Raw genomic sequence first — 114237 nt, 5'->3', positions numbered from 1 at the left:
AATTATATATAAGTAGTTTAAATATAATAAATCAATAACGGTCAAGTTTTCGCGCGCAAATATTGATTATTTTCAATATAACTCTATCATCAATCAGGAAAGAAATGATTCAAATTGTAAGGTCACGTAGAAACTCACATGTATTTTCAACAATGGAACGTAAGACGTGAGACTTTTTCGTGTACCACTAGAGACAGAGGTTGGCCGAATAAGGATCTTTGCCACCAAGTATAAGGCTAGTTTCATGGAAACGCAGAGACCTGATGAAGCCACTCTGGCCGGCATGACCATGTCGTCTTTTTCACCAATACATGTACACCAGTCATATTAAAAACACCTCTCAATACCGAATCCTGCGAGTGAATATTGGACTTCTTTTTTTAACCAACTAATACAGTGTTCTATTTATTTGGATTATTATTATTTATTCGCACGTTCAGAGAGTTATTTATTTATGTCACCTTACATTATATTACAGCATAACATATATACAGCTGCGAGACAGGTAAGACGTATGATTATAATTTACTTTATATTACTAATATAATTTATATATCTATTCTATATATGGTGTACTTGATCATATTCTCGATTATACAACTTTGAGAGCCCTCCGAATATCACGAGGAAGGTAATTGCGTAAATTTAATATTAATATCTAGTAGGTTTTATTTTCCAGCACTTGTAAGTGTAAGGAAGAATACCTCAGACTTGCCCTAAATATTACCAAATATTAGGCTGAGACCTTGTTTTAGCCTGTTTAATTTTAGTATTGCTTTTTCTTTTTTTTACGTTATTACAAAGTAAAAAAATGATTGATTTTTTTATAAGAATTAATTCCAATTGGAAACAAAGATAGTTTGTCTTTGTTTAAAAAAGTATGTAAGTATAATATAAGAATAAAAAAGGTGTTATATTTCCCACGTGCTAATTACTCTTGCGTAGTAATAATAATTCTGAAAACAGATTAGAATTTTTCGTTAATTCTACTTAAGATTGACTTTCCCGCCTTTTTTATCCACATAATCCCAAAAACATACAAAAAAATAAGTAAAAATTAAAAATTATCCTACTTCAATTTTTAAAGAAGCTAAAATTAAAATATTATAAACTTAGGAAAGTATCTCAAAAAAGCTCTGCAACCAATTCAAATGTGATTTCAGAGTTCTTAATTTCTTATCGCTTTACTAGATCAATCATTATGTTAGTAATAGATCACGTCTAAATTTTCATGTCATCGCGTTTATGTTAAAAATACACAGAAAATCACCACTTTCAATCCCCTTAATATGATATAATATATGTATAATATAGTATAAAGAATACAGTTTAAGATAAAAGATGTCATTTTTAAAAGTTACAAGATTAATCAAATAATATTATATAAATACTTATACTTAAACTTTATCAATAAAATCCACGATGAGTCGATGAATCTATAAAGAAATTATACTTCACAAATGTTGTCAACGTATTAATACCTTTTGGGGATTAAGAAGAATGATCTATTTTATTTCTATTGCCCATTTTATAATGATTACTAATGTAAAAACGTAAAGTGAATCAAATAGAGTACCTATATACATTATGCATGTGTAGGTAATCTATAGTAAATACTGTAAATTAGATGTCAGTGACTTTTATCGTCCTTGGATCAATAATGTAATTGTATTTAGACCTAATATGTAATCAATACTCAATATAGTACTTATGATATATAAGTATCCACATTTAGTTTCACCTACACCTAAAATACCTATACTTCTATACAATATAAACTAGGTCAAGGTACTTGAGAATTCTTATATATTTATACTAAATTATGAATATAATTCCACATTTGTGTAGTATTATTAAACATTTTTTTTTTTTAAGAAAAGAACTACTGAAAAAACTTGCAAAATGTAAATCGTAATTTACAATATAATTATTTGATAATCGTTGGTACCTACCTTATTATTTAAGTGATTTTTAATTTTCTATAGGAAGTAGAAAAGAAGATATAATAAATTGGAAGACAGGTAGATTGATGAGTATAATTAAACATCATGCAAAAAACCACTTTTTCCGACAATAAAAAAGCTCCCGGATAATATAATCATATACATACATAATAAAATATTTCCAACAAAAATGAAAATAGTTCGATTACCATTTCCTCCAAAATGTATTTCTTTAATATAACTTTCAGGTAAATATTGTTTTGGGAACCATGTAAGATGTAATCACTTATCAGTAGCGTATTTTAAACTTTCTTTGAGGAGTAGGGTGTGTGGGTCTTAAATTATTTAATAATTCATTTTCTACTTATATTATGATTTGGATTTTTAAATAATAAAAATATCAAAATATGTATTAAAAACATGAAATATTTAACAAAAAAATTAACTGGTGTATTATACAAATTATATTTTAGTTTTATTCATTCATCTTTATTGTTTTCTTTGACGATATGTCTCAACATGTGTTTGTAGTGACTGAAAGTGCATGCAATTTCAACTAAAGATAATTAAGTATATTATTTCATATTTGATATTTTAGATAGTGTAGATTAGATTTAATTTAATTTTTAAAAAAGGTGGGCAAGTAGTTACCACTGCTGTACAGTAGATGTTAACACTCAATTGAGTGGATCACTGCAACGGATGTGTTAAATTTTATTTCAATGATAAATCATTTAAACATTGTATACGAAAAACAATTCTGAGCGAAGACGGTCAATCAGCCTATATCACTATAAGCATATTTCATGTAATGTTTTTTGATATATTCGGAAAAGTTATTTATTTTACTATTAGTAATACAATAAATTAAATTGATTTTGCCGAGAATATTGTATTTTTAGATTACATCATTGTGTGCTTAAAATATAATATATATATATATATATATATATTAACAATAAACATGTTATGTCCCCGCGAATAATGTTTTTGAACTATAACGCAATATTCATTATTATCGTTTTAATTTATATACTAAAATAATAATTTCGTCCAAATTTTAACTGAAAATGTCTATAAAAAAATTATATTTATATATTTTTTAGATTTTTTGGTTTCAGTATGAAATACCTATAGGCTATAATTTATTAAAAACTTTGATTTATACTTTCAAGCCTATTATTAGCTATAAAAATTATACACTTTATACATTTTAACTACAAAACGTACATAACAAATATAAAAAAATCGAAAACTTCAAACATCTATAATAATTAGCTAAAATAGAGTCAAAATGTTTTTAAAATTATACTAGGTATAGTACATAAAAAAATGTCTATATCTATAAATATTTAGAAAATATTTCAAAAAACTACAATTATTCGTTTTCTAGTTACACCATAAAATAAAATCAATTTTGTTAAAAACTGGATTTGCGTAAAAATTTCAGTTTTTCCTTAATTTTTTTCCGATTATTTTGAAAAATACTTGGAATTTTTAATTTTAATCTCCCCTTTTTTATAAAAAAAATAATCCTATTTGCTTTCCAAAACCAACCTCAAAGTTGAAATCAAATCATTTTTTTGACTACTTATGCATTATTATACAAAAACACATGTCAATATGTCATTGTAAAATCAATATAGTTATTTATCGCTATGTTCAGAATCTAAAATTTTAAATTCAATAACCATTTATGTCTTTTCGTTTTTAATCAGAAAAATATTTTTGTTCATAGTTTTAAAATTGTTTAAATCGACATTTTTAATGAGTACGTACTTTAATTTAATTTGTAATGTTATTTAGTAATATTCTAGAAAACGTTTAGGCACTCCTTAAATTTAAATAATTTTTTTCTGCATTTTTCACTACCGCAACACTTACAATTATTGTTATATTTGATGTTTCTAATTTATTTATAACGAATTCAAAAAACAAAAATTTGCGAAAACATATGCAAAACAATTTTTAGCTAATAATTTTGTACAATATTAATACATTTTTAAATAACAACTATTGTATAGTATTCTAATCAAGATATAAAAAACGTCTTTTTCAAAATTGTTGGAATAGTATACAAATATTGTTATCCGAGGGTACCCCAGCGAACCATGATTGTTACAAGTAAAATCACAAATTAAGAAATAATTCCTTCAATTTTAGTACTCTACCATTGGAGCTTTTAAGAATGCTTTTTTTATAGTTGCGATTCATTAATCGCAACTAAGGGGAACTGTATAATGTAGTACCTACTTTAAATGTTTCAGCTACACACAATGAAATCCTTGTACTACACATGTTAAATTTTATCTGAAAGTATTGTTTAAACTTTTCCAGCATAATATATGGAGTATGGTACTGAAGTAGTATCCGTTACGAACAAATTAACGTGTTTGTACTTGTACTGTGCCTACGCCTTGAGCCCTTGAAGCCATTAGTAAACCGTAAACCTATCGCTCCATTAAAAAATCTTGCAATTTATTGTTTGATGAATGTACTTGTTTAATTCCACATAGTTTAAAAAACAAATTCATTTAAATTCAGGAACGCATGAACAAAAACAACTGTATATTAGGCATAGTTTATAAAATGTCTAACCTCTAACCGATGATATTATGATAATATGATCAAAGATGTAAACTCAAACCTCCATTGACTTATTTATTACGGCGTCGTTTATTAATATTTAATATTATGATAAATGCAATGGGTACCTACTAAGAGCTGTGGTGTGAAAGGGGGCATGCGCCGGGGTGTATGGTTTAAAGGGGCGCCAACATTTTTTTTAATAATATTTTAAACTAAGCATAAATAAAATATATGTGAAAGATTATTGTTTTACAATTATTTTGGATCATTACAAATTTTTTCTAAACAAATTTCCGACTGTGGTCGAGTAAATGAGGAATAACAATTAGTCAACCACAACGTTTTATTCTTGTATTGTTATTTATTTGTCTTTATAATAAATTATTATGGTATTCTTTATCTCAAAATCTACTGCACGTCGAGCACTGTTGCCGTCGCTTTCGGGGAACGCTCCTTTAGTAAATTGAAATTAACTAAGAAGTATTGTCCATGTCGCAATAGAGATTAACCAATTCAGCAATATTGTCAATTGAGTATGAAATAACGAAAAACATCGATTTTGAAGTCGTCATTAAAGATTTTGCTTCAAAAAAGTCCAGGAAAATTAAGTACTTACATGATACGCATATGATATACGCTCTTATAATACATTTGTAAATATAATATGTATAATATAATTTATGATTTGTATTATAATTTTAAATTATTTTATACCTACGTGACAGGTATCATTGTATATGAAAAACGATTCTGAACGGAGGTGATTTGTCAGTCTAGGATATATTATATTATTATTTATATTTAAATTGTAATTTCAAGAAATTTTTTTTTAAAAAATCGAAAATTTTTATTGTCTGCAAATAGCTTAAAAAAAGTTAAAATATTTTAAAATTTTAATTGTAAATAGATAACACTAATATAAACATTTGTTGAAAATTTCAAGTGTTTACAATGATTCGTTTTTGAGTTACAGCAAAATAAAAAAGTCAATTTTGTCGAAAACTAATTATGCATAAAATTTCCAGTTTTTTCGTTACTTTTTTAGGGTTTTTCCTAACGCTTTTGAAGATTACTTTTACTTTTGACCTCCCAGAGTGGCAAAGTACCAACTAGACGAATTTTCCTTTTCAAAGAGGGGCTGAAGTCAAAAATCAAAGCATTATTTCTACTCCAAACGTGTTGACAGACACAAAAAAAAAACTTACGCATCATTGTAAAATCAATACATTCCTCACTTCGTTCAAAATCTAAAATTCAATTAAATAGGAATGAAATGCATAATGAAAAATAAAATAGGGGGCGAATATTTTTAATTTTGCGCTTAAATTTTAACGGCACGGCTCTGTACCTATACTACCTACGACACCTACGTATGAAAATACGAAATTACTCATTGGTTAAATAGGTACCCATTTAATAATAAATATTTGCATCAAAATTTGTAAAAATATGTATGTAAAATAAAAGAAGTTTTATTTTATGAAGAGTGTGTTATGAAACGTGCTTATTTTTAGTCATAATTAAGAAATATTCATTCAAAAAATATGTATTTACGTAGAAATTCATGTCCTAAATATGACTACCTATACGATTATCTCTATACAATAATATAGGTGTACACGATATATCTTTATTATTTTGATAGGTATTACACTATTACGTATTATACCTAACTAAACTTCTGTGGGGCTAAATTCACATACACAATTTGTTCTTAGTAACTCTTATGTACTATAAATTGTATTGTTAACTATAAATTGTCACTACGAGTGCCTACAAGTACGGCTGTACCCTGTACGCCTGTAGATACGGGTATTAATATGATTATGGAGGTAAAAAAAATCACGATTACGATTAAAATAATGTACACGAATACACGATGACTACACTGGTCGGTCTTATCATATTTTGTTCGTCGCTCGCTGTTCTTTTATAGTTTTGCCCGCCAAAATATCGAAAAGAGCGATGTGATAACAATAGTAAAGACATTGTACAGTAATATCAATAAATATTTTTCGTGTTATTCGACGTAATATGAAAATATGTTATATTAATATTATTCAATTGTCGATTTATTGCAGTATACGTTGTTCGACCTCAATTTGCATCTTGCATTTCGCAATCTTCTAAGTTTTAGTGCGATGTCCAATTGACGGTAAATTAAATATTTAACAGCAAGTAATACACGTAGTTTGTGTATTAAACGGATGACAACGTTTCCAAATCACTGAATTCCAGCAACATCGGTTTTCGATCAATTGAGTTGTGTAACTCACAGTCTAGAATTATGGTAAGCAATGCATACAGTCGATATTATGTTGTCGTGTACGTCACAAAATAGTAGAACTATTCGTTTTTAGTCGATGGTTGGTGTTTCAAATGTTTCCCACCCAGCTCTTTCTTAACTAGGTGTTCAAATGCCAAATGAGATTCATAATATACACAATAATATTTTTTCTTCTTGTATAATGCTAAGATATGACGTGATATCTATTATTGACAGTATTTATTAAGATACATACACAGTGTGCAACATGCAACAGAACACTGTGTGAGTGGTTGGCTTGGCTGCAGAACACGGCGTCTAAAAGTTGTGCTGCCAAGTGGCTTCGTGGGAAGGGGCCTTTAAACTGTTCTGTAGTAAAATGCCAAAACAACTGAGTATTAACACTAATCTGTACTGACCACTTAAGGAACAGGTATACTGTCAATAATACTGATCGTGAGAAGGCCACACTATGGTTTGTTTTATTCCAGAACTTTCTATTCACATCCAATTAAAAATGTGTTTATCTTAATGATATAAGATTGTTTAAAAATTGAATATGACCATAACCTAAGTTGTTGTTAAAAAATAATTTCTTATTCATTCAGAGGACAACACATTTATATTTCATATTTTGTTATCTTGGTCTTATAAGTGTGTAATAGCAAACGTTGATCGTGTTAAGTTTTAATATTTTTGATATTTTAATGAATTTAAATTTAAAATTGATAAAAGATTAAAATTATAATATATTAATATTAAAATTAACAATATGTAAATTACTTAATATAAATTTTCATTTCATTTTTTAACTTTTGCCTTTACTTAAAATCTTATTTTATGCCTACATTTACATTTAATTTTTAGAAGTCATCAAATAATAGTAAGAAGACGAATATAGATGATATAAGCAGGGAAACTCAACGACTAGTTAAAGATAGTTATGTGCGTTTACCATATCACAAACCGAAACAGAAGTCATTAAAAGATTTCCTTAATAGACAAAAAATATCAACTGAGTGTCAAGCATCTTTAACAGGTTCCAAAAAATTACTTCAGAAAGCATGGCAAGTAAAACTAAAAATGTATAATTTAATAAATGATAAATACTTAATTATAGAATGTAATTTTGATATAATGCTTTAAGTATTTAAACAAATTTACGTCTAATAGTTTTAAAATACATATTATGGTTATACTATTGTATTTATATACTATATTATGGTGTTTGGATATAAACCTTTTTTTAATTATTTCTGACTATATATCTGGTTGTTAGGTACTATGTAAATTAAAATTATTGTAGGAAGTTACTATTAAATTTAAAAATTTAATTTTCAATTATTGATAAGTTACATTGATACCTATTTTACTACGATACCAATATAATGATACTATACTGAGACAATTTTTACTCACTGATAATCACTTTTTTGGTATAAATTATGTATTTAGAAAATTTTAGAAATTACTATTTATTAGTTTCTCTGATTATTTAAAAAATTTATTAGTTTAAATTTATTAATTTGATACCAATTTTACCTTATTTTTTTTTTTTTTTTGTAAGGCTATAATTAATAACATTTCTAATTTTAATGTAAAATATAATATTTTAATCATATCCATAATCTATAAGTTATAATTACATTATACACAATAAATATGTATAGCAATAATTTATTTTGTTATTCATCATTCATTTGTATACATAAATTTAGGGAATTGATTGAAAGTAAAGAACAAACTGTTGAAAAATTTTACAATGAAGAAAGTGTTCAAGAAGAAAACAATGAACAAACATCTTTGAATAATAGTAATACTCAAGCGAAAAACCATTTTTCTTTAAATGATAATAACTTTGATAAAGGTTTGAAATTAAATATTAATGCTAATTATTTATTATAAAATAACTATATGGTATATTTAATTTAATGCACTATTTAAATTAAAATTACCTATAAAATAATAGCCAATCACCTACCTGTTTCTATGTATATCATAATATATAAATGTGTGTGTGTGTGTGTAAAATATTAATTGTAATAATATTTTATTTATTGTATTAAACAGAAATTACTCTTAATGAGAACCATAACAATAGTTTAACTGAATTTGATGATGATGAAGAAAATTATGACAGAAACTCAATCGTAGAAAGTGAATTATCATCTAATGATGAAGAAATGGATAATAATGAAGATGGATCAATTGATGATGATGAAAATGAAGCAATTAATGAAGATGAAAATGATAAATTTAATGATGACGATAGTGATGAAGAAGATAACTCCAGGCAAGAAAAACAATTATGTTCTGAAGATAAAACAGAGGTATGTATAAAATATTACTTTATTGATTAATATTAATTTGTAATTTTTTGTTATTTTAGAAAGGTAATGTGACAAGTTAGAAAATAATTAGAATATAAAAAGTAAGTTTTTTTTTTTAATCTTAATATATTATAGACACTGAAGATGCATTAAAAAGAAATATTGTTAAAACATTCATTGATGATGAAGCTGAATTGTCTGAATTAGATTGTAGTTCAGATGATGAAGATAATTTACCTAATTTCATAAATGAATCAGGAGACGAAGAAGGTAATACAGATAGATAATAAAAAATTTTTTATTTTAAACATTATTGTTCCGTTTTGTAAAATACTATTTATATTTATTCCTTTAGACCGCGATATAGAATTTCCTAAAAAAAAGAAACACAGATTAGTTTTGTTATCAGAAAGCAGTGATGATGATGATGATGATAATGATGATATGGACAGTAAAAATGAAAATAATTCGAACACAGAAATTAAAAATATACCAAACAATTTATCACCTTTGTTTAACGACTCTGAAGCTATTTTATCTACACAACAACTGATGGGTTTTTGTTCTGGACAATTCCAATCCCAAAAATTGGATGCTAAGGTTTCATATAAACCTTTTATTTTATTTATTTCATTAACTAATTATAAATTGTATTTATATTTACAGGAAGATATTGAAGAAGTAGATGATTTTGAAGATAATTTTGATTCAGAAGTGTAAAATGAAATATTTATAACTAATTTTTAAAGTATAATATGTCAATAATATTTATTTTTTTAGACCAATAAAGGAGACTGATATTACCGCAAATGAAGATGATGCTGATGATGATAATGTTTCTCTCAAACTAGTTTCAGCTAAAGATTTTTTTGATGATGAAGCAGAGTTATCTGAATCAGACTGGAGTTCTGATGATGAAGACAAATTAGTTGATTTGAATGACAAATTAGAAGAAGAAGAAGGTGACAAGGATAAGCTAGACGAAAGTCTTGTTAAGGATGGATTAGACAAGATATATATGTAAGTTTATAAATTAATTTTCAAATTAATTGGTAATCATTTGGTTTAAACTATTGTTTTTAAACTAAATTTAGGCGACAGCTTTTGGACGATGATAACCAGCAAGTAACTGCACTCAAAGAAATGCTGCTTGAAGATGGGGAATTATATTCAGATTCTAATCGAAAAAGAAAATTTCAATGGGATAATGATGGTTAGATTTCAACTTATTAATGTTACCTTTGCATTTACTATAATTTAATTCCTATATAGATCAGGATGATGTTGCTCTTAAGAAACCTTTATTCTCTGACAATGAAGAAGATAATGAAGATGATGCATTAAGTGATGATGAAAAAACAGAACAGTGGAGAAATGAACGTTTCAAACGTGAATCTTATTTATCAGAAGTAACTATAAATATATATGTACCGTTCATAAGGGTAATCTGACATTCAAATTTATATTCTATGTAAAATTGATAGATCTACCTAATACACCTTATATATAGGCATGATAAATGTAATAGTTATATTTCAATTTTTACAATTTTATTTTGTTAAATAATTTTATGTTTCAAGAACTAATTCAGTATCTATACCTAAATAATAAAAAAAAATTAAATGTTGATCAGTAAATTTGTAGTATTAATTTACTAATAAAACAATTTTTTATTTACAAAGTCTATTATAGAATATAATTAACTTTTTTTCAGAAAAATAAATATTCTGATGAAGAGGAAAGCAATGAAGATGAAGAATCCAATTATATTTTACAAACATCTGTATCAGTTGTGAAAAAAACCCATATTGTATGTTTTGTATTCTTTTATCATATTTGTATATCTGTACAAAATAGGCCACTATATTTCTATGTTTTTTTAGTAATGTGGCCCACCTAGTATAATATAAATGAATTAATCAATAATACGTTTATTTTTAATTTTAATATCATAGGTGAAGTATCAAAATGGCAAAAGTAAATTAATATCAAAAACATCTAATAATGAAAAGAACGATGAATCAATGCAGTTAAATGAAAATAATGATGAATCTGATTCAAATAGCCAAAATTTAAGTACTAACTCAACTGATAAAATTGAAACAAATAAAATAAAAACTAATGATTTTGTTGACCTCCAAGTTGTAAATATAATTTCATCGAAAGTAAGATCTGTTCATTAATAACAATTCAAGTTAGATTAAAATCGTGGTAAGTACTAGTTTTTTATAAATCATTGATATTTTACAGCATAATAAATGTATAAAAGGATCATTCATGAAGCGTAAGGGTGACAAGTTAACTAATGCATTGCTGTTTGCAAATAAAAAAATAACTAATAACGATGGAACAAACCCTAAAAATTATGAAGAAAAGAGAGAAATGAAGTCATTGAGTACAATTACAGCTACTGCTAGTAGTAATCCATTTGCATATTTGATGAGAAATGACAAAACTCATGAAAATGGTGGTGATTTAATGGTTTGTAATGTTTTGTATTATCTATTTTGTGTACTTGTGTAAAGTGGCTGCGCGTTGGGTACATTGTCTACCCAAAAATATCAAATAATTTAATTTTAAAAATTAGTTGTTTATTATATGCTTTTATACTATATAAGTATTTTATTTCTTCATAATTTTATAAATAAAATGTTATTTACACTAATTCGTTTCGACTCTACAGTGTCTGTGTGAGTAACGAGTGTGATTAATATATTATTATGTACAATTTTATTTATATCTTATCTATACCATAATAATTGCTGTTCTGTTGTCGCTGTCGAATCAGTCAAGACATATTGAATTGTGTTTCATTATTGATGACGGGCATATGACATGGTAAACGGGGAACGTAGTGGAGTATTACCAAAATTATATGTATGGTAGAGACATGTCTCAATGTAATATTTTAATAATTTAATTGCATTCAGACAGTGGTTTAGGACCTTTTACACATGTGTAATGTTTTTTATTTTTAAATAAATTTTATATAACACCATTTATTTAATTGTCTTGTTGTCTACCCTATAAAATTGTTTATGCGCCACCACTGATTGTGTAATTTAAATTATTAAATGTTATTGTTTAACAAGTTGGTATAACAGTGGTATGTGTACGAGGACGATAGGGAGATAGATTCTTTTAGTCTTTTCTTTTCTTTTGCTGAGTTAGGTATAATATTGTTTTGTGTATCACTGTTGATATGAGATAATATCACAGAAATATAGAATACAATCATCGAAAATGTTATACTTTATTATAATATTAAATATTGATATATTAAGCATCTGGAAATATTATGATCAGTACACTGTTTACTGTAAAATGTCATTGAAAATGTTTCGTGTTATAAAATATTATCAATTACTATCTAGCTATAGCCATACTTCTAATAAAAGCGCTTGGTTGTTATTTTAATTATTAAGGCAATATCACATGGAGCCATACTAAATGATAAACATTATACGATTTGTACAATATTTTAATGCTCAGTAACCCGTTTAGTCGATGTTATAACTTATGACTTTAATTTGTTGTACAACTTGTACTCCAATGATTGCTCATTCTGGTGAACGTAAATATATATATATGTTCATTACATTTGGAAATAACCAAATTTTCCAAATCACTGTTTGTTATACATCTTACGTTACAGATTAATCAGATCTTACATCTCTAAAATTGCCCGGTGTGATTTTTATTAAACAAATGATATTGATAACAAAATCCATTGTTTAAACCTAATGATTTGTTCTTTTTAGATTTAATAATTTTTTGGTTAGATTTTTGCATCATATTTATTAGGTAGTTATTGTCTTATTGAACATGTTTTTATTTTAAATAAATAATTATTAATTAAGAATAATAGAAAAAGTTCTATCAAGAAAAATAAAATCCTTTTGTTGATACCATAATAATTAGAATTGGGCTAAATAATAAATGTTGAATGCATGAATTAGATTGGACCTAAATACTAGTTAATAATAATATTTTTACATTTTAAAAATTATTTTTTTACTTTTCAGAAAATAGAAAAAACAGATAATAGTATCAATGTTAGTAAAACATATATTACAGCTTCTCAAATTCGTCCGGAGGAAAGTAAACAAACAGTCAAACTCAACAAATCATCACACAGTATCTTGAAACAATTTGAATAGTAAATGTGTAGTTAACATTTATGTTTTCAAACATTAATGTAGATTAAGATGGTGTTTTCATCTTAAGTTTTGTATATGATTATGTTTATTTATGTATTTATTATTTCAAGATAATTTAAAATGTATTATATCATACTAATTTTTTTTATAAAATTAAGTACATTTAATATATCTTATTTGTAATCATACTGTACACAATTTATAAAATACAACTATTTATGTTTATAAAATTGAGGTTTTGTTGTTTTAAGTTGTAAATATTTTGTCAGTATAGGTTCAGAATTATCAAATTTTAACAAAACTGCTGTTTAAACCAAATGTAATATTGTAGAAATAATTTCAAACTGTAAAAATGTTAGTTTTTTTACACGGAACATAATTATTACCTCAGTGATGTATACAAAAAAACAATTTTTAATTCAAAATAATAATTATAATTGATTATTTTAGCAAAACTACAAATAACAGAGTTTGTCAAATTAACAATATAAACAGTTTTAAGTACTTATAATACTAAAATATATTGTTATAACATTTCATTCTCGTCATAAGCCTTACTTATTTTAGCTAAACAATTTAATAACAATTAACTGTTACTGATTCCAAAAGTGAACATTTTAATAACAAAACAATTTAACAGGCAAAAAATATACCATTTGGAACATGACTAAACAAATGCTTGTTACAAACATTTTTTATTCATACAAGTGCTTCCTTGAAAACTAATTTATACCAATGGCCACAGAAACAACGTTTTGGTTCTCCTGAATGTAGCCACATCCATTTGACATGAGATGCGTCTTCTTCACATACACAACCAACAATTCTTGCTTCAAAGGCAGATGGAACTAAAGTGGGTTCATCACGAGTACTCACGCCACGTTTTATAGCTTTCAAATTGTATGGATCCTATAAAATAATAAAATGGTATGTATCATAGAAAACATATTATGTCATATTAGATTATAATCTATTATATTATTTAAACATAATAATTATTAGGGCTCGGAAGTTGATGATCTTAAATACATTAAAAAATGACCTAAAAAATGCTATTATGACATAAAAATGATAAAAATGTCCTAAAAAAATTACAAATATTTGTTTTAAATTAATAAAAATATATTTTTTTAAATTGTACTCTATTTTACTATAAAATTATATATACCTTTATTAAAGCTTACAAATTACTCAAAAAATGACAAAAAATGTCCTTAAATATTAAATAAAAAAAATTACAAATATAGTAGATGTTTTAAGTAAGTTATCGGCATAATGGTCGACAAGAAACGATAAGAAGCGAACTAATGTGAAATCAGTTAAAATGACTAAAAATGTGGGAAAATGACCTAAAAATGTCAAAAGATGACTTAAAAAGTAATAAACACCAAAAAATGCAAAATAAAAATTAGTTGTTCAGATTCATATACTAATGAAACACATTTGTGGCCAGGAGAGTATCGTCTAAAAATTTTCAAAAAAAAATGCAAAATGCATCATCTTCCAAGCCCTAATAATTATTAAACAATAAAAGCAATGTTAAACAAAAACAAATCGTGTTTTAAAAAAATATTCTTTTATTTAAGAAGTATTTTTTAATGAATAATTTATATGATGAACTAAGAAGATTTAATTGTTAATTGGAAATCATTCTCTTTAATGTATAGAAATAGACAATACTATAATTAACATTACATTTTATAGAATGAACTAATAAGTTATTATTATTTAAACTAGACAAACACGTAATTTTGAGTTAGTTCCTTTACCCCACGTTTATAAATTCTAACTTTTCGTAAGTATTTTTGATAAAAGTTAATAGCATTTTTAAGTGAACTTTTTAAATCACAAATGAATTTTAATTAATATTAAATATTAAAGATATTTTTTCAAGTTGTTATAGTATAAAATAATTTTCTTAGTTGAAATGATATTTGATTAAATTATTAAAATAAAGTACATATTTAAATAAACTTACATCATTTCCAGCTAGACGCAAAAGCATTTCTTTCTTTTCAGTACCAGTAGCTAAATCTAAAGGATCAGGAAATCCTGAAAAAAGAAAGTACCAAAAAACTATAATTAATATATTATTTTAATTATTTATTAAGCATTATAGAATTATACTTCATTTTTCTGGTTGTATTATATGATTTCGAGTTCTTTTTGTATTTAAAATAAAATAAATAAATAAAAAATAAAAATATAATAAATTTATCATTTATGGTCATTGACCATACACAATACAGTTTTTTGACCTTAAATTATTCTAAATATGTATCTTAGAGTGCTGTGTCAATGCAAATTTCATTCTAATTTTGTATGTTTTTTAGGCTATACTACATCTATTCTATTTCTATGTTGAAAACCTGAATCACAAATTCTAAATCTACTGAACGTCTAAACTTTAGGGTCTGTTGACCCTTAGCCCTAAGTAAAAGTTTACCCAAATGTTTAATTAAAACGAGTTATTAGATACACTCATTAATATGCTACAATCCTCACCAACAGTCAACAAACAAATAATACCCCTGTCGATAACACCTATTAAAATTACTATTTGTAACTTCATCTCAAAATCTTTGTTCTGTGCGGTAATATATTTATACACAAAAGTTATAATGACCTCTGGCTATTTCCAAACTTGCCAAAAACAATTAAAAGTTACAGCACAGTTCAATATCAATGCTTCCAAAATTGTTAACCACACAACACCTATTGTAACCATTGACCATTTTGTATTAAATGCAATGAATAATGAATCTAATTTGGCTGAAAAAACTTTAAATTAAAACACATATGTAACTACTATAAATACTAAGAGAAACCGAAATTTGTATCAAACTATAAACTATATTTCAAAAAATATTAAACATAAGCCCATAATAATACCTCTCAATATAAAATAATCTAAACCATATGCCCAAAACCTCTAAGACTTGCCCAATCTAAAAAATCAACTTGCCTCATTTATAAATTAAGTCAAATCAATTATAAACTCACAAACCCGCTATACACCTAAATCCCATCATAGAAATTAGTACTCAAAATACTTATAAACAAAGTCTTCCAAAAACTATTACTAACCACTAGTCCAAATAGATAATGTCCCTTTCAAATTAAAATTAACAAATCTAAATAATAAGTACAAATAAACTAATAAGTATTAGCATTGAGTGATTTCCTGATTATGTCATTTCATGTCATGTTAAATTGTCTATCGATTATTAAATTTGCTTATTGTTTTAATACGAGTACAAATTGTAAATTTTTTATAAAAAAAAAAATATACCTAGGTATGCAATTTCTTCATTTGTATTATTTATATTATGTTATTATTATATATTCAAATTCTAAATTAAGCCAGATGACTGTTATACAAAATTGCATAGAATTTTAAGTCATTTAGATATATCACTACATGTATGAAATATTACTAAACTATTACTAACCTAATCAACCTTAGTAGTAATTAATATGAAATTCATTAATATCTTATCTAAACAGTATTGATTACAATTCAGTTGACCTTAACATAGTTATAAAAGTACATTAAATTAAATTATTAACATATAAATATTTATTTCATTGGCTATAACAAATCAAATGTTTAGTAATTATTCTTGACACTAAAATGATTGACGAGAAAGGTTACCTAATTTTTATGAAATTTTGTGAAAATGAAAAATTTGAAACAATATCACAATTCATTGATTTTAATAGGTATAATAATTGCTATTATTTAGTCGATAAAAAATTCATAATAAATAATATTTTGAACACTACAATTAAAATGGGAAAATGAGAAATGTATATTTTTGATACTCACCTTCATCATTGACTTTGGTGAAGTTTGCCACCGAAACGGAAAACAATCTATTTGGATTCCTAAAAATGATCTTTGAGCTCAAGGCTAAGAGTTTGGAATTCATTTTTTAGATACAAAGGAATATAATTATAAATGAATGGACGGACACGAAGATAGGCGCAAAAAGTCGCAAACGGCGAACGCAATTCAACGAGTGATGAAAAAAAAAATTATTGAGTATACTGATTACCGATGACGAACGACGGTGAAAAAAAAAATTAAAAATCGAAAAAGCAGGCAACGCGTTATCAGCAGTCCATAGAACTGGCAGAACAGTCCGGCACACCAGCAGGGCATACGATTGATAAGAATATCACATGTTTCGTCGCGGCGAGTGATTACCTATCAACTAAAATTATTTATTACGAAGGTAAATATTTAATTTAACAACAAAAAATATCATTTACTGGAAAAACGTTATGTTTATCGTACTCAGTATTTTATTATTACTTATTAGTTAAATTTTGTTCATTAATTTCATCTTTTCACGTCGGACGTGTAAACAGCAACTGCGAACATTTGAATGAAGTCTTACGTCGAACTTTGAGTATTATATATTTATATATGATATCCCTATGAAGTAAATAGGGGCAATAGGGCCCTCAAATGCATAGGGCTTGTGGCTTGAGCCCAATCTTTTTCAAGAACAAAATGAGTGGGAGATTTGTCTTCCATCCGTTTCGGGGAATACAAATTGCGGCTCTAAGTTTATTAATTAAACATTTTTGGAATATAATAAAATTATATACCTATCCTAAACTTCATTTTCTTTCCATTTTTGTACAGACTTCGGACGTCTGTAGCATTAATACTATACTTTATACAGGCAGATTAAAAGTGCTGTTTATTTTTATATTAATAATATGGTAAAAACTTTTGTCACAGTCTTTTATAGGTTAAAAATATATTCGTCTAATAAAATAGTCTGTGTGTTTAATGTTTAATTGTTAATCTTTTTCGTAATTTTGATTTATAAGTTGTTTAATAATTACATTATTTATATTTAATCGAATATATGCTTTACGAGTCTTTTTACTTTTTAATACAGCAATAATGCAAGTTAGATTGACATTATTTTTTAAATATTTATGGTCACGAAATTTGTATCTATCAATTACAATATTATATAAACTAGCTACAATTTTTCTCACTAAACATAGTTTTCATTTCATTATTTTAACAACTAGAAAAAAAGTAAAATACAAAAAAATTATAATTAAAATCTGTAAGCGGTGAAACGATTTTAAATATATTTTTTTATTTAATAATTTTCAAAAAATTGAAGATAGCCATTTTCTAGTTTATTTTTCAGAAAATATTGACTTTTTAACATTTTAATTTTATTAATCTCCTGATGTTTACATGTTTGATACAATGATACCTATAGTGTCGTATTTATAGGGGGGGTTGAGCGCTGAGCTCCCCCCCCATATGAAAAACATAACTATTTAAAATAGTGTGTCTCGTCCTTCTTTTCCCCACCCCCAAAAAATCCAAATATATATAATCGGCTCCCTCCGAAATGAAAACCAATATACGCCACTGTTGATACCATTAACGTATTAAATAATTTGCAGTTTTTTTCGAAACTAGAAAAAATATTAAAAATTAGGAGATTAATGAAATTAAAATGTTGAAATATTAATATTTTAAGAAAAATAAACTCTACAAAATGGCCATCTTCATTTTTTTTTGAAAATAATTAAATAAAAAAAAATATTTTTTAATATTTTTACCAAAACATTAAAATAAATTAAAACATGAAATATTTGTAGTTCTTGTCCCCGTGAATTTTTTTTAGTAAAAACCAGAATTATGATATCTCCATTATTTCAGGGGATATCTCAATGGGTATAAATCATCCTCATGGGACACTGTATAATCCTTCAACCAATTATTTCATAAACAATCTATAATTACTACAACGAAGAAAAAGTGATAGCCGATAGGATGATAAAAACAAATTGGCCTGGTAATATTTTGGTACCAATATTAAAAGAAACTCAAATAGTGCCACTCGATTAAAGCTGTAAGACTCACTAAGTACCTACTCTGAGGTATACTGTGGTTATAAATTCTCTTATATATCCACAGGGAATAATATTATGCTGTATAAATGAATAGATACGACTTTATGGCTATTATAATATCTATATAGTATATATATATATATATAGTTGACTTAATTATAGTTTACCTGCTGTCAGTTACTTTTATCGCTTTAAGTCTCCTCCGCCTCCTCCGCGATATATTAATTATAATATAATCTATGTACAATAATTGTAAGCCTAAGTTTCAAACACATTTTCATATTTAACGCATAACAAATTGCAAATTGTATGATTGAAATATTGAATGATTTCCCTTTACCCCACTGTACCGTATCTCTTCGTCGATAATATATCTGTGCTGATATATACACAAAACTATAGTTTGATACTAGCGCGTTGCGCCCGTAATAATATATTATTATTAGGATCGTGGTATAGGGTGGTAATACGCAAGTTTGTGAAAAATTAAAATAAGTAGTCTTGACTTTTTGGGTGACGGTCGACAAAAAATATTACAAGGAATATATGATTTTATTTTATATTTTTATTGTTTTGTGCTTTCGTTGGTGAGAAAATATTTATAAAAAGCGTTTAAGAAAATGTATATTATTATTTCGTGAATTCCAACTGTCATGCCTTTAAAGAGGAGCTTCAAAACATGTAAATTGAAATTTTACTAAATTTAGGTTTTGACATTTAGTTAAAAATAAAACAAAAACAGATTTTATCTTCTTTTAAGAGGACGCCATGCCCGCTGTGTTGTCTGTCTTATGTACATTATAACAAATTTTTCATTTTTGTTCAGCAAAATACATTTTGTGATGTTAGCTTTAATATTAAAGTATATTTACCTATCATCAAATTTAAAGGTAAGAATATTATCTAGACAATGACATATGGTTTTATTGATATTATCACTTTATAGTGAGTTATGAACATTTTAAGGTTGTAATATTTTACATAGCTAGGTGTACCTCACTTTAAAATAATGATATTATCATTAAAAGATTATGTCATTGTCTAGATAATATTCTTACCTTTAAATTTGATTATAGGTAAATTTATTCTAATATTAAAGCTAACATCACAAAGTGTGTTCTGCTGAACGCAAATTTGCTATGATCTACATTAATTAGTAAGACAGAGGCAAAACATGCGGCCTCTTAATAAAATATATTATAAATTTATAAACTAATAAACAAGGATGAATTTAATAAAACTATTTGACGTTTTGTTCAGTTTATCACAGTCTGGCGGACGACACCACGTCGATATATTGTTAAAATAATATTTTTAATTTACAGAAATTGTATATTGTTGTTGATAATCGTCAGTGCCGGCGCTAGGAGAGGACAAATAGGACAAATGTCCAGGGCCCCGTGATTTTTAATTATCATCTTAATACCATGAGACACATTTACATTTTACATAATTACAATTTATAAACATGTAAATTCAAATATCGTGCGATAATATTTTCGTGCGATAAATTAATCGTACGATGAAATATCGTTCGTGTGTAACGGCCCTTATAAGTCTATAAACGTATTATTCTATACTACACATCACACATATATTAGAATGGGGTACTCTGGGGTACCTAATGGCTATTACCCTTGTTCAGGGCCCCGCAATACCTATAGCGTCGGCACCGATAATCGTCGCCGACTGTCGACGACGTCGATAGCAGTCGTCCATCAATATTCAATAACAAATAACAATCTATTATTAAACGCTATAATAATATTTGCATATTATATAATGGTACAAGTCAATGAATAGTTAATTTAACTAGGTATACGACGTCCTCATAAAAATAAATAGTTAATTTAAATCTATGTTCATACAAAATATCTTTATTGAAGAAATTTCGGGTAGAGGAAGGTCCACTCCTCAAAGATATAAATGTAAATATGCACACAACTCTTTTAGCAGTACAAAATGCTAAATTTTTTTTGTAATGTTTATCTTTTAGTGTCTATAGGCATTGATGAAAATTTTTAAAAAATGTTAAATAATAAATTACTAGGTAGTTGTAATACATGAAATAAAATGTATGTTTTCAAATATTTAATGTTAAAGTCCGAAGACTAATACTATTAAAAAAAAAAAAGAAATACTTAAGTTGTATCCACTAATCACCACTAATTATACTAATTTTTTTCTAGGCCATATTTTCCTTTACTCATTTTTGTACTTGGATTTTTCAGTATATGATGACTTTTAATGTAGACATAAATCCAAACATCAAAATTTGTACAATTGCATAATTCATTTAAATACGTGAGCTGAGTTATGAGCATTGGCCATTGAGCAAATTAAGTGGTTCACTAAATTTCTTATACGACTTTGTTTAAATATATATATATAAAGAACCTCAATTTCAAACTTTAATTCACTATGAAAAAGAATGAGAGCCGTACTATACGTTTATATACGTATATCGTATATCTTATAACTTTAAGATATTCGTAGATTATCTATAAAACGCAAAATAGGAAAATTAATAAATACATTTTTTGTCAAATAAAACAAGATTTATTTGATTTTTTTCAACACCAAACAACATATAATATATAAAGCTGGTATATAATATATAGTCAACCAGAAGCACACCAAAACGTACAATATATTTTTTGGATATAACAATATATTACGTGTAAGTATATGGATATACCTACTGCGTAGTATTTTGTATGAAACCGTTTAATCGAAAAAACGAAAATAAAAATAGTATTATCATATGATACGTAAACGCAGACTTGAAATCACAAATTATAACACGATGAAGTGCCATGGATATGCGTACAACATTTTTGTCTAACGTATTCATAAAATATTTGGATGGTAAATAAATTGTATTATTTTATAATAGTCGCAATTAAATATTCAGCCGATTTAATAAAATATATATAAAAAAAAATTACAAATCCTTAACAATTACGAGAATACTAATATATTTTTATATATACGTAAAGTAAATATATAATATAATGTATATAAGAATATCAGTGTACGGAGAATATACTTTCTGATGAGAAAAAAAGGGTAAACAATTACGTCACACTGGAACGGCAAGGTTTGAAAGGAACCGATAACGAATAATTTTTCGTATTAATTTTTTTGGTTGTTAAAAATCTCACACTTGTTTTATTATTACGCACTCCTCATATTTTAATAGTATACCTGCCAGTTATAATTATTCAATTACATAATGACCGCATCGGTGGCGACCGCCCTCACGACCTCTCGATATATTATGTGCAGACCGTACATCGAGTCATGGACAATCGCGAAAAAAACAATTACCTACAATTGCATAACGTCAATCTATAGAAACGTACTCTGAAAAAAAAGAAAATACTCGAATAAACGATATTGGTTCTTTCGTATCTGCCGGCTGCGAAGGTTCAAAATATTTCTTTTGCAATTCTGTCCAAATTTGAATTTACTGCTACACGCTGCAATGAAAAGGTTGAAACACGCAGGGCAGGCCTACTCGGATTTATATAAGGAAATTTCAACTAACTATATTAATAACGTGATTTTGGGGACACAATTGAGGTAAAGTCAAATAATGTATACTATACTATGTTTTTTACGTTACAAGACGCGTAGTATATCCAATGCCGGTAAGTTAAAAGAAATATATCGACCGTCGAGCGATAGGCTTCGGAATGAGCGATGACGTTATTAAAATGTATAATATTATTATTGTCGTCCAGGGAGGGGAGGTCGAATATATATTAAAGGAAAATTGTATCCCGACTGCGATGGTAGTTATAATTATTTTTTGATGTCACACAAATATACTGTATTCGGAGGCACATAATAATGGGTACACGGGTTGGGTATACCTTTATTATATTTAGTGTATAGTTTCTGTTTATGCTCTTAAAATCGATAACTTATAATAGATAGCTTAAATATATAAATATGATATTATAAACATATATAGTAATAAAAGCATTCCAATAATGATAATGATAATAATAATAATAATAATAATAATAATGATAATATATAACTTATATAATCCAAAATCCATCGATTACGATTAAACGCAGCTTACAGTAACTAACCCGTTTGAGCGCCATGACGTGGCGTTAAAAATTCCAACACACTTCGATATATAATCTTAATAATATGTTGTAGTAAAAACACAAATAAACACTTATTAAGTAGGTTTTCATAGAACCTGTCCATCGAGTATGAAAAAAAAAACAACACATCATAAATGCAATTATAGCATAACATAGAAAACATAATTTCTATCTTATTATAGAAGACATATTTTTTCAATCATTTATTAGGTAAGTATACTATTTATTAAGAATTTAATTTTTTTTTTTTTTTTTGATAGCCGGTAAGAAATATAATTATAATTTATACGTTCGGCAGGCCGACGTTCTATATTATAATATATCAGATGGTTTAAAAAGTATTCATGTCTTTTTTTTTTTGCCGCTATCCGACTGTGAAAAATGATAGATTTAATACTGTTCGAACGTATATAACGACGGTGCCAAACGTGGCAGATGTTTTCCTAATAATTGTACACAGATAGCACTATAATGTTAAGGCATATAAATCAATTGTATATCACATCGAACATAGCGTGAGTCACGAAAGTTTTAATAAGATTATTGTAATGCAATATTGTCACGTATATTATTCCCTGTTTATAACAACGAACATGGCGATGACCGAGAGAACACTGTCAAAGTAAGACGACGTATCTTACACCCACATGACGTGGATTAGGTAATAAAATAGTTAGTGCAAGGGGACATATATAATCGGAATTATAAATTAAAATTAAAATTTTTTTTTTTTATCTATATATTCGCGGCTTAATTGGCTTTAGCTCACGTCACAGTTATTCGACGACGGAGAACACGCGACTCAATTTTCAAATGGAAAACTGTTGATAGATTTGTATTTTTTTCGTTTAATTTTATAATATTACAGTGTCAAACTGTCAACGCGTAATATTTTGCACGATAAAAAGGAAAAATGAAGTAGCTAGCATACTATTGTGTTATGCATAATGACATCATAATTTCTGCGCTTTAAACATTCATAATTAATAAAAGGATAATTATTATTTGTTTATAACATCAATACACGAATTAATTTTTGAAAAATTCTTAAATAAATTTACTAGTTAAAAAGCAAACACGCCGACGACGACGATTTAATGATGATAGCAATCATATAATGTTATAAGATTGCCACATTGGATGGTAAAATCGTTCGTCTGATCAAATAAATCGCGGTTCAAAGTGATGGTGAAATAATTCAATCGGAAATTTTATCCCGAGAAGTCGACGATCAAACGAGATGGTTTTAAGTGGGCATTATATATTATAATGTATAATGAGAGACCAGATTATAATAAAACAGGTTTAGCGTACGGATTACCTCGCGACAACAACTAGTCAACGCGGTACGATAAATAACTGTAGGTACTCAAGAATCCGCGATTTCCGGATATTAATTATATAAAAAAAAAAAAATTAGCCCGTGAACAAATGTCACGTATACGTAAAACAAAACGCGTCCGATCCACGAGCGTATATAATAACCCATAACTTAACATAATACACAAATTAAACATAAAACCTATGCATAGAGGATTACAAATTAATGTCATCAGTTGCTTCAAACACTGTATTATAGTAACACTGTGTGTAATGTGTGTGTGTGTGTGTGTGTGTGTGTTATGTATATGATAGGCGTGTTTAATGTTTGTTTCACACGTTAACAAAATAATAAAATCATAATATTACATTATAAATAATCGACATGCAAAAATAACGTAGATAGATTGTCGTATCTAATTAATGCGTGCGATTTTATAATGAGATTATTGTAGTTGTAGTAAAGAAACACAATGAAGCAAACATAAATTGAAATCAATGACCATATTATGGGTATTAATGGGAAAGAATTTTTGCTTGGAAAAGTATTATGGCATGCAATTTTTCGTGATTTGTGGAAAAAATAAAATGCACGAGATAACGAAAAAAAAAAAAATTACAGAAGTAATAACGTACAAAAAAAATTATATATTATTAAAATCGACATTCCTTGTATAAATTGTACTGTTTCTTGTTTGTTTTTGTGTATTATTTCCAAATGACATAATATATCGTTTTAATAATGAATATTACTAAAATAATATGTTAACAAAATCAAAGATAGAAAATAATAATACAATAAAAATAATAATAATAACTTTAAGTTCTAAGTACAAGAAGTCATATTATCACAATTATATTAAACAAAGAAAACAAACACATAAATTAATGAAAAAAAACCCTTTTTTGTAGTGCTCTCGGGAGCATCAAAATAAAAATGTTGAATAGTTTTGTAATTTTAATATAATACAAATATATAATATGTATATATTTATATAGAAAAAAAATAATATATAAATTAACTTTTATTAATTAATATATTATATTAAAAATAGTAATATTAAAACGGACTAAAGTAAAATGTCGTTCATGGATTATTTACAAATTAATATATGTAATAACAATGAGAGAAAATAATAATGATCAAAATAAAATTATAATAAATTACCATAGGGAGAAAAAATAATTAAATACGCATCTACTGCTCTTGCTCCTGCTCCTTTTCCTTTTCCTTTTCTTTCTCCTTTTCCTTTTCCTTTTCCTTTTCCTTTTCCTTTTTCGGTGTTGCTGATTCCTTTTGTTCCTCCGGATCTTCCAGATTTTCGTGCAATAACACCGAAATCGAGTCCTTGACTGCGTGGAACATGATGTTCTTGATCTGTAGTTTGTCCTCGTGGTTGCTATGGTCGCTTGACAGGTCGCGAAACTCGTTCATCAACCGGAAACATTGAGACACGTTTTCGGGCGACACGAAGTCACCGGCCACCTTGATGCAGCTATGCAGATTTCTTACCTGTGGATGACATACGAGCACAATTAGCGTGAGTGATAAATATTATATTGTGTGTCAGTGAATAAACGACGAGTGAAATTTGTTTTTAAAATTGTATCCAAATTATGGAAGGTATATATTAAACAATAGCAATATAATTAATTAGACTAGAAGAATCATTTTATTGTTGTATAATAGTACCTGATGCGGGGCTCCCGCCGGAATGAAGATAGCATCGCCGAGACACTGTACCACTGCATAACCCTGGACACCGTATTCGGTATACAACCGCGCCCTGAGATCTGCGTCCAAGTATGAGGCTTGGTCGTGAATGGGATCGTGGTTTGGTTCCAGCGGTACACCGCGTTCAGCGCTCACTTTGTTTAACAGGTCGCGTATCGAGTCTGCGTCCTTAGCGTGATAAATGTGCCACACCGCGCCCGGCAACTCTTTGGGCTCGCGGGCCCGTCTCCTGCTTGCCATGTCGCAGCCGGCTTCGTCGATCGCCCGATATGCTTCTGAAACGCCCATAATAAAGAAAAATAAATCAATTTATCTCAAAGATATAGGTAAAAAAAAACACATTCGCAAATTAAACCAATTAAATCAACTAAAATATAATATAGAGTATTAATGATAAAAATCTACTATTATAATTTTAATATAAAAAAGTATAAAAGAGAACGCAAAATAAAAATTAAATAAATAACATAAAAGACAAAAATTAACTGAAATGTAAAAAATGTAAAATACATGTTTAATATACCTGTGTGTGTACACATTCTTAGCAAATAGCGCACTACATAATTAGCAAATATAGAAAAAATCGATTAATTGGACAAGTAAACAATTTTTTAGCATATTAATTACACGATAGCTGGAATATGATTTCTAAATTACAATATTAAATTTTTTTCGTTGAGTATCTATTATCAAAAATATGTCTTTTTTTATTTAACCAGCATTTTAAACGATAGTTAAATTAATCTGATGGTTTACTAACTGGCAGTTATTATGCCAATTTGAAAACTGGGCCTTAATTGGAAGTAATTATAATATTATAATTACATGATATTTATGCGTTCATTACAATTGGTTACTATGGTACAACGTATGAACTATGTGATCATAGCAAGTGATAAGATTATCTATTTGGTCATCTATTGTGACAAAAGCATTTTACGCAATTTAGAGTCCAGCTAAAAGATATATAATAGGTATAAACATATCATAAAATTCATTGGAAATTATTCAATACAAATATAACTTTTGATCTACATAGAAGCAATTAAAATTATTTATCGCAGCGATACAAAGAAAGTATTCCTATATCAAATGGAAAATACCGATTTGCTTTTGTGCATGAGTACCATTGCTCATATTACTTACCCTTTACGTGCCATTCATGATCAGCCTCGTTGTCTTGATTTCCATTCTTGCGCGAAATAGCCACATACACCATTACATTAACTGCATCCGACACGTCTAAATGTAGATTAGTTGTGCTCATTAACCGTTTGCCGGAATCGCGATTTCCCACATTCCCGTAAGCCGAGTACATTTTTGGTCCGAGATCTGGTCGTACAAAACATGCCGGTAATCTAGCTGCCAAATTAAGTTTACCGTCGCGTAGAGTATAATCCTTTAACGGCAACACTCTCATTAAATCATCGAATCTATATCGGAAAAGGCTAAATACATTACATTTACTTTAATACTCAAGAAAATATATAAATAATAGAAAATAGTTGAATCAAAGAAAATAGTTACCTTTCCGGTAAAGTGTCTGAAAAATCAGAACCAACTGGCCAGTCTTTTAGTTTCAACAACATTTGTTTACCATCCGCACTCTTGAGTCGCTTGCTTTCGTTCTCGAAACCGTCCCAAAATTGTTTCATAGTCTTACCCTCAATTAGCATGCCGGTGGCGCAGTCAATTAAGTCGTTTGTGAATTCACCGAAGTCACGACTAAACGAATTGGGACTCCAAAACTCTGGATTTAACCTTTGGCCTACGTCACTGATCATTACCGGCTGACCTCTTTTCCATTGCTCCTGCAAAAACACCCAAAAATTACACATTAAACATATGAAAGTATTTGATTAAATTATATAATTTCACAGGTAAAGTAAATATAACACAAATTCGATAACACACAACGGTCATCAATAGAAGTGAATTCGATCCGAAGATCCTGATTATACATTTAAGTAGGTATATTAGAATAACTATTTTTATAAATATATATGAATAACTGGATAAGAATTTACTTGGAACATGTCGTAATTGGTAGAATCTTCAGGATCCAAAAGTCTCAATAATTTTCCGTCACATAACCATGTATGAGGATTGTTCGGGAAAAATTCTCGGCTCTCTGCTAGTGTCATTGCACGTGGCGGAAGCGGTTCACGTGGAATAGTTCTCAGATATTTATTTTTCTTTCGGACAAAGTGTTTTAAAGCTTCTCTTTTACCCGGATCAGATTGAACACTCACTCGTCTACCATTAGAGGTCTGTGGAATAAAAACGAAAATAAACAAATAATTTAACAATGATTTAATTTGCATGTGTTTATTTTACCCCGGCAATCTGTGGTTCGATGTTAATAGCATTTTGGGAATGACCGCTACTCTTAGATCCCTCGGCAATATTGTTCGAAGAGCTCTCAATCGGATTATTCAACGAGTTCTCGGCAGCACTGTTTGTAGAGTTTCCGGCAGGAATGGTTTTAGAGTCCTCCGACAATTTGATTTTTGAGTTATTTGCAGATTCGTTTTTCAAGTTCTCGGAAGAATTAGTTTTATCATTTTCAGCAGAACTGTTTTGAGAATTATTGGCACTTGAAGTGCTTGCTTGTGTTGTTGAAGACGGCTCCTCATCTTCATCCTCGTCATCAGTGCTGACGTTACCCTTAAAAACAGATATGTAAATTAAGAATAGCTGACATGTGACGGTGTATATATTCAAAGTTGGATAAAAAAAAACTACTTAAATAATTAAAAAATATTTTAATAAATTTAAAAATTAAGTAGCGTACAAGCCGCGAGTATAAATACTCATATTAATACTAATATTTATATAAATAGGATAAGTTAAGTCTTAAAGAGTTATTTATAAACATTTACTTTTTTTTAAATATGTAAATAGTAAGTTTAATGGTAATTAAATTAATTAATATAGTTATAAACCCCTTTTTACAAATACACCAAATTCAACATTTTATATTTTTAATTTTCGAAAAAATTTTTTTACGTGTGATCAGGGATACATAATAACAGAGCAACCAGATAAGCACTGCTTAACAGAATTTTACTAATTAGGTATGATTGTTTAGTATATTGAAAAAAAATTAATATGTTTACATTGTTTACAGGCAGAAAAATGAAACACGAAACTGAATCTAATGAATAATAAGTATTTTAAAGATAAATTGCGACTTAAGTTTAAAAAACAATTGTTTTTATTATTTATGTAATAATAATAAATAATAAAAGGTCGGACAAAACTAAATTACTAGATTTTGTCACACGTTTTACTTCACTCATTTTAGTGGTATATAATTAATATAATAAATTATTGTGTTCAAAAACGATAATAAGCTTTGATTCACTTAGTGTCAGCACTATCTACAATGTAAAGGTTTTCATAAAAATAATAATTAATCTAAAATGTTGTAATAATTATTGAATTAAGTGAATAGACTATGCAATAAAACGGTGATAGTAAAAATGTGGCTAATATACTTAAAAAAATCCAAATTAAGCTAAAAACAATATCATCGTTTAATTTATTTCAAAATAAATATTTACCTGTAGCTCGGGGAAAGGATGTCCTGGACAACCACATTCGATGGAAATGTTCCACAAAGTACTGACTTTGTGTAAATCTGAGAATACAACATCCATTGAGTCACTGGCTACGATTTGTGTAAGCATGAGTCTCTCGACGTCGTGATTATGTTTGCTGTTACAAGTCATCCACGTGAACGTGTCCTTCTCTCGTAGGTCCTTCTTAGTCATGGTCGCGGCGTTTGGCGACTCTGACGATCCATTGAGACGCGCCTGCATGTCAACCGTAATATAATTGTGTTAGTTATATTGGTAAATATAAAAATAAATATTTTATATTAAAATATAACATATATAAAATAATATATTTTATATTAAAATATAACATATATAAAATAATATATTTTATATTAAAATATTTGAAACCAAACTATGTCTCGTAAATATGTGATTATTGATTTAACATATTATATATAAGCAAAGAGAACACGTGCTTAATGATTAATTTTTCTAACAGCGATTTATGTAATTTAATGTATGAATTAATATGGATAAACTATTAAAAATAAAACTGATACTTCTAAAAAATAATCCTATAAATATTAAATCGAAGCGAGTTTTTATTATTTCGAGTTCTAGTATTATGAGTAAAAAAAATTAAACATGAATTATTTTGTTTTTAATCGTAGCTGAATTTAAAGTTTTTAATTTGTATTCACTCATATATTTATACAAATAAATATATATAAACTATAAAATAAAATACTATTAAACAATATATTATGATATCTAAAAAAAATTTTTTTTTTAATGTTTTGTACATAAATTAATTTATTATATAGTTATATTATTTTTCTATTATACAAGTTGTTAAATCTTTTATAAGAAAAAGTACTAAAAAATATATATTAATGCGTTTTAAGTTAAACGATTATTTTTTTTAAATAAGCATACCTTAACACAATCAATGCAAACTCCAAAACCACATTTTGCGCATGCCCAGTGGTAGTTAAAAATAGTCGTAAGACAAACATCACACATTTCCCTTACACCATTTGCTGCTTTTTTCCATGCAATAGGTTTGCCTGTAAAAAATAATAAAAAATAATTTATTGATTCACTTTAATCACGTTAAATTAATTACCTTGGAAATATGGTGAAAGAGTTAGAGCTTTATTTTCTTCTTTCACTAAATAACAAAATTGACGACCAGCCTCAACTAACACCTTTTTTGCAACTTCGACATCCATTGAACTTGGTGGACATTCCGGGTTAGGTAACCAAAGATTCGCATCATCCTAAAATTAATGTTTTATTAATAAATTATGTTCATTAAATTTTAAACATAATAAGCACAAACTTACTTCAGTAATATCCAAGAAAGGATCAGGGAACCCAGCATTCATTAATTGTCCAGTTTTATTTGTGAACAACCGACGAAATGCGTAAAACCGGCAAAATATGTTATCAATCTCATCTTGCGTCATAATATCATTTTTCTTATTGTTTATAAATATGCGGCATTCTCTACATTTATGAATCTTTGGCCCAGCATTTAAACATGGGCCCGATTGAAAAAACCGCACCTCACCATCATTATTTTTTCCTTTTTTCAATGGTATACTTACAACAACCTTTGGTTTTCTTCCTCTCTTTTTAGGAATCTTAATGGGTGGAACTTTTTTCTCGACAACTTCCAAAGATCTGGCATTGTCTGTTGTGCTTTTACTTTCCGAAGATGTCGCGGGATTTGAGACCTTTCTTTTCTTGCATTTCTTGGTCCCATTATTAGATGTCGACGGTTCGGCGTGCGAAGTACTCGTAGATGGCAAAATTACCGGAGGTAATGTTACTTCAGTATTATCATCTGATGAACTTTTAGAATTTTTTCTTTTTTTGGTAATTTCACATTGTAAAACTGGAGGAGTGTCGTCCATTTGAGAGAAAGAATGGGACGGATTTTGGTCGATATTAACACCAGCTTCTTTCAAATCTTCTGCCCATACATGGCGTTGTAACCATGCTTTCTTTAACTTGTGCGGATGAGTTCTAATTCCGCTTGACATTTCTGTATAAGTAGCAGGCATTAGCACTGGGGGAGGTGTAGATGGGGAAGAATCGTAGGTATTCGAATTGGTTATTGTAGCGTTTGCAGGAGTTGTCACCGAGTTTGCTGTTGTAACAATAGTCGGCGATTTGGTTGCCGAACTTATCGTAATTGGGACTGATACAGGAGTAATAGTTGAAATCTCCGTCGAAGATGTGGACGAGATGGCTTTTGAATTAGAAACTGTAATAGTCTTTGGATCAATCACAGAAACAGTAGACGGAATAGAAGTTGGTACAGTTGTCAAATTAGTTGTTGATTTATTTGATGAAAGTGTCGTCGATAAGATCGCTGAATTGGTAGACAAATTGCTTGTTATTGTGATAGGTGATGAGCTTACATTAACATTGTTAGGCAAATACGTTTCTAAATAGTTCCGTTTTTTAGTCTTAATACAAACATTTACATCAAATGTGTTTATCGTATCTTGAGGATCTGGTTTAGCATTTTTATAGTTAAAATTTAAATGTAAAGGAACATCAGTTTCATGTGTAGCTTTATTACAAATCATAACTAGATCTAATGCTTCCGTTTGGAGATCATCGACTGGTACTGCGACAGGTACAAATTTTGGTAGGGCATTAGACATCATTGCATTTAAATGTGCTGGAGGGGGTGTGTCCAAATCCCTTTGAGCTTTATCAGTTAGAGGTGGATACAAAGCGTAACGACCATATGTATTCAACAGTGGCCCAGGATGATGTGGTTCTGGAGAAGAGTTGTGACCTTTTGATTGACTAGTATTGACTGACAATGGCCTGGAATAATGCATTGACTTGGCTTGTTTTGGTTCTTTATTACAGTCTAGTTTTACAGCAGGGACTGTGAGAATAGTAGGAGTACGGTTATACGAATAAGCGTCTGGCATAGGTATCGATGAATTTTTGTACGAAGAATCATTTCTAACTATCACTGATGAATTGGAAGGAGGTGCATATACATGATTTGCATTCATGTAAGGAGCATACGAGATCATATTATTATGGTTTCCACCTTCGTTGGCGTTGGTTAATGCATTTTCGTGATCAGAATTCGATTTAGGAACAGCCTGATTTCTGTAATGTGCTTGTTGCTATGAACATAAAAAAAAAAAAAAAAAATGTAGTGTAAGAATACAAATTTCCAAAAATGTAATTTATTTATTTACGTTTAGTACGTATTACTCGTATATAAAAACAATTAATTGTACATATTAATTTTAGTAGGTAAACGGACTACTTACAGATTATATATAGTATACAATATATTATATTCTATACCATATACAAATATTTATTATAGATATATAATATTTACATAATATAAAAGCATAAACATAAAATTATAAGTAGGTATATTATAAACGTATCATAAATATACAGCAATAATATTTAAAAAAGAAAATCTTAGCAAATGGATTAAAATAACTGATAATTTATAAGAAACATGTATTTATTATTTTATTATACATATATTTATCATATTCATGATTGAATATATTTCTTGAATATTGCAGAAGTAATATTTTATATGATAATAATATTACAGTTGAATTAATTATTTCAGATATTATTAGGGGAACTCACACCCGCATATTTTGTCACCGTCATACAAATGTACAACATGGCAAATATTATGTTTACGAAAATTATTTTACAACGTAATTTTTAAAATTGAAGTAAATTGACCAATTTAAATTTAAAGGTATCTAAGATTACAATTTAAAAATGATCATAACTTGTGTCCTAATTAATGTGTTCATATGTCTCAAAGATTTTCTAAATAATAATCATTAATCATGCTTTTAAATTTTATAATAGGTCATTTCACTCTAATTTTAAAAATAACAGAAGATAATTTATCATTGTGAGCGTAAAATGTTGTTATTTGTACGTTTGTAAGATAGAAACAACATATGTGTGTAGTGTGCTTGGATTAAGAATTTAAAATCCACGGGTAAATTATATACATCACATTTTAATCATTAAGTGTACCTTTATCGAATGTACCTATAGTAATACAACAATACAATTCATTCATCATTGTACTGAAATATTTATAACATAAAACTGTTATTAGAAAATAGCAGTTAAATGTATTGAAATGTATAATCTATATTCTATAGTATAATATATTCCGCGTCTTACAAAATGTTCAAAAAATATTAAAACTATCTATTATGTGACATTTTTGTACATAAAGAATTGATTTAATATTGTTAATATTAATTTTTTAATTTTTTATTGGAAATGTTTGTGACCATTTACAGTATTCAACTATTGGATATTTTAATCTGCGATTTTTAGGATGTCATAATATTATGTAATTACTTGTTGTTTATACCTAAATAAATATATATATTTGAAACTCTTATAATTCCGATTAATATATTTTGTTATTTGTTCATAAGCTTCGACGGAAATAGTTATTAACTTATATAATTACCTTTCGAGAACACTTAACTAATCTAAACTAATTTAAATATTCTCGGAATCGTTTTTAAATTAAAATTTTTTAATTACATATTAAGTTTTTATAACAATTTTAATTATAGCACTATTTAATTGATAACATTGTTTACTTCATAATAATTATTGTTTAACTAAAAAAATATATTTTTAAATATTTGCTAACATAAGTATATATTTATGTTTATACTCACAGTTGGAGGTCTAGAAGATGAAGGATCAACCGGTGTTGATCTAGGAGATGCATATTTGTTTTTCTTATCTTTCCAATCGTCGACTCCTCGATGATTGGCTGTTTGATTTGCCCCATTTAGAGATGGGTGTCTTTGTTTAAATGTATCTTGAGTCTTGGATCCTTGACTTGGGTACACATTTTTCGGCGGGGAAGGTAAATTTGATATCCAATTGGTTCTCTGATAAAAACAATATTTAAATAATACAAAATGTTAGATTTTATATAAAAACTTTTTTCAGACAAAATTGTTATACATGTTTAGATACGATAAGGATTGGGTGATTGGGTTCAAGTAGAGTATATATTTATTTAATGAGTTTGGCTGATTTAAAGAGACTATAATACAAATATATAAAGGCAAATTTTAAGCACCATCCTAACAAACATTTAAGTATATAATAATTAATTTAGACGAATTACATAGCCTATAGGATTGATTGGGTACTTTGGTAAAATTTTTATGTATACCTGTTCAAATAAAATGCACATTGTTGTAAATATAGCAAACATTTCATGTTATATTATATTTAATAATAATATTTACACGCACACACGCACACACGCACGTACACACACATTATACATAATATGTGCAGTAAATTTTTATCATGTATTTTTTTGACTCTGCTCATATTTATATTTATGTTTGTTTCCAAAATCTTTATCATCAATTATGAAGGTACACTATTATTAAGGTATTATTTTTTTTATTACCTATAATTTATAACATACAATAAAAGTAAAAATAAATAATGACGAGTGTATAATAATTTAATTTCATACTCAATATGACATATATTATTCAATAAAGATTAAAAGATATAAATTGTTTCAAGACAATCTGGTTAGTTTTATACGTTCTCTTGTAAAGATAAACTAATTATCTAATACAAATAAAATAAAATACAATAAGCACTTTGTTATTATATGAAATATCTACTGACGACTGTAGTGTTTTTTAAGCTGTGTATTAATCAGACTATTTTTTTACGATAAATAATAGATGGGATGTCTATATTTAATAATAAGACTTTATAATTGTTTCGGAATATGTATTAGTTTTATCAGTGGCAAAAGAAAAAAATTGTTATTTAAATATTTTATTAACTGTTAAAACCTGTGTTAGAAATAATCACGGTTTTGTATTAAATGTTTATACACAAAATCCTTTGTAACATAAAGTTTCGTGAGTTTTATATTTCAGATTGGGAATGCAGAACTTTTTTAAAATAATATTACTGCAGTTTCATCAACAAAATACTTAATACGATTTGGATTTTAATATTATATTTCAGGATTTACAATGATGTGTTGCATATTTATTATGTAAAAATAGGGTATTTCAAAAGTTGCATTATATTATATTATAAAACTTTTTAACATTTAGAAATTTGACACAATTGGTACTCCAGTTACTATTTAACGCGGGTGCTTTTTGTATTTTATAATACATACTATTCGTAAAAACTTTATACAAATAACTGAAAGTTAAAGCAATACCATTTTTTTTAACAAAAACAACATTTCAATTTTAAATTAAAACAAATGGTTATAAAATAATTCTTCATACTAAGGACCATAATTGTTTAATGAATTTAGGAATAGAGGTTCTCAAAATATCTACTTATTTTTGATTTGTATAATAATAAAGTTTTATTTTGTTTTTATAACAATTTCAGACTTATATGTTATTGATAAAACATGTTTAGACATTACTTATTCTTTTAAATGAGGATTCATCTGTAACAATATTATATTGATTTTTGTTATGTATAACTATAACTATCTATGTAATGCACTAATGTATTTTAAAGTTGTAATGTAATGCTAGGTCGATCGTATTCCAAGTATCTTAAAAGTCTTTTGACCTAAGTGTTTAAAGTTTGAATAAAGTATACAACGAGAATAATTATTTTCATAACGTTATTTTGATTACATTAGTTGAAACCACCACAAAAGCTCGCCTCGGGTGCGTATTCTGCTAATAGATATCAGTATAATATTTCAGTATGTTACAATAACACTAAAATATAAAATACCAGTTTGCTTAGAATAATAGAAAAATATGGTATCTAAAAAATAACGTAAACCCCTTTTTTTTTAATTTATTTTTTAGAAAAGTGATAAAATAAGATAGTACATAGATTTGTGCGATACAAACGCACGGAAAAGTATGTAACAAATTTACAGATTAAATTATATAAAGTGTTTTATTAAAGAGTATTATGACATTTGAACGATTAGGTTTTTGGTTTTATTATAGGGGGGTACCTATATTAAGCGTAAGTATTTGGTGAGTATTTAAGTGGGTGTGGTCAGGTCAGGTCATGTGTTGTCTTCGTCTCACAAAAGTACAACATTTTTATGATCAACAGTTCCAATTTTATGTAATAAGCTAATAACCATTAATAATAGAGAGAATTGACCTATTATAAAATTTAAAGGTAAAAACATTATCTGTGTTTTTCCATGAGGTTATTACACAAAATTGGAACTGATGAACACTAATGTGCTATTTTGTAAGTAAGTACCTCTTAAATAGAAGCAAACACAAATAACTAATATAATATATATAAATTTTATTTGTTTTAACCTTTCATATTAACAACTTATAATTTTCATAATTTATACTACCCAACTTAAAACAGTATGCGATAGTCGATGACGCATATTATTTTCCTTACATAGAAATATAAACAATCGACATTTTTTTTATTAGCAAAAATTGTTTTTACACTAATATTTTTCCATATATTTTCATGTTTACGTTGTTATAGTATTTATTAAGACACTGTGCACTGGTGGATGAAAAGTATAAATTAATATTTTATTGCTATTGTTTAATTCTACTAAGTCTGAAGTAAAACAAGAAAAAAAAGAAATAATAGAAAATATAGGTATAGGTTTTTGCATTTTGAATAAAGCTATTGTATAATATTGGTATTAAAAACAATCTTCAGGGAATTAATATAGTGTTGCAAAAGTATAACAATATACTTAAACTGTAAAGAAATTATATGAAAAAAATAAACAAACTGAAAATAATTAATCGAAAACTCTTACCCTTTGTTGCTGAGCAAGTTTCAGGCTCTCCTCGAAATGCTGATGGACAGCTGCCTCGGCTTGTTGCTTTTCGCTATGTTCGCGATTGCCTCTCTGGTGACGGTTTATCATCCGTTCGATTTCCACCTGCCCATACTCGTTATTTGAACCGTTCTCGATGGGAACACCTCCGCCCCTATTTTTGCCACTCCCAGAAGAGCCTTGCGCGTACTGCGGCTGTTTGGCTCTTTTCATTTCTTTGTAAACGTCCTTTTCTACATTTCCTCTGCGAAGAAAAGAAAAAAACGATACATGATAGACAACACAATATACTCGTGCAGACAAGCTCGTTATACGAAAATCTGAGCAGGTTATAGCGCGTTTTTTTTTTTACGTCGTATACGTGCGATATATTTTATTTGATATAGTATTATAGAGACGACAATTATTATACCTGACAATAGTTATGTAGCGTGATATTATAATATATTTGATATATTTGTCATGTGTACACTTCAGTGTTTGCAAACTTCTCTTCGTAAACCGATTCACGTTCGTCAACTTTACAAAATATAAACTCGATCAACCCGTCGTCGTAGATCGTTTTATTTCATGATCGAGTTATAGGTTTATAGGTATTTTATTTTATTTTAGATTCTGAGCGGAGTAATGAATGTATTGATTTTACATAATGTGTATTTTTTTTTAGTTTTATTTCTATAAATTTCTCGATGAGACAAATTTTAATGATCAAAAAAAGCTTTAAAATTTAATTCAAGATCCTATTTTGTAGTTTAATAAAAATAAGTAAAAATATATAGGCACAGTTCATGTTTTTATAAGCATATGAAATTTGAAAAAATGTGTTAAAATCATGAAAATTTGCATTTTTTATAGCTATAATAAGATTTGAAAAATTCCTCATAACTATCTAGTTCTTATATTAAAACAAAAAAAATGTAAAGGGCATTTGTCTATTTATAGATATTTGAATTCAAATTTAAACAAAATTTTATACTTGAGCAATAAATAAAGATGTTCATTAATTTGTTATATAATTCACTAACATTATTATCGGGAACTTAAAACTTATATTATTATAATTATTAATTATATTATGAATGGTTCAAAACATGAAAATTAATTTAATTCATAGATAATAACTTAATATTAGTAATTAAATAAATTACTGTAATAATTACATCAAAAACATACTACGAAAACAAATATACTTAGTGATAGGCTGACAGACTGTATCCGCTTATAATTTCGCATTCAATGATATTCAACACATCCATTACAGTAACCCTCCACTCGGTACCTACTTTACATCAGAGTGGTACTCACTTACCCACCTTTTTTAAAACTGCTAACTGTCGATTTTGTATTTATTTTTCTACTATAAGAATTTAGAACACAGCAAAATATTATTATTGCATACGATTACTAAAAAACTGAAACGACGGTTCCCCTACTAATTACATCACAAAACAATGATAACAATATCATGATTAACATATTAGTCGAAACGTTTTGAAATAAGTTTTACGCCGCTCGCATTCATTAAAAATGTCTTTAAAACAATGGTCTGTCTTATTACTCTATTCGTTAAAAAAAAATTAGTTTAAAGTAAAAATATAGAGAAAAATAGTAACTTAATTAAGTTAAGTTTTATTTAATTACTACACGTGCCACATACATAGTGAATGTGAAACTTTAAAAAATTTTTTAATAATTTAATACTTTGTTAAAAATGTACTTTATCTTTATCCCTTTTAATTGTTACACACTAACTGTAATGGTTTAGGAAATTATTAGAAACATTAGACATTAGTAATAACTAAATTATTATTATTGTGTGCAAGGAATATTTGATTATAAATTTATAAATAACCAATATTTAACATATTTGAAATCATAAGATACCTACACAATGTGATTAAAAAAAAAAAGAAGAAAAAACTTACATAATCCTATTTTATAGATATGTCAAATGAATACACACGATTTCAAGTTAACGTATTATTTGACTAATTAATATAATAAATTGATTAAAAAACTAACAAATTAGTTAATGCTCACGTTTGAAAACAATATTATTATAATATATTATACGTGTATGTTGTACCTGCTGTTTGGTTTGTGCTGTTCGTTGGGGCGATGATGGTGGTAATAGTTGTTGGCTGCTGCAGAATTATTGTTGGCGTTCGCCGCGGCAACTGTCGGTGGTTTCCACAGCATTCCGGCTGCGCCCAGTGCTGGCTGCATCGCAGAAGGCGTTGGCGTCTGAGGTGGCATCGGTGGCGGTGGCCCAACGGACGGCGGTGGAAAAGGCTGATAGGGCAACATCATCTGTGGCATTTGCGCCGTGTTCGACATGAATAGACTCTGGTGCTGAACGCTGTCCACGTGTCTTATGGGACCGTTCGGCGACTGAAAAACACGACATAGCAAATAAGTATAAAAATAAAAACGACAACACAATATTTTAACACTATTAAATAATTATTGAATTATTTTATATATATTCATGCGGCGGCAACAGTACCCCGGGTGCACCCAATAAGATAAGTACGTAATATTCAATTTCGTTTTGGCGACAAGTTAACGATATAAAATGGCTAAGATCGTGACGATTATTATCGGATTTTATCAACGAGAGCGCGCGCATGGTAACATAAACTATGTAATGTTCAATATACGTGCAACATACATATTATATTAATAAAAAATAAATTTCAATAGAATGAAATAAAACAGAATTTATATATCGTGAAAGCTTTTCGAGAGTTAATAACAGATTCGCACAAAAACGATACATTTTAAAAAAAAGTTGAAATTTAGATTGTGCTACCACTGACGAGAAAGTTGATATTTTATTTTGTTTTTTTAACTATTTTACTGTGGGTGTACCCGGGGCATAATATATAGCTTATAAAATCAAACGCGAGTGGACAACGATTATTCAAATAACTGCTGTTTGATTATCGTTGGCAGTCTCATGATTGAGACATGCTTATAAGTGTAGTAAGATGAATAATTATTGTGATGCAAATAGATGCAAGTAAAAATGTACGTTGTGTAACCCAAACCCAATGTGTTTCAGTTGGTAGCTAAAACCGTGCAAAAAAAATTCAATTGTCTTAAAATATTTTAACAACATAATACGCATGCATTATTAACAAATCTATATATAAATATATATATAGAAAATGTATTTAAAACTAATCATATTATGTTATTTATAGAAATCTTTTTGTCATTCGTGTAGCGGAGTAATACTGTAATATCTTGTAATTGTAAACGCAGACAATCTATCAAATGTTATAAATATACCTAACGGTTACCTACACATTTCTTCTACATAGGAACAGTTCAGTTGATAAACTGTATTATTAGTTTCTAATTAATATCTATTATATTATATTTATTACATATAATATAACACACGGGATTTACGCCAAATGTGGATAATTCGAAACCGTATTCAAAATAACCTTCATATAGGTACGCCGAATTCCAATAATAATATGTTTACTTATGAAGTTATAAAGTTCAATATTATTAGTTTCACTGGTCGCCAATGACGAGAAACAGAATATTTTAATGAATTACAAATTGACGAACTTTTTTATTTTTAAAATCCTCATTATTTAATGAAAAATACATTTTTGATAAATGGCATATATTCAAATTTGGTGGTGATCACCTAGGCATTTCCCCATTGTAGATCAACTGCTGCACGAATTTCGTTAATTTTTTCAAAAATTTAAATAATTTAGGAAAACAAACACGCACTCTATATTATGTTATTTTAAAAGTCTTATAAATAAATTTATACCATACCATCTATTATACTGTCTCTACAATCAAGTGCGATCGGGTAATCTTTGAATTTGGTAATAATATGGATTAGATCGGACATAGACTTTGGACACTGTATAGTCAGATTGGGATAGAAAGAAGACTATGATTATACGCGAAAAACATATTTCACATACATATATTTACTGATTAAGTTACTGACATGGTGAAAATAATGAAACGTTTTAAAATAGTATGTTTCATTCAATTTTCAAAACGCTACCAGTAACACAATAATATAACACGTTACCCATCTACTTATACATGGCACGTAACGCGTAATTTAATATTAGGACGATGATGATCGTACATCACAGCTGTCTATACACAAACACACACACACAACACCCATATTATGCTGAAACGTAATATTGACGCAATTATTATGTTTTAAAATAATATACATAGACGTGACGTGCGATAAAATATTGCCCTATCCGACTGACTGTTTTTAAGTACTATTATTGTAGAGGGTTGTGCTCGGGTCCCACACTCCACCGCGCTGACTTATCGCGTCACTGGCGAGATAGGTACCTATTCGTATTTCCATTTATGACCCGACGAGAGAGTTTATGACAACCCGGCGAGGTATATATTTGTTTATTATTATCATCATCATCATCATCATCATTATTAACCGTGTATATGGGTGCTATTATTATTTTTTCCACCAAAACAAACATCAATAATAACAAGTTTAAAAAAATATAACATACAATAGGTACCCACTCGGCGCGGTTTATTGTAGCTTGAACATATAATAATAATAATAATAATAATAATAATAATAATAATACAATGTACATCTTTAGAACACTTCCCGAAAGTGTCGACGAACGTGTTACTCTTATGAACTTTCAACGCACGTATAACGTAGGTACATATTACGACAACTACCGGGTTATGTTGCATTATTATGCCATGAGCTTTGATCGAATTTGAGATATATTTTTCTCGTCTACCTAAAAGCCGATTTATATTATAATATTTCGAAAAATGCGCGTTTCTCGCCAGAATTGGTTTTACTACGACTGAACGATAAAATAAAAAGCGTCGATAGAGAATATTTATTAGATATTCTCCATCTAAACTTTTAAAGGAATAACGGCGGCGTTTAATAACTATATACTAATAAAAATATAAACTGTAAAACGCGTATGGACCTAAAACTAATAACAATATAGTTTACTTCCAAATATTTAGTAAATATAATGTTTAAAGATAATAATTATATATGCGTATATATAAAGTATTATTTATTCATTTTTATTTTCCCGTTTATAGCGGATATAAAGTCAAGCAAATATTTGAAATCAATAAAAATAAGAAATACTCGTAAAATAAATATTTCTTATTCACATCTGTATAACGTTACATACCAATATAATAAAATATAATATGATAATCTGCTGACAATTACCTATTATTTGTTGAACAGCCAAAGATTTATAGGGTTTAAGTCCGTTTAATTAGCGTTTATTTTTTTGTTATCTATTTGGTAGTATTTATACTGTAAGAATGAAAACTATTGAAAAGTAAACAGTTGATTTGACATCGTGGCTCATAGAGCAATCAAATTATGTTTAAAACGAAAAAAAAATCTTTCTATTAATTGTATTCCGTCCAAGTTCCATTAAATCGCATTTTATTTATGTGTACATATAAAATGTTATATATAAATGTAGTGCTAACTCTACTCCGGATTAAGGCGACGAAATAAAAATGACAAATTGAGACATTTCTGCTTAATAAAAGAGGCCATTAAATATAAAATTATATAATATCGAATTTTCGACATTCGGTTTATCACGAACTTAGTGAATTAAAATCAAACCAGAAGATTAAATTATTATTTATTACTATACAAATAAAAGTAATCTTATTTATACTTTTTTTTTTTACATGGATATTTGTTAACTAAAAGCAATAATAAGTTAACAAATATATAATTTAGTACGTCTTTATTAATGAGAATACAAAAAAAGTCTCATAAAAGCCTCAAAAGTTTAGTAATAATTTGTAGCATTTTATGCACAGAAACCATTAATTATCTTTAACAAGGAGAAGAAATATTAATTTTATACCTTTTGGGGAAAGCTTTGACGACAATTTAATTATTTTTAAATTTTGCCTTTGTACTATAGAATTTCCAAAATATTATATTTCAACAATGAAACTAAAATTTAAGTATCTTTTGCTAACATAAACTTATACTTTAATAATCATTTATTTTCATCTTGTATTTTTAAGTGTATGATTTCATAATATTTATTTATTATTAATTTTAGATTACAAATACGTTACTTATAAGTTATTGTAACATTAATTGAAATATACGTATGTATTTAATGGATGCAAATTATATTTTTTACTTTTTATAATGTTTATTATAAATACCAGCACATTAAAAATAAAACCGAATACCTCTTACAAAAAGAATTTAAAATATGAGCAATTTATTAATTATATTATACATATATTTTTTGATAAGGTATTTTATAAATTATTTCATTGATGTACAATGCTGCACAAAACCCCTTATGGTTATAGTTTAAAAGAAGTTTTTATTCCACGATTACAACCCCTGCAGTACAACTCAACAAACTAACCTGACTCTCAAACTGGTAAAAACTTCTTAATTTAAAAACAAACTTTAATAAACTATATATATTATTTTTGAAAACAGTAACTATTTCAAATAGGTATCAAGTTTATTGCTTTATAACAAAATATTATTCTTTGTATTTTACTATGAACTTTGCAATCAAACGAGAATACATTTGTTGAACTCACATAATAGATTTATCACTAAAAAAATATTATTATTAAAATGTACATATTGATTAATTAAAACCACCGAGACAAATTAGAGAGGCAGTAACACACAGTAACCATTTACCAAATAAATAAATAAAACAAGTAAATAATATACAGGGCGATTCAAGATTTATTCTGCAGCCATTTTATCATATAAATTTAAAATATTCATAATAGAAAAACAATCTTAATACGGAAGTTTTTTATTTAGAAATACCAAAAATGATTAGTAATTTTTATATTTTTTTTACAATATTTTAGAGAGAGGTGGAGTTTTAGGGGTTAACTAAAGAAATTTAAATGGGAACCTATACTTTTTACAATTTTACAATTTTACAATTCTAATGTAAATAATTGTTTTTAATATTTCAATATTGTTATAACACATACAAATCGAAATTCGGACGAATATAATATAAGTTATAAGTATTTAAAGTATATTAGGTGATCGGAGTAGTAGACCAACATAAAACAGGAAATCACCGCTCGCGTACCATAACACTCCGCTCATCAAAACCTTAAATATTTATCTCATAAATTATTCGTTTGAATATCGATTTTATGTATCCAAAATAGGTACTCCAAAAAAAAATTCTTCACATTAGGATTACAAAAAATAGTATAGGTTACCAATTTAATTTCACAAATTAACCCCAAAATTCCCACCCTAAATATTGTAAAAAATATAAAAATTACTATCATTATCAATTATTCTAAATAAAAAAAACTTTCGTACTAAAATCTTTTCTCTTATGAATATTTATGTGATAAAATGACTGTAACATAAATTATAAATCATTCTGTATATAAATATATTTATTTTTATAAATTAGTTAGGTATTATGTTTCATAATAGCAGTTATAAACTAAAACTTAAATACTGGACTTAGGACGTTCGATAAACGGAACAGAACTATAAATATTATAAAACATACCTACATGTAATATTATTATCGTTTGTAAATAGTTAAATTAATACTTTAAGCCGTGGTTTCATTATTTATTGACCTACAAATTAAAAAAACAGTTGGTTTCATTTTTAAAAGAAACACATTTTTTTCGTTTAAAATTATCAAAAACATGATTTTTAAAATTAAACCTAAAATATGTATAAAAAAAGAAAGAACAAAATAAACTTATTTCTTAAAAATAATTTTATGTTAATTTATTGTCAAACAACGTACATAAATTATACATGCATGTATCATCAGAGAAACGTGTATTTATTAATTATTTATTAAGTGCTAAAATAATAATTTTTAAAACAATCAATAATATAATGAAATTACATTTTCCTATATGTTATTTTAGTTGCACTAATGTTTAAATGGAAAACTGAAGGTAATGATACTATTTTAAATAGGAAATTACAACAAACAAACAAGCCTCGTTGAAATTTTCTCGTAAAATGAAAAAAATAATAATACTGGCACAAAGGAGGAATGCATCCGAGCATTTTAATTATTTTTAGTCATAATAATGTTATTTAAAATACAAAATTCATAAGGACGTATTTCAGAAGTTATGTCCTTTTTTTATTAAACACGTATATACTTATTGTCGTATACATGAAGACGACGCGCGGTGGTCGGATATTATCTGGTCGAAACAAACGAGAATAAAATAAACCATTAAACCCGCTAAAAATGATGAATCTATTGCTTACAGAACAAAAGTATATAAAACACATAAATAAATACGTTATATATATATGTAGGTATATATATACACATACACGAACATAGAGAGGTCGTTTGCGTGTTACAAAAGGGATATCATGTGGGGCAAAAAGCCTTTTGACTAATGAGCTGCAGTTGTCATCACATGGGTATCTTATATTATCTACTTAAATGTAATATATGTACGCATCAATGGGGTACAGCGTTTAAAGCAAATTACCAACCGTGGTACATAACATAACTATTTAAACGTTTATGTAATATAATATATTAGAGTTTCGAGGTATTTGGTATTAACATTGTTTTCGTCCCGCAACCGTAAAGTACATAGAATGTAATAATAATACTTGGTAACCGCCGGTTGGTATATGTACTTAATTTAAAAATTCTATTTTTAAGATCAATATTTTTCTGTGTCGTATCTTGGTTTATTGATAAATTATTACATATAGGAAAGTCTAGTACGCAGTGTATTTATAGAAAAAGGGAAAATACTTGCAAATAAAAATGTGGAATTATTGTGTTTTATTTTATTATTATCGTGTGTCACAATTATCGGCTAAAGTCCACGTGGTCAACCGTGTCAAATGTGTCAAATCTACAAACAGTACAAACCGATTTACAAACGTTCTTAATATAAAATATTGTTAAAACTTAATTGTAACGAATTTATCACCGTAATATTTCAAATAATGGTATTGCATCTTAGTTTTCACAACGAAAATACACTTATTGTTATCGTAAAAACAAATAACGTGTGAACAAAATGTCCAACAGTCATAAATTATGATTGAAAATAAAGATAGCTTTAGAAAATTGTCTAATTTTTTTTTTTAAATTTATTCGCATGTAATTATATGTGCTATATGTGCTATAATTAATTGTAAAGAACGATTAATTATTATTATTATTTACTTTAGTTTGAAACTTTGTTACGATACATAAAAAATGTCTGAGCAAGACTGACGGTCGCCTGGTGGCGGTGCGATAACAAACGAGTACCATTATTAATTTTATTGAAGAAAACGTCTCATACGAAACCACTGTTATTACATACAATGTTCTGTAGTGATAAAAAAAAATATATATATACCAATTATAAATCGATAATGAAAAAAAAATTCTATTACGTAGCTGGATGTACACAATCAGCTTCTATAGGTCAACTATACAAAGTGTTTTGTGAGGCAAAAAAGAATGGAATGTGTTTCTTCTTTTCGAGATTATACTGTGCGTTCGTAATAATTCGTATAAGACGTATATTGAATATATTACTACTTGTGCGAGACAAAAGTCGCCTGTATAGAAAAATAACGAACTTAGAAACGACTGCAGTGACGTCAAAGTTTTCCGTCGACTAAAATAACAATATATATCAATAATTTATATCGTACAACATTATACTAAGTAGCACACCACTTATGTGCAAAGAAAATCATATAAAATTTAATTTAATTGGCTTGTTGTTTAGAAAATGTTTTATCATCATTAAGTGTTACGCGTCTTATTATTTCAAGAAAAAATATAATATCACAAAAGCGGAGCGCATAGAATACATTAGGTACATTATTGGTTATGTTTTCCTCGTTTAATTTAACATCAAAATCCATAAATATAATAATAAGTACCTACCTACCTATCTAATCTATCTATTTTAAAAAAAAACTAGCCACAAAAATCGAAACTGCAGTGGATGCTACATGGGTTGAGCGTGTGCGGAATGTGTCAAATTTACAACTAATTCCTACCAGTGCGACGTCCTTTTAATGATCACAACTGCGATAAGTATAATAAAATTGAAAGTACAACTATCCAAAATTGCCTTGCCTATAGGCCAAATATTTATGGCCGATACCGATGCCTCCACTCTGGATTGTGTTTTCGTGTCACCCGTCGACACTTTTTTCTGTCAGCGAAATTCGGTACACATATTATGTATATATATATAATGATTATTATACCTAATCATGCATTATTACTATGAAATATGTACCTACAAGTTTTTACAGAAAAAAAATTAATTTGTAAGGTATTATGGGTTAAAATTTGTCGCAAACTTTTTTAAATATTAACTATGCTATTATCGTATACAATTTTTAAAAAAAATGTTTGACAATTTACTTTATTTGCATAATATTTTGTGTGTAATAATTAATAATAATAATTACATAATTAGCTTTACTTGTGTGAATTCCAATAAAACGTTATGATTGTTAATATTCCAAGTTCAAATAACAAAAAAAAAAAATACATCGACAGCATTATTGTAGCGGATGTGTCAATACACTGTATCATATCTCAAATTCATAAATCATACTCAATGACAGTTCACGTTTGTATGATTCATTTTTGAACCGTTTCGAAACAATCAAAACGGGCTTAATTCATTTAAGCTACTTATAAAGTGCAAGTATTTAGATTTTCATACTAATTTAACATTTCAAAACTGTTTGTAATCGCTTACGTGACATTAAGCTATTTTGACGGTTTTACATAGAACATTGATGTAGTAAAATATGTAAATGTATTCGTTTATTTCTATTATTAGGTATAATTTATTAATTACTATTAATATACGAAATCTACTATGTATAATTTTACGCAAATACCGAAATGATTTGTAACTTTATATAATATTATATGGACTCCTGACCCAGAACATCATAATGCAGCACTATGACACTTTACAACATTGTCAACACCCTTAATTTGCAGTTTTGAAATTACGTTTAAAAAAAAATTGTTTTTCACTGGCAATTTTTTTTTAAACTTTTAAATTTAAAAAAACTTATTATCAAAATGTAGCTTTCAAATACATAAAACAAATTGTCCTCTTCCGATTATCGTCGATTTGTGCATACGCGCGTGACATTCTAATAGGTTACGGGTTTTAATGCACCTTTTCGGTGCATTTGATTAAAACCAAATGACATCCCTATACTTATATAGTATATATAATATAATATACGATAGGGGTCATGCGACAACAAAAAAACAAACAAGCACCAATCACACCATCACACCAGCACTCAAACGCGCAAGCGCAAACACAAACACAAACACACAAATACACAAACGCACAAACGCACACACGTACCTGCAGCATGTGAGGGTCCCTCCAGACGGGTATGTTGTTGAACGGAGACGGCGGCGTTTGATGTTGTTCGTTGGACGGCGACGCGGCGGCCGCGTGGTCTTCAGAACCGCTGAACGCGCTCGAATGCGATCCGGATCGTTCGTCGCCCGAGTTGAGCGTGCGCGACGAACTGAGACCCGAGTCAGACCTGTCGGCGGTGGCCTCGGCGTACGGCGCGGCCACAGCAGCCATGGCGTGCAGCACATTGTTGGACAAGGGCTGTGGAAGCTTCGGCGGAAACGCCGTGGAGTTGACGACAACAGCGGTTGTGGTAACCGTAGTAGTGATGGCCACGGCGGTGGCAGAATTGACGGTTGTGACGGGCGCGACGGCGGAGCTACTGGCCGCTGCGGACGGATACTGATGATGGCGGTTGCGGTATTGTTGATATTTTTGCAGTTGGTGCTGGTGCTGCTGTTGTTGCTGTTGTTGATGTTGTTGTTGTTGTTGTTGCTGCTGCTGTTGTTGTTGCTGCTGCATTTGATGATGGCGTAACTGATTATGTCGTTGTTGCTGTTGCTGCTGCTGTTGATGATGGTTTAGTTGTTGCGGATGGCGTTGTTGTTGATTCTGTTGCTGATACATTTGTAGCTGTTGTTGCTGCATGTGTTGTTGTTGTTGCTGCTGCTGCTGCTGCTGCTGCTGCATGTGATGTTGTTGTTGTAGCTGTTGCTGTTGGAAATGGTGTAACGGGGGCGGCGGCGGAGGCGGTATCCTTTTGGCTTTGTCGCCGTTAGCGGTGGCGTCGTCTTGGCCACCACCGATCGCGCTCCGAGTACCGTCCAAATCTTCGTCCATGTAACGCGTTGGTGCCCAGTGCACCTTCCCATAAGCATTATCGACGGGACCTACCCACGCCAGAGGTTCTCCGTGTCCTGACGTCTTTGCACGATTTTCTACACTTTGCCCTAGCCAAATTTGCCGATGGCACGACGCACTGCGAACAACATCACCACACATCGATATTCAATTACATATGCATTTGTCTCAAAATATTGTAATATTATATATTATATTACAAGTATATGCTATATAAACATGACGCTGAGCTATACGTCTATATTTATATTAAATTTTATAATGATACGCGAAAAGTTGGGTTCTGGTTGGCGATCGAAACGCACACTTTATCTAAGTAGGTACCCGACCTATAACCTCTCCTACCGCGGTAAATTAAATACGTATATTTTAACCGGATAAAAATATAATATCTGTGTCATTCGTTCATAATATATTATCTCGGCTAAAGTATTACGTATAGATTTTTCTTTATATTTTCAAAAAGATTCCGTTAGTTTTTAATTAAAATCCCGTTTCAGCCCTTTTAACAGACTTCAGTCTACCTGCAAAGCCGATGTATGTGTACATACCCGCGTATAAGTTTCTTCCAGAGAGTTATTAACTCTATATTGTAGAACCGAAATAATATACTTAATATATACCTATACACGATTAAACCTTTTAAAGTATTATGTTACACAGCTCATATAGAATTCCTCACATAATACCTACACGATGACGTACGACCATAATATATAGTATATATCGTGATCCCGAAATAATACTAAAATAATAATAATCGTTATTATTATTATTATTATTATTATTATTATTAATTTATTACTATTATTATTATTATTACGTAAGATGTTCCGTCTGTATGCGCTAATACTCCAATGAAAATATTACAAAAACATTTACTTAAATGAATTCCATCCTATCATAAAATGAAATATTTTTTAACTGTTCCCGAGACAAAAACCAACATACAATAAAAATAAATAAATACGATATAACGACTCATCTTTGCACATATCCCTGCATCTGCAAGTCGTTATATAGGTAGGTCATTACAAAATGACATTATATATAATTATATAGAAACACTTTATGCATTAGGGTAGAAGTGTAGGACACTTAAGAGGGTATATATACTATAATAATAAATTATAAAATAATTATTATCTTAAAAACAAATTAAAGAGTAATTATTTTAAACGGCATTGATTGTTTTAAATTTTTTTTATAGAAAGAAATCCTGACAGTCGAAGATCTTTATATACAATTGCACTTATATTACCTTAAATATTAGTTGTGGCGGAAAAGTGCGCTTTGTCTTACTAAATGTAATCGGATTATTTAAAGTATTCATTTTTATTATATATCTAACTACTTTTGTTGTGTTAAAACTATAAAAATAAAACTGTACCGTAATTAGTATGAAATCTCGTTTACTTAAAACAGTTAAGACATTCACAGAAATTATTAAATACATTTTATACATTCAAGTGATATAAGGTCATTACACCATCTGCATTATTATAATGTAGACACGATAACATAATAATACTAAAATATTATGTATATGATAATATTTTATGACGTATACATAAATTGTATATTATACTATAACGTACCTACCTAACCTGCTGTTGTCATTATAATCAATTTGTGTTTAATATTATTATAGATAAAGGTACAAGCAACAGGCGTAGATACAGCTATATTATATATAGTGGTAATATTACCATAAAGTACTAGAAATTATATTTTGTCAGTATATAGTTGAGACTTATAACGAGCGAACACATAAATACAAAGCGAAATGCAATGTCTAAACCAGCTTATGATGATAATGTACGGACCATTGTATAAACCTACACAATGTCTTATTTTAAACAAAAACGTATTCGAATACTGTCTGATTCGGCGTTCAACACGCATTATTGCAGCGTTGACGACATAAATACAAACACAAATTTGTAACTATATCGAAACGTTGATATTATTATGTTATTACTTAATTTAATACACGAAACAGTACGCTGTGTTAATTTCAAACAAACAATATTCATTAAGCCGTTTTTTTAATATTTAAAATAAATGGTAACTGATTCCTAAGCTAACAAATGTACAGTGAAGCGTATAAAGTTTATTAAATGCAAATATATACACCCAATTCAAATTTGAAGTATCTATCTATGCCTACACTAAAAACTTTATTTCCAAAACAGTTAAAAGACTCACAATTAATATAATCGTTTTTATTTTAACTCAAAATTTTTCGTTGGAATGACTAAAGAAAATAACTGGAAATCAACCACCCATAACAACAACTGTATGGACTTTTTAAGAAAGATGTTCAATAAGAAACTTTTGAATTACTTTCACTGCATAAAGAAATGTTTTCCGAACCATATAATAATAAATAACAGTGTCCAAATTTATAACTACCAAATATTTAGGAACAAATTTAATGCAGATGTGACTGACAAATGTACAATATTATATAAGTATGTCATTTGAATGAAAATTTCTTAGATTCATGAATATAACAACTATCACAGTGATAAAATTAATTCAATTAATATGGCAATTAGTTTTTGGCAACTATTATACTACTTAACGATATCAATATTCAATAGTACCTAAGTAAATTATGAAAAATTATAATTTTAAAATACACACCCGCATTTTAGACACCTTCTGCAGATTGCAGGCTGACCACCGGTCTCGGCGAGCATAATCTTCTACTCGACAGCACTGTAAATCAACATATTTATCGAACAGAAAACACGAGAATTCGTCCCTCGACGCAGCATCTCGGTTCAAAAACGTAAACAACGCTGTTATTGTACATAACAAAGAGGTACCTGCGTTTGTTGTATACGAAAAAAAATATCCTGCGGCAACCTGCTCAACCAAATCCTGTACCCTATGAAAACAAGAACTTGTTTTTCAGGGCAAGTATATACAACCTACACGAAATCAGGACGGTGTTTTTCTTCAGCCAAGCCGAGGGTTGTTTACTCAACCACCTGTTCGAATCCCATTGGCCATAGGCATCGTTCTATATCCCCTCGATCGCCCATTTCACAAAGCCAATACGTACTATATATAATAAGTACCAACTCACGACAGTTGTGTGGTATATATATGGTTCTTTTCACTATGTTGCTGGTATGACATAATATATCTATAGTTGTGCGATTATGAGTCAGCAACATACCAAACATTCGTTTTAATGGTTTACACTTGTGTGTATATATATTATATATAGACTTAAAAAATACACCCACGATGATGATTTAATCACGCTAATGATTTATAATGCTGGTTCTGTATAGTAAAAGTAAAATACTTGTATATTCTTCTTCGTATAAAAAATATTTTTCAAAACAAAAAGACGCGATAATTATTTTAGATATATTTAATTAATTGAATGAAAAAAAAAATCAACTATCACATCGGTTTTCAACCACTACAAGATAATTTTCAAATTTAAAAATGAATAAACAATATGCAATGGACCAAAGTTAACTATCTATCAACACATTTTGAAAATAAACTTTAACGTTACAAAATAGGTAATTAATTATATAGTTAATCGGTAGTTTATTTCTATTATATAATGCACGTACTTGTATAGGTGCATATAGCTGATAATACGTTTCTATGTAAGCAAACAACATTTTTTTTAGTTCAGAAATATGATAAAGGTAAAAATGATTGAGATAACCTACCTTAAACGTATTACTTTATTTTATATTATGATTTAATTTATGATGAATTTACTTTAAGCGATAACAGTAATTATAATTATTATTATTATCATTATTTTAATTAATTTTTCTAAGTAATTTATTGGTTTACTACATTATTACACCACTGAAATAATTCTATATTTCAAAAATGTTATTATTGTATAATACATAGTTTCACTTATGATTTGTCGTAGTTATTGTTAAAGATGTTTGTGTTCAAAAAAAGTAAAGAAATATAATGCTATTATATTTTTTCTAAAAAAAACCCATGAATTATTTTTATATTCTCTAAAAATGTGAAAAATATTCAAAAATACGCTTTATTATAAATTATAATTAAGTATACTTAAAAGTAAAAGATAAAAAAAATAATTAGATACCTCAAAATTAAAATTGATAATTATATAATAGAAAATTAAAACAGATCTATTTAATTAATATTAATATTTATTATATTAGGCATTAATCTCGTATTATAAGCTATATGCATATTAGTTTATAGAAACTATAAATATTCCTTAAATCCTTGAAATATTTTTCAAACATACAAAAAGAAAACTTTATTTGTTGAACACAGTGTTTAATGAACCATCTTCATTTTTCATTCCCATCAGATTACAAACGCTCAATGAAGATACCTACGGTAAAAATATAAAAATCCCGACTCTTATTGATTTCATAAAATATATTTAACATCATAACATTTAGGTATTTCATTTTAAATCTTACAACTTATTTTCTCTGCTAGTTAGTTGCCATGACAACACCATTATTGTGTCTGGGAATATCTGCAAAATTAAGATGTTTGTATCGAATGAAGAAAACACATCAAATAAATAAAACTCGATAGACAAAGCCACTAAGTTTAATGATTTTCGATATATGTATCAAACAATCCTCGAGTAACTATTATATTATATATTACAATGATGCTAAAAATGCGCGATATCTTGATGGACTCTTGTAACTCGAGTTAAGTTGAAATAATCTATTAACTCTAAACAGTCTAAACTAAGTATTAGACATCTAGTTTCCACGGAAACATTATATTGTATGTATTGAGTTATCCGAAAGAACGAATCACGTTATCATGATAGTAACTACTGGAAAGTTTATAGGTACCTAACCGTTTATCAAAGTGATATATTGAGGATATTAATTTAAGCACCCCCGTTCTTTTGATAATGAACGCAAATAATATATACATTTAAAGTGTTATTGGTACCAGCCATTGCAAAGTTATAGGTCAACAATTAAAAATCTTTGGAAAAATCTATTAAATTTATTTTTATAGCAAAATTTGCTCACCTAGTGAAAATTGAAAAAAAAACTTAAATACACCATCTCATAAATATGTAAAATAGTTATCAACCATACGGTAAGTATGTGTATCAAAACACACGGACATTTTGGCCACACTAAGACTACAATATTCCTCATAATTATTTAATACATCCATATGGTGGCAAATTAATCAGATACAGGTGTGATGATTGTGCGCCTATCATAATGAAGGTTAAATATGTATCTATACATAAATAAAGTTTAAACGAATTACCATAATCCATAATACACTTCAGAAACTTATTTAAATGCGCTTTCTGTGTTATGAATATAAATCTAAATGAAAAGCATTTGTACGAAACTTAATATCACACTCGTGTAATGTGAAATATTATTGCATTAATAGAATCGAAAATAAACGAGTTATTTAATTGTATATAGAATGGCCATTTTCATCTAAACAATCTTATATACACAAACACATTTTAGAGTTACCATAACACTGCATAAGTATTTCATAATCAACTGATATATTAGTATAATAAATGGACTAAAATCTGACCATTTCACCGTAGGTACCTTTTTGAACGAATTTCTATCGTACAATCATAGCACAAACATCATAAAGACAAACAATATAGCAATGCAAATTATTTGTTTAGATGTTTATAATGGTAATGGAAATATATTACGATTTAGTACATTATAATAATTAATAATACTCTAAAAATGCTATGTACCTACCTAATACCTACACACTCTATCTAAAATTATTTAAAACTCGTTAAACTTAAAGTATGTTAAGAATTTATCGAAGTCATTGCATACAGCAGATAAATAAAATAAAACATTAGTAAATAAAAAAAAAGAAATAGTTTAATAAATATTTATATTTTGATAAAAATGTTTTATAAAAATAAGAAACTTGATTATGACAGTTTTTTTTTTAATATCCAATATTAATTTCAATAATTATTTATATGTTATACACTAAAGTCAAAATACAATATCTAGTGTTGAAATTCGCAAAAATTCAATTTTTCTTACATAGGTTTAAGTGGTCGATACTTGTGTATATAGAAATATAAGAAACTGAGTAGTAACTTGTACTAAAATTATTATAAAATAAGTACGTACTGTTAAAGGTAACATAATTATTTTAGTGATAACATGAGTTATTAATTGTATAAATTACAAGTACATAAATACCCACTCATAATAACGTTAAGTTTAAACTATTTAATTATATTTTTGCAAGATATTAATTGTCAATAGTGAAGTCTACTTCATCAAAAAATTATTAAGTGTCAACAATCGAAGTTTATCATAACAAACTACTTTATAATATAATATGTCTCAGTAATACTATTTATTAAGACAGAATCGAAGACATATGTGATATATATAGATATGTGACAATAGTGTTCTAAAACATTTTATACTAAGATTGAAAAAATATCTAACACATCTTGCAAAAGTTGTACTTTTAAAATTATTTAACTAATTTAAACGAATTACATTTTTTGTATTATTATTATTAAAGTTTAAGTTTATGTAATCCTTTCATAATAGGTATGAACCTTTGTTTATACCTATTTATAATGGTTATTATCTTAAAACAGCATATAATTATATTTCAACCCAGTTAAATACAAATAATATTAGTTATTATAGCTCTAGAAACCTAATCTTATATAAAGCACAGGTCAATATAATAATTAAAAGATTAAATACGGTTATTTATGTTCTTGATAACCAACGACCATACATAAACAGATTCTAACTATTAAATGTTATTAATTAACTATATAAATTTAATTCATTTCATAACAAAGCAATCGAAAAAATTCACATTAAATTATACATACATAAAGTTTATTTAAATGTATATTTTAATTTTTAATTGATAAAATACTAAAAGTATTCAGTGAAAATGCACAATTTATCAAAATCAACGAAAGAGAAAGAATAGCAAAATAATGGAAGTAATATTATGTAATTCAGTCCCAATATATCATGCAAGAATTAAACTAAAATATTATGTCTTTTTTTAAATAAAACTTTTTATGTACTCATAACTTATTGTACTCGTAGAGCCTATTATAATAGGTATAATTGTTGTATGTGTACAAGTACCTACTTGGTTCATTTTTATTCACCTTAAAACTGAGCTGTGAACCTGTGGTATACGACAATTAAACGTTAGATAATCGGACAAGATTAAACACAAATATATTTTTTTTAATTTCAAAAAAAAAACTACTAAATTCTCAACATTATTTGGATTGTGGTTATACAATCTACCATTTCTTCGTTTTTTTTTTCTAATACAGTTTTATGGTTTTTAATTCCCTATTCTGTTATTATTCTGTTTAGTCAGATTTTTTGAATAACTTTCTAATTGTATCTGAATTATATAGATAATATGCATAATGCATATATTATAGATTTTATTCCAAATACTTTTGAAATGTTATAACGGTTCAGTATTATAAAACTATGTCGTTATTGTTGTATCCCCCCAAATTCCCTGAGTTACATAGCCTTGGGAATTGAATAGATTAAATATAGTATATTGTTTAAATTCCATTCCTTATTTCACTAGGTACTTATTGAAGGTTACATGTTTTACATTTTATTATTTTAATAAAATACTATTTATGTAATATTTAATGATATGCAAGCAACGCGAGTACGGTTATTTTTTTGTTACTTGGACACGGTAACAATTATAGTAAAGTGACGAGTAATTATTTTTAAAAGTATGTTAGGATAACATTATTATTTATTTTTGTTTGTTTAATAACTTTACTCAAATATTCGAAGAATAAGAACCTTGATATTTAAAATTACAAAGATATCCTAAGTATATATTAATATAATATTTGTTAAATAACAGCAAATAAAATAATTTATTCGATAAAAAAAAATATTTCAATCAAAATGTACAATTTTTATCTGAGTTCAATAAATGCCGTTTAAACCTAAAAAAAACAACTGTTATTTTAAAAACGTATGCTATTACAATACCTACGTAAATTTAGTAAATGCATGAATGCATACAACAGCATTGGCAATTAAGTGTTATTGGTTGTTATGTAGAAAATAAAGAGCAATAAAACTTCAGTAGCCGTCTGCAATATAATAATTATTGATTTTTAAGTGGTAAGTGATAAGTGATAAGTGATAAGTGATAACTATTATAATATATATATACACACATACAGCGAGAGAGAGAATTAGCTAAAGTGTTTCACGTAAACCTAAATAAATCTAAAACCATAGAATTTCTTGTTTATATTATTCTAATCTAATATACCTACTTATTAATTGAAGTCGTGAAAATAAAGAACAGTAATTGTATGAGAATATATTGTTAAAACTGTTCAACTACATTAAAATTAATACATGCAGAACTATAATATCATGATAGTCAATAGTCATGTTAAGTGGAGTTGTTTATAGAGGAGATTTCACAACAGCAAATGTACATACTAAATAGATACACCTATTCTGTATTAAAAATTTTAAGCATATATTATGTATTATACACATGTAAATGATATTTAGGAAAAGGATTATGAACTTGAAGGTACATATTGTTTAGTAATTTTATCAGTTATTCGCGCTGTAACACATTTAAGATAATATAAATTAAAACCTGCATATTATTATTATCTAGTACTTACAATTCAATTAAAATTGTATGATAAATAAAGTATTTGCATTGAAATATGTAATATATGTAATATATGTATCAGATTAAGTATTGTCGCTAATAAAAATAATTGCATGACCCTATGTCAATTTAAATAATACATTATAACATACTAAATTACATAAATTAGTCCATTTAAATCATCAATGATGAGAAAATAAATCTTCAGTATAATTATCTAGAATGCATTTATAATTATTTTCTATAAAAACAATGACAATATGATTGAAAAAAAATGATTAAATACTAATAACAACAATTATTTTTAAATTTGAGTGTCAGCAAAATTAATTTTGTTTATTGAAATAAATAACAATAAAAGTATATATTATATACGTTACTTGTATGTTAAATATTAATATAATATAAGTATATATATATATATATATTATATATAATATGTTGATAAATTTATAATTCATTATTATATTACATTTAACCTGGTAAATTAAAAATATAAAATGGATTATCCAACGAGCAAAAATAGACGTCCTCCTGTCTAAGGAAATTATATATAATCTATCCTAACTATATTATGGAAACACACTTCTAAATTAACTTTCGGGATAATTGATACATTATAATATTATGAACAATCATTGAATTAAATACCTTAATATAATTTTGAGATTAAAATAAACCAAACCACCTTTGGTAAGCTTATAAGTTATTATTAATTCAAAACTAATGAAATGTGTAAGCGACATCAACTGCAATATAATCCTCAACCGTTTATTATGCATAATAGAAAATAATATAATAATATACAGAGCTGTGACCGCTTGCCAACAGAGAGAATCAGATATAACTATTTTTGTAAGACGTGGGGGATCATCACTATTTAATGGGCACGAAATCGCATTGAACACTCGAATATCAAATCGGACGTGTGTAATTCGCGATGTGCTAATTTGACTGGTAAAGATAGCAAAATAAATATTGATAATATTTATAAGGATATATATTATATATAAGTTTAAAACTGTACAAAAAAAGACATAAATAATAGGCCTTAATCTCATTAAGAAAAAAAAATGTAAAAACAATAGGTAGTTAATGTCTAATCAATGTAACGTAATCGTAATGTATGTATAAAAAAAATGCAATTAACAAGTTAATGATAATATAAATAGAGAAACAAAAAACTTTAAATTTAAAACGTTGAAGAACGATAACAGTAAAATATTAAATTGCAGTACGTTTATTATTAAAAGGAAAACTATTTGAAATTTATTAATTTAAGTAAACCACATAATATAGGCGATTAGTTTTTATACAACAGTGAATTCACACCATATTATTACGTTACAGCAAAAAATAAATCATTCAAAATTACGGGTATTTACGATATGCGAGTTGAAAAAAAGTGAAAAACAATAATCCATATTAGAAACAGATGACGTTCTATATAAATAAAAACTGTTGAGTCATAAATAATAATAATAATAATAAATATAAATCTAAAATCAGTTTATTGATCCAACAATATCTACAATACCTAATTTATCAAAAATAAAAAATGTATTAAAAGAATTATGAAGTGTTGATAAGTATAATAATGTGTAAATTAAAAAAAATTGTTCACGTGCTATTATTGTTATAAGTAGGTATATCGTATTCATTAATAACTCGACGTGGCATCGAACAATAAATAAGTTTGGCCATCACGTTATTTTTTATATATGTAGGTTGTTCTAGGCACTATCTAATTATTCTTTAGTAACAATATTTTTATTTATCGCTGCAAGTTAAACAAATTATTCAACTTAATTAATCTTATTTCATATTTAAACTGTGAACTATACAACTAAATTATATCGTATGACAATACATTTTACACAACTATTAAATATATGTTATATTATATTAAATATTAGTAATAAAAATACTGTTAAATAAACTAAATAACTGGAGATAAAACATTGAAGTTAAACAGATATTTTAAACTAAATTAATTTTTTATATTTTCAATTAGTATACACCACTTATTACAATTAACAAGAAACGAGTTAATATTATCTTGAGTATGTTCCTACCTGCACTTGATTATTTACATGTTGCGTAAACCATAGAATAAACAACATATGTATAACATAGGAACAAATAGATATTGTGAAGAATTCAAGACTAAAATATATTACATTTTACTAGATAGATACTTCACAGCGGTTTTTACTTTTAAGTTCACTGCAAATAACAATTCTTTAAGATTATTTTTTATTGAAAATTCTTTATTCTTTGTAATAGAATATTTAATGGAGACAGTTTTGTTTTATACTTTATCTGTTTCTATTAATCTGTTTCATTAAAAGAAATATTGCTAAACGAACCGATTAAAAAATAAACCTAAAATATAGTAGATAGCTGTTTGAAAACAATTAGTAATGGAAAATTAATCAAAAGTAAATAATAAGATTTATTAAGTGTATCCCCTATACACTTAATAAATATTATTTTTTTCGAAACTTCCAGTTTTAACGACAAACTATGTTTTATTAATCATTCTTAAAGCATAAGACATCGCAGAACTTATAATTTAAAAAAAATCGATCAATAGTTAATTATAACTTTTTATGGTGTATACATTTACGCTGAGGCCGAATTATAAAAAAAACCACTTCAACGAGTATCAAATTTTAATATGATCCGCCTAACCCCATTTAAAAATTAAATCATATTTTATACATAAGAATATTATATACCGAAATGGAAGTTATCTCCGAAGTCTCAAATAACTCAGTGTAACAGTAATAAATAATAATAATTATACCGGTGTATTAATTATAATTTGTAATTTCAGATGTAATTCACTACAACAGACCCCACTTGCCCATATATATATATAGGTACTCGTCAGGTTTAGAGTTCAGCGCCATTGGTAATGCGTTTATTATTTTAAACAACAATGCCAAGTACTATTAAATTATGTAGAAAAAAGTACATAAATATTTTCTTCAATCGATGGCCGCGATACAATAATTCGATTAAAATATAGATAGTACTACTATCTATTACGGTATTTTGTTACATTTAAGATTGGCATATGAAATAATTGATAAAAATTAAAAACCTTTAAAAAAATATTTAATCATGAAGTTAATTCCAGTATTAGGTGAAAAACAAATACATTCGAAACAATATTTCAATATTTATATTATAAACTACGTCACAGTGGATACCTATAATATAAATATGTATACTCTTTATTATATATGTACATTAATAATGTACATAATGTAACATTATACAATTATTATTAATTGCATTAACCATCCATGCCATACGTAGTACGTACCTCCTACTACCTAAACTCGACTGAAACGTTTTATTTTTATTTACGAATAATAATTTATTTTTTTACCCGCATTACCTATAATTGTATTATTACCTGGTTTTGTTAAATACTCTTGACCCGCGAGCTCGTAATAATATTATAATATATAATAAGTAAAGATAGTACATAATAATAATATAATATTATAATAATAAATAATAATAATAATAATAATAATAATAATAATTACATAATATTATGTGTGTATATGTATTTGTATATCGTCCCGCGTAAACGAACATAATATCCGAACCGTTAATAAAACACTGAATCATGTTTCCATTAATTGATTTATAATGGGTTACGTTTAGTGTACTTCGATTAGCGCAGACACGAACGTACGACGACGACACAATCGAGTACACACACTTGACGGCAAAATTCAAAACGCTCACCAACGACTGGGCAAAACTAGTAATGTATAATATTACTTTAAATCGATGAATAATAATAATAATATTATATAGGACCCGAAAGTCACAATAATTATTGTCAGTCAAAATTAGCTTAGCGTAAACCGAATCAATTCGATCGTCTGTACGAAAAAAATATTGTTTACTAAACACTATACGGTTGTACGCATAATTGTTTCGTTGTCTGTCACTGTAGGCATTACAATAATTATTTTCAATATCAGATAATGGCTTGAAAACGAAAATAATAAAATTGTTTTATTGTATATTAAACGTAGGTATATTATTATGAGTGCGACGATTAGCGAATTCAGTCGAAAACGAACGGATTTTTTTGGCAACCGGTTTGCCGACGATGCAGCCGCACGTCAGAGTACATAAGTCGGTGGCGGCACGCTAGCTGGTGGCGCAGTGTACAACTCGTACGCGGAATTTCGAAAAGAGAAAAAAAACCGAATGAAAGAATGAAAGAAAGAAACCAGAACTTCATAGTCGTCGCCGTCGTATCAGTCGACCGTCGTCATCGATTATTTCACACACGGTGTATAAAATATAAATTATGTATTAAAACAAAAACACGTTTGCTACGCGTGTAAGAATCTACGGCGGCGGAGGGAGAAGAGGACCTGCTTCCATACATGTAACGACGACGTCTAATACCGTTTTTCCCTTGTTACCTCGCCACCACCATCCCACTACCCACCCAACAACACCACCAACCGAATAATGATATATAATTTCGTGCGCGTTTTAGTGCCTAAAAAAAAAAAAAAAACAAAACGGAGAAAACGTTTTTATTGCCAGCCGTATAATAAAAAGAACAACGAACACAGCGGGCGGCGGTGTAATAATTATTTTGTGCGCAGAGTGCAAACAGGTGGTGGTATTGGCGGCGGCGACCTGCAGGTCGAATTTGTGTACATACTACACACGCGGCGACGGCGATTGCTGAGTAAAGGGCTTATGTGGAGAGGACGGGACTACGACACGACGACGACGATAGACGACGACTGTTACGGTCATTACGCAATAAAACACGCACATGATATAATAATTAAGGATAATTTAGGGGACTTATGAGCATCGATAGGTGTTTTACTTTTGCAGCATCTTCTTAAACATTTGGTCAGTAAATAACGTCCAAAAAATCACCTCATCCGTACCGTTACACACAAAATATTTTTATTTTATTTTGCATATTTTTCGCACATATTATATTATTATTGCACGCATTTTAAATATACACACGAAAAACGCATGTTTTATGGTATGTTTAAACGCAAGTAGCGTAAAAAGATAGTTAGACTAAATAGTACGCTATATTAATACATTCCTAATTTCAATTTAATAAAACCGGTAATGACGAAAACAATTTTAAAATGCTGTAGATTTATTTTAAGTACGAGTAACAAGAGATTTAGCTTCATACAAATTTTGTAAACGATACCGCAATACATACATTTAAAATACAAATTATTTTCAGAAGGATTACAAATATGGATGGATATCAAAAATAAGTGAGCTTATTACCCATAATATTATATTATCTTACTATATTAATTGTATTTATACTCGTTTATATACACTTACACACACACCCGACCCATTGAGAATATATTTATGTACCTATTGTCGATCGTCAGTCACGAGCGGCACGCTTCTGATTATAGCAATAACACCGTAAATGCTACATAATATAATATTATACTATACTCTGAGGTCGTTTATATGTACATTCGAATACCACACTCTTATACAAACGACTGCGGCGATAGCGGTGGTGGTGGTGGCGACGACAACAGTGGTAATGGAACATAAATATTGAGCGAAAAAAATTGGATTCAAGGTCGATTCGAGTGAATAAATTCGGTTACGAGTTCGTTGGACGTGTTTGCGTATATATTGTATACTCCGAGGTAATTACATGCCGCAGAAAGAAAAGTAAAATTATAATACGATTTGGAATAAGTAAAACGTCAAAATATTGATGTATTTAATTTACTATTTATAGAAAAAAAAGCATGTAATGACAATCATATCAATAACTCATGTGTATATATTATATTTTAATAGCTGATCAATGAATATAAATTCGACCGTTGCTTCGAAGGTACAATAATAAACATGAAAATTATTACAATAAACATTTTGTAGTTTGTACTGTATACCAAACGATTTTCTTACACGAATTTTTGAACATGTCCTACTCATCAACCCAATTCGTTTCATACCTTATAAGTTTGTTCACCAATCAGTCAGAAATAAAAGATGTATATCAACCTTATTAGCGTTTAAAATTTAAATGATTATTTAGTACGTCAGTATAAACACTCGCGCATGTACGTATAATATTATGTATTATATATTAAAATATCGGTATATATTATTATCTATGTAGAACAGGCATAGGCACACAAATTTAACACTTTTTGTTGTACTTACCTACTGTTAAAACAATTTATAGGTGGTACCACAGACTGTTATTAACTTAAGCGTCAACAATTCTATTGGTTACAAAAAAATTATATTAAATATGTACACGTACCTGGGAGCTATAATACACCCAACAACAGTGCCAATACTTATGCGCAAAACTCAATTCTAATTGATCAAATTTAGAGAAGAAAAAAACGTATTAAATGCATAGGTAATAATAGGTAACCTACTCGTATAGTCAGAATTTCGGCATGAACATATACAATAAACTTGAATGCTTACATATTTAATATTAATTTATGCTTCTACACGCCGATTAAAATAATATTTCAATGAACCGGAAAATAGTTATAAAATGGGTGATCATTAAACATCAATAGTAAGTCGTGGGGAGGCGATACCCGATAAAAAAAAGCGGTTTTAGCGATCTCGAAGTAAATTGCTACCTATATCTAGATACTACTAGTGCAGTGCACCAGTGTTCTCTAGCTGTATACCTAATATGATTATTTACTACGACTTAGGTTAGGTTATAGTTTTACTTGTGTTTTGCAAATGTCTATTGAGAAGTCTACTAGTGATCAGTTGTCAGACTATGCGTGTGCACACAGACACAGACACACACACACACACATATATAAATATATAATTATGTGCTTAGAAATATATAATATCTTTAAGCTCTCATACTATGAACTTCGACAACTGGCGCCATTTCGTTATCCGCTAAAACCGGTTCTATCATTCCCGCTGTAATCACAATAAGTGAACGCCGTCACTGCTGTGATCGCGATCTTGTATATATATAATATGAAACAACACCACTATTATTATAACGCTTTGATACAAAACCGCTACTTCAAGATTCCATGCGCATGTGTGCGCTTGTACACATTGTACTTTATACATAACAAGGCATCTTTATAGTACAAATATATCTTCTTGAAATATTATTGTATTTTTTTTTCTATAAATCGTCTAATCCTAAAAAAAATAACTATCTTCCATAGTTCCGTCAAGCTATATTGAACAGCGTCCACGCAATCAAAAACAATAATTAACCGTTATACTCAACTAATTACACATGCTTAAAAAGAAAAATTGTATTCTATAACTTAAAACATTTTTAACTCATACTAGTACTGCAGATTTCAAAATAAAAATAACCGACTTTACAAAATACCATTTTTATAGCCCAAAAAAGCAAAGGAACGATGTCAAAATATAAAAAACCCATAGAAATGCGAAATAGTGCCTATAATATTATGCATACATTATTTATGTAGTATGTACTATATGTTTCTTGTCGTCAATGACAACTATCTTATAAGATTAAAATGATTGTTTAAACACCCTGAGTTAGAAGAATGCATAGAAGAACACAATTTTAAGAAATAATGATGGGACTTAAGTGATAAATTTATTTTTATAGATGACTTAATTTTAATAAGTGAACACAACAAAACGATGAAATTCGATAATGATATTGAAGCACACGTAGCAGATAAATGAATAATTTTTTTTTTATTGATATTTCGTCATTAATATTTTATTCATTAATTTATTGCTCATTAATATTTTGACAGTAAAAAAAAAAAATTATACCTAATTACATTATTAACTTTACTGTAGGTACAACTTTATTACGTATATATCATCGATATTATACAGAACACATTTATAATATTAATATTTTAGTAATTTAATTAAAATCTTTAAAAAAAAATCATTTTTTACGAAAATAATTAACATATTAACTATAATGATTAATTCTATACCTATTAAATCTACGTTAAATAAATCGTGTGCAATCAAAATATTTATATTCTGTTCTCTACTGTGGGTATCATTAATAATTAATAACGGCATGACTCACTTTAAATAAATAATACATTTAAGATAATTATTAACCTATAACACAAAATCAATATTATTCTTGGACTATTAGTATCGAAATTGTAAATGATGACATAAAAAATAAAAGCAACTTCAAATAATTATTATATAAATCGATTAATTTGATAAGTAATAGTGATTTTAAAAAATTTAAGTAAGAAAAATATTTTTATTTAAATAAATGTATTATAATTGAAAATAAAGTTTTAAATTGTATTTAATATGTCTCGACTTAGTCCTATCAATTCAGTTACAAGTAAAACTTGTAAACACCCGAAAAGAACAACATTTTTATTAATTTGTATTATTCTATTTATATTCAATTAGAGATTAAATTATATTACCAATATGTATTTAAGGTAGTTGAATACTATTGGGTGAAGAAACCATATAATGTATACTCATAATGTACATTTTATTCTATAAAATTAATATGTAATGAATAATGATTAATTTCAACTCGATTTAACAATGGTTATTCTCCGTATAGTTTAAAAATAATTTAACATCAATACGAAAATGTAAATTCAAATGGTAATTGGAAATTTCGTCAAACGTTTCTGTATTTTTTTGTTATATTATAATTATTAATTTAATTAATAATACGAAATTCTAAAGGAAACACCGTTAAAAAACATACTTATAAATGATGATAATTATTATAATTATCAATTTATTCACTATAATAGTAACATTTTATAAAAATAAAATATATATTTAAAAAAATATACATGCTCAATATAATATACTTAATAACTATATTACAATATAATTTATATATGTATTTTTATTGGAGAACAGTAATTTTAACTCGGTATAGAAACAATGATTATAATTTTATATTAAATTTATATTTTAATATTTCTACTATAGTAATTATCACAACGATAATTATTTAACAATATTGTTAAAAATATTTTACGAAAATATATTTTATTTAATTATGAAATTGCGTCAGCGGCTTATATTGTTGTGTAAATAAAAGTGTAGAAACCCATAGATAGTTTATGGCGTACTGTACAAAATATTGATTTTAATTTGTCAATTTTTTAATGACAATTGTTGCAATTGTTGACAGCATTATCATAATTATTATCACTTTAGCTCATTCAAAAGTTTATATTAAAATGAAATATTTATTCAACTTAATATTCTTTATGTTAAAATGAATTTCATTATCCTATCAGTTCTAATTTATTAAGTAAAAACAAATTCAATATTAGCTCTTCATATTTATAAAAATTACAACTTAAAGCATTAATAAGTATAATTGTTAAAACGTATACAGTACACTCAACTATAAAAAATCATATACAACAATTATTCATGGAACAACGTATTGCAAAATTTTTAAAAAAATAAATTAACGAGTTTATATGATTTGTATAAAAGGTTTGAATATTATTTACCGTAGATGTCATTTATAAAACTATATATAAATAAATTCAATGTATATACTATATATTTAGGTAAATAAAATAATATTTGAATTGAAATCAGTCTGGTCGGTCTAGAATATTCAACTTTGATCTTTCCAGACAAGCTAAAAAACTCAAATCTTATTGATAACAACAAAGAACATAAGTTTTTTCAAATAAACACACGCACAAAAAAACGGTACAAACTATGGTCCTATGGTTCAGTATAAAAAAAAACAATATAATTGAAAAATGCTCAATACCAAAAAATAAAAATACAGAATACAGATTAAAAAAAATGCAATTCGAAAATCAACAGAAATTGAAATAACGTAAAATGAAATATTTTTTTTACTTAATAGCATATTAACAAATACACTATTATAAAACTAATTAATGATAAATATACAGCAATGCTATTAAAGAATTTTGAGAATTTTAGTGATCAATATTAAATCTGTTAATAATATATGTATCTCATGATGGATGCCATCAGCAGTATTTTAATTATTTAAACTTTTAACTTTATAATTTGCATTATTCGTAGTTTTTTTATAATTCTTTACGAATACAAGGTATTTAGTTAAAAGAAATATTTTATCTTAAAAATAAAACAATTCTCCTTTTGTTTAGACCACCGTGTTGCTGTATGCACTAAAAGTTGTTTGTCACTTAATTATTTAGCTTATGAGGTTATATTAAATTTAAAACCATAAGAAGCACAAACTGCTTGTATAGAAATATAAAATTAATGAATTCTAAAACGAAAATTCACGGAAATCAAATATGTAGAAACCCCACGTAGCCACGTAGGTATTAATTTTGTTTCAGCTCTAATACTTTAAGCTACTGGACGATAGTAGTACTTATATCATTCCTACTTTTGTTATTCAATGGTTATTTTATTTCGTATATGTTAGCAATATAAGAAAAAAAATTCCTACAGTAATAATAATAAAAAAAAATAGATACGAGTATATTCAAAATACATATCATACTATGTGTTTGATTCTTCCTTGATCATGACAATTGATTACGGTTTTATACATAGATAATTATATTTAACACTTTTTCAAACATAAAAATAAATTAGTAGGTTGAAGCCGTTGAAGGCAAAACCATGATTGATATTTAATTTTAATTAACTGTTAAATTTTGAGCCACCCACATAAAAATTGTGCTTTATAAAGTTAATAAATCCATAACATTCTATTAGTTGTGTATGACATTTCAAAGGCAGACGTAAATATTCCATATTCATTTTATAGAACGATTTTTTTTTACTAAAAAAGGTCTCAACTACTCAATAACTAAATATAACTGATTGTAAGACTATTTTGTATCTATAGTTATAACTTACAAAGTAATAATTATACAAATACATTTCACAAAAACAAAAAGTAGGTATACAACAGGAATAATTTTATAGGAATATATTAAAAATGAAAAATATTTTTACTATCAATATTCATATAAACACGGCAACTCGGTCATGCCTAATAAATTCGAACAAAATCAAAAGAATCTGTTTTTGAATCAAGCAATAATAATATCGTTTTAAAATGTATGTGCAATAATAAACTTTGAATATTTATTGTATATCAATATAACCATTACTGAACATAAGAACCAAACAACTCTATTCTTAAATAAAAATACAAAAGTAAACATAAAAATCTAGTCAAATATAGCAATACATTACAACGAAGAAAAGTAGGATTCAAACATTTTTTTTTTTGTATGAATTGGACTGGAAAAATAAATAAACAATTTACCTAACATAATATAATATAAAATAAAAATATTTCAACTCTTATCTTAAATATAAAAAGATCCCCCTATAAATATTTAGTATTGCATGTATGAATATATTTATGTTATAGAATGATGGTAACATAAATATTTATAATATGATATTACATTTTTTATTCGATTTGTCAAATTCTTAGTTTTCAATTTTTTTTTATTTTCTTACTTTAACTTTAAATATTAACAGTTTATACAATAAATTAAACAAAACTACAGTCGTTAATTGTTATTATTTGTAACTTACACCATAGATGACGTGTACAGTATACACAATACTGAATATATACGTATAATGATATTATTTTTCGCCACCTACATAAAAACATATTCTAGAAGGCCACATGATTTATATTCAAACGTCAAACAACACATACGTATATACTATATAAATATATTACATCAATTTCGATGAATTGATGTTATTTTGTATGCAGTCTTATGGGATAATCAAATGTAGGTACGTACACGTGGCTACGTATTGAGAATACTAAATTACTTCGTGAAGACAGTTAACCTGTTAACAACTGCAGTTAGTATAGTAGGACCAAAATTATATTTATCAAATTGTATTAGTCGCCCTCGGGATCACAGTTTTTTCTTGCGATAATTACTGAATATAAATGGACAATTAAAATTATTAAAAGTTATTATGATTACCAGATTACCATTGGCCTGATGAATAGACGTTTAACAAAATGTAAATAATAATTATGAAAAAAAATATAAAGAGTAATTTTTTTTTGTGGTAAGATATAATATATTTTAAGCCACACAAATGAATTCTCAATAACTTAAAAACGAATGATAATCCAATTTGAAAACATCTGATAAACTAATATGACCATTTCCGTCATAATATTTTGAACAAAACTATTTTAAAGCTTAATTGGGGAATATTTTTTTAAGAATAAAGCTATGAATTCATATACAAAACTATTATTATGAAAATAGCACCATTTATAATGATAATTCGTCAAAAACAATATGCACTCATTCAAAAATATATTGTTAACTTAAAATACCTACTTCAATGGTAAAATAACACCACCATATGCAATTGAATAGTTTGTTTACTTTTTTATTATGTAAAAATAATTACAATATATGCCGTACATATATAATATTTTAAGTCTAATAACTACTATGATAACAAATAACATATATAACAGAAAACTCAGAGATGGGAAAAATTTGGTATAAATGTATATTATCCTGCAATATAGAGTATTTTAAATTAATGTTTTTGGTTGCTTACGTTCCGTCGTCGCTAAGAAAAATAAAATTAATGATACAAGCGTATAATATGTGTACCGACTACCGCCGAGTAATACTGGTTTCGATTAAATATTATACTTCAATACTTCATCCACGTAGTTGAACAATTAAGTTGAATCAAAAGGTGGGCATTAATCGGGTTAATTAACGATCAAGTATTATTTGCAAGATTACAAAATTGTGTATACACTATGCAGTATAAACAACAATCGAAAGTTATTATTCAGTATTCTTAGTCTAAAGCTGCAATTAGACAGCGGTAATATATTATAATACTAGTAAGAGGAAAACATGCACGCATGTTGCGGAATGAAGATAACAGATGAATCCCCTGATGAATCATTAATATTAAAAAAAAAAAAGCATTAAACCGAGTATATAATATTTAGGTAATGATGTTTACAGAACATTTAAATTTATCTTAATATATATTAATACTTTCGAAACCTTTTAACAAGAATATAATATATAATATGTATAATATTAAAGTTATATACGAACGGTGTATGGTAAATAATAAGGAGTTACTAAATTATTTAAATACGGTTAAAAAAACCGGAAATATCCGTCTGATGTATAATTAATCTCGGGAGCACTGCCAAGAACTAATTATTAATTGTTTTGATTTAAAAAAAAAAGAATTAAGTCGTAAATAACAGCGAGAGTATAATAATAATTTATAATTGAGTAGTATATAATATTATGCCACTTCCACAACGAGTTATCTCTATCAAATGGTTTCTCCAATATCGACTAAAAATTAATTTATAATATAATTTTTTTTTTTTTTAGATCGATACAAGGTAAAATGCTCAGGATTGTATTAATCGACATAAACTCTTAAATACCACTTGTCAAGTCGTAATACGTTCATCGACTAGCATCAGTCTAATACGTGTCGTCTTAATATTGTAATATTTACGTTTCTGTACACCACTAGGAATTCATATAATAAATTAAATAGGGCAGAGGACATCTAGTATATTTATTTTTTGCAATCATAAAAAAAGCCAGCTAAAATCTTATTTCTTCTTACGACAAATCAAAATGTACGGTATTATATGTTGCATATTTTGGTATTTATTGATTTTTAAAACATGTTTAACTTTATTTTTATTTATCGAATCAAATGTCTTTATTTTGGGGTATTTTTCAGATTTAATTATAATAAAACGTCAATCAGTTCTTAATCCACTGGATTATTGCATATTTTGATAATTCTTGATTTTTAAGACATGTTCAAGTTTATTTTTACTTATCAAATCAAATGTCTTTATTTTGGGTTATTTTTCAGATTTAATTATAATAAAACGTCAATCAGTTCTTAATCCACTGGATTATTTAAAATCCTCCATGCACTGCCAAAGTAATTGCGGATCGATTGAGTAATTATAATGTATTAGACTAGCGTTTTTAGATTTGTCCATGTTAAATTTAACATCGTTTCTATTTTCGATTCTATTCATCGATTAAACGGCTTAGAAAAATTTTTCTAATTAAAATTAACGTCCCGTATTTTATATCTGGCCACCCTAAATAGTTATATAAATACGAATGACCAGCCGACCGTCACGCATTTTCATTAGCTTTTTGTTATTATTCAATTCGCGTTTATCGTAATCTATTAAACTGTTATGATGCACATACAGTTGGTTTTTGGGTAGGTGTTATATTATATTATCCGAAATCGCGTAATTGGGCAATTATTGATAAAATGGTAACATACGTTACGGAACGAGAAAACAAAATATCCCGGTTAACTGAGCACAGCGAATCGCCAGAAAAAAAAAATTGGTGACAACGATAAAAATATTAATCTCTTTAAGCAGTCAAACCGATCTCAAATCTCAATGCTGGTGGGCTCCTCCGCCACGGGTTAGTCATCCACCGCGTCGCCCCCACCGCCTAACTGTACGCGCGCACGATACCTACCTATATCGTAAGTGTTGTACAGTCATCGACGTCGGCACAATATTATTATTATGTTATATATGTCGGCGAACGCGTACAATATAATGCATTGCGTACAGCGTTATTATTATACTGTATACTATTACATACACACAGCGTCTGACCTAGTGCTATATTCTATTGTAATATTATTATTTATCATATTTCGCGTTTTTCTCGTTCACTTTCCAGGCGCTACCCGTTTTCAATAGGCACACCGCCTCCTATTGAATACACGACAGCCGAGAGACCTAAAAATAAAAGCGATACCACATAATAACAATAATGATAATAACAACAATCTTATAATAATAGATATTATAGTGCATCATCATCATCATCATACTCGCCGTCGTCATTGCTATGCGAACGCGGAGGCGGGACCGAAGATTATAATGACGTCTACGACACGCGGACATCATCGACGACGAAGACTACGACATGAACAGCATGAAGGGGGACGACTCGCAGTAGACGTGCATTCGAGATGTGTGTACGAACGAAACGAGAAAAAGTCATATTATTATTATTTTCCGTGCGGCAATCAACCGGTTTCAGTGCTCGCGGAGACGGGATCGGTTTTTTTTATTTTATTTTTATTTTTTTTATCTCCTAGATCAAAACAATGACGGGCGGGTATGACCCCCGCGCGACCGCCGTTGGCCGGGGCGGACGAAAAACCGGTCCGAAGCCATGTGCAGCGTGCACACGACGACGTACCTGTAATACTCGTAATATAATAATATAAACGATAAACCGGTAAAACGCGAGCGAAGAAGGTACAACAACAAAAACACGATCATCGGAGGAAACATTTTCTCCCGCCACCCGCTGTTATGTGAAGCAGTGTTATAATACATAGTAATAGTATATAGTTGCGAGTAGTGTTATAGAGGTGTGTATGTATACACACGATTATGAAACAGAAATAATATTATCGTCGTAAATAAAGGGGCACCGGAATAAAAACGAATAGAGGCCGAATTTATAATAATAATAATAATAACCACTATAAGCGTAAAAATGTTAATAATAATAATACGCTGCACGGACGCAGAATTAAGATGTTTTTCGCCCGGGAGCAAAACGTTATATTTACCCTCATCCCTACCCGCCTTACCTGCTACGCCGAAACTATATTATAGTTTAAGCGGCGAATAGCGAGGAAAAAAATTAATAATTTCCCTATATTATTCATACCAATGAGCGATTTTATGTTTAAACTGTCAAACAGCCAACGTGGCTGAAAATTCGCGTGTCGCATATTATGATGATCAATACGATATTCTCAATGTTATATGTTGGATCGAATTTATCCTATCTATTATTAGATTTTAATACGATAACCAATAACATGATATTTTTATCTGTAGACTGTAAGGTCAGCAAAACAATTAAGTATACACACATTAAGTAGGTATATCGTATGTACGAGTAGTTGATAAAAGACATATTATTACTATATTAGTGTATAACATTACACATAGTTAATACTACTGTTTAAAATATTGTTAACAATATTTTAAGTAATTACTGGCAGAGCTTTTAATGTGTGCTCACCCGTTATAATTTAGTTTTGTACAATAATAAAATATATATAATATGTATATACGAGTAAACTGTCGTCTTCAGGGGGAATACTAACGCAAACACTATCGACAAGACCATCGTTGCCCATGCGTTTCCGGTTAAAAACCAACGACCTAGACAAAAAAAAATCCGCAGAATCGTTTACGTGATCCGAATTTGATTAAGAAAAAACGTGTGGACATCTTTATAGTGGTACCGGCCATCAGAATTTTCCCTAGAGCTAGTATTTTTAACTAACATATACTGCATAGAAATACAATATATATCTAAAAAACAAACATCATCAATAATGTCGGTTAAATTCAGTAAGAAATAAAATTATATGAACATTCTCATTGCTCAGTTAGATATATAAATATCTTTGTTCCAATACAAATTTTTAATTCAAGTACCTATTAAAGAAACATATACATAATATGGAAATATGTAAGAGATTTAAATATATTGAATATTCTAACAGTCTATGTTGTATAATAAGTATGCTTAACATATTTATACATTGAAGTTGACGTTAAACGTCAATATTTTGTAATAAAAAAATAACCACGATATCTATACCTCAAATACTTTGAAAAGGCAAACTAATTTTTGTTCTCTTTAACTTTTGAGCTTTAGACTACCTACTTTCAATATAAATATATATACCATATAAAATTAATCAAATTTTCATAAGGAAAACTAAATTACGATGAAATAATTTTTTAACATGCAGGAAACTACAAACACTATCGATAAATTACAATATATATCTAAACCCACATCTGCTGCACATAATTGCATTGCTATTCAGAAATAAAATTTAAAAATCCTGGAAATTTATTAGATCTATGTTGTTACTTGTTTATTATATCAATGAATACAATTATGATTAATATACAATCATTTTCCAAAGCAATAAGCTATAATTTCAGTGTATTGAACTTTCAGATTCAATTATTTAGTGTAAACATTATTTTATATTGCTTATTAATATAATAGACATCAATTGTATAGACATAATATACCTATAGATACGATAAAATTAATTGTGTAGTCTAATTTAATTGTTTAAACAAATTACTAGGACTATATTATCTATATACATTATAATTATTTATAAGATAAAGCGTGGGAAAAATATGTCAATATTATACATATAATTTAACAAAGAAGATTTCAAATCTTTAACTGTATATATCAATAAATTATGTTAAAATATTATATTACTTAATAATTTATAAAACCGGTCAAAATAGAAAAATATATAATGTCCGGGTGGGGTGTAACGCATAAAGTAAAAAATTTTAAAAATTTTATTTTTTAGTTATCGGTATTTTATAATATTGATATTAACACTTGATAATATATAATTTATTGAACAAAAAAAAAAAAATGAAAACTTATCCGTGCGTAAATATTAAATATCCATCAACATCAAACAGTCTTAAGGACAATCATCAACATGAATAATTAAAATTATTTAAAAATATATATATAAAGTTAACTATCAATCACATTTTATTGTACCTAAACCATTTTATCATTATATTTTTTTTTGTACTTTTGCAAATCTCATTTAATTAGGTACCTAAATACAAAATGGTTATTTACAAAATATAAAAATATGTTATAGTAAAATGTCAAATAAGTTAATGTATAATACCATAGATTAAATATACTAGTATATTTAATCTATGATAATACCAACTAATATTTAATGTTAAAGTAAATAATATAACTTCCTACTTTCCTAATTTAGGTACTAAAATAGAATTTAGTTTTTATCTTTATTATTATGCTTTAAAAAGTTTAATTTAATGATTAATTCTCAAAATAAAAGTTTCGTAGTGAACATTTAATTATTATTTGTTAATAGCAAGAATTAATTTGTTAAGATTCTTTAGCGCCGACTCCTATTTTTAAGTAAATTTAATAATTTAAAATTTATTTAATTTAGTAATTAATCTTATTTAGACATTTTATAATCTAGCATCTTAAGTCTAAACAGCAAAATGTTTTAATCACACCTAAATAATAATGCATATTTACAACTACCTATATACAGAGATTTAGTTTGAAAATTGTTTACAAAGTTCGCTTATTCTGTTAATCATATTATTATATATAGGTATTAAATTATATGATAAATGTGTACATAGATACTTAAAATATATCAATTTAAATACAAATTAAATATATGTCGATTTATTATCAATTTCAATCTTTAAATAACAATCATCTTCTATACTAACTTCGAGTTCATTAATCAAAAAAGATAATTTTATATTTAAAATATAGCAATTGTGTATTTACATTAAATAATTGCTCCACATAATATATTAAATTTATTCTACCCTGAACAAAAAGATTTGTATAAAAATATGATACTTTTTTCCAAACAAGAAAGTTTTAAGTAAAGTGATATTATTACGATAAAAAATGTTCTATACTAACCATATTTAACTATAAATAACACGTGTTAATTATACTTATTTCAATACATAGAAATATTTTAAATAATTTGGTACTATTTTAAAAACTCAAAAATTGTTTTGATTGTTAAATTACGTTGGCGTTATTAATAATTTGATGGTTAAGCGAACACCAGTATTAAATATACATATTCAATTTTCATATTTACATATTCATGATAAAAGTATAAAAATAATTTTTTTTTAATATACTTATTTGAATGCATATAATAAAAAAAAAGTAGGATACAATCTTGCAGAAAACACTATTTTAAATTGAAGTATATTTTTGTACCTCACAAGATTTAGGTTTCGTTCGTAATAACCACGAAGCCTTAAAAGTACGAAAGTAAATTAAACTGTATAAATATGTCATAAACATGATTTCATAAAATATGACTTCAGAATAAATAAATAATAAATTGATTGTAATAAAATTGTAACTGCTAAACGTACTATTTATAATTTAAAACCAATAACAAAATGTCAAATCAATTTGGGAAAATCTAATATTAAAATAAGCTATTCCTTTTAAAATATTGTGTTTACAACATGTAAATTACATATTAATAAATTGTAAACATAAAAATATAATTATAATATACTTATTGATAAATATTAAAAATAGGTACAAGATAATAGAGGCTGGATTTTGGAGCTTCCTTCAGATTGACAAAGGATAATATGGTGTATTACAAAGATATTTAAAATGAAACCAACGATAAAAAAACTGCATTGTCAATATTTTACTGATGATTTTTCTGGTAAATAAAAACGTTTGAGAAAATCTAAATATGATCTGTTCAAAGAATCTATAAATATAAATAGGGTGGTATGAAACTTAAATACATCTTCAACTCAAACAAATTTTCACAGAAAAAGGTGAAAGTAAATATTTAAAAAAAAAAAATGACTTGGCTATACAAATAACAAGTACAGGACGTACTTCAATCGAAAATTAAAATAAGAGTAAAGTATCCAATATCATAGTCAAACAAAATTATTTTAATTAATTTTAATAAATAATATACTCTTTTTTTCAAGTTAGTTATGAGTATTAAAACATTTAATAAATATTAAAACCTATTTTATAATTAAACATTTTTACAAAACAATGCACATGCAAGTGTATTAGCGTCTAGCGAACAGAACAAACAGGGGACAAAGTATTTTAAAGCATTTTATTTTAGATAGCACATTTAAGTTTAAGAAAATATTATATTTTTAAGTGCCATATAAATAATTATATATTTGATGTATTTTGTATACACAATTTTTTTTTTAAATTCATGTTATTTCGCCAAAAAACAATATTATTGTTCATATTTAATATATTCAATAAATTTGAACATTGAGGGTCAACGCATAAAAACTAAAAACCTCATTATTTTATTACATTTAGGTATTTAATATACAAATTGGATAATATATTGGCATTATGAAGTTATTAGAATAAAATGTATTGTTAGGTTACACAATGTAAATGCACCTAAATACACTATGAGCACACTTGAGAATTATAATTGATACATTTTTAGGCCATGTTTGATTGATAAATAGATATAAGAATAATTAAATATAATTATAATTTATAAGTATATTTAATATTTTATCTGTAAAATATTCATTAAGTAAAAAATAAGGTTAATGAAGTTAATATTTCGGTTTGTTTAAAATTATTTATTAGGCACTTCAAATCAAAGATAATGCAAGGTCTAACATTTCACAATCTATTTATGTATTTACTACTGTATAGATAATGGATTGTTATTCTATATATTATTTACATATTTATTGAAACCCGTTTTTTTAATTAATTATGTTTTATATAGTAAATTATTACTACTTATGTAGCTTACAAGAAATTTAATAATATACGTAAACTATTTTAGACATTTAGACATTTCAAAATATGTAATGTAACTAATCGGTATAATATTGAGTTATATCAGTTCTATATAGATATGATACAAATTATTTTTAATTGTAAATTTGTTTAACAATTATGTTTTCAAAAACTATAAAAAGATGCACCTTGTTTTTTTTTGTTCAGAAATCATATGCTTTATCGTTAATACCTAAATATTAATAGAACTTATAGGAGTATCTAGATATTACTTTATATTTTTTTTTCAAGTCCTTATACAATTTTATCGTAGGTATAGCAAACATTTTATAAATAGAAATGAGTTAAAGGCATTACTCTGTAACCGTGTGTATTGTATATTATCCAAAAGGGAATAGAAGTCCTTTCCTCTATATAACCTTTAGAAATAATACATTTATTCACCAACAAACCGTTAGTACAAAACTGATCTGTTACAACATCTGCAAGCTTCATATTCGACAAGAAAAGTTATATATATTATATATACATAATTTTATATTTTATACGAAAGACAAATATTACAAAAATATAGTTTTTATTTAGTTCTGAATTTTTAAATAAAAATTATGACAGTAGGTTATAAAACCTACAGTAAAACATTTTGCGGAACAAATTATTTTATTTTATAATAATTGTTTGTACATATTTTTAATTAAATGTATTACATTCAAACCATTTAACATCTAAGAATTAAAATATGCATATAGTCTCATAGTCATAGATAATATTAATACGTTTTAATTTTCAAAAACAATGAAAACATTATTATTGTTTAGTTTGTACGACAATTAGATTATTATTAATTACAATTTGAATTCAAATGCAAGGTAAGAAACAGAAGTTTTGGTAAAAAATAAAAAAATAAAATATTCTTACTTTTAATTTTTAAATTTTTAAGGTGAACTATTTACTTCAAATTCGGTCATAGTTATTGTTTGTAGTAAGTAAACTAATAATTATTATTACCACTATCGTCTCTAATAGTAATTCGACCGGATTCTTATCATGTTTTTAAATTGCGACTGGTCACTATCAATCGTCTGCACCGAACATTTAAAATATTCTAACGTGTTTACTATAATAGCATAAAATAATATTTAGAAAAATATTATACTGATACGTTTATTATAATACATAAGCAATCCAAATTTATAGTCCATTTTTATATGTACTTTTAAATTTAAAAATGTATTAAGTATAGGTTTATGATTACAACATTGAACTTCAAAAGCTATGTATATATTATACTATTTTTAATCTAAGAAATTTCTATTTATTACTCGTTAGTCGTTATCGCATATTAATGAATAATAATGATACTTCGAATAATTGACTCTTAAATTAATTTAATTTAATTTAAACAATTATTTATACATTAATATTATTTTATAATTTATAAAATATATACTAAAAATAAAATCAGAATTTATAATTAGTTGAAAATTATTAATTTTAGTTTCAAATAATATTTTGTTTTATTATGTCCGAAAGTCGTTTTAGAGTCAAAATAATGTTTTTAAAGTTTTATATATACAAACCATTAAATATAGCATATTTATAGTTTTTTTCGAGGTTTTAAAATTTTTTTTAAAATAAAAAAAAATATTTTCTTCAAAACATATTTATCTTATTTGGCTTATATTTAACGTATTGAAAAAAAATTGTTCTTTCGCCTATTCATTTTTATTTCTAAAAGGTCTTATAATAATAATATTGAATACCCTTAAATTGTATATAAACACTATAAATGTATAGGTAGGTACATAAACCCAATATAATATTTTAATATATAAGATAATTCGTTAAGTCATACTACATTTTTTTTAAATAAAATGTCTAGTTTGGATGTCTACTTTGGATATAAAATTTGATTGTTTAATATCAATTTGAAGTACTTTTATATATATATTATATATTTATTACTATATAACTACTATAAATACATTAAAGAACGTTTGTTTTCAAAACATAAATTGTAAATTATTTTTATGAGCAGTCATAATTTTAAAACAGTCATTATTAAATATTAATATTATTAAAATAATGTTAATTTAATCAAGGTGAATGAATATCTTAAGCCTATAATATAATATGTAGTATATGTACCAGTTAATTTTTTTTTTTTTATTTAATTATATAATAATATAAAAAATATGTAAATTATACATTTATTTAATAACAATCTATAAGACACGATAATGATATATATTGCAGAATTTTAGAATTCTTGTTATTTTAATTTAAATTATTAAATAAATATTATTGGGTATAAACTATATATCTTGAAGGTAATCCAATACAAAAATAAATAATCTAAATATTAATTTGATAGGGGCAATTCCAATGAGACAATATGCAATACGCAGTTTCAAAATTTTTTAAATTAATTCATTTTAACAATTGAACTCAATTTTAACAAATAATTATAAATTTAATTCAATGCACTTTTCACTTTTTTTTGTTTAAATTTTACTTTGTGTATTTAAATGTTCATACATATTTCATGCAGCAAACACGTTGTAGTAAAAAAAATTAACTGGTAACACTTGGCCTATATTTCAAAGTTAAACGCGATTTCCAAAACTAAAATAACTACTTTTCGTCCAATATATAAAATTTACCTAGATGATAAAATAAGATAACTATAGTGGTGGTAATATTACAGTGGTCCTTATATAAATATGGTGGTTTGTCCTTGGCGAAAACTATTTTATTATTATAGTATCCTTTCCCGTGATATAAAACCTACATAATATAAAAAAACTTATCATTCACTACCTGCTACGAACAGGTTTTGTTAGAACAACAATTGAAATTTGAAAACCATGGAATACAATATTATTATTACAATACAATAATTATTATAACATTTGACTATTTGTTAAAATGCATTTAAAAACATGTGTGGTTGTTACCGAAAATAATATAAAATATTAATTAAAATGTCCCTCGAAAATTAATATTATGGGTATATTTATATAATATTATATATTATTGCCTATATTTATAGTTTCATAAACATTTTTTATCAAAAAACATAACAATGTACATCAAAGTAAAACAGTGTTCCAAGTTCCATTAATTAAAATATTAATATTATAACAAAATATGAACTACATTTCATTTTAAGTTTTAAATACGAACAATTGCACAATGAACAGAAAATATATGATTGGAGATATGTCAAAAATTTCGAAAATTTAAATACATACATTTGATGCTGTAAGATAATAGGAGTCCAATTTCTTTTAAATAATGGTTTAAAATAAAATTATAGTTTATGCATTTTTCTTTTTTTTAAATTATATTGAAGATAAATAATTTTAAATTAAATTAAATTTTCAGTAAATTAATGCATAATAGTTTAAAAACTAATAAATCGGTAAAGTCTGTTACTATCATTTGTTAGTAGAACAAATTTTAGACATAAATTGTATTTATTTACACAAATGTAATTCTTTGAATTCAATCAAACTCTAGCTAAATGGTGGAAACTTTTTTTTTGCATTATTACAATTGTAGTTATTATAATTCCAATTTAAAAGAATAATTTCTAGAATAATATTTTAAGATAAATTTTATTCCAACAATAAGTAAGTGATAATAATATATTAATAGAATATTAATTATTATTCAATATAATATTAAATACATTACCTAAACAATTTGGTTAGATACAACAATAAAAATAAAAATTTTAATTTTCCAGTCAATCTCAATATTTTATTTATTTTGTTAAATGGTATTTAAATTAGTTAATAACAAGAAAGGTGTAGATTATTTTATAATTGCACCTATAAAGAAAATAAACATTAGGTATGATAGCACACAAAAGAAAAAGTAAATGTGAATCACGAAACAATAATCAGAAATCGAAATTTACAAACAACATAGTTAGTTGCGAAAGGATATCGACAAAGAAAGTCCTTTATTTCCTTTTCTAGAGGACAGATTTCGAGCAACAGGATTATATTATATTGTTAATTAATAAATATACTAGAAAACAATGACGTTGCCAACCCAAGATTGGTTTAAATATATTATATTATTATAAATTGGAATAGGAATATGAGACGAGTATAACGACCCAAGATAACAAATTAACTTGATATAATATTATCAATGTCATTAAAAATGTTTACAGCACTAATTGTGAATACAAAATTAATAGATCAAAATTTACAATTGAAATAAAAAATAGGTACATTTTAAAGTAAATATGTAATATGCTCTACATGTGTCGCATGTGTTCTTACGAACATTCAACATAGCAAATTTGCATATCAAGCAGAACCAATTTTATTTTTTTAGCTTTATTATTAAAGTGAATTGACCTATTATCAAATTAAAAGGTAAGAATAATATCTGTATTTTAAATTGGTTTTAAAAGATATTAAAATCGGAAACGACTAAGCGGGTTCTGGACATAAAAAATTACGATAATATACATAATCATTACTCGCTCAAAAATTGAAACATCATAAAAACCGTTAAATACAGATACTGTTCTTACCTTTTAATTTGATAATAAAGTTACTCTTATATTGAAACTACTAAACAAAATTGATTCGGCTAAACGCGAATTTGCTATTTCCGTTTTACAAACGTGCGTCAACACTTGCAGATACGACGTCCTCTTATTAATCGGTGACAGAAGTTAAAGAATGGGGAGTACGTACCATAAAAACAGAATTTTTAATTAATTGTTTCTAAACTTTAGATGATATAATTCTTGAATACTTAAGACAATATTTAAAAAATGTGTAGTATAATATGTTGTGTACAAATGTACAAAACATGGTTAACATGTTTGTATCTATACTTTTTAATTATAAATACAATACATAGTATGGGTATCTATATACTTAATACAAAAATATTACAATATACCGTTCATTTATGTTGCAGATAATTACAAATCAGTAGATATACCATTGCTTACTACTGTTACTAGAGATTGTCACTAAAAAACTTACATAATAATAGTATTTCTTATTTAATTAATATATTAAAGGGGACAGTAAATGGAAAAATATTTCTAGGTATTTAATTTAATTTTAATTTAAATAGTTTTAAAAAAATAAACAATAATTTTAATACATAATAAATTAAAATATAAGTTATATCTAACTGTATAACTGTAAGTATATTAAAATTCTAATACATATAAGGAATTTAGTATAATGAAAATGATATCTGTTACATCTTACGAGTTAAATTTAACCCAAATAATAACCTGAGGTTAGGTTGATACTGAATTGCATTTTTGTGAACAATTTCGCTGGATATAATATATTGTCGCGATCATTATAAATTATAGTAGGTACATTGTAGTAGAATTATTATAACGGCTTATTATAACTTGACCTTGGTATACAGATTTCAACCGACCAAATAATGTTAGTAACATAATGACATTATAATGGCATTATAAATTATAGCCAATACATTTTTATTTTTTTTTTTAAGAATTTTATTAACTATATTGTGAAATAAAACTAGTATAACATAATAAAGTATTATATAATCAAAATTTGTTCAATCCTAAATTTATTTTTGTTTAATTATTTTAAAAACCCTTAATTTTACTTTTTATATATATATTTTGTTGTAATGTTTGTTCTTAACCAAAATTTAATGAAAACAATGTATTGTTACCATCAATGAAATCACCTTTCAGTCAAGTACTGTTAGTAGAAAATAAATGTATGTATATATTATATTGCCAATAAAAATCTAATTTATACATCAAGTGCATTAAAAATGATATTTTGAAAATAAAATAATGAATAATTAAGAGGTAACAACACACAGAAGTTAAAAGCACAGATAAAATTATAAAACTCCGACATACAAAAATATCAATATTCAGTATAATTATAAACTATTAGATTATAATATAACAATATTCATAACTGTATTTACTGAAATACATATTAGCACATAATCAGATTGTATATAACTTTAATAATTATTTTAATATTTAAAACACGTTCAGTAATTATATTTTCTTTAGGTTGCATTCAACCCAAACTAATCCCACATTTTTGTGTAAGGCTTAGTTAATCCATAATACGTTTACGGTACATTATGTTAATTTTTAGAGATGAGAAGTGAAAAATTAAATATCTCGTAAATGTTATTCTGTCTGGCTGTAGTCCGTTGTATAAGAATCTTCTACAGAGCCCAAACAAGTCAATAGATTCTTATATCTAAGTTAAAATATATTTAATAGAAAACATTATTATTTTATTCATAAAAATTAATCTAGCATAAATGTAATAAATTACTTTCGAACTTTTTTCTTAAAATGCAGCATATAAAGGGTAAATAAAAAAAAATTATTATCAAACTTTGTTAAATATTCCATAACTTCATAATAAATAAGCCAATTAGCTATAGTTTGTTAGGCGTTATAAATTTAGAATATTATAAGAAGCGTAAAAAATGGAAAATGTGATAACTTAAAAGTATATTAAGCATATATAAAAACTAAAAAGTATTACTCTGATAATTATATTTTATAAAGTATTTCGATTTTTATAATACATTGGTATAGTTGTGTGAACTAAACATAATCTTACATAATAAATATAGGTACTATAAAACAAATATTAAGTTGTCAAACATTAGCTCTTGGTTACTCAAGAGGTTACCCTTTATTAGAAAATTATACAATTAATTTCGCAAGTAAAAAAAATAAATCAATATTTTTGTAGTTATTTTTTCCTGTTGAAAGTTTTAATACCAAATAAGTTGCATATTTTGCCCGAATAATAAAGAAATATATCAAAGTTTTGATGGTTGATTAAAATTAAAAGCGGTTTCAAGTTATAACTCAATTAAATCTATTACTATTTCAAATACCTAATAAAAATTTATTTATTTTTGTTCAGTTATACATCATTGTCTTCAACATAATTTTAAAATCAAATACCTACCATAATATCAATGTAACAAGAAATAAAATAAATATGAATATGTTTACCTATTAAGGTGATTACATCTAATGATCACAGCAGATATTAATATATAACATTATGTTTATTATTATTACTATACACATAGTTATAATATATTATAATAGAAAATCTCAACAACAAAAAAACTTATTAGTTGTAAGGATTTAGACATCGAATTTTTTAAATTTTGGCTTCACAATTACTATATATTAATTTATTATGCACTTAGTACTGTACTACAATAATGTGATTTGTAGGTTGATGATAAATTGTAAGCCACGGTTTTCTAATTACGCAAATTCATTAGTATTAATGATAATACAAAATATCGTTAGGTAGTATATTATTATAATGATAGAACACGTGCCAAAATCTTGGTGCAATACCTGATAATGTTATTTTTTAAATTTGTTATTGGAACATTCTTCGGAAAGTTATTGAAAAAAGCAAATATAAGAAAATTCTCAAGAACGGCAAAGCCATTTGTACGCATGAGTATTTCACCGTATCTATTTTTAGTAATGTGTATACAATATAAGTATTTATATTTTATAACTGGATTAAACTTGCATCAATAGAAGTACCCGGAAATGACGTTAATATAAAGAATTGAACAATAATATTATATTTACACATTGTTATTAGTTGATACCTACCAAGTAATAATTATTATTATTTGGGTAACGATACAATATATTATTATATTTAATCAAGACTCAAGAGACAATAATTACGTAACTATTAGATACCTAATACAAAATATTATATCGAAAAGTATGAATATTTTAATAAAGAAGTAGAGAAGGATAGAATTTATTTATCGGTTATATGTACTCAATTTACATCGAATTTTTCAAAAGTCATATCTAACGGCTAACTTTTTCTCAACTGTAACTATGTTTTTAATCGGTCTTTACCTTTATAATAAGTATATAAAAAATATACAATAGCCAAAATTATTTTTTTTTTTTACGGAATCAAATTTACTAGATTTTGTTTGAGATTTAACTAGTTTTTCAACAATCAACACGTGCTCTAACAAAACATATGAATACCTCCTAACTTCATCCTCGCCGGTTTTACTACTTGTAAATATGATTGCGGCGAATACGGAAAACGGTTAGAATTCAAACGTTGTTATTTTCTTTGTTCGGTGCCCAGTTATTAGTTACCTACCCTATATTATCTATATTATCTACGTCTTTCTAACTTCATTGCCTAATAACTCAATAAAGACAGACAAACACAGACAATAAATATAGAAATAAAAATAGAAAAATCCTTATGTTATAGTACAATACAAAATAATAATATAATATAATATAATAATAATAATAATAATAATAATAATAATAATAATAATAATATAATAATAACAATAGTAAGTGTTAGTTAATTTAATAATAATATTAGCGTAAAATTCGAACCAATTATCGGTCGTTATAAATAGCTGGTGTAGGTACTCACGGGAAGTTGTTATGAAGACGCCGTGTCCAGGGTCTTCCGGTACCGCGTATAATTGGGTCAGGCGTGCGTGTACGTACAGGTAGATAGGCAGGTAAGCGCGTATAATTATGTACAATAATACGACGGTTGCGAGATATGGACAACTACGGTAGGTGGTAATGTAATAGCGATAACGTTTATAAGCGCCGAAATTGTTGCGGCACGCGGCGGTGTGCGCCGGTGGTGGACGGGAAACGTCCGGAGAAGATTATGGCATCGACGACGCGGAAACGGTCAATGGGGAGAGAAGATTCGTGTTGACGAGTCGAAAAAACCGAAACCAATGACGGCGACGTGCCCACCGGGAGAGACGTCGGCGGCGCTGATAAGGGGCGGGCGGCGCGGCGCCGCGCGACCGTTTGATGCGTCGTTGAGCGGTGGGTAGTGCGGGAGGGGGGGAGCTGGGCAAGTGTGCGTGTGTTCAGCTGCTGGACGCGGCGGACGCGTGCGACGACGACGAGAAACGACGTGCTGCACGGACGGCGGACGACTGGCAACTCCCGGGCCTTCGACCGACGCGGCTGTGTGCGTGCCAAGCGCACCGTAATCGTCGTCGTAGCCGCCGCCGCCGCCGCCGTAACAGTCTCTCGGTCCGGCTGCGCTCCCAGTGGCGAGTTTGTGAGTTGACCGGCCGCGGCGGTGGCGGAAAATGACGTCGCCTCCGCCACCGCCGCCGCTGGGAAAACGTCGTCCTTAAAGAAAAGTGTGTGTATTAATGCGTTGGCGTTTGACTGGAAAAAAAAAACTACTACCCGCCCCTCCCATCACCGCTACAACCCGATCACCCACCATTCCCGTGTCTGGGAAACCGTCTCCTACAGTCCACCACTGTCGTCTCGGGCACCGACATGGGTTTTTATTTTTCGTCCAAACTCCTGCTAATTTAAGTTTGGCAAAAAGTGTCTTGCCGTTCCCCCTTCAACTATATCGTTGGTGCGACCGCGAGACGTGCACACGAAATGTTTAAATCGATTTTTTTTTTTTATTTCTTCGATGTAATTTGATTGCGTCTACAAGACATACACACACATATTTACTTTACTTCTGTTGTAGGTATTATATATTTATAATAGAATTGAGTCAAACCGTTAAAAATTCATTTAGAATAATGTAGTGTTTTATGTTATATTTCCCTATCTGCAAATTATTATGGTGACAGTGTATACATTATACATTATCTATATTTATATATACGGACTTGGTCGTAAAGTTGTAATATTATTACGTTTCGAAAAGGCGTAACGAAAAAATGATGTTTTAAATTTATAGAGTTAAAAAATAATATTCTCTACGTTGGATGTTATAAAAAGCTGAAGCAAAAAATATGTCTCAAATTGGCTCTATAAAAAACCTTAGACTGCGCAGAACAACATCACCGACGATCTTTAAATATGTTTTTCATGACATTTTGTAAATTACATTTCCAAAAAAAAAAAATATATATTCTTTTTCTGTTTTTATTTCATACCAAAAAGCAGTAGTTCACTACAAAATATATGTAGTATTCTTTAACTCTTTATTTTTCGTACCTATGTTAAATTAAATACAATTTCCCACGCACTACTTTGTACTTGAGTAATTGAATATAATAATTATTAGTTATTAAAATAGTAAATACAATATTATTATAAAAATATTTGATATTTTTTAAAAGGATATAAACAGTTTACACCCCCAGTTTTACTCACTGATGAATGGTAATATAGTTGGAGTTTTTATTAATTCATTAATTGGTATTATATTTACAGGCATTTATCAAATGACAAGTATGACCATGTTTAAATAAATTATGTCATGAATATTAAAGGCAAACTTTTATTTTGTGTTTGAAATAAACTATTATAATATAATATATATTTATACATGTGTGTGTGTGTGTGTTGTATACATACATTATAACTACATTAAATACCTACAAATATCATTATTATTTAACTACCTAAATATTTTAATAATATAAAATTTAAAAAATAAAGTGGTTGCACCAACCACTTCAAATTTTAATTTCAGTCTATTGTCTGTAAATCAATAATAAAATGCTTTGAACCCCAGCTAACAGGTTGTCTCTTTAATATTAATTTTCATAATATTTAAAAGTAAATTTTAAAATATGGACCTTTATATCTTATATTGATTTACGACGCATTATACAATCTAAAAATGAATAAGTCATAATATCTCTGCTAAATGCCTAAATGTGACATTAAACAAAAGTACATTTTTTTATTGTTTTGCACTTATCTTTTTTTTTATATTTTATCTCATGTAGGCATAGTCATCAATTTATCAATAATTTGTAGTATAAAAAAAAAGTTTATTAATTATTTTATTTATCTTTGATATTAAATGTTAAAAACCATGATATAAAGATTAATACAATACAGTAAAAATCGATTACATTTTAATTCAATTCATATTTAAGTTAAAAATTAAAAATAAAAGATTGTGATAGGCATAAACGTATAGTATAATAAATGATATTATTTTTTAGTTAGTAGATAAATAGTATTTATTAGTCATCAATAAGATATACAGCATGAATGAATATTATATTATTTTTAATCGAATGTTAATATCATTTATAAATTGATAATTTAATATGTTTTCTTAATAATACTATATCTAATCAATACTCGCTATTGTAGTTTCGTCCGTTTTGAATTTTAACTGCTGATTCATAATACTAACAACAATATATGTACTAAACTGTCTAAACTCCAACTAAAAGGAAGTTATTACATATTGATAAAGGTATTTTAATTTTGTTTAATAAATTAGATAAATTAGATTTTAATAACATTAAATCACTAGGTAATACAAAAATCAAGTATGAAAACAAATAAGATTTGGATTGCCATTATGAAGCAAAATTAGGATATTTTTAGGGTACAACATGTATGTATTAGTTTAAATGTTGTATTTTTGTATTTTTTTTTTCTAGTTTAGAAAGATACTCCGAATCACAATATTTTTTAAATGTTATTTAGTTCGTTGGTATTTAGGTATCTATAAGCATATAGCGATATATACCAATCAAAATATTGACTTAAGTATATTCAAATATTGAATAATGATAATCTTACGGTATAAAATATAACAGTTTACCATGAAAAAGAAATTGTTTAGTACCTATACGAAAATGTTGCATTACTTTCAAACATAGTGCCAAAAGTTGCAATACACCTGCAATATTTATCAAACTTTTCAATATTTTTTAACTATAAATGTATAAAATATAAAAATGAAAGTAAGATAAAATAAATTATTTTATATTCTGATAGTCTATACGACTCTATGACCTATGTAATATGTTTTTAATATGTTTTGTGTAGTAAAATAATATTATGAATATTATATTGAAACTAAATTATTTCAAGCTGTAATAAGTTTTATTTAAATCGTAATTATACAGATGACCTGATCTATTGTTAAAAAAAAAATATTAATTTAATATTATTAAAAATATTTTTGCTTAAGTATAGTATGAAAAGACGTTCAAGAAACATATCAACTAAAAATTTAAAATATTATTTCTATATAAATGTGTTAATTGCTATTTATATGCATTAAGTTGTTAAAAAAAAATAGCAGTTTGATGGGAATTTTTTCTTAAATCTATAAGTAAAAAAAATTTCCATTGGGATAATACGTACGCGTTTTCAATTTTCCCCTACATAGAAAATAAATATATACTAATGCGAATACAGCATTGAGAATAGCACGAGGTTAATAGACTACAAATTTAAATCAGCAAAAATGCAAAACAAATTGTTCTAGGTCATAATACAGTTATTCGAAGTGAAATGCAAAAAAAAGTGAAAATAAATACATTTATCTATATATGTTTGAATTATTGGCTATAATCATATTCACGTAATGTCATTGAATTAAGATTGAACAATCCATAGTCATTTGCAAGTTAAGCAATATCACATACTGGCAATTGGCATACTGCATAGTATAGGTAACCGACTTTAATATATAAATCAATATATAACAAAGAACATTAGCAATATCAAATCAATATTATTATGTATATTATTAACTATAGGTACCTTAAACTTGTTTCTGTTATAGAACTTAATATGCAACTTATTTAATTAAGCATAATATAGGATTACTCCATATTATAGCGTACTATACATATTTATAACTTTCCATAGCGTTATATTATTATTATTATTATTATTTAGTTACATTACTAGTTCTGAAAGGACGTAAATCCTAAATTTTATATCAGCATGTTAGTTACTAAATTAATTATATAAAAATTTATCATTAGATAAAAATATTTAAAAAAAAATTGAATAAAAAATACATTTACAATGTTATTTAAAAATAACATGTTTTTTTATTATAAAATGAATTAAATTAAGTAATTATAAAATTTGTAATAAGTTTATTATTCTAACAAAAAAAAAAATTAAAAAATCTGTGATGTCTCTTTTCACTTTAGTAAATTTTAAGTGAACCTCTTATCATTCAGTAAGTTATGAATGTAATGGATGTATTAAATATTTTTAATTCAATGATAGACCATTGAATACGAAAAATAATTATGAGTTGCGAGTTTGTGATAGAGACAAGTCTCTATATTTCTTTTAATAAGACGGTATAGGTTAATATTTATTTTAATAATAATTATTATAATATTATATCATGTACATAGTGTTGTGGTTGATTGGTTGATTTATTTAGTCATTTTAAGTTCATGCCGTTCATGGTATAAATTGATTAAAATTAGTCTAAATATTTTGATAATGTCATTGCGTATAGAAAATAATAATAAACAAAGTATCAAAAGGTTTTAAATTCCTGCGGTTAATATTTTTGGAATTGTAATTATTGGTATTTATATAATATTTAAATTCGTAAGAAGGAAAAATCGTTATCCAATTCTAAACAATAATGTTGACACTTTACGAAACTTTTTATAGACTATTTACGATTTACCTTACAATCAGCACCAAATTTTTTTTCATAAAAGTGAAACAATTGAGTACAATCCATTATTTCTTTGATTTTCTTATATTTAAATAGGTTTTTTTTTTCTCATGAAAAGAAACAGTTATCATTTTACAAGTGTCAAATAATTACACAGCGAAAAAGCGAAGTAATACAAGACATTACTATTTACATATTACAAAACGAAAAATCTAAATTTTCAATAGGCAGTCATTGCTGTCTAGTGATTAGCGAATGATCATTAACTCATAAATTATAATATTAGGGTCAGACTATACACTGCGGTATTTTCACCATAGAGGTAATGGCAAAGCAATATCGTCGTCGCGGTTTTTATATTCAAGAAAAAACATACATGTTAAAATTTATAGTAAGCCATACACGATACACAGTGGTCTTACCGTTTGTCGCCGTTTACTTTAATTTTATGTTTTATTTATTAACACTAAACAATAATATGTTAAATAAAAAAATATAAAATTAATGAAAAACAATATGGGTAGATAAGATAGTAAACCTTATAAATTATAAAATATATATCAATGACCAAATATTTTTTACTGAAATTTCTCTTTTTATCTGTTTATTTAACACCCCTTGGATGTCCTCTGTCCCTCCAAAAAAATAAAATTAATTAGGTCCAAGTATGTCACTGTCGTGATTTTCGTATTATATACTTATATATGTTAAAAAATTGAGTTTTAGAGGATATCGTACCAGCTTGTGTTGTATCTATCACACTCATAACATAAAAAATCATAAATACTTGAATAATTTAAAATTTAAAAATCATTTAATAACTCGTTTTAAAATAAACACATATGAAAAAAAACTCTTCGATGAAGTACAGTTCATATTCTCTTCTACAAATTCAGTAATAAATATATAATATTAACAATAAATAAACTGTAGAAAGAATCCGGGACGTAGATTTACTGTATTACGCGTGTGTAAGACAGACAACACATGCGGGATGAGTGCACGACGAGATTAATTATAAAATATTTTTACGGACGTTATAAAATAACCAATAGTGTTAAAATTTAAGTTGTTTTTTATTTTTAATAATATATTTTATGGCTAGATTTAAAAATTTAAAAATGATTATGGATTCATATTATTTCTAAATACATACAAATTAAAACAGAATGAGCTCAAATTTATTAAATTTTATTTAATTTTTTCCTGCATCTCAACCACATTAAAAATATTTAATATGTTCAGCAAAGTTTAAGTCTGCGTTTTTAATTAGTTATTATTATCTGTTACATAATTAAATATTCTATTTAATAGGCTAATAATATAAACATTGTATTTGTTTTCTAATTTTCTCATGTTTATGAAAAAAATTAATAATAAACCAATAAGTTGTGTTATTATAATACTTATTAATATATTAATATATTGATGTTATTATTATTACTTATGAGTAGGAAATTAATTATAAGTACGAGTATACCCTCAAATTAATATTAGCGAAAAATAATATTGGTATTAGGTATAGTATTTCCTCGAACAGGTTCTATTTGTATTTCGTCGTCAGCTAATAAATATAAACAATAAAACACGTTTTTCAACTAGGTACTTTACTACTTTATAAATAATTTCAAACTCGGCGATTCCAAAATAAAGTGGACAACGGTATTACTACCTACAGTATTATTTGGTACATAATATATTATTTACATACTTCACCTCTCGGCTTTCTTAACAGTTTTACCTGTTCCTGTTTCATACAAACAAAACTACTTTTAATAATGTTCATAGGAATATAATTATTATTTTTAGCATACTCTACTTTGTACTGACTATTAGACAACTTTTTTTATTTTTTGTCACATCTGCACCAAAAGTTTAATATTTTCAATTCCAGTTGAAAAAATGGAAAATTATTTTTTATTATCTAGCGGGAGGAAAATGTACTATCCAAATTTACCTATTTCGTGAACGTATCGATACGTTTTGTCTAATTTTCAAAACAATATTATAGCTGCGCTTAGTTAGTTACTTTCGCACCGTTTAGAAAATTTAGATTAAAATGATATTATGTTTGACTGGCACGAGAAGGCAATTTTAGTTATAGACGAAATGCACCTCTCGCTCAATAGTTCACTTGCCACAAAAGATACTATTTTACTTCCATATTCCACTGTCAGGAACTCAGGACATATTGCATAATATGTTTATAAATACACTGTAGCCTGTAGGTATTTAATTAAATTACACTTTCTGACAATGATGTTACGAACTAAATAATGTTAATTGAATATTCGTTACATATTAAATACAGTATATTAGTACAATAATTTTATTTTATCATTAATCATTATTGATTCCAATAATATTTAATTATCGTTGTGTTTTTTAGGGAAGTTGATGAATTTATTGTATTCGTGAAAATAAGCTTCTATATTCCGTAACTGCTAAAATGAATTTATGAATCAATCCTCCATGTTGTAATAGTTATTTGGTATAGTAAGTGAAATAAAATATGACTATTATATAATATGTATACCTAACACCTATACTGCATAATATTATAAATTAAATATTTATAACATTTTACTTGTTTTTAAGAATACTTTTTTTTTTACTTCGTGTTCCTCGTACTCGGAAACAGGTTTTTTAACATTCAACTTGAAAATATGTCCAACAAAATATAAGAATTGAATGTCTGATTATTTTTTCTGTTAACTGTGTTGTCGTAAGTCGATTAGGTCATATATAATATTACAATACATAACCATACTCTATGGTACCTATATATAACATTATTAGAGTAAATAGCCGATTGTTAAAACATTTTCGCACATTTTAGATAAAAAAAATTAATAGAAATTTGATTGACCCCGCATTTGTGTACATATTTTTTAAAAGGTCATGACATGTTTGGGATTAGGTATTATTATAAACAAAAAAACTGAGAAAGTCGCTTTGCTTTGCTTTAGTAGTTTCGTGTAGACGTGCGTGTAGTGTACATTTGTACATCATCATTGAGTATAGGTCACTCTAAATTGTAATGGTCGTATTAAATTTGAATTCATCGTCAGACACCACCCTTAATTACAAAAATCGGAACATTATTACCGCTGTATGCCTGTATATATGTATGTGTCAGACATAAAAAATGAAAAATACAAGCATTATCTTAAAATCATTACATTTATCGCTTCGCTCAGACTCTAAAATGGACCAAACACGCGTTATGACCGGTAAAAAATAACATTGAAAAATAACAATTATAGATTTGTATATTTTATACAAGAAAATAATAATTTTAAACAAATATGTAGCGGCATCCACTACATACTCAACCACTATATACATTTTTCGTCACCTATTCCTATGAATCAGTTATCACAGCGGTTTTCTCCGTCTTTATGTTTATTGCATCATCATTTTGTTTTGGATTTTTAATCTATCGCGTCTTTGAGCGGGTGCGCTTTTATACTAATAAACCAAAATTTATACTTATCATAGTTTATAATAAATAATAATAAATAATTATTACTGTATAGTGTATACTATTATAAATAGTACTATTTATAAATTATAATCAATGGTAATACTTTATAGTAGTATTATGCAGTGTGACAAAATTCTGGCTACAAATATCGATCTATATTTATAATAATCAACCGTTTTCATATCATCATTTGCGAATATACATGTATAACATTTATACATAGTATTGTACATTGGCGTTATATGGTTTGGCAAAACGATGAGACTTGATCTATTCCAGCCGACGATACGCTCGTACATACCGCCCGTGAAAATTAACCTCTGCGAAGTCACCTATATTATTCAATTTACAGGTTCTCTTTGTACAAAATATAATATCATACCCGTTATTTTGAAATTATAATTTATTAAATTTACATTATATTACAATATGGGTATGTTTGAAACGCTGTATGACGATGTTCAGAATAATATTACAACATATTAAATATAATCATGAACCATGGTACTTTATCGTCAGTTCGTTACTACATATTTCGTTTATAAGTTAACGACACATATGACACATACGTGTATTTTGGATGTCAATGTTACTTTAATGCCGTAAGTAACATTGAAAAACTGAAACATAAATATTGTGGTTTATCATAAGTCATAACAATTCATGAGTTAAATCAAATCAAAACTAAAGTATTGGGATATTTATTTTAAATGTATTATAACGAATTATAAGAATTTATAGCGAATTATAACACTTAAATAATTTTTCGTTTTTATTAAGTTACATCTTTATTATTAAACAATATTTCATGCTCGAATAAAGAGCTATCATTAGATTTTAACCCAATAATAAATTATGAAATCACGCATTGGAGAATACAGAATTATAATTGTCTTAATATTAGTACTCGTATAGTCGTATACAAAAGTTAATATTATGTTACTATATTTATTATTATATTATATAAATGATTAATGACACCTGTTGTAGAGTAATCATTATATGTTATTAAATTACTATTATCAAATAAAAGTTAAATATATTATGATATTCGCCTGAAGACATATTTCATGTTAAAGTTCGAAATGCACCTATACCCTCTAATACATAAACGTATTTTATTTTATTGTATAGAATAAAAAATATATCAAAGAAGACAATTAAAATAAATGAATATTGATGTTGCTTTTATACTATCATTTCCAAAGGGTATCTACTCGAATGACAAAATCATGAAGTGAATGATTAAAATGTGTTGACTTAATTATACATTTTTGCGTGGAAAAAATCTAATCGTTCAAAAAATGCTACGCTATACGTACGAGTGTAAAACATTGGAATAAACTATAAAGTACGATAAAATATTTATTTATTTATTATTCATAATATCATAATATTAATAACCCATATAATATTTATATTGAGATTCGAGTCTCGAGATAATAACTTATTTTGAACGTTTTTGTTTGTAATGAAAATAAGTTATACACATCGACATCGGTAGTTTCAATAAGTTTATTATTAAATAAACAATATTTTTCAAATAAACTTGATAATTTAAATCTCATCCATTTATTAAAACTTCCAATCAATGTTAATATTTCTGAACTGTATTTCTTAAAATAATTCTTATTTAATTTGCGTATAAAACACACATTTAAGTGACTTATAATATTTTTATTCTTAGTGGAATATACATTTACATAATATTATGGTAAAAATATTTAAAGTACCTACTGTAAATAAACACAAGTTTTTCAGTTAAACCATTATCATTTTGGGGTAAATCGTCTTTACATCACGGTGTATACAAATTGAAATAACAATAATTTTTTCCGATTTCATTAATAAATTAATTTTCTATATGATTTATTTATTTTCTTGTTTATTATGTTTATCGTTTGTGTATTGTGTCATATATAATATGATTGTTGTATTTAGTTGTATCGTAGATACGCGTAAAGTCAAAGTGCAGGAGGAAATGCTTTTAATTAACTGCTATGGTGTTGCGACAAAATATAATAATGTATATCGTACATAGTCATTACTATAAATCATATATTAGCTTTTGGACAACTATTTTCTGATTGTTTGGTTAGTCGCACTGCTGAAACAAGTTGATTAGACACATCCATTTACGATTAGCGAATCATGAATAGACCTTTGAATTGTTCAATTGAATACGAAATTCAATATGCGTGACTACGTCGAAAATAAATGAAAATAATAATTGAAATTTCAAAAACATATTTTAAAAATGTATTGAATTAAATAATATAAATTATGTATAAATAATTTATAAGTATTAAGGGTTGACTTTTCCAGGTTTAGTCATATAAACAATAATATGTATACTTATTTAATTGTAGGAATTGTAATCAAAAACTACAAAAACAATGAAAATATTTGAGGAATATAAATTTTTAAATTAAAATAACTACAGATCAACATCAAAAGCTAAATAATTGAGAAAAGAATAAAAAATGTGTAAAAAGAGTAGGTATAGATAGACTATAAAAGTAATTGATATTTTGGTTTTTAAATTTTTTTATCAATACTTTTTACCACTAACCTTAGCCGGTTGATAGTATTTTACCTTTAGAACTAAGCATGACATATTTATCATGATATGACTCATATTATTCTTATAAGTTATGAATATGAACATTAAACAATCAATTGTTTGAATAAATACAAATAAATATAAATTACCTTGATAATTATTGTAAATGCATTTTTTACTCTTTAACTTACTAAAATACTATTGAGTATAAACAAAAATTATAAATATTTTTCGTATAAATATAAAATTTCAAAAAATATTATATTATACTTCATTTTATATTAGGTGTATTTGTTGTATTCCTAAATAAAAATAGGTTTAAAGAAATAAATAATAATACATGATGTTGCGTGTTAATAAATAATGTACATGAACCTTTTTTTATAAAATATGTAAACAATTAATTAAATATTTCTGTGAAATACAATACGCACTGATGATGAATTTAGATAATAATTGTTAGTTAGATTACAAATTATAAAATATTAGTTCTTTAGTCATTTTTCTGAGCTTTATAAAGCATTTGGCATTTTTAAATATTTTTTAATTTTAATAATAATAATATAAAAATATAAAATATCCTTAGAAAATGAGGTTATTGTATATTGTATATAACATAATAATGAAGTATACAATTGAAACATATACTGGTTGTCTGATTATTATACAGCAGAACGACATTCTCGTTTATTTTGAAACTAAAATAATAAAAAAGTTTTCGGAAAAAGCTTGTATTATGATTTATGATTATTTCTTATTTTATTTTTTTATTCGATATAAACAACAATATATAAATCCAATGCGGTTATAAAATTAACACTTATTTAATTTTTCTTGTAAACAATATCACGAGTTAGACAAATTTGGTTTAGTTCATCCAACTTTGTTTGGTTCCATTTTAGATTGAAAAAAATTGATTTAATTCCTGATTTAATGTTATAACTCTACAGAACTCTTAAAATTTTTAATCATAAAATAAAATTATATTACAGTTTTTAAACGTATAGAATTTATAAATTTTTAAATTGTAAATCTGTTTAAAGGATTATTTAAAATATGTGTGCCGGCATGCTGTGTATTCCAAACAAAATATAACTAAAGCCTACAGGCAATATTGTTATATTAGGAAGCAAGTAAAGTTTCAAAGAAACCGTATATAGAAAGCCAAGCAACAGACATTAAAAGCTTTCTGACGGAGTTCGAAGAATTTATTTAATTGTGTATTTTCTGCATGCCTTTATATTTATTAACAGTGCACTGGATTTAAAACATTTTTTCTTAAATTGTTTTCTTATTTACTTAAAATTAACCAATGTTTGTGTTATATGGAAATATAAATAAATATAATCTATTCATTTATTTTTTTTAACTATTATAATATTAATAATAATATGCAAAAACGCTTAAATAATAATAATCTACTATACCTAGTATATTTATAATATACTTATAATATTTATGTGTGTTGCAAGTTAGAAATTAAATGTTATTATTCTATAATTGATTAATTACATATTATATGAATGTTTTCGTAGTAAAGGGTCAACTTATTTTTTTTGCTGTTGAATTTCAAATTAATCACTTTGAATAGTAGGTTATATTTGAGTTGAGGTATTAAATTCGAATGAGACATTGAACCCTTAAATATGTACCTAAGAGATGTTGACAAACTGTATGTTATCAATTACTCGCAGTAATTTTTAGGGCGCGGCTCGTTTCACCAAAATAGCCGTATCTATAGATTAAAGTAATATTAAAATTAAGTTGGGGAAACACAAAGCCTATCAAAACAAAAAAAAGTTAAAAGAATTAGTTAAAAGAAGGTAATTAACCTTATTGTAGAACCTTGACTTTATTTGAGGTAAATCAATATAAATCATTATTTGAATACATTGATTAAACTGAACTTTAAACATAAATAAGTCATCTGTTCAAATATCTGTATTTTTATATTTTATTCTTTATTTAACGTTTGATGTTTTATTACAGAAAATAATAGATAAATTCACATAATTATTATTTGTTTACATTTTATCAAGATTGTAGTCAATTTTGTAAATTTGACATTTAAGAAAGCGTTTATTTTTATACTTCATAAATCATAACTACAGTATATTTTTTGAAATATTATAATAATTTAATAATTTATTCATTATTACCTATATTGTGTTAAGTATATATTAATGTTATACGCGTAAGGCGTAACTAATATGTTTAATGACCAATTAAAAACTGAAAATACATAATTATACTACTTATTCATATAAGGTACATAAAACATGAAATACCTCGATAATTTTATACTTAAGGTGTGTTTTCCTTTTTATAATTGAATATAGGACTGTTGTATTTCAATCTTTGGGAATTTTTCATTAATTCATACTTCCAATCAATTTCTATATTTGTTTTAAGTATGATCTTATAATCTTAATAAATTCTGTGTTTTCCTGAACTTAGAACGTGGTCTTCTTCATTGTTATTAAGGGAGTTGGTGATCACTTCAATTTTGTCAAGATTTGGCTCCAGCAGCTCCGATTGGACAGTGTCATGTATTATTTGTTCTAATATGATATTTCGAGTCAACACTTATTTATCATTCAAAAATTTCTCTGTTCCTCAAAAAGGTAAGCTTTGACTTGTATTCCAGTTATTAGGTTCCTGTCATCGTCAGGTATAATAATATATAGTTTAACTATTCTGGTTTAATACTTTTGCAATATTATTTTAGGTCCTTGGCTTTAACCCAGTCGAGTTGTTTATTATTTTGCTTTTTCCATTGTTTTCTTTGGTAGTTATAACTGACAGTTTTTTATAATATTCTGTTATTAAGAGGTAAAATATTCCGTATTTTTGCTCGCTCCGCTATAGCTTATTACATTACTTATAGGTAGAGGTTTTACGTAGCTTGTTTATAATTACGTGGTCAATTTGACTTTTAACTATAGTATTTGAGGATACCCACGTGTGTTAGTGACTTTTCTCGAGAATAACGTACAGCTTACCACATGATTTTTAGACATTGAAAAGTTTATGGCCCATACTCCATTGCAGTTGTTACACTTCATAAGTTGATTTTCTTGTTCATCAGTAAGTCTATTATTACTAGATTCGTGTTCAATCAGTGTAATTAGATCTCCTAAAACAGTGGATCTTTATTTATTTTTTCGGACAACGAATTATATGCGTTTTCTAAATGTTCATAGAAATCAATGATTTATTGTTATTTTTATTCTCCGTTATGGGGCGTATAGTAGTTTAATAAAACGATTATCTAAAATTTTTTCTTTTATGTGAATTCAGTATTATCTTTCACTGATTGAAGTAAACCTTTTTATGTTTGGAGATATTGAATTGCTGACTAGGAAACCAATATCAAAGTCTATTACAGTGGTTAAATGAGGGGTGAGGCAGATATTTTAGAAAATGCACGGGAGAAAAAATGTTTATAAAAATAAAAAACAATAATGTCTGATAATTTTACAATATTTTTTTATTTTGCTTCTTTGTTAGAACATAAAAATAAGTTTCTAGTTAACTTTTAAAATAATTCAATTGTTCAATGTTATTTATTTTATGAGAATCGATATCTTTAGTTTGTGATAAAAGTATTACGCGTCAGGTGCGTTCTCAAAGAAGAGGGGGCAAAGGGGCATTTGTCCCTCCTCCATAACAAATTTTAATGTTTAATATAAAATTACTCTCATTATCAACAAAATAATATTAATCAAAATTTTAATTTACGGTTATGTGTAGAAAAAACTGATTACCACACAGATAAAAGTAGTCAGTAAAATTGACTTAAATTCCCCCAAACTTTTGAAAAATAAGCATATATAGTCTATTCAAAATGAGAACTGTACAAGCGTACAAGTTCCGTGGGACACGACAGGTAAATCAGCAGGTGGTTGACTTGGAGGGGACCGTCTCATATGCGCACCGCCGACGCCATCCTGTACTGATCTCATTTTGAATAGACTAATTTTTGATTTAAAAAGTAGATTTGCCCCTCTCCCTGAACTGTTTAGGGAAGCCACTGTTACAGATAGGTATACACTTATACTACACATTATGACAACCTCACTATTCCTTTTTATATTTGTGGAAGTTATGTCACTTCGACGAATGAATAATGGATAATGTTGACATTAATCTGAGCAAGAATCATTCAGCTTTATATAATAATAAAATTCTGACTTCCCCCACTAGTCACTACCATGATATATTTATAATCGTACGTAACGGTCGCCCGAGGAAAAATATGTTTAGCCTCTCGGCACTCTTCTGCTTTTATCGAGACTGTTCTATCTTTCCACGAACATTTCCTTCGTGGTTTTTGATAACAGTGACGGAGTATATATTGTATAATAATAAATAACATTTTAAAATATATTATATTGATTAATATAATATTCTTAAAGTCGATTTTAAATACCTAATAACTATATAGTTTATACCTCCTTTTCCATACAAATATTTAAATGAGGCTAAGTTTATATATTTATAAATAGTTTTTTAGTTAATATTAGATCATATATTATAATATGTTTAGTTATTCATTTTCTTTAACTTTTAATGTATGTTCACAGCAAATTATTGTATGGGTATAATTATATAAGTTAACAAATACGCAAGATACTTAATAGATATGGTCAGGTCAGCCGGGAAATGTCCCAATAAATGTAGCAATTGTGGCAATTGTGGCAATAAATGTATTGCCTTATGTCCAAGTGCATATTTAGGGTGCCACGGCCCATCATTATGATAAATTATAGTGTACAATTATCGAAATGTAAGATAAAAGTATTTATTATTTGTATAAGTTTAAGTGATAAAAGTGATAAAAATAAAGATAGAATAAATTATAATGATCAATAAAAATAATAATTATTAACCAGCATTGTTTAATACAATTAAATTGATGTTAACATTAAACATTTTACATTATTAATTGTTATTATTTATTAACATTGACATTTCAACAATTACAATACAATTTTTCTATAGTATGAGTGGATAAAGAACTTTCACTCGATGGAGAAAGCCATTGATCATGAAAATGTCTTTTGAATTGTAAGGAAACAGTTAGAGTTATATATTATTTACGTGTTCATCGTAGTAGATAGTGTATACTGTCGCCATAGCAACTGGCAACTGATATCGCAAGAAAAAAGTGTCTTACGAATTGCAGGTGGGGCACCGGCTAAAGAGTTATGTCAAATAAAAACTTAACTTTTGATGTATTATATTTCTTTGTATTTGTTAATACTAAGTTAAAAGATTATAAAAAAAAATTATTACTTTCGTTACCTATATAATGCACGTTCAAATATTAATTATTTTTGTAGTATAATGTGTCTTGTGACAGGAGGGGTTTTGTGTGATATACATTTTTGTTTTGCATACAATCTGATGCTCTTGGTATAGCGTTTTAACTTATTGACCATTTAAACTGAATTTGTGACATATTACGGGCAATGAGAAACGAGGAAAGTCAAAGGCAAATGTATATATTGAAAGTTTTACATCGTACGGGAATTACAGTATTAGACTGTACATTAGGCTTTACTGATCACTCTTTTTTATATAATGTACATCCACCACATATACCATATATCGTATATAATTCGCTTAAACGAGAAATTTTCAGCTTATTTAGCGTGTATATTTTTCCTGAATAGACATAAACGAGATTTAAGAGCTTTGCATAATATGTTTTGATAATTCAAAGGTGATCTTCTGTCTAGTATTAAATCATATAAGCCTCTATACATTTTTATTGGTTTGTCTTTTACTCGCGGATAGACATATTTATCCTTTAATAGTGAAAGTAATATAATAAGATCATGGGGATTTATTTTCTAGAATTTAACTCATTGTTTATCGATTGACAATGTTAACTGTTAAAGGAATCTGTAAATAATAAAAATAAAATTTTACGATATTTATTTGAATTCATATGTTGTCAAATATACCTACGATATTAATTTCAAGTTAAGGTGTATTATAAAAAATCTTATCTATTTTTTTTTTTAAAAAACGAATAATGTTCGACTTGTAATTCCCAATATTGTTTGGTTTAAATTTGAACTAATGCCAATATTGTGTAACTCGCTTTTTAAAATTTGTAATTATCTACTTTGAGTGTAACATGGCTGTAGACTTGAAATGTTTACCTAGTATTCATATTAACATTTGCTAGATAAGAAATAATGTTGACACTTTCTGTATTAACTATAAATATTTGAAAAATTTGACTTGTTTTAATTTTAATTTGATTTAAATATGATATAATTTTGTGTTTGGGTAACTTCAAGGTTTTACATCATTTTATTTACTGAAAAAAAAAAATAAAAAATAAAAAAATTAGTATAGTTTTAAGAAATATATAAATTTTACATTGAAACGTATTTTATAATGATTTATCCTCAACTAATTCTGTATGATATCAATTGATATGAAACTTTAAATACTCACTATTATTACTTAAATTATTAATAATTAATGAAATTTTCAAAATATTTAAACAAATTATAACAAATAAAGTTGAACATAGACATTTTAAAGTTTTGATAAAAATTTTTAGGTTTAATTAAAAAGCTTTAAATTTTAACATAAAATTGTTCTTATAAAAATTCAAAAATATTAAAAATATGCATGATTTATTTTATAAGCGTTTAAAGTTTAAATTCTAACAAAATTCGTCAAAATCATAAAGATTTGTAAATTATTCTGTATAAATAGTTTAAAATTTATAAAATGATCAATTTGTATAGCTGAGGTTTGACTATAGTCAATAGACATTTACATACATTATTATATTTTACTAAACATCTATTTATAATGATATTTTCAAAATATTTAGATTAATTTTAAGCTATTGTATATATTTATATAGCATGAACCTATTCATACCTACCGTCTTGATGGATTCATAAGTTAAGAACAATAATATATGAATATATGATATAAAATAAGTCCATTAAAATAATTGAGAATATAGTTTATGGTTTTTGTAAAAATTAATTCAAGTAACGGTATTTCTATAGAATTAAAAGAAATTCCTATAATAGCAATCCAGTAATATAAATGGTAATATTGGCTAACATATCGTTTTCGCACAAAATCGTTTATTTACGTATGCAATGATTTTTCATTGAATTTAAATTTAACTGTATTAGATCAGTGACATATTTTATGACAAGTTACACTCGAAACTTACTGTAAAACAGAGTGGTTACCTAAACCAGCTCACTACTTTGTTATGAACATTAATAATATGTCATAAGAATACTGATAAAAAAAAATTATGGTATAAAACTATGAACTATCATTATTTAATTATCACATTTCATAAATAACGAAGTTTAGACAATTTCCATGTTTTATCACAAGTTTGGAGTTGAGCTTGTTTCATAGACTTTTAACAGCCGATTTCACGAGAAAATTAATCTCCGATTAGTGCGGCCATAGAACGATCCGTTATAATAATTATGTTTCTTTGAATAAATATTCATAAATCTCAAAATCAGTTTTTAAAGTGATGACAATTATTGTGAATTTTTCCGACGATAATAAAGAAGTATAAATCTACAATTTTACTATTTTTTATATTTTTGATGTATGTAATTTGTTGATATGCCTGAACATAACATCATATTAAAAAGCATTATACGAGTACAAGCATTATATTATTTACATTATACTTATCTGTTTTATTTTATTTAGAATGCATATTTATTATTTATGTTTCAATACTACATACCTAGTTTTTAAGTTTATGGAAAACACTAAATAATTAAATTTAGTTCGAGGTTGTTCAAACGATAAAATGATGTTTAGGTACAAACTACAAACTGTATTGATAACCACTATAATTATTTACTTGTATATGGAACAAAATATTATTATTATGCACTTTCAATGACGGAATATTTTATTTTAACAATGAAATCTCTTCAATTCTGTAAAGAAGTTAAAAATGGTATTAATACGCAATATTCAAGGTCTACTATTTACGGATGTATTTTTAAAATACAATTTAAATATTTCCACAAATGATATAATGTTTTACATATTTAATTTTGCAAACGAAACAAATAGACTGCAAACAGAATGTTCAATAACATATTAACATGACATAATAATAAAATAGAATAATTTATTTTCAGAGTAAATATTAAAAATTGCTAAAAAAAATATCACAGCTCTCTAGGATAGTAGGATTACAATAGTTTTGGGTCGACATCAATTATTCAATTTTTTCCCAAGTTTACTCTACGAACGATTGTTCTAGACACAAACCTTTTCGTTATGAATTTCAGTTAAAAAATTCATACTAAAAATAAAGTAACATATAAATAATAATAATATGTGATTACAGTATTTAATTTTGGCAACATTATGTAGTTATGTACGAGTAAATTATATTTTTATGTTCAGCATAGAAAATGAATAAATACAATTTCTTTTTTTATGAATTTGATGTGCATTCATTATAACTTTATTTAAATGAATACCTACAGTATAACATTAATTTCCATATTTGTTTAGGATGCTTGTAAAAAAATGTATTTTGATTATACGAATGTATTAAATTATACTTATACACATATTATATTATTATGTGAGGAAGTACATTTGAATACCAGATTTTAATTTTTATCTAACATGTGATATTAAACGCATATTATTTTTAAAACTGTTTATATTGATTTTTACCTTTTATGGTAAAAATGTCTGGTAATTTATTTTTTATAAAAAATGTAATTTTAACTAAGAATCAATTTTTTAATTTTTAGACAAGAATACAATTTATAAATAATTAATATTTCCTTATTATTTTAGTAAGTTATCCATTGGTCATTATATAATAATATTATATCGTACTATACTATTTCAATTTATAACTAGGTGTCGTAAAAACTAATTTTAATGGTATATTTATACAATAATGTGAAATATTTTTCATTATATTAATTGTTTATAATACACGTAATATAACTAATAATAACTAGAAATTGTAGAATTTGTTTTAGTCGATCAGAACTAAAAGTATAAAAAAATACACCACCTACATATTTTGACTTTCACTATAATTGCATTTCTATTATTAACTATAAAAAATATAAACTATATTCACCCTAGGATGGTTCGCTGAGAATTAATATCGTATTATTATATATAATGATTCGAGTCTCTGATTTACGAAAAAAAAACACGAAAGTTATTTTTAACAAACTGTTATAAAAGGTTTTTATGATATCCCTTCAAGGCTTCAACTACCTCATATTCTATACGTCGTAGAAATTACTAATAATAGTCATAAAATAATACTATTGATCTTTGTCTATTAAATGTTGTATTTGTATTGACCACCATGAACAAAACATTACGTCAATACCTTTGTATCAATAATAAGATGCCGCAACAAAGTTTGTTACCACGTTATATACGTTTTACATCATTGGAAAAGCAAGTTCATGTATTAGGACTCGTGTAGGAGCACATGATATTATGGTTATAAATTAATATTATAGCTAAGTTGTTTTAAGGTTCTAGTAGCCTTGGTTTTAATGTTATAACTTGTATTTAAATATTTAATATAACATATCACACAATAAACTACGAAACGGGCGATAATGTGAATTTAATCAAAAACATTTTTCTTATTTATTTATACAAATTTGGGAACTTCACATTTTAATAGTATTTATTAATGAAATTATTTAATGATTACTAATTGTACAATGTGCATGCGTATTTTAAAATAATATTAATTGTTTTTAGTAGAAATGACATGTGAGAATTAGATACATTCCGATGCATTCTCAATTACTGTAACAAAAAAGAACATTTATTTCCCTATTCATTTTAAGTAGGTACTTATATTTTTATCAGTATATACCTACTACATACCTAGCTAAACCATAACCGATAGTGACTATACTGACGGCAAAGTAACCTATCGTAGTCAGATTAGGTTCGATTAAGTTAGGTAGGCATATACCATTAAAAATTATTTTTCAATTCAGTTTTATAGCATACGTTTTAGCGTCAAATTTCCTTTCAAATCATTTAGTACAATCAGCACAAATTATTCGAACTAATGCAATATACTCAGTTTATATAGGTTCTGTGTTTTATTGCTGTAGAGTGTAGATATAATGATATATTATAACAACCATTACAGAATATTAACATAGTTTATCATACATAAACATCATATCGTTTATGTATACAGTATGTCATATAGGTATATATATATATATATATATATATAATGTGTAGTTTGCTTAACGTTTAAATATGCTCGATGTAGTTATACATTTACAACGATTTAATAATTTATAAGCATAAGTCCTGCAGTTTTAATTATTTAAATTTTAATACGAAGACCAAAAAATAAGCTTCTGTATAATATGCCCAATTTTTGAGTAACAAAGTGGTAACGTGATATTATCGAAACACTGAATTTTCTACTTAAAAGTTGTATTGGAAATAGAAAATGAAATAAAATAAAAAAAAGCCGTTCGACCGACTTTAACATTCTGTTCACAATCTAGATTTTAATACAATTATATTATGATATCGCGTATAAATGTATGAAGCGATTCTCATAATCTTATCCACAATCTCCCCCAATTTGTATCAAAAACTATAACAATGTGTATTATTTATACAGAGCACTATTCACATCCATCTACTAAAGAATTCTAAATGATTTATCGTACAACTTTTGTTGAATTCCTAAATGCAAACCCATCTAGTCCTAATGAGATAGTTATATCATGTTTGAACAATACATTGGAGATTTATATTTAATGAATCATCCGTTAAATGTATACACGTTCTTATTAATCATAATATACGCCATTAAAATGTCTACATCAATACTTGATACGAATTTAAAAAACATAATATTCTGTGTAAAATATTTATTGTTATAAAATTAACCACTCGTGAAATATATATACTAATACTTCAACGTTTAAACTATAGTAATTGGAATGAATTGTTAAAAAAAAATATTTGTATGGTGTTATAAGAATAAATATGTATTATAAAAAAAGTAAATGAATGAACTACAATAAAGAACTAAATTACCTAAGTATGTAAATTAGGCACGCTATTTATAATATTTTGAAATTTAATTATGTTGATGACTGACGGACATTATATTTTAATTAATAAGACATATTTATTTCCCGATTACACAAAATGATTATTTTATAAAAAAAATAATAAAATATTTAAGTTTACACACATTTTTAATTTGTCTAACTAATTTACCACGTCGGAAAGGTATGATTTTGAATTAAATTATTATTCGTTAATAGTTTGAACCAAATGCATATCATAATAATTAATAACGTGTAAGCTATGTATACTGTTTAATACCAAGTACCAGGTACGATTGAATTAAGTGCCTGACGCATTAGAAGTGTACAGTACTTATAAACATAACTACTTATCTACGTATAGACCAATATAGTATACACCCTACACAGCTGTACTCGTATTGTAGTTATTTCCTATAGCTGTATAACCATAAATATTAATATAAATAATTCCTTCGTAGTTGTTAGCGTACTAAGGATTGTCAGGGATTCCGTTGATAAAAATAATAGTGCGTTAAATTAATATATTTTATAATCATGATAAATACCTATAAGATAAATTGCAAAAATTTAATGATATACTATAATACTGATCCAATAACAACAACTGATTATTAAAAATCGTAATAGGATTTTAAATCCTCGATTATGATAAGGAGTTGAATTAATAAATAATAATAAAATAGATTTAATTTAATATACATAAAAGAAAGTATCAAGAAACGTACACAGGTATACTGATTTAATACTAACATTTTTATTTTTTTTTTTTTTATTACTGACTACTATACGACTGTATACACACGAAATCGAAAATTGCAAAGTGCGTCCAATTGACACTTATATTTTTTTATTTATAGTATGTCATATCTATATATCCTGTTTAATCAATTAAAAGTATTTCAGTAATATTGTAAATAGTACAAAATAAAATATTTATCTTTTTTTTTAACGACTATATGCATAGAGTACATATTTATCTATTATTTACATAGTGATGAAAACTACCAAAGCTATATAGTAAGTTGACCTTATTTATTTATTTATTAGTTTTAATAGTTTGTTTAACATTTCTTTCACATATTATATAAACTATATTTTAAATAATTTTATTATAATGTTCGGTACATTATTATTTTTATTTTTATCTAATGCACATTTACATGATGTGTATTATATTTATGTACTTTGAAATTTGGATATTTAATTGTTTTCGTTACATTTGTTTTAATTTGTTGAGAAAATTTAAATTTAAACTGTCTAACACAGGATACTAAGTATGATTGTCAGAGTGTATAGACGTAAACTTACATATATGTGCGTGTGTATGATTAAATTGACTATAAAATATTATATTTCATTAATTTAATAATTCTTAGATAAATTAAAACATCGGTAGAATTAAGTATAATAATTAATAAGCTATATAGAATAATAAATTAAACTTTGTGGGACATACGGAACGTACGAATGTATATATACGTCTGCATAATCAACAGTACCTACTAGATATTTGGTAAATTTAAATATATTCTACAGACTATGATATAATAATATGATCACTCAAATAAATAATTTTGTTATTTATTGATGAAAATTGAGGAAAATTACTATTCGTAATAAAATAAATACACAAATCGATTTGAAAGTTATTTGGAAAAATTATAAAAACCACGAAAGCGTATAAAATTAAATTGAAATTTTTAATTATAACTTTAAAACTTACATCGAAGACTTTTCATACTTTTAATGGACTATTTTTTTCTTGGAATCGAATATTTTAAATGTATGTTTTCCAATATACTATTTAAATATAATATGATAGATTATAAATATTAAATGCTATACATATCAACCTATTTAAAAATCGTGTGATTAAATTTTGTGTTATGAGTATTTTACTTGTATTTCTTTTGAGATATTTTTTATTATATATTTTTAAATAGGTGAAGTATTTACATATTATATAAGTTGAAATACTTTGATAAAACTAATATTTTTTTTTTAATCATGGTCATAGATTTATTATAGGTAATTATAAATTCTCTTAGAAATATTAATTTATTTAAAATATATCTTTGAATTTAAAAAAAAAAAATAATAACATTTTATTTTTTTTTCTATGTTGTAAATAAAAGGAAGATCATAAATAAATAAGTGAAATATGTTATGTATAAAGACTGAAATATACATACAAAATATGAATTATGTTTGGTTTGTATTACTAATTTATTCCTCGAATTATTTATTCGTATATTACAAATTATTACAAATTTTTCTCATTAAAACAAAAAATATTTGTTTATTATGTGCACATAAAAACATAATAATATATACAATATCATTGAAATAGGTTAACAAACAAATATAAATAAAGTAATTTTAGCATTATATTTTAAATAGTTATAGGTAACCAATTGATTTGTATAGTAGGATATTAAAAACTTCGATAGAACAATAATAGCACGTGAACTTAGAATAATAAAAATAAATATATATTTCAATACTTTAAACTTAAAACTTTAAAGGTTTAAATCGCAATTGTCTCGTGATCCGAATTGGATCAATTTTATGTTGCATTATTATGCTTCTTAAACAAGTAATATGTATAGCTAAACACAGGTAAGTACCTGACTATAAAATACATTATTCAAAATAATCTGAAATACGCATAGAATTATCTGAGAATACGAACAATCATTATAACCATTGCTATACAAATCAACAATTGTAATGTAATTGTATAAAGTTATATTATATAGTCATATTGACTAGAAAATTGAATGCACTCAATGTTGCAGTACTTACTAATAAATACGATTATATTATAGATCTACTCTTACGTATGATATTAATTAATCCAATAAATATTTAAAATAACTAATGTTGGTTGCTTTAAAATAAACAGAGAAAATATAACAAATTTAAACAAAATAATCAGTCATTATGGAGAATTAAGACAAATTTGAATACAATGAAATCGATTCGTCTACATCAACAATTTAATATAAACATATTATTATGACAATATTTAGACACACAGTTTACTCTAGGGCTCATGTTTTTTTATTTTATATTTTTATCATATTTTAATAGACGGTATAATTATATGTTTTAATAGCAGCAGAGTTCTACAACTGTAAATCTTCGCTAATATTTACAAATTTTGAATAAATACTCGAAACGTGTGTGGTGACTGATAAATAAACATGTAAACATAACAAAACTTATACCGCAGGTATATTTGTGGAAAACAAAAATCATGGTTTAATTGTGACATCGCGCAGAATTTATAGGAAACATTTTATTAGTGACACGCCGTGCAAACTATTATTTTCAAAACGTTTACACATTATATATAGTGACATAGGTCTGTGTGATAATTTAAAAAAAGCGGTCGATTAGCAGACATGTTGACGGCGAATTATAATATATCAGACAGCGTATACTGTGATGCCTGAATTGAATATATTTTTGTAATAAGGATACGTTTAATTTCAGACCGATGATGGTTTGCAGCGGATGCAAATATATTCGGGTCAAGTGCGATGATAATATTCTCTTTCGAGTTCGAGTTCTGACTACACACACACACACACACACACACACACACACACACACACACACACACACACACACACGCACACACACACACACACACTAACCATATAATGACAGTTATAATCACTTCAAGATTTATGATTCGCAAACGAGCAAATACGACGTGAGGTACGTGACAAATTGTCGGACATCACAATTAGTAGCAATACGATTATTTAAAAAAAAAAAAAAAACAAACACACACATACACAACAGGCATTAATGCAAATACAAATATATAATAACTAATAACTGGTTATTATTATTATTATTATTATTATTATTATAGTATGCCGATAGCGTTATATTTCGTTCACTATATATGTATATAATACTGTAATAATGAATCTGTGCGTTCGGTCGATACATCACCGCGGCAATTTATTGTGTATGGACAAAAAATAATAAACGATATATAGTTGGTATTGAAACAACACTACGTCCATAAAAAAAATCGTAAATGGTGTCTACTGTGTGCGATGCAGTGTACCAGTGTGTACATTACACATTCTGACACATTCGTGCAAACACACACGAACCCAATATTGTAATAATATATTATTATTATTACAATTCGAGCTGCCGCCGCGGGCTAGTACGCGAATAACGCAGTTAACTGCGGCCGGCCCGGAAACATGATATTATAGACTACATTATGAACTGTTTAACTGTACAAACACTATACTAACTATAAAGGATGGTTATTATTAATCTTATGTTTTGTTATTTTTTTTTTTATGACATTTAAATTTTAATGTCAATAATCGTCCGTTTAATCTCGACAAATCACGTCCAAAGTAATACGACGAACAATAA

The 114237-nt window shown here is 26.6% G+C and overlaps 3 protein-coding genes across 5 annotated transcripts; 1 reads left to right on the top strand and 2 right to left on the bottom strand.

Annotated features, from left to right (window-relative positions):
• Positions 1 to 6514: 6514 nt before the first annotated feature.
• LOC132926502 (claspin-like) lies at positions 6515 to 13518 on the top strand. Its single transcript, XM_060990868.1, has 15 exons — positions 6515 to 6822; positions 7666 to 7865; positions 8517 to 8665; positions 8869 to 9128; positions 9188 to 9191; positions 9264 to 9398; positions 9484 to 9728; positions 9795 to 9844; positions 9909 to 10148; positions 10223 to 10341; positions 10401 to 10537; positions 10843 to 10938; positions 11084 to 11293; positions 11379 to 11609; positions 13154 to 13518. Exons 1-15 carry the CDS (start codon positions 6820 to 6822, stop codon positions 13286 to 13288), a joined length of 2214 nt encoding a protein of 737 aa, XP_060846851.1. The 5' UTR covers positions 6515 to 6819; the 3' UTR covers positions 13289 to 13518.
• A 181-nt stretch (positions 13519 to 13699) lies between these two features.
• On the bottom strand, positions 13700 to 17409 carry LOC132926501 (cytochrome c oxidase subunit 5B, mitochondrial-like). The gene is made up of 3 exons (XM_060990867.1): positions 17118 to 17409; positions 15267 to 15340; positions 13700 to 14197 (listed from the first exon to the last, which is right to left on the bottom strand). The coding sequence occupies exons 1-3, from the start codon at positions 17218 to 17220 to the stop codon at positions 13988 to 13990; spliced, it is 387 nt and encodes a 128-aa protein (XP_060846850.1). The 5' UTR covers positions 17221 to 17409; the 3' UTR covers positions 13700 to 13987.
• A 4313-nt stretch (positions 17410 to 21722) lies between these two features.
• On the bottom strand, positions 21723 to 88217 carry LOC132927829 (lysine-specific demethylase 3A-like). 3 transcript variants are annotated; one of them, XM_060992418.1, is made up of 15 exons: positions 87672 to 88217; positions 49199 to 50174; positions 39870 to 40174; positions 37763 to 38027; positions 34659 to 34877; positions 31275 to 33089; positions 31055 to 31208; positions 30865 to 30995; positions 29932 to 30183; positions 28703 to 29032; positions 28393 to 28635; positions 27893 to 28176; positions 27512 to 27813; positions 26324 to 26640; positions 21723 to 26143 (listed from the first exon to the last, which is right to left on the bottom strand). In XM_060992418.1, the coding sequence occupies exons 2-15, from the start codon at positions 50033 to 50035 to the stop codon at positions 25829 to 25831; spliced, it is 5769 nt and encodes a 1922-aa protein (XP_060848401.1). In that variant the 5' UTR covers positions 50036 to 50174; positions 87672 to 88217; the 3' UTR covers positions 21723 to 25828. The 3 variants fall into 3 exon arrangements, with proteins under 3 accessions (XP_060848401.1, XP_060848402.1, XP_060848403.1); XM_060992419.1 differs by having other exon boundaries at positions 27512 to 27798; XM_060992420.1 differs by lacking the exon at positions 49199 to 50174 and having other exon boundaries at positions 87672 to 88216.
• Positions 88218 to 114237: the final 26020 nt, after the last annotated feature.

Source organism: Rhopalosiphum padi, chromosome 3, assembly GCF_020882245.1.
Source record: "Rhopalosiphum padi isolate XX-2018 chromosome 3, ASM2088224v1, whole genome shotgun sequence".
NCBI classification, from domain to species: Eukaryota; Metazoa; Arthropoda; class Insecta; order Hemiptera; family Aphididae; genus Rhopalosiphum; species Rhopalosiphum padi.
The sequence above is the reverse complement of the archived record's forward strand: the minus strand, read 5'-3'. Positions and strand labels throughout refer to the sequence as shown.

Coding starts and splice junctions, on each gene's coding strand:
- LOC132927829 (XM_060992418.1), bottom strand. CDS start 50,035: ATGGACGAAGATTTGGACGGTACTCGGAGCGCGATCGGTGGTGGCCAA. Junction 40,175..49,198: donor GGGACCCTCACATGCTGCAG/GTACGTGTGTGC, acceptor CGTGTTTTTCAG/TCGCCGAACGGTCCCATAAG. Junction 31,209..31,274: donor CTTTCTTGGATATTACTGAA/GTAAGTTTGTGC, acceptor CATTAATTTTAG/GATGATGCGAATCTTTGGTT.
- LOC132926502 (XM_060990868.1), top strand. Junction 8,666..8,868: donor TGATAATAACTTTGATAAAG/GTTTGAAATTAA, acceptor TGTATTAAACAG/AAATTACTCTTAATGAGAAC. Junction 10,342..10,400: donor ATTTCAATGGGATAATGATG/GTTAGATTTCAA, acceptor ATTCCTATATAG/ATCAGGATGATGTTGCTCTT.
- LOC132926501 (XM_060990867.1), bottom strand. CDS start 17,220: ATGAATTCCAAACTCTTAGCCTTGAGCTCAAAGATCATTTTTAGGAAT. Junction 15,341..17,117: donor CACCAAAGTCAATGATGAAG/GTGAGTATCAAA, acceptor TTCTTTTTTCAG/GATTTCCTGATCCTTTAGAT. Junction 14,198..15,266: donor TGCGTCTAGCTGGAAATGAT/GTAAGTTTATTT, acceptor ATTATTTTATAG/GATCCATACAATTTGAAAGC.